The 144,179-nt window shown below is 36.0% G+C and overlaps 1 long non-coding RNA gene across 1 annotated transcript; it reads left to right on the top strand.

Moving 5' to 3' along the window:
- Positions 1–73,902: 73,902 nt before the first annotated feature.
- On the top strand, positions 73,903–74,627 carry LOC149247899 (uncharacterized). The gene is made up of 2 exons (XR_016265669.1): positions 73,903–74,208; positions 74,296–74,627. It is a non-coding gene; the product is annotated as an uncharacterized LOC149247899 (long non-coding RNA).
- The last annotated feature ends 69,552 nt before the right edge of the window (positions 74,628–144,179 follow it).

The following is a 144,179-nucleotide window of genomic DNA, read 5'->3' as shown; positions in this document are numbered from 1 at the left end:
CCTCATTATAATGCAGTTCATAGGAATGTAGCCTCCACAACACTTCTCAAAGATAAGCTACCATCACCTGAGCTAGCTTATTTCCACTTCTATTTCTAACCATATTTCAATATTTTATATTAATGAAATGAATTATTATTTGTGTTTCATTTCTGTATTTATGCTTATGTCTCTAATTTGTTGCATTCTTATTATATATATATATGGATATAATATATATATATATATATATATATATATATATATATATAGTCGACGAAGTCAAGTTTATAGCTAGATCCAGATCCCTCATTACGAATCAATACATGTGTTGTCAATATTGCAAATTGCAACCTCTTTCAGACTCCATGATAGAATAGTGCCCATTCTCTTAAGGGATAAATTCATGTGGTTGAATTGAAAAATTTGCACCCGTTGAGGAACTGACATGAGGAGAATCTTGTATTTGTACGTTTTTTTATTTTGTTATTGTAAGTTATATTTGGTCCACAACCAATCATTTTACAGTATAACATCATTCAAATCGATGGTTCTTGGCTCTTAGAAAGCCCTGAACATATCATCGATTAGGTTTTATTTACATATTGTTATGGTTTGTTGTTCTTGGCACTCAGAAACTCCTCAACAATGGTTATAGGTTATAATATGAGATCCATGTCTGTGAAACATGTCAAATTTTTTGATCAATTTTTGAACACATTCAATATTCACACCATCTACCTAGCAACTGATGGATAGCCGAAAGTGAAACATGTGACAGATGGTGATTGGTCCATAGGATGGCTCATTACTTTAAATATATTACCACAAAAGCTGTGACAAGGTGAGTTGTCAATATCGTTGATCTTGCAAAGTCCATTACTGATGGTTCAAGGAAAGCATGTGTTAAATGGAGTTCAAGTGATAGCTTGAAGCAGTGGATGAAGAAAGAGAGATCTTCACAACGTTTCCAGAGTGGAAGTGAGAGTTGATGAAGACTAGTGAGATAGAGACCATTTATATTATGGTAATATGTATTCTCTATATTCTAATTTGTGTTATTTTTGACATGTAATCATTAAGGGAGGAACTTGGAGATAATGGTTACATGGTAAATTTAGAGTTGGTTTGGGATTTGGTTGAGAGAATATCTCAACTCCCATATTCATATTTGGAATTAGATGGATCTCAATCCAACTATATATTTATATAATATTTGTGAATGAATAGAGGGTGAAAAATAGTTTTTGGTGTGCAATTTTATTTTCTAGTATCACTCCACCTTAATGCTAGAAAAGATATTTACTATTATTATTCCTCCACCTTAAAGCCTCTAAAAGTTTCAAATTATATTCCTCATATCATCGCCTTAAGTTAGAATCATATAAATTGTTCAAATTTGAAGCAAAACAATAAATCTTTGCAATGTACACTATGGAAATAAAACAAATATAACATATACCTAGAGATTTACATGATAGGAAGAAAGTGGAAAATTTTGGGAGAGGGATGGAAGGGCATTAAAGCAGAGCCTATCACCATTGTCAGAATCCGCTACCTTGAAATATGTTGATTATGTTTCTCCTATCATTATCATGATAACGATTAAGAGAGTTTCATAAGCATAGTGTTGGAGTCACGATTGTTGTTATACAAAAACCCGCAGGTGTTAGTAAACAAACACATCGCTAGATTTAAGCACATGCCATGAAACACACTAGGAGGGTTGACCTTATACACCGCCATTAATGGGGAGCCAACAATCTCCCCCCAAAAGCGAGCCCAGTGTGTTTCGAACTTGATACCTCTAGCTCCGATACCACTTGTTGGAGACACCATTATCATTACACCAAAACCCGCAGTAAACAAACAAATCATTAGATTTAAGCACATGCCACGAATCACACGGGGAGGGTTGACCTTCTACACCACCATTAACAGGGAGCCAACACATAGTTGAGTGTTCCCATGCTTATTTCTCTCACACGAAAAACCCACCCTTACTAGGAGATACCATAAAGTTCAAACGCTAAACACAAACCTCGACAAACAAATGTGAATTATCAAAAAGAGAAGAACAACTCGAATATCTTCCAACTATATTTCAAAATGCCATTCTCGCACTTCAATCTAAAACATGGACTCATAGGAGCATCATGCATATAGTGTACCATCATTTATAATCGAACCATGATGAAAAAAGACAAGCAACGAAGGTCAGTGAAATTGGGGAGATGGACATTGTCGGGGGAGATGGATTTGGCACATTAGAGCAACCGAAGAATGATTTCCTATGAGGGAGGGATCAATAAAAAAATTTGAAATCATGGACTCACTATACAACCCCATAAAATTCTAGAAAATGACCTTCTTAGAACAAAAAATGATTGCTACATAGGCATCTTCCTTATCGTCCTCCGCCAATGTAGTTCAACTTTTATATTCTCATTCTTGTATTTATTCCGCAATATAATCATTATATTTCCTTCTATCTGTTATGAAACCAGCTGAAGAAAAACATAGAAAAGATAGATCAATGCCTTATAATTCAGCCTCTTCGAGGGGGCAACCTCCTTTACATTACATAAATGAGCAATTCTTGGATGATTCAAATGACAAAACCTCCTTTCTATATATAGGAGTCGAAGGAGTCACAATATAACCCAACCGACCTAACAATAATAATATAAAGCCACAAAAATAACAATAGAGGGATCCTATGGGGCACATTAATAAAAATATGGGGACAATAGGGGCACAACAATATTAATAAGGGATACAACTACAATAGTAATGGGGTAATCACTAGTATTATAGGGTCCTATCATGCCCCTCTCCTTCAAAAAAAATTTTGGACCCTCAATGCTTGAGTAGTTCTGGATGCTTCTGTATAAAATTTTCATCCTCCCTTGTGGAATCTTCAGTGGATAAGTTCTTCCACTTGATGAGATACTCCGATATTGATCGATTTCGTAGCTGTCGAGTTCTTGTTTCTGTGACTGCTTCCGGTTCCAATATAATTTTTCCTTCCTCGTCAAGTTCTGGCAACATTGTTTGAACTGGGAGCTTGTCACCTATAACCTTATTTAAACATGAAACATGGAAAACTGGGTGCACTCGAGACGTTGCAGGAAGCACCAATTTATATGTCATAGTACCAATCTTTTGCAACACCTTGTACGGACCATAATACTTTGGTGATAATTTATTATCCTTCTTAGCTTGCTTGAGGGACATTTGTTTATATGGTTGTAGCTGTAGGAATACCCAATTGCCTACATCAAAACTTCTTTCACTGTGATGTTGATCTGCCTGTTGTTTCATTCTATTCTGTGCCAACACGAGGTTATTCTTTAAGAGTTGGAGGACTTGTTGTTGATGTTCAATGTGATGTTCCACTGCTTGAACCTTAGAATTTTCTCTTAAATATGATGTTGTGGATGGTGGTTGATATCCATAAAGTGCCATAAATGGGGTCATTTTTGTTGCTATATCAAAGGAAGTGTCATACCACCATTTAGCCAAAGGCAACCATTTGACCCATTGTGTCTGTTTATCAGATACAAAGCAATGAAGATATCCTTCCAAACATTTGTTTACTATCTCAGTTTGCCCATCAGATTGAGGATGATAAGACGAGCTATGAGCTAACTAAGTACCAAGACAAGAAAATAATTCTGTCCAAAATTTTCCAGTGAAAATGGGATCTCTATCACTTACAATAATCTTTGGGTTTCCATGTAGCTTTTGAATTGTTTCCATAAATGCAGTAGAAACTGTACTAGCTTTCAATGGATGTGATAATGCACAAAAGTGTGCATACTTGGTAAGTCTGTCAACTACCACCATGATGACACTCTTTCTCTCATACTTGGGTAAACCTGTGATAAAATCCATTGAAACCTCCTCCCAACGTTGGCTTGGAATGGATTAAGGTTGTAATAGACCCGGGGTCTTAATTGTTTCAACTTTATTTTGTTGGAAAACCAAACATTCCACCACAAACTTTTGAATATCTGATTTAAGGCCATCCAAAAAAAAATCCTTCTTAACCCTATGGTAAGTTTTTAAAAATCTTGAGTGCCCTCCTAAGGGATAAGTGTGCAATTCCATTAGAATCTTTTGTTTGAGTTGCGAATTCTTACAGAGGTATAAGCGATATTTGTACCATAACGAATCATTTTGCCAGCTAAATGTATCAGATGTACTGGAATCTTGTTGTAACTTTCGAATAAGTGCCCACACTTCTTCATCATTCTTCCATTCCTCCCTTGCTTCATTTATCCAATCTGGTTGGATAATAGAAATGGCACACAACAACGCTTCCACATCCTCATCCTTTCTTGAGAGTGCATCTTGCACCACATTTTTCTTCCCTTTTTTGTAGATGATTTCAAAGTCACAACCCAACATCTTTGTGACCCACTTTTGTTTCTCTTCAAAGGATAATCTTTGTTCTAAAAATTATTTAAGGCTATCATGATCCCTTTTTACCTTGAAGTGTCTTCCCATTAGGTAGGGTCGTCATTTATTAAGTACATGTAGTATTGCCAACATTTACTTCTCATAAATAGCTTTCTGTAAAAACTTTCCCTTGATTGGACGGCTTTCAAAAGCAATGGGTCTTTCATCTTTCATTAAAACAGCACTAATTCCATTTCCTGAAGCATCACATTCCACAATAAAGGTTTTTGTGAAGTCTAGTGTAGCTAAGACCGGTGCTTGCCACATTGCCTCTTTAAGATGTTCGAAGGCCTTTGTTGCTTCTCGAGTCCACAAAAATGAATCTTTCTTCAATAATTCTGTTAGAGGTGGTGTTATTCTCCCATAATTCTTAACAAACTTGCAATAATACCCTGTCAACCTGAGAAATCATTGCAGATGCTTTATAGATGTTGGGATTTTCCATTCCTTAATGGCTTTAATTTTGCTAGGTTCTACCTTAACTCCTTCATGAGATACAATATGACCCAAATATTTGACCTCTTGTACTCCAAAGAAACATTTGGATCTTTTTGCATATAATTGTTTCTCCTCCAATAGTTGTAGCACCCTATCAACATGTTCAAGATGACCCTTCCAATACTTGTTGTAGATTAGTATATCATCAAAAAACACTAACACAAATTTTCTAAGGAAGGGTTTGAAAATGGAATTCATCAAACCTTGAAATGTAGAAGGTGCATTGGTAAGGCCAAAAGGAATGACCAAAAATTCATAATTACCCTCATGAGTTCTAAATGTTGTTTTTGGAATGTCTTCAGTCTTCATTCTGATTTGATGATATCCTGAACGAAGATCCAACTTGGTGAAGTAAATTGATCCATGCAATTCATCCAATAATTCATTAATGACAAGAATGGGAAACTTATGTTTGATAGTGAGCTTGTTGAGCTCCCTATAATCACGACACATGCACCATGATCCATCCTCTTGTTCACCAATACTACTGGAGCAGAGAAAGAACTTTGACTAGGTTGAATTATACCAGCCTCTAGCATTTCTACAACCATACATTCAATTTCACTCTTTTGGGCATAGGGATATCTGTATGGCCTGATGTTTGGAGGAACACTTCCTGGAATCAAATGAATAGCATGATCATGATAATGAATAGGTGGGAGACCTTTGGGAGTGTCAAATACCTTGGAATGATTTTCCAAGGCTTTTTGGAGATCTGGAGAAACAGATGATTCCGATGTGGAAACATCTAGCGAACATAATTGTGCAATTACACCTATTTTTTCCTTTTTTAGAAGCTTTGTCATACTGTTAGAGCTGAATATCTTTCCCGATTTCCCTGCAATACCCCTTAATTTAGCTTCCTTTCCTTCCACAGAAAATTTCGTAAAAAGTTCTTGAAAATTAAAAGCTATTGTACCCAAGGATTGAAGCCATTGGATGCCTAGTACAACATCAGCACCTCCCGTTGGAATGGAAAGCATTGGGCTAGTCAATACATATTCTCCCATGGATAGCTTGATATTATGGCACTTTCCAGAGCAATTTATCGTTCCTCCATTTGCAATCATCACTTGGAACTCTGGTGTTGGATATAGGAAGCAATTCAATTCCTTTGCTACCTTACAATGAATAAAATTATGGGTACTTCCTGAATCAATCAATGCTATTACCTTTTTCTTCTTGATTTGTCCTTCTATCTTGATGGTTTGAGGAGTGGTAATTCCAGCCAATGCATTACAAGATATGGTCGGATTCATTTCTTCTTTATCTAGGCTTTGTTCCTGGAGTATATCCTCTTCCTTTAACCTTTCTTGCTCCTTTTCTTCTTCCTCTTCACAATCTATGTAGAATAATTTCTTCTCAGCACACTTATTACCTTTAGTGTATTTGCTATCACAACTATAACAAAGCCCTTTTGCTCTTTTTTCTTCCAATTGTTGTGGTGTCAACCTTATAGGTTGTGGAAGGCTAGGTGTAACAACACTTCCATCTTTATAGTTGTGACCGGTACGCTTCCTGGTTGCCATAATTTTGCTTTTCATTTTTCTTGCTAACCTGAATGCCTTCTCTAATGAATCAGGTTCCCAAAGGAGAACATCATGTTGGATATTATCCCTTAAAGTCTCTATGAACACATCAATCCTATGCTCCTCTGGAATATTTTTTACCCTTATGTTCAATTTTTGGTACTCCTCAATGTGCTCCATTATTGAACCCTTTTGTTTGAGACTTATCAATTAGCTAAAAAAAGTGTTGCTTTTTGTATCCTCATAATGTGCTATCAATTCTTCCGTAAAAATTTCCCAAGTGATAAATTGTTTACGAGAGCAAATCCATTGATACCATACAAACTGATTTGGTTCCAAATATAAAGTTTCCATACGTACCTTTTGTGTGTTTTTCACATTATTGAGATCGAAGAATTGCTCCATCTGTAATATCCATCTTGCGGGATCCTTGCCATCAAACTTCCTCATATCGATTTTTGGAATATGGTGGGTCTTCGATCCAATATTAGAGTCTATGGAATCATGATTAAAATTTCTTTTTTTCTCATCATGAGTTTCCTTTACTACCTTTTCACCATTAGTGACCATTTCTTGTAGCAACTTATTCATATTTATCTTCAATTCTTCCATGTATGTCTTGAAATCTATCTTCAAATCATCCATCCTAGCTTTCACCTCATTCATCTTAGCTTCTACACCTTTCTTTAAACAATCCAACTTAGCTTCTACACCTTTCTTTAAACCATCCATATTAGCTTCTAAATCTTTTTTTAAACCATCCATCTTAGATTCTGTTCCTTTTTGTGCAAGTGACACTTGTTGCACTTGGTCTCGTAATTTTGATATATCATGTTGCATTTCTTCCTCTTCTTCATGAGTCATGCTAGAGCTTTCAGGTTGCCTACTAGGTGTTTTCATTTTCTTTCCTTCGGGCATCAATTACCAATAATAATGCTTTAATATGCCCTTTGAATTCTTCAAACTAATTTTTCAAACCAAGCTTATGCAAAAATTAAAAAAAAAACTACACACCTTTTTTCACTTTGTAGGAGCCTGATATTGAATATGATGTATCTCTATAATTTTGGATCATCCAATTGTGAAATTGTGATTTGTAGTAGCCCTCAGTGTCCTCTTTCCAATGCCACCAGTCTGATCCAAATTGGATTCTCCAAGAAAGAGTTATGCACAATATCCCATAGTGACCTGATTATAGACTAGTTCAGTAGAGCGAACTTGTACGACGTGCCACGAGTCACTGTTTTAGCTTTTGGCTCTAAAAATATATATACAAAAAAGTAAAGTCTATCCTCTTTTATACCTTCTTACGAAATTTCAATCCAATGCTCAAAAACAAAGTTATGATGATTTTCCCCAGGTCACCTATTTGGAATGTAATTTAGGAGTCTGGAAAAAGACCAACTTCCTCAGATCATATCTCTGCAAATATAGCGTGAAAAGCTCTGAAATTCAGACTCGAGGTTCAGCTCGATTTCTTCTCAAATGGATTTTTTTAGCATTTTAAACTTCACAAAAAAGAAGTTATAGCGAAAATGCCGCGATGACCTGTTTGGAGCAGCGAAACCCTAGAATCCAAAGCTCTGATACCAAATGTTATGAAACTAGCTCAAGAAGAAGATAGAAAAGATAGATCAACGCCTTATAATTCAGCCTCTTCGAGGGTGCAACCTCCTTTACATTACATAGATGAGCAATTCTTGGATGATTCAAATGCCAAAACCTCCTTTCTATATATAGGAGTCTAAGGAGTCACAATATAACCCAGCTGACCTAACAATAATAATATAAAGCCACAAAAATAACAATAGAGGGATTCTATGGGGCACAATAATAAAAATATGGGGACAATAGGGACACAACAATATTAATAAGGGATGCAACTACAATAGTAATGGGGTAATCACTAGTATTAGAGGGTCCTATCATCCTCCACCAATGTAGTTCAAATTTTATATTCTCATTCTTGTATTTATTCCTCAATATAATCATTATATTTCCTTCTATATTTGATGGAATGTTAAACCTATCACCATTGAAGACAACATAGAATATCATCTTTGAGAACCTGCACTAGGATTTCATTTAATTTCATATAAACTTTAGATTCTGAAGTAAAAACACGTCATGAAACCCATGGTGTTCCCTTCATTATTTTTCCCTGTAATGGTTTTGAAACATAGCCGCAAGGCCTAAATGGATGCAACTATTTTGAAATGTAGACCTAGGTGTTGAACGGAAAAACCTATGGTGCTTTAAGGCCCTAAAAGCCTCGCATGCTACAGAAGAAGAGAAAACTCTATTAACAACATATAACATAGATATTGCTAACAAATATTTCTTTAGAGATCAAACCGGAAAAGAGTTTAAGCTTTTGGAGTTCTTTATAGCAATGTTTTGGAAGTTTTGTTTTTAATTTTATAAATTTTATTTTACTTTTGTATAATTTGGCTAAGTCAAATAATTTACATTATAGTACAAGGCATTACAACATCTCTTTCATACTAGGCTTAAGAGTGCCTCTCAACACAGATATTATTTTATGTAAGTTTAATTATATATATATATATATATATATATATATATAATATATATATAATTTCTTATTTAAACTATAATTAATATTTATTTAAAATATAATTATTATGAATTTTTGTTATATTTTTTTTTTTAACTTTAATTTTATTATTATAATCTTCGTTAATATACAATAATGTCTTTATTGGATTAAATTAAACTTATATGGCATTAACTTATTATTTGGAAACATATTCCAAGTCATAATGTAGAAGCTCCTTTCAATGCTCATCTACATTCATTTTAATTATAAAATAAAATTGTATTGGCATCTCACTTGTACATAGAAACCTGTTATGGAATTATTGATCCATGTTCGTACTAAGGGTTTGTAATTTTATAACTTTGTTTTTTGTGTATCCTTTTCTATACCTTGACATATCCAATTATCCAGGAATATCATCACGATTCTTTTTATTGCAATCTCTTGGAGATAAATTTTACTTTAAAACATCTCTTACATAAGTTTACCTCACATTGTCATCATCATCAAATAATACATCTATACATTTTTCATCATATGTGACATCCATAGTTATTATCTATGTCACCCTAATTTAATATTGTTGAGGTGGCATGCAATTCTTTAGGTGATTCTCTATGATTCAATGTTTTGTTCGAAAATAATTTTTTGTTATAGTAAACCTTGCATCAAGGATATCTTCTTCTTTCTACTTTAGGGACATATTTTCTCCAGTATACATGAATAACTAATTAGGTGTTTGTGGTTGGGCTCATTGTAAAGCATCAATTTATTTTTGTTTGAGGGATTTCAGTACATTTAGTTTATTTTCTTGGTGAGTTTAACATTATTATTCAGAGTGAATTTCAATAAATTGACCTTTTCACCATTAGTGACCATTTCTTGTAGCAACTTATTCATATTTATCTTCAATTCTTCCATGTATGTCTTGAAATCTATCTTCAAATCATCCATCCTAGCTTTCACGTCATTCATCTTAGCTTCTACACCTTTCTTTAAACAATCCATCTTAGCTTCTATGCCTTTCTTTAAACCATCCATATTAGCATCTACATCTTTTTTTAAACCATCCATCTTAGATTCTGTTCCTTTTTGTGCAAGTGACACTTGTTGCACTTGGTCTCGTAATTTTGATATATCATGTTGCATTTCTTCCTCTTCTTCATGAGTCATGCTAAAGCTTTCAGGTTGCCTACTAGGTGTTTTCATTTTCTTTCCTTGGGGCATCAATTACCAATAATAATGCTTTAATATGCCCTTTGAATTCCTTCAAACTAATTTTTCAAACCAAGCTTATGCAAAAATTTAAAAAAAAACTACACACCTTTTTTCACTTTGTAGGAGCCTGATATTGAATATGATGTATCTCTATAATTTTGGATCATCCAATTCTGAAATTGTGATTTGTAGTATCCCTCTGTGTCCTCTTTCCAATGCCACCAGTTTGATCCAAATTGGATTCTCCAAGAAAGAGTTATGCACAATATCCCATAGTGACCTAATTATAGACTAGTTCAGTAGAGCGAACTTGTACGACGTGCCGCGAGTCACTGTTTTAGCTTTTGGTTCTAAAAATATATATACAAAAAAGTAATGTCTATCCTCTTTTATACCTTCTTACGGAATTTCAATCCAATGCTCAGAAACAAAGTTATGATGATTTTCCCCAGGTCACCTATTTGGAATGTAATTTAGGAGTCTGGAAAAAGACCAACTTCCTCAGATCATATCTATGCAAATATAGCGTGAAAAGCTTTGAAATTCAGACTCGAGGTTCAGCTCGATTTCTTCTCAAATGGATTTTTTTAGCTTCTTAAACGTCACAAAAAAGAAGTTATAGCGAAAATGCCGCGATGACCTGTTTGGAGCAGCGAAACCCTAGAATCCAAAGCTCTGATACCAAATGTTATGAAACCAGCTCAAGAAGAAGATAGAAAAGATAGATCAACGCCTTATAATTCAGCCTCTTCGAGGGTGCAACCTCCTTTACATTACATAAATGAGCAATTCTTGGATGATTCAAATGCCAAAACCTCTTTTCTATATATAGGAGTCTAAGGAGTCACAATATAACCCAGCTGACCTAAAAATAATAATATAAAGCCACAAAAATAGCAATAGAGGGATTCTATGGGGCACAATAATAAAAATATGGGGACAATAGGGACACAACAATATTAATAAGGGATACAACTACAATAGTAATGGGGTAATCACTAGTATTAGAGGCTCCTATCATCCTCCACCAATGTAGTTCAAATTTTATATTCTCATTCTTGTATTTATTGCTCAATATAATCATTATATTTCCTTCTATATTTGATGGAATGTTAAACCTAACACCATTGAAGACAACATAGAATATCATCTTTGAGAACCTGCACTAGGATTTCATTTAATTTCATATAAACTTTAGATTCTGAAGTAAAAACACGTCATGAAACCCATGGTGTTCCCTTCATTATTTTTCCCTGTAATGGTTTTGAAACATAGCCGCAAGGCCTAAATGGATGCAACTATTTTGAAATGTAGACCTAGGTGTTGAACGGAAAAACCTATGGTGCTTTAAGGCCCTAAAAGCCTCGCATGCCACAGAAGAAGAGAAAACTCTATTAACCACATTTAACATAGATATTGCTAACAAATATTTCTTTAGAGATCAAACCGGAAAAGAGTTTAAGCTTTTGGAGTTCTTTATAGCAATGTTTTGGAAGCTTTATTCTTTTATTTTATAAATTTTATTTTATTTTTGTATAATTTGGCTGAGTCAAATAATTTACATTATAGTACAAGGCATTACAACATCTCTTTCATACTAGGCTTAAGAGTGCCTCTCAACACAGTTATTATTTTATGTAAGTTTAATTTTATATATATATATATATATATATATATATATATATATATATATTTTCTTATTTAAACTATAATTAATATTTATTTAAAATATAATTATTATGAATTTTTGTTATATTTTTTTTTTATAACTTTAATTTTATTATTATAATCTTCGTTAATATATAATAATGCCTTTATTGGATTAAATTAAACTTATATGGCATTAACTTATTATTTGGAAACATATTGCAAGTCATAGTGTAGAAGCTCCTTTCAATGCTCATCTACTTTCATTTTAATTATAAAATAAAATTGTATTGGCATCTCACTTGTACGTAGAAACCTGTTATGGAATTATTGATCCATGTTCGTACTAAGGGTTTGTAATTTTATAACTTTTTTTTTTGTGTATCCTTTTCTATACCTTGACATATCCAATTATCCAGGAATATCATCACAATTCTTTTTATTGCAATCTCTTGGAGATAACTACTTTAAAACATCTCTTACATAAGTTTACTTCACATTGTCATCACCATCAAATAATACATCTATACATTTTTCATCATATGTTACATCCATAGTTATTATCTATGTCACCCTAATTTAATATTGTTGAGGTGGCATGCAATTCTTTAGGTGATTCTCTATGATTCAATGTTTTGTTCTAAAATAATTTTTTGTTATAGTAAACCTTGCATCAAGGATATCTTCTTCTTTCTACTTTAGGGACATATTTTCTCCAGTATACATGAATAACTAATTAGGTGTTTGTGGTTGGGCTCATTGTGAAGCATCAATTTATTTTTGTTTGAGGGATTTCAGTACATTTAGTTTATTTGCTTGGTGAGTTTAACATTATTATTCAGAGTGCATTTCAATATTGGGTTAGTTGGTCATATTCATAGCTTTTCTCATTTGTTAGGATATTTCAACATTCACAGGCCTCCAGTTTTGGTTGTACATTATGGTTGTAATTTTTAGCCTTATGATTTTCCCATTCAATACATCTTTGTGGGATTTTTTTTTATTTTTTTTCTAGAGAATTTACACCATTGATGTTACTTTGTTATGGGAGCCTAATTTTGGTCGTACTAGCGGCGATTTCTTAGACATTTTACACTCAATGTTTTAGTAGGTCTCATTGTAAGCACATGGGGGGTAGGGCATGGTGTAGATTATGTAGGGAAATTCCTTAATTTTTTTGTTTACATATTAAAAATTTATAAGCTAGGTTTATTTCAATCTATTAATAGATGTCTCATAGTTTCTCTTGTATTCAAAGATAGAGAAATATATAGATCAAAATTTCTTTTACTTCTCTATATATGAAAACTAAATTGACATTTAATATAGGTTAAACCCAAATTATACACTCCTAAAGTAACCACTATTACCATCTAGCTATTTTATGGCTTTTTATATAAACCCCAAATTGAAAAAGGATCCAAAAGTGGTTGTTCATTTAATACCATCAAGATTTGCAATAAGCTTTAATGTTTTCTTATATTTTGAGTTTCAAAATGATATGCAAATGAAGGAATGATATCCCATTATCTTCAAAAACAAAACTACCTTTTGGAATCATTTTTCATTTTTTATTCTTAGCCTTCGATAGAGATATCACTCTTCATGATAGAAATTTTTTGTTCACATTAAAGATATGAGTATCACTAAGTTGCAAGACTAGGAATTTGTGATATGAATGGTTTGCTAATGGTTACACACAAAAGGAACTAATTAATGCCAATAAAATCCAAGATTCTACTCATTCATAACTTTGTATTATGTTCAACTATTTTTCACCTTGATATCCAACTATAATGCTAAATGTGGGTATTTAGACATTATCATATTGGCTTGATTAGTGAATTATAAACCTCTCTGAAATATCTAGTGATTTGGGGAAGACCACTCATAGACCACAAAAATAATGGTGTTAGGCATTGGAAATGTGTGTTATGGCTAAACACTAATTACCAACTATTTATAAACAAATTTTATTCCAATAATCCTCCTATTATAAAAGAAAATCACCATTTACATCAACATTTGATACAAACAAACAAGAATAAAATGTGTTACTCTAGTAAGGAGGAAGAATACGTTTTAACCCAAGTTTTTAATACAATCCAAGGTACCAAACATATACATTTTTTGAAATATATGGAATACCATCACCAACAATTAATATATCATTCACAAATCTTCACTTGTTTCATGTGATTATAATCAAAATTTAATTCCACATGAATGTCATGGATTAAATAGGATAGTCATTACTTAAAACCTTTCATTGAAGTGGAAATGAATTTAAGATTTCCAATACTAATGGTGTCCATTAACTTCTCATGTTCATGGTTAAGTAGGAAGTATCATGCCTTTAATGAGTTTTTTATTAGCATTGCTTGTGGTTGGACGTTTGTTCCAATGGCTAAGTTTGTATAGTAAAAATGTCCTAGTATATAATATTGAAACATAAACACTTTTTATCTTGACTATTCTTTTACTCTGTGTTACATATTCTCCTTTGACAACTATTGACTGAGTTATAAATCAATGTGCTCAATGTATGTTAATGTGACATTGACGGTGTGACTTCCCTCTAAATGTTTCCAATGAATAGTCATTTCCTCATTCGTTACATTTTGGGCAACCACAGTGGGAAGATTGTGATTGTATATGTTCACAGTAAAAAATGGAGTGCCATCGTATGAGTCCACTAAGTAAACAACACATACTATAATCATGTTAGTTAATCAAAATTAATAAAATACTCACTCAAATTGGTTGTATATGTCATGAGATGTGATCATAATATACTGAAATACTTGATTGGTCCTTCTTCAACTACAATAATTATATAATTATACATTGACAAATGGAGAGAGATACATAATTCTAGGTATCAACCCAATCTATGATTCATATCCTTGCATTCACTACTACCACATGTTGTGTAGAAGAAATAGAGTTTTGTTGTCCATATTTCAAGTGTAGCATTATTTGATGTGTGAATTAAATCAAAACCATTGTTACCTAGTTTTGTTTTGGCATTCATATAAATGTGACTGATCTACATCAACACCACCTTGCCCAAAAAAAAATTGCTTTATTGGTATTCTTGAGCTTTTACTCCCTCCTCCATAATTTAAGAACACTATCATTAATGAATTTTGCATCTTAGATTACAAAATTAGTAGATAAATTCATTTATTTTCTATTTAATGTGGTTTTAAAACATGTTATTACTCCCTAGTTCTCCCCCTTTTCATGCATAGTGTCAGAGTAATCCAAAGATGTGTTATTGGATGTTTGTGTTTTTTTTCAAACATAACCAACCAATGAAATACATGTTCATTTTTATAAATGAAAAACAAAACCATATGAGAAAATGTTGATCCATATATATATTATTCTCCTCATAAGTGATTGTGTAACAACTAAAAGCAGTGTTGTAGATAAGCTAAGTCACAGAATCTATAGTCACTTATATAAAGTGATACTCCTTCAATATAACCATGTTGCATTCCATACTATCTAGTATATTTTTATATTGATACAGAACATCATTCTAACCTTATCTAAATTATAATGTTGCCTTTGAATCTAATTTTGTAGTTGAACAGTGTAGTTCCTTGCAGAATCGATCAATGATATTATAGTGCTAATGAAAAATGTATCTCTACATAATTAAAAATGCTTGTCCTACCATAGAGCCACATGGGCATGTTGCACATATTGTTTGGTATTTTCATAGCATTCCTTGATTAGGGAACATGCTCGTAATTTGTAGAACTAAAATGAATACATATAAATTCATTTTTACTAGTGTAAATTACTACAATCTTAATTTCCTTGTATAAAATTACAAATTGAAAAAACAATACTATTTATTACTTTGTACTAGTCTTCGAAGTGAATTTTTTTTATCTTTTTTCATTCATTCGCTCCCTCAACCTTATACATATATTTTAATATTTTTAAGCTAACCTCTTTCATCCCCAAATAATACTCATTGCTAGATGCACTTTCTCAGTAATTCCATTTGACCATAGTTGAGGAATGTCTGATCTTGGCAATCGTTTTGATAAAATGTGCAACCATTTGGCTTTGTACAAATTATGCTATGAATAATGTCTCTAGATGATTTCGACATTAATATAACTAAGAATTCTGACATATTTAGTGTGATATGTACAATAGAAAAAATATATAGATATGTGGCATAAACATAAGATTATTCAAGGTGATATTACCAAGGTTAAGTGTAAATGTACATTCTTGAATCTCTCTTACAATTTTCTTATACGGTTTGTTATCTTCCATGATGAATTTCTCTTATGACTACAATGGTTCCCCATGTTTAAATGGAATGAAATCAAAAGGGGACAACAATTTTATTCCAATAAAGAATAAAGATATAAGATGTCTTTCCATTACAAAGATTGTCCTCTAATTACATAAGGAGACAAATAATGTCTTCTAATTTAAAAGAAAGGGACAATCATTATCTTCAAATTATTGAAATTGCATTTAAATTACATAAAATTTGTCTTCTAGTTTCATAGTAAGAAAACATTGATTCCCAATAGCACAAGTGAACATAAATTTTCTTTCCAATTAGATAAAATCTCATGCCATGTGTTTACATAGTCATTTTTCTTATATCCTTATTCACTATATTTTCATTTCCATGTCAAGTGAGTGACAAGCATGTGTGATAGTGGGAAGTTACTAGAATAAAATTGGATGCATTACTTCCAAGAAGAAAGAAAGAGTAATTTCCAAAACCATAAATGCCTTACATATCTTCCACACTCACCTTCTCATCTTTGCTACACCTTGTTAGGACTGCACACATGCTCAGGAACATATGCATGCTTTTGTGACCTTACTTGTCCCCCTTCTCTCCCATTAATCCTCCTTCTTCCATATGTCTCTATCCCCTCCCTCCAAAATCCATATATTTCCCTATCTTCCTCAATATCTCCTTCTCTCTCTCTCTTTCTGCAACTTTGTTGACAAATGTTTCTACATAAGATGAAATCAAATTCTGTCAATGACACATTTGACATATTCAAGATACCTTTAGATTGATATAAGATAATTTCTCTATAATGATCTATGGAGTAAAAAATATAATTCCTGAAACTCAAGGTATGCATGGCCATGGTTCTTTACAAATAGTGAAAATTTTAAGGGTGGAAAATTATGTTGGAGTTCAAAAACATTGGCGAATCTCACTAGTCTTTAATATACAAACCATAAAACGTTTATTGATGTATTTATAAAATTATTCAAATTTATATTGATTTTATATATAGTCTTTATATAATGTTGATGATTTTAGGGTAAAATAATTTATATTATAAAAGTTGGGCGAATCATTTTATAAAAAATGGAAATTGGCGAATTGTCCTTTTGGAAAAATGATGGAATATTAGCCCACCTACCAATATTAGCCCCTAAAATTTTCCATTTTTACAAACATGTGTGACTTGAATCATTGGTATCTCTCAAATCATGAAATGAAGTCAAATTTTTTCAAAAATCCATTTAATATAGCGGAAAATCCTTTAAAATGAGCTAATTTTACCCTTCTAAATGCTTTTATAGAGTTTCTGTCACATATATGAAGTTTGTTGAAGATTTCTACCCCAAAATCCATCCATTATTATGCTTCTATGGAAACCATACTATAGTAGGAAGGCTGGAAAATGGCTGAAATGAGGTCACCCAAGCTTCTAGATGTTGCACACATATTTTTTTATAAGGTATGACACGGTTGTGAAAATCTACAATAGCAATGAATGTGAGAACACCAAGTACAAATTCTCAGCTAGAAACAATGCAAATGGTTTGAAGAGAAACATAAATTTATATAAAGGGCATAGAACCTATGTGTTGAAAACCAATGGATATAGTGAATCCATGTAAATATGCTCCTATACTAGTGGATGAAGTTTTGGGGTTAGAAAACTCTGTAATGATTGTTGACCAATTTTCATATATATAGTGTATGGACCAACAAATGGATTCCAAAAATGACAGAAGGAGGCTAGACATTACTACAAAAATTTGAAACTAAAATATGCTTCAAACTCTATTTCCAATGCAGTGGTAACCAACTATGATTATACCAATGACCTAGATCCTTGGTGTTAAGATCTAGAAGGATTGAATGCCAAGAGACAAGGAGAGAAAACATATAGATCTACGATGAACTAATCATAAGAACATTGATAAAAGTTCAAGAATTGAATGCATCACAAAAATATGAACATGAAGAGAGAGAGAGAGAGAGAGAGAGAGAGAGAGAGAGAGAGAGAGAGAGAGAGAGAGAGAGAGAGAGAGAGAGTTGATGAAGAATGATTCCATTACAAGGAACCATTACAGGTGATGAGGCCAATTTTGAAACCTATTATTCTCAACCTTCACTCTCTTCCTATTGGCTTCACATAAGGTGTCTTGTTCAAGGATTCAGTTTTGTTTTTGTAATCTTGGTAGGAATACAGTTCATCATGTCTAGCTTCTCACCTCCAATGGGGGGTAGCACAATATTTGAACACAAGACTTCCGGTTCTGTGAGACTTCATTTCCATGTCCATTGCCAATTGAGCTACCACAAGTGGATGTTGATCAATTCCATTTTAATTAGGTTATTTTAATTCACTAGATACATATCTCTCAAGTTCCCTTTTACATAAAAATATGAATTCATGACGTATGCATCTGAACATAGATTATAATCCCCCTTAAGATTAAGATCATTGGTGATGAATATGTGACATGTGTAGAGTAAGGTGAATATATCAGGTCACCCTTACAAAATAACATCGAGTGTAAATCATATCTGAACCAAAAATACATCAAGAAATAGGTTTTCAATGGCCTCTATCATCCAAAAAAGTCATGCTACAAAGAAAACCTACATATCATCAAAATAATTACGTATATTGGGATCTTTGTCATTAATATCACCCTCTAAGGATTAACATAAGATAGAAAAAATGTAGCATGTCAAGTTAAGATTTTGTTTGAGTGATGTGTACATTATAAGTAGGGTCATGATCGATGAGTTCAACAACCAATGTCACTGAAATCAAGGTACATAAAGGGCTTGGTGCTCTTGATTAAACACTAGTTCCATACCCTAGTAAATAACAAAATCCAATGGAAAAATTTCAATCCCCTAATCATGAAATCCTGAAAAATTGATAAGTGTGTTGAATTTTGAGTGAGACCTAAAATTGTACTTTTTCAATTGAAATCTAATCAGGTTAGAACCACTCTCAAAGATCCAGATTCATTTCATTGTAATGTTAAAAATTTAAGTAAATGGAAGAAAATAAAAGAAAATGAGAATGCCACTTTTACTTGCATATCAATACTTTTAAGAATTTAACATTACCATGAATTTAATATCGATACTAGGGCCATAGGCTTGAATATCAGGTTACCATACTCAAAAGCTCTTGTTTCCTTGGATTTGTTTTTCGTTTGGAATAACTTTGTGACAAAAATGTGAAAAAAATGGGAAGCGATTTATTTTTTTGCAAGAGAGCGCTCCTGATTCACATAGGCTTGGATACTAGGCTTCTTTGGACCTGATATTACCATAGTGTTTTATTTCACCCTCTCACCCTCGATACTCCTACAATACTCTTGAACCTCTATTTCTCCATCCTACTTGCCTTTTGCCTCTACGTGGCCAATGTATTGTATAAAAAATACCTTATAATACACATATTTCTATACAACATATAAGACACTTTAAACCCTATTATATGCTCAATATATTATTTCATCATTTCCTCACTTTTTATGCCCCAATATGAATACATGTGGTATGGTATTTCTTTTTCAGTGAAGTCCCCATGTCTGTAATACGTGCCTAGTATCCCCAACACTAACTAAGGGTAGAAATAGGTAGTGACTATGATGACCCAATGTCCATGTTCCAGTCATATAAATTGGGTCTAATTTGTTTGCTTTGTTTTACTCTTGAGAAACTAAAAATGAAAGATAGCATCACATTCATCTTATTGATATGATTTCGATGATATAAATTTTACTCCAATATGAATCAAATCCAAAGATATGTCCATCAAAAGATTATCAATTTAATTAGTGACAACTCACCAACCTGCCATGTAGCATCTATATGAAAATCTTAGTCAACATCTCTTTGCCACATGCAAGTATTACCATAGCTGTTGACCCCATCATCATGTTCATGTAATACGCCACTGGACATTGGGTGTGACCGAATCTATGACACAAAGACACTACAGGGGAAGTATTATGGGTGCACACCTCCCCTTGAAGGCCACATCCCCGTGAGGATAATACACCGACAAATTTATACCACGCTACATTCAAAATGCCTAGGGATGAACCTTTGGCGAAGAGGCTCTCAGGTCATCCAATGACCATGGATGAACTTCATTGATGGCGAAAATTTCTCCTACCCAAGAATTTGGTCGATGTGTTTGGTCACATGTACTTTTGGGGCTATGAACTTCTAACTCCTACGTTTCCTAAACTTTAGCCCACAACATTGATACTTGGAATGGTTTGAGAACCAATCCTAACATACACGCTTAGTCACAATGGTTCTAAGAGAGTGGGTCTATTGAGATCTAACACTTGGACTTAAGGCATCAAGGCTCAAACATGCTTGAGCATTGTGAAAAATAGTTTGAAACTGGTGGTTTTCAAGGAAGCCTCCCTTTAGCACCACCTATATAAAAGCATACACACACACACAATGATATATATAACCATTGGTGTCCTTCCTGAGTTTGAAAAAACTGAGCCTAACCCCTCCTAATATATATATATATATATATATATATATATATATATATATATATTGTGTTTGTGTGTGTGTGCTCCATACACTCAAGACTGTGACTTAGAAACCAGGACCCACTCGTCGGATAATTTTTCTTACATTCAATTAATTAATCAGCATAGGTTGTCGATCTCTTCACAAGCAAGTCACATATATCTACTTGCACAATTAGGAAGATCGCATGAATAACCATTCCTGAAGGAAGACATTCAAGATAATTTCTAGATAAAATTCCATAGGAAAATGATGCATTCCATAACCCTTGTACATACAATAGTAGAATTCTAGTTCATACAGGAAATAACACCCCCATCATTAATATAACATTGCTTCAACACAATAAACATAGACATAATAGGAACAAACAAAAAAATGGGTATATACTTATCTTATAAGAGATATGGAAATTGAGAGTGGGACTCTAGCTCTCCACCCAACCATTGACACCATAGACAAACTACAAACGTAATTACTTGTAGTTGTCACCCCCCGAGCTAGATTCCAGTGCTTGAAGTGAAGTGCTTATGAGAGGAAAACTTCACTAGTATTAGAGTTGAAAGAGGATGCCACAAAGCCACTCTACCTTCATCCACCAACTACACAACTTTTCAATCAATCTTTTCCAATATAATTAACATCCATGCAAGGATACCAAAGTACAGAGAGTCTCAGCTCACTTTCAAGAGAAATTTCCACATCAAGTGAAGGTACATCAATGCATATGATGTTGACAGGAAAAGGGGTAACCTATCTAAGTTGTTCATGAGTGATTCAAGCACCAAATTCATCCCCAAGGCAACTCCCGATGGTTCAACAACCCTCACAAGCACCTGAGTAACTCTTCACAATCCAGTAGGTTCATCAATCCATAAGCCTCAAGTGAGTTCTTCAACCTTACATGCAAGCCCTACTATCTATAACGCTTTTATGTAGCAAGCCTCTGTGAGGGTTATTTAGCTAGTTTATATCTCTCCATAGTGTGCTTCCTACCAAATATGATAATTTCTCTCTTGCTTTTCTCACTTCCACCATTAGAGGAATTTTTCTTATAGTGTTCTCATTGCCTCCTCTCCTCTTCTACCTATGAATATTCATGAGAGGGTAATCTCAATGTGCTCTTTCCCTTCCAGTGTGTCTACGCATGAGAGAATCAGAGGTTATGTTCTCCATTATGTATGTGTATCATGTGGGGATGTGCGTGCTTCTAAACATACTAACTATATGTCTCCTCCGTAGTTCCACGCCCGTCAACCACGCCCGTACAATGCAACACATAGATGTCCTTAAATTTTTGTCCTATTTGTTTTGTTGGAGCTAGAGGACACATGGACTTGTTCTCTTCCTTTTCTTTAACCTTATTATTCAATTAATGCATTTAACAAAGCAAGACTGATATTTTAAAAAACACATTCATCGAACAATTTCCCTCCTCAAGCAATATGGAATTTGTATCTGTTTGTCTAAGCCATTAATTAATTACAATTTATTTACAATGCGAAATTAACCAACGAATGTCCAGAGAAAATTTTAAGGATGGAAATTTATCTTAAATTTAGAAACCTTGGCAAATCCCACTAGTCCATAATATGCAATCTGTAAAATGTTCAGAATTTTTTTTTTACAAATATTCAAATTTGTAATAATTTTATATAGTCTCTATACAATTTTTTAGCGATTTTTTGGGTAAAATAATTTCATACTATAAAATTTGGGTGAATCATTTTTAGAAAAAAAAATGGAAATTAGCGAATCTTTTTTTTGGAAAAAGTACATAAAATTAGCCCACCTACGAATATTAGCCCCTAAAATTTTCCCTGGGGATGTCACAAAATGTCATCCATACTTGCGAGCAATGCCTCTAGAAAAATACTTTGGTTCTTGTGCATTAACTTTACTTCCTCAACACTAAAATTTATTACTAAATTTTCCTAACCATAGTTGGAAATATAACCATTTTTTTTGTGAATGCAATGTCAAATAGTTCATGAAATATGTGAAATAAGAAATTGCGACTATCCGTTCTTACAATAAAGAAAGTAGATAGGACTATTGACAGGATTTTCCTATGGAATGGTGTACTCTTTAGCCAATAACAATTTATTCTACCAGCTAATATGAGACATTGTTGTTGCTTTCTACCCAAGCGACTAAGTATGTACTTCAAAAGGAAAATACATGTAAATACCAGACCGAAGGAGTTAAAAGAATTGTGGGAAACCACCAGAATCATGTTTAAATATCGTAGTTGGAAAAATATGAAAGGAAGGACTTTTCCTTAGAATAACTAGTTTATTATCCTAGTGACAAATGTCTATTAAGTCTGTTGATGCCTCTGCCCATCTCAGAGATGCCAAATTGTTGTGATTTGATGGAAATTTTTATCTAACCTATAAGTGTACAACATGTTTTGTAGATTTTCAGAGACAATGTTGCTAATTATGTGGTAGTTGGCAGAATGTACATGGAAAGGCACCCTACACTATTTTGGACACTTGTATCACTTCAAATCTCAAGGATAATACAAAATTTACTTTTACAATAGAGGTGATTGAATTAGCTAATAATATCACCAAATTTAAACATAAGCATGCCTTCGATCCTTAGACTCGTGGTTAAATTCCCAAGAAATAGATGGTGAATCCTACCATCAAACATTTTACAACCAATTTTATTTCTCTTCAATCCATCCTTCATTGTATGTTGTGGGTGGAAATGGTGTTTATTTTTTATGTGTGGTATGATAGTCTATTTAGCAAGACACAAGAAGGAAAAAGCTATAATTTAAGTACTTTACGAAGATTATTTCTAAGAAGAAACAAAAAAGGTTTGTAAAAATGTTGAATATTGGGTAAATGGTTTTCGCTTGGCTGATGGTTTTAAGTCCATAATTGCTTATCTTCATAAGGCCATGAATGGAGCCAAAGACGCTACTTGTTCTTATTATTGAGATAATGGTAACAGAGGATGCAATAGACACAAAGAATAATATTTGATTGACGAGCAATGGAACCATATGCCTTACCATCTTCTTCATGTTGAATGGATTTAACTCAACCTTTTTTTCTCTTATTACTGGTTTTTTTTGGAGTGGAAGATGGGTTAATGAGTTAACACCTTTTTTTATTACTCTGATGGTTTGAATTCCAATAGAAAGCTTATGGAAGTTATGCTCTGTATCCAAAGGTTGATGCCAATTTATATGACCTCTCTACCATAAAAAAAGAGATGGAAATGTATATGAAGGATACCAAATTATGTAGCATTGAAATGAAAATCTAGGGAAGGAAAACAACAATGCCAGGTAAGCACAACAAAGACAAAGTAAGCAATCAAATTCTAATTACAAGTTTCAATTTTCTTTTTTTTTAAATCTTCTGACTATTATTTACTAGTTATTCTTCTTTTTTGCATCATCCCATAATTGGGACTTGAGGATGCATTATCTTTTCATGACATCTTTTTGTGAAATTTATTTATTAATTTTTTTTAGTTGTACTCTTATTGAAACTAAATCCTTTGTTAGTTAAATTTTGTTTTAAGATTCCAAAGACACTTCCTTCTTTAAATATTCATTTCATCTAATTCATTTTCTATTGTCAATTATTTCCAAGAAAAATCCTATCTTCTTATGAAATTCATGATTTAATTCATTTGTCACTATAAATTAAATTAGGCTTAAGATTTCCAATACACTTCTCTAAATTATATCTTGATATGAAATTTAGGATTTAGTTGATCTCTAATGGATGGAACCCTAGTATCAAAAGAAAAAATATTTATGACTATTTTTGTCTCTTTTGGAATTCCAAATGGAGTGAACTTACTTTTGCTTAGAGATTTCATAGTTGATATATTAGTGAGAGTCATTGTTCACCTACAAATCATTAATTATGAGAGCATCAGTTTTCCCCTTAAATGTCTCTTTTAATAATTCAGCATGTATCCTAAAGTGTAATAAAAATAGAAGTGATCATTCCTCTTAATTCCTATATCAAGTAATGATGTAAAGATCCATGAGCATTGGAATTATTGATTTCATGTGTCCCTAGTTATTACCTAAGCCATAATTAGGGTGTATAGATAAACTGATAGGGTTTCCATTCTACCTTTTTATCACCTAGATTATCCTTAAATATTTAAGATAAAGTGTTATGGTTTCCATTGTCCTTAATGTATAATATAATACTATGTAAATGTTTAATGAGTTCATTTTTAAATTAAAAGCTGGATTTTACAAGTTTCTTCTCTTCGCTTTAAAAAAGTCTATTAACTTTCATTTTCATTGTTTATTCTGTCAGCCGAGTGACGAGACAAGCCTAGGCCTGCCTGACCGATTCTCAGAATCAGCCAGGAAGGCCCATGGTTGCCTGTCCACAGTGTTTTCTAGTCGTGGAGGCTACACGTAGCACCACAGTTGATCATCCCAACAGCCAAGTGGCCCTAGGGCTTAACAAGTCGATTCTGAGAATCATTTAGGCAATGCCTAGGGCCACCCAACTAGCTAGCTATAGGGTTGTGCACATCACTCTGAATCAACCTGGAAAGGCTGAGGGTCACCCATCTAATAGGGTGGTCGACCATGGGCTTTGCAGGACAATTTCAAGAATCGTCCTGCCAAGCCCTAGGCGGGCGGGCCTCCAATTTTATTCTTGTTAATTTCATTTTTTAATTACACATTTTTTAATGTTTTTTTATTATTATTTTTAATTACATTTTATTTTTTATTTTTTTAAATTGGTTTTTATATATTTTTAATTTAATTTTAATGTTTTTTATTTTTTAATTATTTGAAATTGTTTATAATTTTTTTTTTGGTTAATTTCACCTTGATGTGAAGTCACTGGTTCAATTCCCCATCTAGATTGGGGTGATATATTAGAGATGATGAAGATGTAGTTATGCCAATCTTACATAAAAAAAATGTTTTTTTCTTTTATTTTACAAAAAAAATCTAAAATTCCATTATAAAAAACAGTGCAAAGAAAAACAAAAAAACACATCGTTGGAAAACCCTTAAAAAACTAACACCCTAGGATGAAAAACAAGAAGCAAAATAAGACAACTTGAAAAATTATTAAATAGTCAAGATTTAAAAAAAAATTGTACATACTTAGGACATAAGAAATTTTAAAGTGTCAAAGGTGTCTTTAAAAAAAAAAATTGATGCTTTTCGAAATCTGCATGAAAATCACCAACATTTAAAAGCAAATATCCACACTTAATACATTACAAAATTTGTGTCAAAAATAAGCCCTCTAAAAAAAGGGGTTGATGTTTCATCAACATCTTTCAAAAGTAGTGAAAATTAGTAACATTTAAAAAAAAAATGTTTATACTTGATACATCAGAAAATTTAAAGTTTCAAAAATATGCTCCCAAAATAAAAGTGTATTCTGAATCAACACTTTTCAAAATAGGATGATTTTTTTTCTACCTCAAAAAAATGGGTAATCATATAAGTTCTCATTTCAAAGTTTAGATTCTTAAGGTCACAAGTGAGTGTTAGGGTTTCCATAGCTACAGGCTAGGGTAAACATAGGATTATGAGAGGTGGGAAGAATGGCGTGTTCATCGTGGCACAGGTCCTAACTATTGATGAGGAGATATTAAGAGATACTTTGTTAGGTCGCTATAATAATAGTGATTACCCCATTACTATTGTAGTTTTATCCCTTATTAATATTGTTATCCCCCTATTGTCCCCATATTGTTATTACTATGCCCCATAGAATCCCTCTATTGTTATTTTTGTGCCTTTATATTATTATTGTTAGGTTGGTTGGCTTATATCAAATGATCATTCATTTGTGTAATGTAAAGGAGGTTTCCCCCTCAAAGAGGCTGAATTCTAAGGCGTTGATTTATCTTTTCTATCTTTTTGTGAGCTGGTTTCATAACATTTGGTATCAGAGCTTTGGATTCTAGGGTTTCGCTACTCCAAATAGGTCATTGTGGCATTTTCGCTATAACTTCTTTTCTATGATGTTTCAGAATCTAAAAGAAAAACCCATTTGAGACGAGATCGCATTGAAGCTTGGATCCGAATTTCAAAATTTTTTGCACTATATCTGCAGAGATATGACCTAAGGAAGTTGGTATTTTTGCAGACTCCTGAATTACATTCCAAACGGGTGACCTAGGGAAAATCGTCATAACATTCTCTCTGAGCATAGGATTGAAATTTCATCAGAAGGTACAGAAATAGAACGGACTTTAGTTTCTTGTATACATTTTTCAGAGCCAAAGGTCCAAACAAGGACATGTGGCACATCGTACAAGTTCACTCTACTGAACTAGTCTATAATCAGGTCACTGTGGGAGATTTGGTATAACTCTTCCTTGGAGAATCCAATTGGGAGCAAACTGGGGGCATTGGAAACAGGACACAGAGTGCTACGAAAGGTTGCAATTTCATAACTAGATGATCTGAAATTACAAAGATACATTGAGGCAATATCGAGCTACTACAAAGTGAAAAAAGGTGTGTAGATTTTTATTTTTTATTTTTGCTTAAAAGCTTGGTTTCAAAAATCATTTTGAAGGAATTCAAAGGGCATAGTAGAGAATTATTACTGGTAACTGATGCCATGAGTAAAGAAAATGAAAACACCTAGTAAGCAACCTAAAAGCTCTAGCATGACTCATGAAGAAGAGGAAGAAATGCTACATGATATATCAAAATTACAAGACCAAGTGCAACAAATTTCACTGTCACAAAAGCTAACAAAAGCTAAGATAGATAGCATGGAATTAATGATAAATAGCGTGGAAGCTAAGATGGATGGTGTGGAAGCTAAGATTGACGATTTGAAGACAAATTTGACAAATTTTCTACAAGAAATACTTGATAATGGTGAATGGGTAGTAAAGGAAACTCATGATGTGAACAAAAGAAATGTTAATCATGATTTCATACACTTTAATGTTGGATTGAAGACCCACCATATTCCAAAAATTGATATGAGGAAGTTTGATGGCAAGGATCCCACATCATGGATATTACAGATGGATCAATTTTTCGATCTCGATAATGTGCAAAACACACAAAAGGTACGTATTACAACTTTATATTTGGAACCAAATCAGTTTGTATGGTATCAATGGCTTTGCTCTCGTAAAAAAATTATCACTTGGGTAATTTTTATAGAAGAATTGACAGCACATTATGAGGCTACAAAAAGCAACACTTTTTTTAGGCAATTGATAAGTCTCAAACAAAAGGGTTTAATAATGGAGCACATTGAGGAGTTCCAAAAATTGAACATAAGGGTAAAAAAATATTCCAGAGGAGCATAGGATTGACATGTTCATAGGGACTTTAAAGGATAATATCCAACATGATGTTCACCTTTGGGAACCTGATTCATTAGAAAAGGCATTCAGGTTAGCAAGAAGAATGGAAAGAAAAATTATGGCAACCAGGAAGCATACCACTCACAACTATAAAGATGGAAGTATTGTTGCCCCTAGTTTTCCACAACCTATAAGGTTGAAACCACAACAATTGGAAGAAGAAAGAGCAAAAGGGCTTTGTTATAGTTCTGATAGCAAATACACTAAAGGTCATAAGTGTGCCGAGAAGAAATTATTCTACATAGATTGTGAAGAGGAAGAAGAAAAGGAGCAAGAAAGGTCAAAAGAAGAGGAGATACTCCAGGAACAAAGCCTAGATAAAGAAGAAATGAATCAGACCATATCTTGTAATGCATTGGCTGGAATTATCACTCCTCAAACCATCAAGATAGAAGGACAAATCAAGAAAAAAAGGTAATAGTGTTGATTGATTCAGGAAGTACCCACAATTTTATTCATTGTAAGGTAGCAAAAGAATTGAATTGCTTCCTATATCTAGCAACAGAGTGTCAAGTGATGGTTGAAAATGGAGGAACAATAAATTTCTCTAGAAAATGCCATAATATCAAGCTATCCATGGGAGAATATGTATTGACTAGCCCAATGCTTTCCATTCCAATGGGAGGCATTGATGTTGTATTAGGAGTCCAATGGCTACAATCCTTGGGTACAATAGCTTTTAATTTTCAATAATTTTTCATGAAATTTTATGCATAAGGAAAGGAAGTTGAATTAAGTGGTATTGCAGGGAAACCAGGAAATATAATTAGCTCTAAAGTTATGACGAAGCTTCTAAAAAAGGAACAAAGAGGTGTAATTACATAATTATGTTCGCTAGATGTTTCCAGATCGAAATCATCTATTTCTCCAGATCTCCAAAAAGTCTTGGACAATAATTCCAAGGTATTTGAGACTCCTAAAGGTCTCCCACCTATTCGTGATCATGATCATGCTATTCATCTGATTCCAAGAATTGTTCCTCCAAACATAAGGTCGTACAAATATCCCTATGCCCAAAAGAGTGAAATTGAACATATGGTTGCAGAAATGCTAGAGGCTGGTATAATTCAACCTAGTAAAAGTTCTTTCTCTGCTCTAGCAGTATTGGTGCACAAGAAGGATGGATCATGGTGCATGTGTCTAGATTATAGGGAGCTCAACAAGCTCACTATTAAATATAAGTTTCCCATTCCTGTCACTGATGAATTACTGGATGAATTACATGGATCCATTCACTTCACCAAGTTGGATCTTCATTCAGGATATCATCAAATCAGAATGAAGACTGAAGACATTCCAAAATTAGCATTTAGAACTCATGAGGGTCATTATGAATTTTTGGTCATGCTTTTTTGCCTTACCAATGCACCCTCTACATTTCAAGGTTTGATGAATTCCATTTTCAAAACCTTCCTTAGAAAATTTGTGTCAATGTTTTTTGATGATATACTAATCTACAACAAGTGTTGGAAGGATCATGTTGAACATGTTGACAGGGTGCTACAACTATTGGAGGAGAAACAATTATATGCAAAAAGATCCAATTGTTTCTATGGAGTACAAGAGCTGGAATATCTGGGTCATATTGTATCTCATGAAGGAGTTAAGGTAGACCCTAGCAAAATTAAATTCATTAAGGAATGGAACATCCCCACATCCATAAAGCATCTGCGAGGATTTCTCGGGTTGACAGGGTATTATCACAAGTTTGTTAAGAATTATGGGAGAATAGTAGCACCTCTAACAACATTATTGAAGAAAGATGCATTTTCATGGACTCCAAAAGCAACAAAGGCCTTTGAACATCCTAAAGAGGAAATGTGCCAAGCACCGGTCTTAGCTACACTGGACTTCACAAAAACCATTACTGTGGAATGTGATGCTTCAGGATATGCAATTGGTGCTATTTTAATGCAAGATGAAAGACCCATTTCTTTTGAAAGTTGTCTAATCAAGGGAAAGTTTTTACACAAAGCTATTTATGAGAAGGAAATGTTGGCAATACTACATGCACTTAAGAAATGGCAACCCTACCTAATGGGAAGACACTTCAAGGTAAAAATGGATCATGATAGCCTTAAATACCTTTTAGAACAAAGATTATCCTCTGAAGAGCAACAAAAGTGGTTCACAAAGATGTTGGGTTATGACTTTGAAATCATCTACAAAAAGGGAAGAAAAATGTGGTGGCAGATGCACTCTCAAGAAAGGATGAGGATGTGGAAGCATTGTGTGCCGTTTCTATTATACAACCAGATTAGATAAATGAAGCAAGTGAGGAATGGAAAAATGATGAAGAAGTGTGGGAACTTATTCGAAAGTTACAACAAGATTCTAGTACATCTGATACATTTAGCTGGAAAAATTATTCATTATTGGTACAAAGATCGCTTATACGTCTGTAAGAATTCCCAACCCAAACAAAAGATTCTTATGGAATTGCACGCTTCTCCCTTAGGAGGGCACTCAAAAATTTTAAAAACTTACCATAGGGTTAAGAAGGAATTCTTTTTGGGATGGCCTTAAATCGGATATTCAAAAGTTTGTGGCAGAATGTTTGGTTTGCCAACAAAATAAAGTTGAAACAATAAAATCCCGAGTCTATTACAACCTTTATCCATTCCAAACCAACGTTGGGAGGAGGTTTCAATGGATTTTATCATAGGTTTACCCAAGTCTGAGGGAAAGAGTTTCATCATGGTGGTAGTTGATGGACTTACCAAGTATACACACTTTTGTGCATTATCACATCCATTTAAATCCAGTACAGTTTCTACTTCATTTATGGAAACAATTAAAAAGCTACATGGAAACCCAAAGATTATTGTAAGTGACAGGGATCCCATTTTCACTGGAAATTTTTGGACATAATTATTTTCTTGTCTCAGTACTAAGTTACCTCATAGCTCATCTTATCATCCTCAATCTAGTGGGCAAACGGAGATAGTAAACAAATGTTTCGAAGGATATTTTCGTTGTTTTGTATCTGACAAACAAACACAATGGGTCAAATGGCTACCTCTAGCTATATGGTGGTATAACACTTCCTTCCATATAGCAACAAAAATGACCCCATTTATGGTGCTTTATGGATATCAGCCACCATCGATCACATCATATTTAAGAGAAAACTCTAAGGTTCAAGCAGTGTAACATCACATCGAGCATCAACAACAAGTCCTCCAACTCTTAAAGGATAACCTCGTGTTGGCGTAGAATAGAATGAAACAAAAGGTAGATCAACATCACAACAAAAGAAGTTTTGGTGTAGGTGATTGGGTATTCCTACAACTACAACCATATAAACAGATGTCCCTCAAGCGAGCTAAGAAGGATAATAAATTATCACCAAAGTATTATGGTCCGTACATGGTTTTGCAAAATATTGGTACTATGGCATATAAATTAGAGCTTCCTACAGCCTCTCGAGTGCACCCAGTTTTCCATGTTTCATGTTTAAAGAATGTTATAGGCGATAAGCTCCCAATTTAAACAATATTGCCAGAACTCGACAAGGAAGGAAAAATTATATTTGAACTGGAAGTAGTCACAGAAACAAGAACTCAACAGCTACAAAATCAATCAATTTTGGAGTATCTCATCAAGTGGAAGAACTTATCCACTGAAGATTCCACATGGGAGGATATGAATTTTATGCAGAAGCATCCAGAACTACTCAAGCGTTGAGGACAACACCTTTTTGAAGGAGAGGGGCATATTAGGTCCCTATAATAATAGTGATTATTGCATTACTATTTTAGTTTTATCCCTTATTAATATTGTTGTGCCCCTATTGTCCCCATATTGTTATTACCGTGCCTCATAGAATCCCTCTATTGTTATTTTTGTGCCTTTATATTATTATTGTTAAGTCAGCTGGCTTATATTGTGACTCCTTAGACTCCTATATATATAAAGGAGGTTTTTTCATTTGAATCATCAAAGAATAATTCATTTGTGTAATGTAAACGAGGTTGCCCCTCGAAGAGGTTAAATTCTAAGGTGTTGATCTATCTCTTCTATCTTTTTGTGAGCTGGTTTCATAACATACTTAGATGAGCTGATGGAGTGCTCTTTGATCTATTCAAACCTATCCACCTAGACACCCAACACATTAATGGATTAAGGAAGAGGTTTTTATTGATAATTCAACTCCTAGAGGAAGAAATAATTATTTTAGTTGATGATTTGGCCTAAGCCTTATCCATTAATGGATCCAATGTGGAGATTTGGCAAGAGGAGAGGGCGAGGGATTGAGGTGTTGTTTTCCTTAAGGGTTTTAAATTCACAAGAAACATTTCACCTATAATATATGATGGAGGATATTGTGGAGATCCAAAAAATCATTACCTCAGGTTGACAAGGAAAAAACTTTATTTTCATAATGAAGGAGCCAATATTGGCATACCTACATTGGCTTCTTGCAAGGAGCTTGAATTATCATACTATTTCACATTCAAAAATTTCAATGTGAAATGAGAGATAGGATTTATTGGGAAACCCTTTGATCTTACACTCACGAGTAACTCCACTATGGTTGAAGTATAAATCCTAGGTAAACCTTCTATGGAAGGGGACAAGAAGCCTAAAAGGTAGAAATGCCTAAAGAAAATGTAGTACACCCTTTATAAGTGGAAGGATGTTTGGGAAAAAATTTTAATAGAGAAGGTTTTGATTATATGAATGAGGCTTAAAAGATAGAAGTGAAGCTCATATGAGATAACATAAAGAAACCCCTCCCTCTCTCCATCTCTTCCCCCTTCTAGTCTCTCACTCTATGCCTTCCTCCTTCCCTTCCTCCACCCTCTCTCCTTCATTTATCTCTCCCTATCCCTCTTAATGATCCAATTGAAAGAGCCATCCTTGTAATTGGAAACTGTACAAAAAGAAATATAATGATCTCAGTGGTTAAATATCTTTTTATTTGGCCCTCCACATTACGTCAAACACCCTACATCCTTGACCAACAAGTAAATCTAGAAATTCCCGTAGAAAAATTGTATGCTATCTAATTTACTATGCCTAATTAAGAAACTTAGCAATAAACATAAATAGAAATTAGTGCATTTTACAAAACACATACTAATTGAACAATATATCTTCTCTAAAACAATTTATATTGAAAGATAACTAAGCCCATTTCCAACTTTCAGAAAAATATGGGTGAAAATCCCAAAAGCATCATTTCCATTGTGATTTATTTATGAGATAGGAATTGAAACTAAAAGAAAAACATGAAGCCCATAAGTGAATTAGAATTTTTCCCACCTCGCATTTTGATCTTCCAAAGACAGGGTGAGAGAGTGATACAACCAAATTACAATACCCATATGTCAGGTTGTGCCTGGTCTAACGTGATGCCATACTTTGCTAGTCTTAATAGACCAAAATAATTTTGCACTTGTTAAGATATGAATCCACATCTAAGAATATTTGGGAATACTACGAGAAGGAGGGCCATTGAAATAAAATCCTTATTAGGACTAGGGGAAAGGCTTAGTCCTCCTAGGATGGATTTCTCAGGACCATTTCCTTCTCTAATTTGTGATTTTTTGTCCTATTTTTTTCTTTCTAATTGTAATATTTTGTAATGGAGAGGTAAGATTAGTAAAAGAAATTTATTGATAGTAGAGGTCCCTGAGAATGCAGGGATATCAATTATGTTAAGAGCATCCTTATAAGAGGGGGAAACAAGAGGAACTACAGGTCCAAGAGGAATAGAAGGGTCTTCAATCAAAGAGATGGAAGGAGGAGAAGGGTCATCAAAGGGATATGTTATGGGTGATGAATGAGACATTGACTTTGAGAAGTCAATAGGAAAGGTTGAAGAACCAAGGGTTTTGGAGAGAGGGGTCTAGAATGGTTTTGAAGAGCGCATTCATGGACTACTGTTTTGATCTCCAAACCAAGTTTTTGCAGGTACACTTAATTTGAGTAATCAATAAGAAGAGTCAAATAAGTGAGGGTTCTGAAGAGAAAGGGGTCCAAACTAGTGGTGAAGAGTGAATTCATGGACTTCCCTTTTAGTCTCAAAACAAGTTTTTTGCAGTTACTTAATGGTTTGTAAAAATTTATGTTAAGAGCCAATGAATTATAACGTTCATATTCAAAAAAAAAATTGAAAGTTTCATTTTATTCTTTTCAAGTGGTTCAATAACACTCAAATATTCTAAGGACATAAATTCGATAAGTGAGATGGAATCAGATAGAGGCTTACTTATTATATCCTCACTGCGAGAAATCGATGTAGTCGAAAGTTCTTTAACAAAGTTGGGTGGGCAGTTAGGCTCCAAGAATTTTTTCCCTCATCGGTAGATTTGTCAATGACCTTGTATGCATCAGCCTCAGATGGATTTTTGATGCATGTGCTTGAGAAGATGTTCAATTCCTGAGGGTGATATCCAATAATAGAATATTTTTGCTTAACCAAAGTAACAATGCTCAAGTTTAGAATTTTTGTAGCACCTTTATCCACCTCTTTCACTGCCTTGAATGAGAAGGGTACTAGATGCCAAGATCCAAAGTGTTTTACACCACTTTTACTGCTTCAAAGGAGATGACTAGCTGCCGAGCTCCAGAGAGAACTTGGGAGAGAGAGGAGGCTTTTTGGGTGCCCATGGAAGGAAATCCATGCCTAAAATATCTATGGGTCTTCAGTTCCATAGTTAAATCAAGGAGGAGCCAAACAAGAGCGAGCTAGATGTCTCGTTCCCCTATAGAAAACCTCGGCAGTCTTGTTGTCTATGTGAAACTGGAATGAAAAAATCATATTTGTGGGAAATCCATTTCAAGCCCCAGACACATTGGAAGATCCCATTTGGGCTTCACCAATTGGCCTAATTACAAAACCTGAAAGTTACTAGAAGAACCTCCATGTGATTTGATTAGGCTACGAATGACACGAATCCTCAAGAGCTAGTGTCAGTAGAAGGATAATAGAGTTCCATAATATATGAGGAGCCTTTAAATTTTATCATGTGACATGGTACATGGGCATTTGAGTAATTTAAGATGAGATTTCATAAAAAAATAAATTTCTGAGTGATATTTGAGACAAAATAGTTGAGACAAGATGGAAATTTTAAGATGAAATTATCATTTTGTCTTAAATGAATAACTTAAAAACCCTATTCATGTAGTAGTGTTTTACCGATAGCAATGATAATGGTATTAATTGTAAAATATGTGTCATTGAGAAACACAAAAATGGATGTGATGTTTCTACTTAATAATATAGTAATTAGTAAAGAATTAGAAACGAAAGGAAGACAAGAAATTCCTAAATATTAATAACCATGATTGAGATACTTCCTATATTTCATGGGAGACCACATTTTCCTTTATTCATCCAAAATAATTATATAATTATTCATCCAAATATTGAATGATTATTATAGGTTATCTTCAAACTTTACAAACTACAAAAGTGCTTATGACCAAGTCAGAAAGGGTTCAAGCCCCAAATTTCTACCCCTTACTGTATCATGTTAATCCCTTGCCTAACATATAATCAAATATAATCCCACCCTTAATTGCATTATATGAGAATAGTAGATTCTATATTGTCGAAAATTTGTTCTGATTTTGTACTTGATATGACACATCCAAATTCCAAGCTTCAAGAGTTCATTGAAACTAGTATAGTTTAACTACGCCAAGACTTGTGAGTCAATCTTTGCAAGTATTCTTTTGCCCAAGTAGTTTCCAAAAAACTAACCACTCACCATATTCACCATAGAACTTATCATATTTTTTGTACATAGAGTTTACTATATTTCTATATTTTCCAAGTCATTGTTAATTCACCAAGTCTTGTTGAGGCCTAGGAAAGTCAAGTCAAAATTTAAAACCATTCATTAAAACTCAAACATACATGATACCACACATACTTTTAATTAGTCCTGAAAGTGACTAGTTAATTGTTCATAGAAAATTATTACGTAAAACAAAGAAAACGTTCTTTTGACATTATATCTACAACAATGATGGTGTCAATATCATGATCAGAAAATGTCCATGAAATGTGTATGGTCCAACATGAAGCTTTTGCATAAAAGGAAATAAAAATAGCATACAAGTCAAACAAAGACCACATTTATTTTATAGAGGCTTGAGTAAATAGTCATTGAACACCGCAAAATATAAAGAAATGAGATGGAAAAACAATATATATAACTTTCAAGAAACAAAGAAAATAACATCAGAATAAAATAAATATCAAGCAACCATTATTAAAATTTCATCACAAACCCTAAGGTGCCAATTCTTTAGACATGTGTAATAGATTGATATGAATTTACATCATGCAATCTTCATACTCAAAAGGTACAACTGAAAGTTGGTTATCTAGATTCCATACAAACATAAAGCTCAACATACCCATTTAAAGTGGAATGTCAAAGATTAACTTTAAAATCCACAATTGTTGCTATAGGTATTATTCTTTCCCCACATTTCCCTGGAAATTGATAACAATATCCTTTTCCTTAGTTTCATGAAATAAGTCAACCAACAGTCCTATATCATCTTCCTCAGTCCATTCATGATATTGAGAAGTTGCTACTATGACTTCCTCTTCTGACTTAGCAAACTTCAAATACTCCCTTTCTTTCATGTAACTTATGTAGGGGTACAATAAGAAGCCGACTATGACAACAATGTTTATTCCAATTATGGTTTTAAAGGTATTCAAACACACAACAATAATGAGAAAAAATAACGATGGGATGTAGAGGACAGTGACCCAAAATGTATTTAAAGGGACTGTGTAAGGTAGTAGCAGATCTAGATGCTTTATTCTCAACCAAACAAAAGCTATAAACTCAAGAAGCATCCCAATGCACTAGAGAAAATTCAGAAACTCAAAAATCTCTTGAAATATTATTCAGGAGAAAATGATTGCTCCATTAGTAGAACATATAATGCTAAAAGTGGATGTTGATAAATACCTTACTCAAGTTCGTAGTTTCACTAAGTTCATCCATTGTATCCAATAATGTTTATGGACCCAAGAGCAAGAGATCCACATTCTCACTATCTAAATTTTCATTCGAAACACATATGTGGTATATCTGTTCTCCTAAAACTATAGTGTATTTGTATAGATGTTTGAGGGATGGTAGGTTTGTTGATAAAGGTACCCTGTAAGAAGCCTAGATGAAGCGACGTCAAAGGTCAAGATACTGCAAATGTAGGAAGGATAGAATGAAAGAATTACAGTTTCAACCTTCAACGAACAATAAGTGTCTTTTGTGCTATTAATTTTCTAATTATTTCCTACGAACTCGTACACACCAATCCTTCATTTATCAACCTTTTGTGTGTTTGGAAATTTTTTTGGATCAAATGGAACAATTTATCCTGGTACTTAAATATGGGAATCTTATTATTGTGTGCCCCCTTCTGCTTCCTACCTTGGTCTTAGAGGAAGGAAGCAACAAACTACATGAACTTATGATGCATCTACCCTTTCTTTAATGGATTAATTTGTCAATTCCTATTTATCTAATCCTTGATCCATCCATCATCAACCATCAAATTTCACCCTCAATGTCCACTATTACACCATATAAGCACGCCATCCGAATAACCTTCTATTGATTTTCCATGCATAGTTGAATAGGAAACCATTATAATGTAGGTCTCCCCATCCTTTCCCATGTCTACCTAGGTAGGACGTTCACATCAGACCCCAGATCCAAGATTACCTGGTCCATTTCGTATTCACCTATCTATGCAATCATCCTCATCTTGCGCCCTGTGCACTTCTTATGCTTACCAATTTTCCTCATAGTGCATTTTTCAGCAGGAGTCTTTCCCTTATGAGCACACTTTTTGATTAACTCTTGCAACCATTCTGCCACCTCCTAATTGTGCTTTAAGTTCATACAAGTCTTCAGAAAATTAGCAAGTACTAAAGGATCTACTTCTTGTGTTTCAATAGTTCCTGGAATTTTCTCCTGACTTCATGAGGTAAAAGCCTCAGTAAAGTTCTTCTTTGCTTCCATGAAGGTGTCTTTAGCACGATTAAGATCAAAGTCTACTTCCTTCTCAGCAGCCTTGCACACCCATCCTTCATCATCAAGTTACTTACCTATATTTGCACCATTAGAGATACCACTTCTTGTCACTATATTTATGTTTTGATCTTCTTTACAGATCTCAATCCTTATCATTTGAATGTTGTGTGTAGGCTAATGGGGTTGTGCCTTCTTTTCTTGCATCTTTGCCATAAGTTCCACATAATCCTCTATCACATGGTCAAACTGTGAACAATACTGACATGACGAATGCGTGGGTTTTGTACAATATCGCGTGAAGTGCCCTGCTTCGCTACAATTATAGCAGATTCCCTGTGCATTCCCTTGGCCAGGTTCACCGCCTCTTCCTCATCCTTAGCCTTGGAATCCTCCGCACGTTGCTCCTGTTCCATGATCTTGAGGGTGGTTCTCTACTTGCATTCAATAGGTACGGGTTTTATCCATCATCAGCTCATAACTCATTGAATATCATTCATCATGCCCCACAGATTTACAAAAATTACAAAAAAAATACTGAGGGGTTTGTACAAACTTCTGTAGTAAATGTAAATTATCAGTGGTGTGTTTTCTTGGAACCTGATAGATAGTGCACCATAGCACATCTCCCATGCTCGTCCCAACATTATTCAATGATTTCAGGGGAACATGCCCCCCCCCTATAATATAGTTCTTATACAATGAGTAATGGTCCTTATCATGTCCATGGCTCTCGCACTTAAAACAACAAACCTCAATGCGCACAGTAGGTTGAGCTTCCTTTCATTTCTTCAGGCTCTACAACTCCAACTCCAAGATTTGTAGCTGTGAGTGAATCTGCTGCATTCCTAGGTTTGTATCCTATATGGGCAAGGCATCTAGCCTCATTTCTATTTCCAAAGCTTTTGCTTGCATTGCTATATTTTGTTGTGATAGAGGCACTCTCAAATGTGGAAAGAGCGATGTTATATACCAGCCACAATGTTGGGAATCTATGATTATCATATTGGCTTGCCCGATCAGGCATTTCAACCTCTGATTGAAATCCCAAGGTGTCTCATCTACATTTTTTCGGGTTTTCTTAAACTCAATTATTGACTGTGTCATTGACTTAGGCTTACTGAACTCCCTATCCAAAGCTTGTTGGGTCTCTACTAACTTAGCATTGTGGTAATAAGTGAAATACTTGATGTACCATGTTAATGCACGATCCTATAATGATGTAACCAGCTCCGCTTCTTTTATGTTATCATCTATAATCTACTATGCTATCCATATAGCTCTCGCGACAAACTAATGTTCAGGATCCTCACTCCCTAATCCTTTAAAAATCAGCATCTGCATCGTGTTTTCCATGTTGGATGGTTGAAGTGGAGGTGGAGGAGGTGAAGGTGTAGGTGAATGAGGCAAAGGTGGAGGTGGAGTGGATGGATGAGGTGTCCTAGGGATACTAATCATAATTAACTAAAATGAACTTCACGGCCTAGTCAACACCATCCCTTCGTCGTCGCTTGAAGGGGGTTCAATGAGGAGACTATATTTTGGACTTGATCCTTCATTTCTTCTAAAGAATCTCCTGCTTCAGGTAGTCCCAAACATCAAGGTAACTACATATCCCTCTTTTCACATCAAAAAAAATTAATTATAGTTTTTAATGATTTCAAATACTTACATTTCGGTCCCTTAAAGAGTCTTCATTCCTCTTTCTTAAAGCTGATATTTATTTTGATCGTGAAATAAGTCACAAAACTTCCGAGTGTGAGATCAATCCAGTGATCCACAACCCACATGTTATTTCTTTTTGATGGCTCCAAACATCGCATGAGTTGAAGAGTCCATACTATAGGACTCTCAAGCCTCCACGTCCCTTGGCTATCAACTAGTTTAGGCAACCACTTGTGTAGTTCATCAGGGAAGAAACAAAAGAAAATGTTGGTCTCTTCTATGTACAAAAATCTCTGCAAACACTTCTCCTTGGATAATTTAGGGCTCCTGTTGTCGTGAACTACGAATGTGTACACATTTTGATCAATCCATTTGTCAATCTCTTTCTTCGTAGGAAACCATTTAAAACACATCTCTTAGAGAGATCCAGATCCCAGAAATAGAACCATTTGTTGGCTAAAGGGGGCCCGGCCAAGGTTTAGAGTTGATCGCGCCAACCAACAAAACCCTAACTATTGGCCCTTTCAGCAACAACCTCCAAAGCACAGGCTATAGTCTCACCTAAAGCAGTATTGGGGGATGCTAGAACTAGATTTTTTCATCTAGAGATAGTGTGATAAATGGCCTTAAGCCTTTGTCGCTTAGATCTACCTTCATGTAGATTGGTATTGTTCTATGACCTGCCACTGCAGCTCTAAGTAATTGGTTGCTAGACGTTCATGAATTTCTGCAATCAGTTTTTGGGGACTTAACAGAAGCAACCTATCCACTTTCGTGCATTAATTATAAACCCTAGATCTTCCTATGCATAGATTTATCCAATTAATCAAAAATCATCAAAAAATTAACCCTTATCTTCGTGAAACCAGATAATTACTTAGTTTATGCATAAATATTAAAGTTTCAGTAGGTCACACAACATTTACACATTATTCCATAGAAACATATCATTGAGTAATAAATCACAACATGAACAAAAATAAGAATACTATTCGAAGGCAAGGCAATTCTCCCAAAATCAGTCTTTATTAAGCTCAATGTTCAATTTACAGACTTCTCCTCCCTGCGCACCCAGTTGCGGGGGTCCGCGCACTCAACTCCAAACTTACCATGTTCTCTTGTGCACTCAGCTGCAGGAACCTTCCCCTTTCGCCTAAGTACAAGAAACAAAGATTTCCTCTCTTAGCACATGGCAAAAAAAATTCTATCTTGACTTCTCTCTTAGACTCATTATGACTCAGCCCTATATAGTTTTTCCCATACACTACCATGGTTCGCGGACCATGGATGAGTGTCAAAAACTGACCTATCACTTACCAAAAAAAGGGGATAAAGCCCCTTTGACTCGTACTTAACTACGAGCTCTTCTTCCACATTTCACGAAGACTTTACATTCTTTACAAAAAACAATTACAAAAATTGGTTAAACTAACCCCAAAAGTGACCCTGGGAACCCTATCCTAACATCCCTCATCATCTAAGACTTTGATAGTCTCTGATAGCATTGAATATAATATTGTGGAGGACATGAAAAATATCAAAGCCAAGATTTCCCTATAGGAGGTGAGTAAGTTAAAACAACAACATAAAATTTTACTCAAAGAATTAAATGCAGTCCTTGCATCTCCATTACCTTCTATTGTTTTTACTGCAAAATCCTCAAAAGGGAATGGAAAACCTCCAAATCGCCCTATAGATAAGATTGATTGTTCCAATTCTATTTTAATTATAAATAGATCAAATTCCCACACTCCTCCTTTTCTTTTGAATTTTGAAAATTTTAATAAGAATGTTCACAATTGTTTAGTAGATGTCGGTGCATCATCTAATATCATGCCTTATTCAATTTGTCTAAAATTGAATATTTCACCGTAGAAATATGTTGTTTAGATTGTTCAATTAGACCAGACAAAAGTCAATGTTTTATGAGAAATAAATTTTCTTTTAAATAGATTATCATCGAATTCAAAAGTTTGTCAAATAATCGATATCTTGGTCACATACATCACTCAATTCTATGGTCAGACTAGTCTGAGAAACTACATGGTTACTTTGCAACTGATCGGTCACATATTTCGCTCCCTTACAGTGGAAAACTTAATCGAATTCGTGTCGATAGGGTAAATCATATGAAGTATTCAGTCACTAATTTAGATGAGGAAAATGAACTAGTAGTATTTACAAACAAAATTCTTGGAAATTATTCTCTTGAATCTTTCTTTGGTAATTTTCCAGCCCAAAAATCCCCCTTTTTAGTTGATTTTGTTTCATCTCAGATTGAATTTTTTTCTCAAACAGATTCATCTAGATGTATCAATATTGTAGAAAATCCTGTAAATAAGTGTGACAACTTGTTTTGGACTCTTTACTTTGATGGATCAAAATCTATTTATGGTACAGGAGTTGGTATCATCCTAGTAAATCATGATGGAGAGAAAACTATGCTTGTTTTCAAATATTCAATTGTACCAACAAAATTGTTGAATATGAAGTGTTGGTACAAGGCTTGTAGAAGGCCATTAATCTTGACGTCAAGTATCTTAAAGTTTTTGGTGATCTAGATATTGTCATTGGGCAAGTCAAAAACAACATCCATTGTGCTTCTAATCACCTCAAACATTACCAACCATTGATCCAGGGTCTAACTTCCCATTTCATTGCATTCAATATAGATTTGATACCAAGATTACAGAATGCTAGTGTTGATCTACTAGCTAATGTTTCTTCCACGTGCATTCCACCTGAAGATTAGTCCTGGTAGATTTTCAATTGAATTAAATTTTGGTCCCTCCACTCCAGATAATGTAACCAACTCGCATGTATTTAATGATGATAATCACATCCTAAGTTTTTTAACTTTTGAAGGATCTTACTCTGATCAAATAATTGGTGAAGATGACCATAACAAGTAACAAAATAAGTCTTCTGAGGAAAATATTTTTCCTAAGATAGTATTGAAATTATAAGACTTGTATGATTTGGAAGATATATTCAAAAAAGTGACCAATTTCAAACTTCAAATTTCTACTTTAGGATTTGAATTGGTTAACCTGGGATCTTATCATAAACCCCAAAACATCAATTTAGCCCTTGGAATTACACTAGATGAAATATTTTCTTTCATACATCTATTTAATAGATACAACAATGCATTTCCTTGGAGTTATGATGATATTAAAACCTATGACACATATATCATCCAGCACACCATACCTATGTTGCTAGATGTAAACCCAATTCAACAAAAACTTAGGAATATTCATCCCAATCTATAATCTCAAATCAAGAACAAGATAAATAAGCTACTCAAAGCCAAAAACAATTTTCCAATCAGACATTCCATGTGGGTTTCGAATCTTGTACCAATCATAAAAAAGAAAGGAGACATTCAAATTTGCATGGATTTCAGGAACTTAAAAAAGCATGTGAAAAATATAGTGTTCCTTTGCCTTCGATGGAACACATTTTGCAATGTGTTGCATGTTCTGAACTCATATCTTTCCTAGATGGTTTTTCAAGTTATAATCAAATCGTTATTCATCCTGAAGATATACTGAAAACCACATTCAGAAACAAATGGGGTACACATGCTTATCAAATAATTATTTTGTATTGATTAATGCAAGAGCAGCATTCAAGTGAGAAATGGATATTTCCTTCACAGGTTTTATCAATAAATCATTTTTTATGTACTTCGATGACATGAACAATTTTTTCAAAAAAAATGAATAATCATCTGCATGACTTAAAACTGATTTTTGAAAGGTGCAGAAAATTTGGAATCTCCTTGAATCTTAAGAAGTCATTATTTTCTCTTAGTGAAGGTATGATTCTAGGATCTATTGTTTCCAAGGAAGTAATTTGATATATCCTAAGAGAATTAAGGTAATATCAGAAATCCCCTTACCTCACAACAAAAACTACATGCAATCCTTTCTTGGCCAGATAATTTTTTTCAAAATGATTTGTCCCAGATCTTTCACAAATTATCTTTCCCTTACAAACCATAATTAAAAATAAAGCAGTCTATAAATGGGGATAAACCAAAATAAAGGCTTTCAAATCAATAAAGAAAGCCATCATAGATGATCTCTCATTATCAATGCCTGATTTTTCTAAATAATTTGTTTTATACAGTTTTGCTTCTAAACATTTATTTGCAGCAGTGTTGACCCAACCCAATGAACAACAAGTTGAAGATCTCATTTCCTTCTTTAGTTCAAACCTACAAGGAGCTAAGATAAAATATTTAGAAGTTGAAAAAGAAGCTTTTTCGGTTTTAAAGTCAATAAAGCATTTTAGACCTTTCCTCCTAAAATTTCATATGAAACTAACTGTTCCTTCCCTTGTGGTTAGCCAATTTCTTATCCAGAAGGAATTAGGGGAAAATAGGGCTAATTGGCTTACTTCCCTATAGGAATATGAACTAGAGATAAAACCAACTAAAATAGTTTGAGGTCAAGGTTTTTCCAGGTTAATAACTAGAGCTTTTAACACTTCAACTAATGAAGATTCAGGTAATAATGTTCAAATTTCAGAGGTATGTCATGTTGACACTGAATCTCAGTATGCCGATTTATTTTTTTATTTGAAAAATGGTTATGCTACAGCATAACTCAATTACAATAGAATGAGAGATTTGAGGCTTAAATCTAATCACTATCAACTTGTAAATAATGTATTGTTTAGAAGAAATGATCATTATGTTTTACTAATATGTCTATAGGAACCTGAAGCATAATAAGTGTTACAGGAACTACACAATGGACCAACTGGTGGCCATTATAACGGGGACACTACTTCTCATAAGATCTTACATGTTGGTTATTATTGGCTTTTCATGCAGAAAGAGTCGATAGTGCGGACACAACCGACCTCCCTAGAAGCAAAAGCTTTCTAGTGACAAACAAGACAAATAAACACTACCTTTCTCTAAACATGCATTGAGAATACAAGTAATCAGGTGATTTTAACATACCTTAAGTCCAACGCTTTGTAGTAGTCCATCCTCGCCGATCCGGATGAGCTCTTCCTTCTCTTCGAAACCTGCATTCACTAACAAGCCAAAAGATTAAATAGCACCTGATAAACTCATAAAACAATACAAATCTATCATACAAACCAAGGAGTATATGAAACAAATCATGAATAACAATCTGTTGAGAAAAATGAGTTCATTTGCATTAAGAGGAAACAAAAGGAACCATTACAACCTGAGCCTTGGTGTTGTGCAAGTCCCTCCTAGGGTCCAGCAAGAGTTTTCCTTTACTTTTATTAGCTCACCCACTCTCAAATAAGGCTAGGAAAGGATGGGAATCTCTCCTCTCAAGCTTTACAAGGGAGTCCTAATTCCAGCAGCATCTACCCTTAGGAATATTCAGCTTTCAACCTCTCCTCCCTCTGGCCCAATGCCTGTATTTATAGTGCTCTAGAGGAAGTTATTCAGGTCCACCATCAATGGGATAAGCCCCTCTTTGGATGGGATAGCTCCCCTCTTGATGGGATAAGTTCCTCTTTGGTAGGGATATATGAACCATCTGGAGGCGCTTCATACACGTCAAACAAGCTTCTAGAATGCTCTAGAAATGACTACAAGTAACGTTTTTGGAGTGAAACTTGCACCTTTTGACCTTTACAGGAGTACGCACCCATTGCTTTACAGACAGAGCGTACAAGTACGCAGGTATTGTGAACTTGGGGTGCGTACACACAGGTAAGGCTAAGAGAAACTGCGTACCCAGAGATATATAGATTTTTAATGACTTTCTCTCTTTCTTGGAGTTTGACATGGAGAGCAGAGGTATGAGGCTTCCTAAGGAGGATAGTATGACAGTTGATGGAGCCATACTAACTACAAATAGTCATGGTGACAAATTTTAGTGTAACAGATTGCCCCCTAAAGTGCGAAGCCTGTAGTAGATTAGGGTTTCATATCATCTAGGAAGGGTGAAGTACTTTATCATTTCAAGGATTATCTTGTGGAGAGCCCAGTCAGAACCTGCAAGTATTCAACACAAAATACATATATATGATCATATCATCGCTGAGGTAGGCATTCCCATACTCAGATTGAAAACTTTAACTAATTGACTATCTACTGCTTGATACAGGAATGATTATGCAGTACATCATAATCATAGACTTTTGTAGACACAGTATGGATGCAGCCATCTGTTTATAGTTAGTCTACTGTATAATGAATACAAAACTCCTCGCAGCCTGGATGGTGGAAACTAGATCCAGGGTATTCATTTCTACTTCCCGAACATGTACGATCCTATCCATGCGAATAAATGAGTTGATGTCGAACATGGTAGAAACCACTTGATTACCAGTCAATGATGTAAACTGTTAACAAGCATGAGAGAAACCACTAGTGATGTCAATGGTTCTCAAAGTACCCAGTACAATCCATGAGATGTGAATGAATGAGTTGATGTCGAACGTTTCACGGAATCCTTCGATTGAAAGTCAATGATGTAAACTGTCGTCAAAGGCGAGAAACCTGCCATTGATGCATGCAGACTTCAAGGTACTGACGATTCCTAGGTCATCTTTCTAGATAATGTGCTGATGTCGATAGAAAGCGACCCGTTGCAGGCAAGCCCACAACACGAAATCATAGATCAAGTTGAAGAAATGTAGCTGTAAGGACTGACTCAGGGACGGTCAAAATGGATGACCAGTATTTTGCAGATGAATGTTTATTGCAGAGACCTCTTGAACACATAACGACACGACAGATGGCTTGGTGACATTTGACCCAAAGTTAATACCCGACTAAAGACTTTCAATGTGGTTTGATCAACTGTGAGGCAAAGGATTTCCCAACCCAGGTGAATGAAAAGTGTCGTGTTCAAGAGTGGTAATAAGGCTTCTTCTGAGACAAAGGATAACAAATGGGCTCATTTTTCTCTCTTTTCCCCCACCATTTCTGGCAAGTACCTCTTTATTTTTTACAAGCTTGAGGAGGATAACATATGCTTGATTATAAGCTCATCCTTCGGATGAGTCCAACTTAGTTTTGATTTGAACCCTAAGAAGGAGTGGTCCGTTCCTGTTTGTAATCGAACAGGTCCTTTACTGTTAAATTTTAACGAGTCCAGTATAGGAGAAACTCGGCGTTTTTCATTTTTAGAGAGTCTGAAAAAACTTAAGAAGGCTCCAGGTTGAACTTTTTCGTAAAGTTGTGTCTGCCAAGCCCGAAAAAGTATAAAATAATACTTGAGAGAACCGCTTAGTCTTGCGACCAAGGAGTACTTTCATGATTAGTGCCTCTGACCTGAAAAGTAAAAAGCGATCAAGGACACGTCGTTTTATTTCCAGTATCGAGTTTGAAACGACAAAAACCCGACAATCTTTTCCTGTTTTTACAGTCAGAAAAGAGTTATAAGGGGACCGTCTTTTAATTCCGTTTTAACGAGTGTAAAAGAAACGCTCGGCAATCTTTTCATATTTTAGGAGTCAGAAAAGGGCTTAAAAGATGACTCTGATGTTTTGGTTCGTGAAAAATGATAATTTTCCCTGAAAGTCCTTTTGTCCTGCACAAAAACGACACATTACTCATACCTGTTTAAGATAAGCAAAAATGCATTGAGAAATATCCTTCCATGGTGAAAAATAAACAAACTTAGCATTCATTTATCCAAAAAACCTATAAAAAGACCTTTTACCATGTCATTTTTACCATTTGACTGTTGAGGGAGAGAAAAGGGCTTTTGGCAAGAAACTTCCCGTGGACTTTGCGGAGAATCCGACCATCGGAATCGAGTGCCGTCTCTTTCAGGTATTTCACAACATCCTCCTCTTTGTTTTCATCTGTTTAGAATTTCATTTTAAGCCCTAGTTTGATTTTTTGGGGGCTTTGGGGTTTTAGGATCCGCTTTTCGGGGTACGCAGGTGCCCCATGGGCGACCTGCGTACCCCGACATTTTCGTTAATGGGAAAATGGCAGGAGTATGCAGCCTACCTTCCGAACAGCTGCGTACCCACGCTCTGTTTTCTGAAAGCGGGGTGCGTACTCCGTGCAAAGTAAATTTAAAACCCCAAATCTCAAAACTAAACCATTAATTTTTTATTTAATGAATTCTAATGAATGTTTTCTAGTGTGTAGATTTCCCACCATGCTTGATTGGCGCAAAAGAGAACACGAAGATGTCGATTTGGCCGCAATAGATCATCAACCCTCCATTGATGCTTTGAAGGCATGCGGTTTCTACAAATACTAGGCCATACCTGGCATGAGGGCCCAGGTGCGATTCTTAGAATGGCTGGTTGAAAGGTGGAATGTTCAGGATCAATGCTTTTACATTGGAGGGCACCAGCTCGACATAGAGCCCTCAGACATATATTTTCTCACTGGTTTTCCTAATAGGGGCGAGCAACTGACTCTGTCCGGGACTAGGCCGGGTGGCCAATCCCTTGCTAGCCTCCGGCTAGAGTGGTGCAATAATCAGCACCAGGAGAAGGGGATAGAAATCAAATACATATCCCTGCCTGAACTTATGGTAATTGCCTTTACAGTTACCAGACTCTGCGGTGCAGCCGCTTGGCATATTGCCACCGGGTCCCAAATGCGGATGGCGATAGATTGCTACCGAGGCACCATTTTCAACTGGTGTGACGCTGTGCTGGCCAATATGAAGGGCCACCTGACTAGGGCAAAGAACGGGCAATTAAAGACCTTTGGGTATGGGCCTCTAGTTGTGAGCTTTTCCCTAGAGAGGGTTCCGATGCTGATCCCACAACATCTCGCTGTTGCAGTTGGGCCTCCTCGGGAGCCAAAGTTGATGCGATGGGTTGCGGTGATGGCCCGACATCCTGATGAGGGAGCGAGAGTTGTCCGATTTCCTACGGGTTACTTTCACTAGTTGGAGGACCAGGTCTTTGCGATCTAGGATTTTCCTTATGCCAGAGTAGATTTTCGCAGTGATCCGGACATGGTTCTTCCACAGGGAGAACAATGGGACGACAGAGGTATTTCATTTTTCACAAGTTTTTAAATTATTTACTTTTTTGTTTCTTATATCGTCTCAAAACTGACAGTGACAATTTTCAAAATGCAGATGTAGGTCCACAGCATCCGACCAATCTCCAGCCATTTGAGAGAAGAGTACCAGTTGCACCAGCACCGGCCCCATAGGATGCGGCCGCAGAGACCTTAGCCGAGTTGGAACAGGACCTAGAGCATCTCACGGCGGACATACCATAGACGACTATAGACGATATTCCTATCCGACTTTAGCGCTATGTGGTCGCAGTCCCAGGACCTTTGAGGAGGTTCCTGTGTAGGGTAGCGCGGGCAGTGGTGTCGTATAGAGAGCACCACCAATGATTGGCTAGTCACTTTTTGTAGACACATGTGACATTTTTGGTTTTTTGTACTTATCATTTTTGCCGATCATAAGGTGTTTTTCAACCTATGATCGAAGACGATGTATATTTTTTTGACACACTCCTATCTATATATATATCATTATTACCGGCTTATCTTGTTAAACATGTATGATGAAATGTTTTTAAATTTACATTTATGATTATCGCAAATGTTTGTCTAACATTCGAGAAGCAATTGCATCTGCTAATGTATTTAATGACCTTGGAATATGCTGATATTCAATGTAATCAAATTCACGTTCCAAGAGGTGCACTCTCAAAAATAACCTTAATAACATTGGATTTCTAATGGAATATACTCTATTAAGCTGTAATACAACGAGTTCAGAATCTAACCTCACTATCAAACTCCGAATCCCAAATGAAATAGATTCAGATAATAACTCAATCACTGCACTGTATTCTACAATGTTGTTTGTTGTTTGACCGAGGCTCACCCCATGCATAGAAACTAACTCGTCAGAGGGCGAATAGATAACCCAAGCTGCGGAAGAGATATTCCATGTACTACGACAAACACCATCAGCAAATCCAATGTACGTTTGGAGAGGCGTCGACATCTGCAATATGAAGAGTAAAACCAAGATAAGCCAGAATAACGACAAAAAACACACTCTCTAAGCTAAGCACACTGTCTATACTAACAAACACACAAGCTAGAAAGAAAAACTAACCTAACTAAATCTCCATACCCATCATTTAAGCATAATACCTCTTTAGGTAAAGTCCATTTCTAGGCTTACCCAAAGAGACCGCATCAAAATCTACCAGCTCATAGGCCCCTTTTGCTAGCTTTCGCTTGACAATGTAGGGCCCATGCCAGACAGGAACGAATTTTCCAGCACCTAATTTATCATTATCTTGATCATATAATAGCACTAGGTCTCCTTCCGAAAAATTACAAGGGGTCACGTTGCGATCATACTGAGCTTTCATCCTTTTTTTGTGAGTCTCGATTGCCAATGTAGCATCACGTCGAGTCTCATCTAATTTAGCTAAGTATAATAGACGCTTCTCCTCTTCGAAAGTAGTTGGAAGTAATTCGACAGCCATTTGAAGTGATGGGATTTTGCATTCAATGGGCAACACTGCTTCCAAACCATAAACTAGTTGGAAAGGAGTGAACCTTGTTCATGTTTTTACTGAGGTTCGGTACGCCCAAAGCGCTGAAAATAACATGTTGTGCCAATTCGACCGATGAATACCAATGATTCATCGGATCATGATAACTAGAACTTTGTTGATGGACTCAACCAAACAGTTTGCTTGGGGATAATAAGGAGTAGAACTATCATGACGTAAACCAAGCTGGACTGTAAGTTCTGTCATCATAATGTTTCGAAAATGGCGCCCATGGTCAGTGATTATCGCTTGTGGGACACGAAACCTTGCAATAATATGATTGAATACGAAAATCGCAGCTGTCTTGTCGTCTGCCTCGAATGTAGGCATTGCCTCGGCCCACTTAGTAAAATAATCAACCGCAAGGATGATATACACATGCCCCCCGGCCGAGTGAGGGTTACATGTAATAAAATCGATACCCCATTTAGCAAAAGGACCAACGGCAATTATAGGGTGGAGAGGAGAAGGTGGTGCGCACATCTTGCGATCAAACACTTGACAGCTGTGGCACTTTCGGACTGCAATGATACAATCTTTAAACATGGACGGCCAGAAGTAGCCAGCACGCAACACCTTCTGGGTTGTGGCATACCCAGACATATGACCGCCACACGCTCCAGAATGACAGTCATTCATAACCCTTTTTGCCTCTTCATGAGTTAAGCAACGACGAAAAACCAAATTTGCCCCATGACGATAAAGAGTATCTCCAATAATTTTGTACTGTTGGGACTGGAATCGAATTTTTCGACGTTCCGACTTTGAAGCTTCAGGCCGAAAGGATTGGGTTTCTGTCTATGGGACTTCCTCAACAAATCGGCCACGGTAACAATCTCAGGAGACTTGCCCCGAAGTCTACGGGACTGTCTCGGTAATTCAGCCACAGTTAAAAGCTCCTAACTACTGCACACACAAACAAAGTAAAATCTCAAAGCAAACCACCTAAAGTCTCTAAATAACCAAACAAATTTGAATCACACGCCTAAAGAATCTAGCGCGTCAAACCATACACAAACAGTAGCCTTCCGGACCAAAAACACTAGTTGGAGATGAAACCCAACATCGTCGAATTCAGTACAGAAGTGGTGGGCGGAACAGTTACCCCGACAACCTGCTTAATGAATAGACTGGCACAAGTTCCTCCACTTTAACTGTCTCGAGTGAAGTGAACCCCCCGGAAAATCCAAGTGAGTCTAGCCGACGTCTGCTCCAGGTACAGTGGGATGTTCCCTCCACCGTCACCTTGGTAGAATCCTAAAGATAATGGTCAGTAAGGTTACCAACATCAACAAATGCACCTGGGGGAACAGTCTACGCTCCGACAGCACGCAAGGGCAGAGTATCAAGCTCAATCCCCTTGCCGGCTCCTTGACAATAATCCAAGGTTTACCGACAAGTGACCCCTGGCTTCTCGACAATGGTTAATCCGAGGTTTACCGTTTGTAATACGTGCATGTCTGGCATCGTTCCCAATGAGGGAGGATTGATCCCCTCACTGGTTCGGACACGAGCTCGTGCTTCTCCTTTAAGAGGAGCTTTCCCAGAGTACAAATGAAACAGTTGGATTTATCCTACCACAAGATGGGCTACTTGTTTGGTTTTGCTGTCTTGGAGAGTTAATTACCCTCCTACTCCAAGACACTAGCCTGATCTATATTGGTGTTTCAGAGCCCTAGTAAATAAAAAGTTACTAAATTGATTTTACTTTAAGCGTTAATTTTATGGCTTTTATTTAAGACAAAAGGTAGTGGAGATGAAACTGATGGTGTGTAGACTCGACCGAAATCCACTAAAAAGATGCACTTAGGATGATTTATACTAATTTTTCCTTTTTCAATGAATTCCCTAGCTAAGAGAGTTAGAGAATGCAAACTTGATATAAAGACAACTTTCTTAGCAATGAAAATCAAAGAAACAAACTCTTTATCTTTTCAAAACATACGACACATGACCACTAATCACTTCACGAAAATTCCTTTTTCTTTCAAAGACTCAAATGCTACCAAATCAAACTTTCCTTCAAAAGATATTTCTGTATTTTTTCCTAATTAATCAAGCATGTAAAACTTACTTTAACAAAAACCAAAGTTAAAAAAGCTATGGCAATCAAATCAACTCAATTTCACTCAAAAGCAAATCTAAGAGAAAAGCACCTAAAAGTAAATCTAACGAGTCAAAAGCTTACTAAAGATGATTCCTGGATGTTTTACTCAGTCAAAATGTAACTAAGGACTAGTTAATGCAGAACCAAAAACCAGGCAAAAACAAAAATCAAAACCTTTTGTTCTTTTTCTCAAGAATAAAATTCAAAGTTCAAACAACAAACTTTTTCGAGATTCGCAAAGAGAAGACGCAAAGGTAGGTCTCTCAAAAGGGTGAATTCTATGACAGGCCAAACTCCTAAGAGGATTGAACAAAACCAGGGAGATCCAAAGTTTGACAACCTCTAATGCCAAAGTCACTACAGGACCAGTTAAAAATCAAACCCTAAGGAAAAATCTCTATGAATTTCACTAAAACTTTCGACACTGACGAAACAAGCTTAGGTGAAGATTTATGGCAGAAAACCAGTGGATCTGGGCAGAAAAAACAAAATCTAAAAGGAAAAAAGAAGAAAATTGAAATTTTCTTAATTTTGACAGGGTACGCAGGCGACCTGTTTGCACAGGTGCGGGTATGCCCTGTGCACAAAGCGACAGTGCGTACAAGTACGCACTGTGCTCAACTCAGAGGCTGCATACTTCTAGCAAAACAAAGAAAACTAAAATCTAATTTAACCCTAAGCTAGCCCACCCAAATACACAGTGAGATAGCCAAAAAACCAGAAAGCAAACGACTTTTCTCAGATCAAAGTTTGATACAAAGGAAAAAACATTCACATCAATGGATTCCCCAGCGGAGTCGCCATTTTGTCATGCGGAAAGAGTCGATAGTGTGGACACAACCGACCTCCCTAGAAGCAAAAGCTTTCTAGTGACAAACATGACAAATAAACACTACCTTTCTCTAAACATGCATTGAGAATACAAGTAATCAAGTGATTTTAACATACCTTAAGTCCAACGCTTTGTAGTAGTCCAGCGTCGCCGATTCGGATGAGCTCCTCCTTCTCTTCGAAACCTGCATTCACTAACAAGCCAAAAGATTAAATAGCACCTGATAAACTCATAAAACAATACATATCTATCATACAGACCAAGGAGTATATGAAACAAATCATGAATAACAATCTGTTGAGAAAAATGAGTTCATTTGTATTAAGAGGAAACAAAAGGAACCATTACAACCTGAGCCTTGGTGTTGTTCAAGTCCCTCCTTTACTTTGATCAGCTCACCCACTCTCAAATAAGGCTAGGAAAGGATGGGAATCTCTCCTCTCAAGCTTTACAAGGGAGTCCTAATTCCAGCAGCATCTACCCTTAGGAATATTCAGCTTTCAACCTCTCCTCCCTCTGGCCCAATGCCTGTATTTATAGTGCTCTAGAGGAAGTTATTTAGGTCCACCATCAATGGGATAAGCCCCTCTTTGGATGGGATAGCTCCCCTCTTGATGGGATAAGTTCCTCTTTGGTAGGGATACATGAACCATCTGGAGGCGCTTCATACACGTCAAACAAGCTTCTAGAATGCTCTAGAAATGACTACAAGTAACTTTTTTGGAGTGAAACTTCCGCCTTTTGACCTTTACAGGAGTACGCACACATTGCTTTACAGACAGAGCGTACAAGTACGCAGGGATTGTGAACTTGGGGTGTGTACACGCAGGTAAGGCTAAGAGAAACTGCGTACCCAGAGATATATAGATTTTTAATGACTTTCTCTCTTTCTTGGAGTTTGACATGGAAAGCAGAGGTATGAGGCTTGCCAAGGAGGATAGTATGATAGTTGATGGATCCTTACTAACTGCAAATAGTCATGGTGACAAATTTTAGTGTAACATGGCTGACTCTATTCAAAGATGCTCATGCTTATGTTAGAAAATGTGAAGTCTACCAAACAAATTCATGGAGTGAAACGAAACCAACCCTTTCCTACACAACCAATTAACATTGAGCAACCCTTTGAGCAAAGGGGAGTGAATGTTATAGTTGAGATCATTCCTCACTCTTCTCGACATCATAAGTACATTTTGAATGCTACTAACTATTTCACCAAGTGGTTGGAAGAAATTCCTCTCAAGGTGGTAAATTCTGAAACTATAATCAACTTTGTTGATAAAATTATAATCACCAGGTTAGGCCTTCCTTTTGCCCTGATGTTTGACAATGCATCTCATTTTTTTGGAAATTTTATTACTTAATTTGCACTCAAGGGAGGTTTTAAACTCAAATAATCTGCAAACTACTATCTTGAGGGAAATGTCTTAGCAAAATCTACCAATAAAAACCTAAGAAGGATCATTAGACGAACTATTGACTAAAATCAAAAGAATTGGCACAAAGATCTGGTCTTTTCCCTCTGGGCTGATAAAATTACTCATAAAACCTCTCTAGGCACATCTCCCTATCACTTAGTGTATGGAAAAGAAGCTATCTTACCTCCTAATCTAGCTCTCCCTTCTCTAACCTTAGTGCAATCTGTAGAGGAACAACCTTACTCTTCTTTATGGTTTAGAATTCCCCAAATTATAAAGTTAGAGGAAGAAAGAGATAAAGCCAAACAATTTCATTCTTACCACCAAAAAATGGTGACAAATCTTCATTTGATAAAATTTCAGTAAGTGATACAAATTTTGAAATCGGTGACTTAGTTCTGAAATGGGATAATTCCCATGAAGAAAAGAGAAAACACACAAAACTTCAAAAGTTGTGGCTTAGCCCATTTCAAATCATTGAGAAAATATGCCCATCAACCTTTATCCTTCAATATTTATAGGGAAACAGGGATGCTCTTCCCGCTAATGGGCTAGTTTTGATAACATATTTTTCTTGAAAATACTTATCCTGTAGTAAATATGTAAATATTTATATGTACATATCGGTGTCTTTAGCCTAGTGGTGTTGGGTAATACTCTTTTGAATTCATATTGGGGTCTCTCATCATTAAGATGAAGTTTTATTAATTAAAGAAGAAGTTATTTGAAAAAAGTTATAACATTGAAGTTTAGTATTACATATATTACAATTTTTGAAATCATTATATCCATTATTTTGCAAATATTTCATAACTTGAAAACTTTAAAATATCTTGTTGCCCTTTGATTACTCATGACCAATTTTCTTTAAAAAAGAAAGACTATTTTGATGTTTTAGCATATTTTGACTTTAATTGGCATCCATAACTCTTAAGGAGTGAATTTACCTCCACATCAACTAATTTTAATTTTTTTACTGTAATTCAAAAATATTTAGAAATTTGAAAGATAAGAGGTCTCATTATGAGTTGACTTACAATGATCATGTGAACCTAATGATGTTGAGTTTCTTACGACTCGTCACCAAGCCAGGATAATGGTTTATGGCCTCATAAATATAAGATAAGAGGTCTCATCACAAGCCAATTTGTTTAATATCATTATAACTTGTGAATGGCATTGTCATTATCTACGCACCAAACTAGGACAATGGCTTTCAGGCTATTGAAAGGAAAATTTAAAAAAGAAAAATTAATACCTCTAAAATATTACTATAAGTGGATGGGATACTGGTACAATTGGTTAAATGGTAACCCTGTCAACGCTATGGACACCTGCTGGTAGCAGTGGCTCTACCAAGGACAAATAAGTCTATCTTAATGCCAAGCTTCTATACTTCTCTATTTTATGTTTACAACTAATAAAATGACTAATAAAGATAATAAAATTTTTCATCAATCACAAGTTTTAAAACTTTACAAAATAATGAGTTCCTTTTATTCAGAGTAATATTCATCAATCTAAATTTCAAATATTTACATGTGTCTAAAACTTTTTCCTTAGTTGATTAAATTTCATTTACTTTTACAAAGATAATTGTTTCACCTAGTATGTCACCAATTTTTGTACTATTCAACAACCCCCCTTTATTTTTATTTTAGTTATATAATAAATAATGGGGACCTTTCTTTCATGTTAATAAAACTATTTGGTTTTTAATGAAGATGGGACATTTTTTTACTATTGTTATAAAATCTCTTAGGCTGGATGTTACCCTAATCGGAAATCAAGTATCGAAAGCCCAACCCTTATAATATTATGATAAATCAAAATACCAATAGGCCCTCTTATTACAAAATTGATGCATTATCGAAAGATTTGTATTAGATTCCTACGATATCATAACTTTCTATTTAAGAAAATTACAATAAAGTCATTCTTCAATAAAACATTCCTGATTGTTAATTTACTTATTAAAAGGTGAATTTTCTAAAAATATAAGATAATTCACGCGCTCCCCTTTTAATTAAATGTTGTAAGAGTTTTCAATCCCATAGTTGCCACTTGGCATATCGTGTCTTCACAATATCATAACTTTTTAAGTGTTCCATATTCAATACTTATGATACATCAATACCTCTGATACCTCCTTCCTTCGATATCCACTATCCTTGATACTCAATACTTCTAATACTTCCCAACTCTCATATCCATTATCTCTGACACTTGTCCCCTCCAATACCATGAACCCTATGATATTCTTGTTTACACCTAATATCAGGACTTTCCTATCAAATTGTTTCTCTTTAAATCTCCAATATGCCATCATCGATATAGAAATCTTGATATCACTTTTCGACTCTGCTTATAGTTGTTACTTCTTCAAATATGATTTATCGAAAGTTACCAATATCATAACTTTCTAATGCATCTCCATTTAATTTTTCTGATATTTTTCTTCCCAGATGCTAATGTGTGAAAACCCACATGAATTCACATTCTGACATTTATTATTTGAAAGTAGTGAATTTATGGTTTTTGAGATTATAGTCATCCTCATTCATTGTAGTTGGATTCTATCATAACCCTCCCTTAAAGACAAAGATTGTCATGTGACATTCGGTATTTGCACTATCTTTTAGGAGAACAATTTATTGTTCAGACCTGTGTTTTTCATTACAGTCTAGTCCTTGCAAGCGTAATTACGAAGGAATGTCTAAAGCAACCAAAGAAAAGAAAAGACATGTTACTCAGCAGCAATCAACAACTCCTCTTACTGAAAAAGTAGATATGCCAAGATTATTTTTTTACACAATCTCTTCTCTAGATGCTTGAAGTGCCTCTTGGGAATCTATCTATAAACTATCTAAGGATAAATGACCCAGAGTCACACAAAGAACAATTATAGTCGAGGATTCTACACTAGCCACCAATATTAGTCACAATGAGGTCGCCAATTCATTTTTTCATAGAATTTTGGCCCCTCCAAAAATCCTTCTTTATACAGACATGGTTCTATGGGTTGTTGACAACTTAAGTAGTGAAAGAAAGGAAATTGATGACACAAAAGCATACAACCATCAGCTCATTCAGTAGTAATGATGTGAATGCAGTGTACCATTTGCGACCGCCTCAGTGCAAATATGACGAATAGTTTGTGGAGAAATTCATGAGCGAATATGATCATGTTTTAGATACTATTAGTGCATTGAGAATAGATCTGATAAAGCATAAGCGAGAGGAAAATGGTATGTATGCAATTGACTCTCTCACTAGTCCCTATTGTCAAATAATTGCCATGATATGTAGGCTCTTTGCTTATTCTAATACTCACAAATTTTCAATCAATGGAAAGCATTGATTGATGTTACCTCAGAAGGATATATATTAGATTTGGGAAATATAATGTCTCATAATTTAACTACTCATATCCTGAATTTTTGAAGTAAGCGTAAGGTTTCAAAAAATATAATTCCTCCCTACTACATGAGTGCCCATGTAAAGAATACCCTCTGTTTCACTATGGATTTCACCTCTATGGGATGGAAGTGGACCTTACAAGACCTGAATCCTATCCATATATATCACGATATCCTTTGGGACTCAAAGTATCATCCTCATTTTTATAAAATTTTCCATGGAGTAATGCTGCCTATTTATCAAATCATCTTTGACAAGAGAACTCTGAGGATTTCTCTACAATCCAAAACCAACTTGCTCTGGGTTGGAAACTGGTTTGGTGAGGAGTTACTTACCAATGTATGATTCTTTGGTATTCCTTCTAACCCCCATGTCTTGGCTTTGTATGTCCCTGAAATGTTTTTTGCTTGTGAAATAACATACCAAACTATAGGGAATGGTATTTCAAAAGTCTTAAAGGAGTCTAATAAGAAAGTGTGGCCTATTTTTCCTCTTCATTGCAGTATGTATACTTTGGATAATTTTAGGCATGCAACCATTGAGATTAATTCTATCTTGGAATTCAATTTCCCTACCATCCCTAACAGACAATATGATTCCCATCAGACTGTCAAAAAGGTTATCGCACAATCAAGAATTATGCAATTTTCTCATGAACCAGACAAGTTCAATGACCTATTTGGAAAGGATTTTACCTATTCAATGGTTACAAGACAGGAAACAGAGTAGTTGAATCCACAGGAAATGACTCAATTCACCCAATACAGGGTTGCAAGGCTATCCCATTTACCTATGGATTCATTAAAGCTTCCTCAAGAAAGCACGGTTCAGGATGATGTTATAGTTACTAGTTCCACACAGTCTATTGATATGCCCCAAACAAAATAGATAGGAGCTTCTGCCTCTTCTCAGATTGAAGGTTTTTTCCTAGTTCGAATCCTGACCAAATATGGGAACATTATAGCCAGGTTTTGAAGGAAAAAGAACTACAAGTTTTGAAGATTCCCTTACAAGAGAAGGTCCTTAGTACTTCTAAAAGTTTAGAATAGATTTTGATTACAGTAAAGGCCTCTGACAAGCATTTAGAAACTGAAGACATTGAAGATATATCAGCATTCCCAACCTCTGAGGTCGCATTAAGGGTTGAAGAAATTCCTCCACTTGATATATTTTATAGTTTTGAGGAAAAGGTTGTTGTTAAAGGATAAAGGAAGAAAAGAAAAATATAGCAGTCCCAAGCTTTAGTTCCTAGAAATGCTTCTTTCGAAGTAGTATGGAATGGTTCCTTGTCCACTCCTTCAGAGGACATGGAAGACTCATTCAATTCACAAGAGCCTATGTTTTTGCAACCATGGAAAAATCCACTGGGGTACAATAGTTATTGAAAGAAAAAGAAGACAAAATTGTACAATTAAAACAGAATTTTGAGACCGACAAAAAAAATATTTCCAATCAATGGCAAGAAAAAAATATTAAACTCCATCACAATTTTAATGCCCTTAAAGTTCAATATGACATTGATTTGCAGGCATGAGACACTGAGATACAAGAGTTACAGAATATGATAGAATAAATAAAGGTTAATCCTAAATTGGTAGAGTTCAAAAAGGAAGTAGGAGAGTTAAATACTCTCCTTTCTCAACAACAAATTGTGTTTTGTCAGAGGTTGGCCATTATTCATGATTTATGTCATACAACCAGTTCCCTGGTTGACCAATTATCAAACCCCAAAACTGATTTTAATGATATAAAAGAAGAAATTGTAGGTTTCCTTATGTGGCAGGATAGCGCTCAGGGGAGATTAACCAATCTTCCCAGAATTGAATATTCACACAAGTAAATAGTCCTCAGAGAATGGGAGATTTTCCTTAAATAGGAAGAGGCAATATTGTTCAGTATGAGAGATATCTCTAATAATCTCATAGAGACAACCAATGATAACTTGTTCCGAGCAAATATCATATCAAACTTCCCTGAGGGAGAACTACAAGATATCAAAATGCTCACTAAAACATGGCAGGAATCATCCAAAAGGTGGGCTAAAACAATTGATCAGCTATCTAAAATTGACTTGGAAATCCATTCTCAGTTTCTAGTCAAACCACACAGCCAGTGGTTGATGCTCAAGTTCCTATCCAATACCACAAATCACATGTTGCCAGCATTAAGGGACACTATATTTATCAGCCAAATGCAGATTCAACAGTAAACACCACCCAAATTGAAGAATATGGCAGATATCTATGAGCTACGACAACGAATGGGAGAGTAGTCCTCTTCGCATGGCTAAATGATTTGCTATAACCAATTATAAATATGTATGTTTGGTTTATTTTATGCATTGTTTGTTAAAACGACTTCAAGTTTTTTCTCTATTTGCTATATTTGTATTTCATTTTGAGGCTATAAATCCCCCCCACTATTGTGACCCAGGCTTCTCTTAATAGAAAGATAAACCACCACCATTTTCTCATGAGCATAATTACAATTTATCAGTTACTATTACCTGTCTATTACTGCTTTGTTTAGGATTTCAATGGTAATTTGATTATGTTTATCATATATGTGTTGTAACAGTCATACAGTTTTCCCTACTCATATGTGTGATTGGAATTATATATTATATGCATAAACAATGAAATCTCATATATGTGACAAATTTATCAACTAATCAACTATTTAATTATATTAGTTATAATTTTCCATTTTAACATCATGATGACCAGATAATCTATATTGTCATGTTTCTTAAGAGATCTTTTTAAATCATGTATACATATAGCTTTTTGGGGATAGATATTAAGTTTAAATACTTGTTATATTTAGTTTTATTCATATCAAAGCATTATACTTATACTCCATCAATTTATTATAATTTATTTTAAGCGAAACTAGCCCCATAGTCTCCAGTCGGAGCCATAATTACAAATGGAAAAGGATATGGTCTAAGGTCCTGACTAGTTGGTTTTCCCCCAATGTCTAGGCAGACATTTCGAGCCTACAACACAACTCTAAGACCTCTACTAAATAGTTGCAAGCTTGTTCTCTCTACAACTTCAAATGCAAGTGAGCTCAATTAACATCCAACGTGAAGCTCTTTTCTTAATATCACTTGGGCACTTAAAAGCTCATATCTAGGAAAATAATATATTATGATCAATAATTAGGACAAGGCCTCATTCAATTCTAGCACCAAAAGTTCATGTAATTGTATGAAATTCCTACCTAAATTCGTTTTTTGAACTAAAGGATGGTTGACCAACACCAAATAATGTAGTAAGTGTTAAAAACACATTTTGAAATATAGACACAAATAATAGGTTCAGAAAGATGGCTCGATGAGATAGAAATAAAGCATAATAGAATGATAACCTATGCTAAAGAATGTAAGCAATTTCATTTTTATTGATTAACATAGTATATGTGTGGCTTTTTGACATGTGGAGGAATTTTAGGAATTTTCTAGGTTGAATATTAGTGCTTAGGGAAGGATTATGAGGTAGATTTGAGAGAAAAAGGATAAATTGAATAGACTATGCACTTAGATTATAGAATAGGTGGGCAGAAGAAACTCCATAAATCATGGAGTAAGCTTTGATACTAAATGTCAAGCTATTTTTTTTATTCTCTCTAAGCTAATAACTAGTGTAGTAATAAAAAATGATGGATAACATCAATGTTTTTGTTGGCTTGCAACTACGGAAAGCACACTGGCCACAAAAAAATGATTATTAGTCCAATTATTCATTTCATGGTTTAGAAATGAAATAAAACAAACATCCTCCATGAAAAGAATAAGTTTTGTCCATATGTCTAACAGTAATAGGCACAATAGTATGAGTGTTTAAAAATATACACTGATAACAAAAAAAAGTTGCAATTCATTTGATAATCTACCCACGAGTTGACAGAGGCATAGGGACAACAAGGAGCCCTTCCAAATTGTCGGCAGGAGTAGTAATGTAAGATTTTGACATAGACATCAATGTCTTAATTTCATGTAGCTATAACATGCTTTTATTTATTTAAAGGAGCACTCCTTGTGTATCCTCATCACAAAGCTTTTCCAATAAGTCTTTATATCACAATATTATTCCATTTTATGATAATACTTATGTATCTAGATTTGGAGCTAGTTTCTAAGTTCCTCATCCACATACCAATTGTGTGGAAACCTCCTTTCTTGATGGAACTCGTGGACCTCTTCCCTAACAAACTTAGCTTGAATTCATAGGGGGTATGCTCTCATAATTATGAGACTTATCATGGGAACAAGAGCAAGCTATCCCACCCTAACTCCAATGACGAGGAAGCCCATACTCAAAACATGATAGAATAGGACCATTCAAAATATGCTTCCAACTAGTGTAGGATCACCATTGAAGTCCATTAGACATTGAATGTTAGACAAGAAGTAGGTGAAGGGAAATATGTAAGGGCCCACCAATATACCATCACGTGAAAATGGGAATATCGACTATGGTCATCACCATTACAAATTGTAATGAGTTCCAAGAATGTGGCTTGGATGGACAATAAATCAATACCACCATATTTTACATAGGGCGAATAGAGCTCTAGATTTTGTAGACCCTGCTTTGGGCTTAACATTCTACGGCACTTACCACCACGAGTGGGGTGTACTTTCCCTTCTTATTTCATTTACCCCTAAATTCATATTTGTATGCCAATAGTTGTGAGCTAGAACCAGGGATGGAATTTTTAGAGTTCTAACCTTTCTGACTCGACTGAATGTTTTGCCAATTTATTATGTGTTTAGCATGATGTTGAAAATAGCAACAAGAAATGCTAAAAATAGAAGTGCTAAAAATAACACTTCTATAAATAGAATTTCGGGATACATTCCAATTTTAGTTAGTCCATGAACTAAAATTGAGAATTAAAATTTGAATTTGAGCTTAGCAGCTATTTGTAAAATAATTAATTAATTCATCTTGAGTTTATTAGTTGTAGGAAATCAACCATGAAGTCTATGTGAAGACATGCAATAGTTTCTCCATTGATTGTGGAAGTTATCCCTTGATTAAGGAGATCATGATGAGTTGTACTTTGAGTTGTAATTAGTTAGCTCAGTTATCTGAGTTAAGTTCAGTTAGATTAGTTCCAACAGTTTGTGGAACTGATTGTGAGTTGAATTAGTTAATGCATGTATGCATGTAACAGTTGCACTTTAGATAACAGAATATTCTTAACTCATGCATGTCAGTTCAGTCCGAGACCTAGTTGAGATCAGGTGATGTGACAGTGTACTATCAGTTACAAGAATATTCCATGGAGGATATCTCTCACATGCAGGAGGAATTCATTCCTTGGAGATTGCGCAATTACTTTTGAGTTTGATGGTTTTCTGATGAGGCTAATTCACAAAGGTGGCAGCATTGGAACCCAAGAGAAACTGTGCAAGGAAATAGGAAGCTTGGAAGGCTGGAGGAAGGCATATGTTGTGTCTATTTAGTTTGTGAGTTGTATTGTTCGATTGTGCTAAGAGCTGGATGGTTGTGAGCTAAAGCTTTGTGTAATATGAACATATTTCCGCTTGTATGATAATATAGAGATCAGGGTTTTTAGCTGAGGCTTTCCCCAGAGTATTCTTCTATGTTCATGTGTGGTTTCTTTCTCATTCTCAATTATATGTGTTCTATTTGATCTTGCTCATATTCGATTAAGCTTCTGCAAGTTTGTTGTAGAAGTAGATCTGGTATTTTTCTTTAGTATATTGCATAATCTGTTGATCTACAGTGGGAAATTCCACAAGGAATCGAAGAAAAGGTGATCAAAGCAAAGAATAGTATACAAGAAGGGAGAATTTCGAAGGATGAAGTTCCTAAATATAGAAATCGAGTTCTTATCACATCTCAATTTCACCAATGGCATTCAACGGTTAAGACTCGAGTATGCCCTTGATGGAAACTCGAATTATATAGCCTCGAAGGATCACATGGAAGCAGTATTAGAGGATAATAGTCTAAAGGATTTCATTGATCAACAAGTCCCCAAGCCAGCAGCGGCTAATGCTACAAAATTGGTGAAATGGAAGAAATGTGTGGCTAGAGCAAGGAGAATACTTCTAGAGGGAGTTCGAGACCACATAGTCTCGAGTGTCCATGGAAAGGAGACATCGTTTTCAATGTGGAAAAAATTCAAAAATCTATATCAGAACAGCAGCGATCAGAGGAAGTTAGTGCTGAAAGACAAGCTTAGGAAAATCAAGTGTGAAAAGGGTGACATAATCTCTACATATCTGAACAAGCTCACCACCTGTAGGGATGAGCTTAGAAGTGTAGGGATGATGATAGCCGATGATGACATGGTGAGTCTTGCACTCCTAGGTCTTCCTAAAAGCTGGCATAGCTACCAAGACTCGGTAAATAGAAGAGAGAAACTATGAGATTGGGAACGACTTTGGTAGGATCTCATGGAGGAGATGGGAAGAAGCACCAGACATGGATCCTCATCAAAGAAAGATGATGAGGAAAATCTAGCCTTAGCGAACAAGGAGAGGAAAGGGAAAGGGAATGTTTCCCATTCCAATTCCAGTTCTTCCCACGGTGGGAAGAAGTTTAACAAATCGAAAGTGTGATGCTTTCATTTTCATGAGGTGGGCCATTATGCTATGAATTGTCCACAGAAGAAATCTAAGAAGGGATCCTCGAAGGGATAGTTATAGTTGGACTTATCTCTCATCGCATGTATGCTTTCATCAATGGTGGGATGTGTTTGGTACCTGGAGAGTGGAGCTTCATTCTACATGACTGGTGACAAGAATATTTTTCAGAACCTTGGAGGAGAAGGATCTCCGGATGCAGATCAAGATGGGAGATGATGTAAAGTACCATGTTTCAAATGAAGGTATTATTTTGTTTCAGAGGGATCATGGAGCTCCTCTCACACTCACTGATGTAAAGTATTTACCAAGTCTGAAGAAGAATCTTGTGTCCGTTGCTATGCTAGAAGATAAAGGCTATGATGTATTCTTTAGTAAAGTAAAGGTATTCCTAAGGCATATTGGCATTAGACAGACCAAGAGGATCGAGATTCGAGTAAAGAATCTCTACAAGCTGGAGGTAGACGACTATGCTACATTGAGTTTCAAAGCCATGGCATAGAATATTGGTCCACTTGCACCATGGAGCCTTGAAGATCATGCAACAGATTTCTATCGGACTTCCTAAGGCAAAACTGGAGCATATGGATACATGCAAAGGTTGTACCTTGGGTAAGTATGTGAAATCTTCCTTTTAGGATTGAGACAGTAGAGCTGGAGAAATCCTAGAGTGAGTTCACACAATGTTTGTGGACCATTCGCTACAGCCTCCACTGCTAAACAAAGGTACCATGTTATTTTTATTGATGATTTTTCCTGTAGACGTTGGATCTACTTTATGCAAAATAAGGATAAGACCTTCTTGAGGTTTTGTGAGTTTAAAGCCTTGGTAGAGAAAGAATCTGGAATGAAAATAAAGGTGTTGCGTAGTGACAATTGTGGAGAGTATGTATCCCAACAATTTAAGGACTTCTACACTACATAAGGAATTAAACGAGAGTTGACGACACCCCATAAACCATAGTAGAATGGGGTGGCTGAAAGGAAGAACAAATCGATTGTTGGAGCATCTCGAGAGATGTTGCATGACCAAAGCCTACCACTTCATTTGTGGGCTAAGGCATGCAATACAATAGTATCCTAGCATAATAGAATCTCGCACTGTATATTGGGAATGAAGACACCTATGGAGGCCTTTTCTGGGAAGCGACCAGAAGTGAGTCACTTCAAGATCTTTGGATCATTGGTTTATTGCCATGTGACCAGAGATGCCCGAAAGAAGCTAGATCCAATAGCTAAGTTGGGAATACTTGTGGGGTACACTGATAAACCCCACAACTATCAGGTGTTCCTACCTACCAGTCAGAGGATAGTGGTACGTAGAGATCTGAAGTTGGACAAGCAAAAAGCCATGCGAGTATCAATTGAGAGAGAGCTCAAGTTGCATGTAGAGGAGGAAATTTTAGTTCCTAAGGAGGAGGAGCCTCAAATTGATGGAGAGTAACCGCATGCAAAGGATATAGGAGTGGAGACATCCACTCATGTTGAGTCTTCCAGATATGGGTGGAAATTCTCAAGGGAAGTCGATAGGTTGATGATGAATGCACGGGAGAATGTGGGACAACTATCTTCTCAGTGCAGATAGAGGAGGTCGCTCAAGCGGTACACTAGTTACATGGCCCTGGTTAGTGAGTGTGTAGAGTCCGAACCTTCTTCATTTGAGGAGGGAATGCAGCAACCAGTCTGGGTTGATGCAATGGTGGAGGCGTACGACTCCATTGTTCGGAACTGTTTTTGGGATGTTGTCCCAAGACCTTAGGATAAGTTAGTGGTGAGTTCGAGAAGGATTTACAAGGTAAAGTAGGCAGCTGATAGTAGTGTTGAGAAACATAAGGCAAGGTTTGTTGCCCGTGGTTTCTCATGGGTCGAGGTGATCGACTGCAAGGAGACTTTTGCTCCTATAGCAAGGTACTCATCTCTGAGATCGACGTTGGCACTATTAGCTCATATGGGTTGGAAGATCCATCAGATGGAGATGAAGACAACGTTCCTGAATGGGAAGATTGAGGAGGAGGTGTACATTGAGCAGCCAGAAGGTTTCGAGACCTTCGATCGTGAGTCACATGTGTGCTAACTCAAGATGGCTTTGTATGGGCTGGAGCAAGCACCCCGTGCTTGGTACACCAGCATCGATAGTTATTTCACTGGGTTGGGATTCACCAAGAGTGAAGCAGATGCGAACCTTTACCACATCATGTTAGAAGGTAAGCCATTGATCATTTCTCTTTATGTCAATGATCTGATCTTGATAGGTGATGATCAGCTAATCAAGTCTTGCAAAGAGGACCTTAGAAGAGAGTTTGAAATGAAATACATGGGTCTTATGCATGCCTTTCTAGGCATGGAAGTGTGGCAGAAGGATGGAGAAGCTTTTGTGTCACAAGGTAAAAATTTCAATGAGATACTCAGGTGGTTCCACATGGAGAAGTGCAAGCCCATGCAGACTCCTCTAGCTGGTAACTGGAGGAAGGAGGATGCTACTTTAAGTGAGGTAGTAGCTGCTACTGTTTATCAGCAACTTGTGGGTTCACTAATGTATCTAGTGAACACATGACGAGACTTATGCTCTACGGTGAACCAGCTGAGTGAATCTATGGTTCAGCCTACCAAGTTGTTTTGGAAGGTAGCGAAGCATGTGCTAAGATAGCTCAGAGGCACATCTCAGTATGGATTGTGGTACAAATGGACAGAGGGAGTGAAGCTTTAGGGCTTCACAGATGCGGATTAGGCGGGGATTCCATCAGACTGGAAGAGAACTTCTGGAGGAATCTTCAACCTTAGTTCAGTTGTAGTTTCCTAGTACAGAAAGAACCAGAGTTTAGTTGCACTTAGCTCAGCAGAGGCTGAATACATGGCTGCCAGTCAAGAAACATATAAGGCCATTTGGATGCGAAAGATTTTATTGGGATAGTTTGGTAGGAGGATGGATCCAATTGTGATCTACTGCAACAATTAGAGTTGTATCAAACTCTCTGAGAATCCGTTTTTTTTATGATAGGTCCAAGCACATTGATATCCAGTACCATCCTCTTCGAGACTGTGCGGTGAAAAGGATCATGTTGTTGCTGCATGTTTCGATCGAGGAGCAGGATGCAGATATTTTGACTAAGGCATTGACAAAATGCAAGTTCGAGTTCCACAAAGACAGGATTGGGGTTATTGATAATCCCTTTCTTGCTGAGAGGGAGTGTTGAAAATAGAAACAAGAAATGCTAAAAATAGCACTGCTATAAATAGCATTTTGGGATAGATTCCAATTTTAGTTAGTCCCTGCACTAAAATTGAGAATTAAGATTCGAATTTGATCTTAGCAGTTGTTTGTAAAATAACTAATTAATTTAACTTGAGTAAATTAGTTGTAGGATATCAAACATGAAGTCTATGTGAAGACATGCAACAGTTTCTCCATTGATTGAGGAAGTTATCCCTTGATTAAGGAGATTAGGATGAATTGTACTTTGAGTTGTAATTAGTTATCTCAGTTATCTGAGTTAAGTCCAGTTAGATTAGTTCCAATGGTTTGTGGAATTGATTGTGAGTTTAGTTAGTTAATGCATGCATGCATGTAACCACTGCACTTCAGCTAACTGAATATTCTCTCAAAAATAACTCATGCATGTCAGTTCAGTTAGAGACCCAATTGAGATCATGTGATGGGAAAATGTACTATCAGTTGCAAGAATATTCCATGGAGGATATCTTGCATGCATAAGGAATTCTTTCCTTGGATATTGCATAGTTACTTTTTAGTTTGATGGTTCTGTGATGAGGCCAATTCACACAGGTGGCAACATTGGAGCCCAAGAGAAATTGTGCAAGGAAATAGGAGGCTTGGAGGGCTGGAGGAAGGCATATGTTTTGTCTATTCAGTATGTGAGTTGTATTGTTCGATTGTGTTGAGAGCTGGATGGCTTGTGAGCTAAAGCTTTGTGTAATCTGAAAATATTTCCACTTGTATAATAATATAGAGATCCGGGTTTTTAGCTGAGGCTTTCCCTAGAGTATTCTTTTGTGTTCTTGTGTGATTTATTTCTCATTCTCAGTTATATGTGTTCTATTTGATCTTACTCATATTCGATTAAGCTTCTGCAAGTTTGTTGTAGAAGTAGATCTGGTATTTTGCTTTAGTATATTGCATAATTTGTTGATCTATAGTGGGAAATTCTACACATCATAAATGTATTTCTTAATTAAAGAAACATGAAAAATGTTGTGTACACAAATATGACTGGGTAAAGCAAGCCAGTACACTACTAGCCCTATTCGAGCTAAAATTTGAAAAGGCCCGAAGAATCGGGGTGCTAATTTAGCACATCCAGTCCACTGGAAGGTGATTTTCTTGGCTCGTACCCATATGTAAACTTTCTCTCCCACTTGAAACTCTAGGAAGCTCCTTTTTCAATCAGCAAAGTTCTTTTGCCAGTATTGAGCAGCCTTTAAATTACTTCATACACTTGTCACCATCTTCTACATCTCATCTAGCATATCTGGTCCCAACATTAGTTTGTCTTCTGGGCCACTCCAACTCAAAGGTGTCCTGCCCTTATACCCATATAATACTTCAAAGGGACTCATCCGTAAAGATTTATGGTACCCATTATTGTAGGAAAATTCTACTAAGTGCAACTAATCCTCCAAATTTGATGGACGTTGCATTACATAGGCTCACAACATGTCTTCAACAACTTGATTTATTGTTTCTGTTTGATCCGTTTGAGGATGATATGTGATACTAAAGTGTAGTTAGATGCCTAGTCCCTCAAACAGGGCCTTGCAAAAGGCTGACTTAAATTTCACATCTCGGTAAAAAATGATCATCTTGGGTAGACCATGCAATTTAAAAATATTTTGCATAAAAATGTTAGCAATTTGTACCACTTTATAAGTTTATTGAATGGGTGTGAAATGAGCATATTTGCTCAACTTATCTACTAACAACATGATAGAGTCATTTAACTTTTTTGATTTAGGTAGTCTGATAATGGAATTAATAGATATGGTCTCCCACTTCCATTCAGGGATAGGTAGTGGGTGGACTAGCCCTACTAAGTGCTAGTGCTCTCCTTTTACCTGCTGGGATTCCAAAAAACGTCCTAAATATTCTGCTACTTCTTTCTTCATACCAAGCCAAGAAAAATCATTTCTAAGGGCAGAAATCATTTTCTGATATCCTGGGTGTCCTGCATAAAGGATTTTATGATATTCATCTAAGATTAAATCTTTAATAAATTTTTGGTTAGGTACATATAGCCTTTTTCTATTAATTAGTAATTCATTTGGAGTAACCTCATATCCCATTTGTTGTTTATGGTTGTTTATAACTTTTGCTTACTACCACAAATGTTTGTATGCTAAATCTTGCATGGTTGGTTCATGAATCTGCTCATAGAAGTTAGTTTATGACTCACTAAAACAGATTTCATATAAGCAGTTTACTTTCTGACTTAGAGCATCTGCAACCCGGTTTTCCTTTCCTTTGAAATGACTGATTTTAAAACCAAATCCTCTTAGGAATTCAGCCCAATGGGCTTTCCTAGTGTTTAATGTGGGCTATTTGAAATAGCTTGTCAGGCTGTGATGATCTGTTAATAACAAAAATTTCTTGCAAAATAAGTAGTGTCTCCACATTTTCAAGGTGTGAAACATTGTTGTTAACTCCAAGTCATACGCATAATACTTTTGTTCGTGTTATTTGAGATTTCTTGACTCATTGGCTATAACCCTACCCCTTGCATTACTACACCACCTACCCCCTCCTTGCTAGCATGAGTACACACTACATATTATTTGTTAGGATTAGAAATACTCAAAATTGGGGCAGTGGTGAGTAGATTCTTATGCTGCTCAAAGCTCCTTTAGCAATCAGGAGTCCATCTAGAGGCTCTTCCTTTCTTTTACAGAGAGGTAATAGGGTATGCCACCCTATAAAACCTTCCACAAATCAGCTATAATATCTAGCTAGGCCCATGAACGATCTTATGTTCGCCACATCTTTTGATACCAGCCACTCGATGATAGTTTTTATTTTCTCTGGGTCTACTATGATTCCCTCCTTGGTGATAGTATGTCCCAAGTATTGGATTTGTTCCTTGAAGAAGTCACACTTGTTGTATTTGGCATACAACTCGTGTTCTCTTAGGACTTGAGGAATGATGCGGAGATGCTCCTTATGTTCTTCCATGCTCTGTGAGTAGATCAGTATGTCATCAATGAAGATCAGCACAAACTTGTCTAAGTATTGATGAAATACGATGTTCATGAGACACATGATGGTTGATGGGGCATTAGTCAGTCCAAAAGGCAGCACCATGAACTCATAATGCCCATAATGAGTTCTGAAAGTTTTTTTTGCTATATCTTCCTCCTTTATCTGGATTTGATGATAGCTGATTAGAGCCAATCATGGAGAAAACAATTGCCCCCTTAACTTGATCAAATAATTCATCTATATGGGGTAAGGGGTATTTATTGTTAATGGTCAGTTTGTTCAAGTGATGGTAATCCATGCACATTCACAATGTTCCATATTTTTCTTAACGAATAATAATGGAGCTCCGTAAGGGGACACACTGGGTCGTATATAATTCTTATCTAGCAACTCCTGTAGCTGGATTTTGAATTCTGTCAGTTCAGGTATACTTCATACATTAAGGGGCTCACGATACTGGGGTAGCTCCAGGAATTAGCTCAATGGTAAAATATATGTCTCTTTTTGGGGGTAGACCCAGAATTTCTTTAGGGAAAACATCTCGAAAACTTTGTATCATCGGTATATTCTCTAAAGCAGCAGATTTTTGCTTAGAGTCACGAGCATAACCTACTTGTATGGAAAAAATTTGGTAGGCATTTATGATGAATTTTTCTAATTGGGAAGTTAATATAGGTCTTATTTGCAGAGGATTCTGAATGCCCTGCATTTCTTGCCTTTCTCCCTTATCATCGCAGAAATGAATGGTTTTGGTTTTGGAGCTAATAAGAGACCAATTGTTTTCTAGCTGGTCCATGCCTATAAGGATGTCGTATGATCCTAATGGTAGTACATTCAAATCTCCCATGATGGACTAGTTAGCTAGCTCTAGCGGGCAATTACTAACCTTGGTGAAAACTCCTATTTTGGCTCCTGTGGCTAGTTGTACTAACCATGAATTATTAAACTTTAGCGCTTGAAATTTACATTGTTCCACAATATTGGGGATAATGTAACTCAAAGTAGCCCCGGGGTGAATCAAAATAGATACAGTTTGGTAAAAAAATTTACCTTCAAATTTGACCATCGTTGGCTGAAGTTCTACCTGATGATCTTCCAGGGGAGCGTTAATTTTATGGAAACTCCTTGTTATCTCTCCCACTGTAGAAGCTTTTTGTAATTGAGAAATATGGTCATCTCCCTTGCATTGTGGGCAGTTCTTGACATAATGCAGGCCTCGACATCCACAACACTGTACATGGGGCCTTGTAGCTAACTCTGCTTTAGTTCTACCAGTTTGCTCATTAGTTGTAGCTTCGCTTGGTGCTTTAAATTTGGGCAGATTTTTATTGAAATTCCTATTGGTTTGTCCCTTGTACAATCCTTTGCTACCTAAGATTTTATTCCCTTTGTGATTAGGGAAAATTTTATTTCCCTTTTTATCATTCCATTTCTTGATCACGTCCCCTTTTAGTCTATTTTGCTGATAGCAAATCTGTGCCTGATGAATTACTTTATCCATGGTTTTTGGGTTTTCAAATTCCAACCGTTCCTTCATAAATAAGGGTAAGTAGTTGGTGAATCATTGCACCTTTGATTTTTCTTCACGTATGTAAGGCACATATCGAAGTAACGACATGAAATTTGTTATGAATTCATCCATGGACATTTGGCCTAACCAGAGATCATGAAATTCTTTAGATTTTTCATCATAAAATCTTTCTGTTAGGTATTTTTCTTTAAAATATCTCTAGAATTTTCCCAAGTTATACTTTGTTCATTCACTCCTTGATCTATCTTTACTTCCTCCCACCATAGTGTGGCCTTTCCTTATAGCTAGCAAATAGCCAAACGAGCCTTCAAATTATGGTCATATTCATACAGTTGGAAATATGTATTCATATTTATGAGCCATGCTTCTACCACTTCATCTTGCTCGCCGTCGAAGAGAGGAGGCTTTATCATTCGAAACCCACCCTAAAGTTCCACTTTCTACCTCTTCTATGCCCTGTGGTTGGACACATTATCTGATTCCTCTTCACGATTTTATTCACCACCACCGGTTTCCACATCTTCTATTTGGAACTCTTGTTCCCCTAATATAGTTCTATGTTTAGTGCTGGGAACTAGTGACTGATTATTTTGCCTATCACATGGACTCTTCATAATTTTTTCTTGTTCGTGCATTAATATTCCATTATCTGCCTGTAACCATGACATTTCATCCTTTAACTCTTGCACAGTCACCATAATATCTATGTCGTGTTCCGTGGCTCCCTACCCAGCGGTAACCATACTTCAAGATTGCCTTCGTGAAATGACGTGGGTCTTGTCCCATTGCAGAGCCGGGTGGTAGGTTCCATGTTCTCCTCACACTTACTGCTCGCTACTTCCTACGTGCATATTACAAAATTTGTTATTTCTTCGTTCTGAAGGTCTCAGCTTGGCAACCTAAGCGCTCTGATACCGTATGTCATGAACCCATGTAAAAAATTATTTTACCATATAATATAATCAGCATTTCATTATTAAAAGAATAATTAACGAGTTATTGCAATATAGAGTTAAATTAGAAACTCTCAGCTTGGCAACCTAAGCGCTCTGATACCGTATGTCATGAACCCATGTAAAAAATTATTTTACCATATAATATAATCAGCATTTCATTATTAAAAGAATAATTAACGAATTATTGCAATATAGAGTTAAATTAGAAACTCTCTACGCATGCGGATTTATATACATTGTACATATAAATATTTTGGGTACAAGGCATTTGTTTAAAGATTTTCACATTCATTACATAACTGATGGTGTCATTTGAACTTTACCCACAACCTTTCATAAGGCTCCCTATATTATAGTCAAATACATTTATCATTTATTAAACTTGTTTGATCTGTTGCGAGATTGTACCATTCCTTTAAGGTGGACATAAATGAAGGATGGCCACTTGCCAAGGAAATAGGAGCTGTTCCTCTAGAGATGTCTTTACGGTGGACAACTGGCTCCATGCTGCTTGGTTGACTATTCCCCATCAAGGGCTCTCATTGTTGCTACACATCGGACAGTGGTGGTTGCTGCTTGCAACTTTACGCCCTCGCCAGGCTTGGAAAGGGCTTTCCTGTTGCAGTTTTCCTGGTTGAATGGTTCGGCTCTAGCTCTCGAATGGAGGATTTCACTGTGAGTATGAACTGGCCCTTAACTTCTGTTAATTTGTATGCGGTATTGCTCTGGTGAGGCCTCCCAATATTGTGAACACCTTCACTTGTCAACAACTTACTACAATGGCTATATGCACTGTCAAAGGAATGCCTCAGGGACTCTTCGTCAGTCCGGGTAAGAAATATTTTGTAAAGATTTTATTTCCGATGTAATTGTTTTTCTCTTTCAAATGATAGTTATCGTAATCGATTGTGTTGATAGGGTTTACAGGTTTAGGACCTGGTGGCCTGGCTCCGGTTGTCGACTCTCCAAATTCTCCTTACACATTTCAGCGGGTATGAGAACTTAAATTTTAAATCTGAGAAAGATGAAAGTGTACTTTCAAAAATCTTTGGTCCCTATTTCTATTTAATTATGACTCATGGTCTATGACGCTTTCTGAGAGCTGAAACACTCTTCTAGGCTCAACTAAGGGGTTTCTAGATCTTGAATATCATACATTTTGTGTAACAAGACTTCGAGTCTCTAACTATCGTGAGACAATGTTTTTTATTATTAGAATTTTGACCTAAGGGTCTATGTTTTCTTCTGTATACAGTATCTTTCATTTTAAAAGACTTAAGGGTCTACCGCTTCTCTATATTACTTACATGATTGTGTTTTACTGACCCTAGGTATCGAGTATGTTAAAAATGTATATTTCATCCTTTTTTTTAAATGAATTCCAGTTTCTACCACTCTATCTACTAATTATTTAATAGAACCCTCACGGAGGTTCTGCAGTGTTTTTTCTCAAATGATTGCACTGTAAATTATATAATTTCCTCACGAAATTTGTGGTAAAGATTTTCTGTCTCATTATTTGTTTTCTTCTCTGATTAAGTTAGAACAAGATTCTAGTTTTCTTTTCCACTAGTAAAAGTAACTACGAAGTTGTATAGTCAAGGTTCCTACCCGAGTCGTGGTTGACACATCTGATATTACTTAGCTGAAATTTCCTTCTTTACTAGTTTAATTAGTTCAGATTTATTTACTTAGTTCTGAGTTTTATCTCATTTATAATAGAATTACACTTTAAGGTTTGTTATCAGATAAAATCATCATTTAGATATAACCATCATAAACATGCACATAATTACTGTAATCTATAGATAATATCTGTTTACTTATATAGATTAACAAATGGCCATACCCAATCTAACATTAATGAGGAAATAACCATCATAAACATGCACATAATTACTGTAATCTATAGATAATATCTGTTTACTTATATAGATTAACAAATGGCCATACCCAATCTAACATTAATGAGGAAATAATCTGATAAAAGCTAATCAAGGTTTTCCAGATTGTACTTATTTGGCTGGCTGAACTGTATATAAACTTTTAATCTTAACTTGACTCCCAACCTTGAGACTCGCTCCACAACGCCCTCTGTCTCCCCCGAGCTACCTATTCCTCGGTTTCTCTTCAAGAATCTAAGTCTTCAACTTCAACAACAGTAGATATTTGTTCATGACGAGACTTAACTACCACATTCCTCTCCATCCTTACAGCACAGTCCTTTCTTCCATGTCATTAGGTGTTCTTCTACTCCCTTCTCCTTGATCGTGGATGCCCTCATCCTCTTGATATTTTGGAATATATTTTGGAATAAAACTTTCATAGGAGTAGTTAGAGTTGGGTAGCTACCCAACCTAACTGTTTTTTGAGAATTTCATCCATCACCCTTTTGATAGATACCCTCTCATGAAATTAAATCAATTCATTTACTTTCTAAAATTCCAACACTCCATTTCTTTTAACAATTAAAACAAAATTTCTATTTATATAAACTTAAATAAGTTTCAATTCATTTAAAATACAGTAAATAATATTAATATTCACATTTACATGGGACATCACACTTAACCTCATAAATAAGTTTCAATTCATTTAAAATACAGTATATAATATTATTCACATTTACATGGGACAAAAAAACCAAACTATTAAATGCATACTATCATTGGCTTCTCTATGCATTTCCTATTTCTTCCACCTAACCTCCAAGAACCTCTATTTATGGTGTGTTCCTTGCTCCAACATTCAACTCTAACATCGGCACACAAGTTCCAAGGACATTTGTGTATTTGATTATGTGTATATCGTGTCATTTGCTTCAACGTTGAGAACAGATTTCACCTCTACCATTTTTATTATTAGAAACCTTACTTTAAGCGTGTTATGATTCGATTTTTTGTTATATATGTATTTTTAATTTGTTTTAGTTAAAATGAGGCGAAAGCCTCTTAAAATTAGATCAGAAATTAAAAAGAGGTGAAAGACTCTAAAATTATGTTAGAAATTCAAAAGAATAGTTAGTTATTGTTATTTTTTTATATTTTAAGATTTAAATAAAATAAGGATTTTAAACTATAGATCTTTTAATTCAAAAATAAAAATTTTATAATATCAAATTTATTAATTTCAATAATAAAAAATCGATAATTTTATTTAAAATTGTATAACTAAAATTTATTAAAATTCTCTTAACAATAGAAAAAAATATAAATTGTAAATATTTATTTCTATTATAATATTATAAATTTTATGAGTATATTTAAGTATCTTATTTTATTTGTAAGAATGAATTAAATAGATAAGTGTATTTATTTCAAAATATAATTTTAAAACAATAATTAGCCAGAGGGCCTAGCTTCAAATGTGTACAAGTGCAGCAGTACCATTGGAATGTTAGTTTTTACGACATGGAAAAGCAAATTCAAAGCCTATTGCAGAACTAAATGCCAGGGTCGAGTGCTAACGACTCGACTCCCACCTATTGCAGAACTAAATGCCAGAAGTGCTAACTACCCAACTCCCATTGAATCGTCAAATGACGAGAAGTTAGGAAGTTATGAAATTTTTGTCGTTGTTTTGTTACAATGATCTGGGCGCATAAAATTTACATTGACAACAAACACAGTAGCTTATTTAGCTTGGATGGACATCCTAAAAGTGTTTATGTTTTATGTTTTACCTAGCATATAATGTTGATCAATGGCCAATGAATTTCGACATAATTTTGTTACCTGTTTTATATATGATTAATAGAAAAGAAAAGTACACTCAAGTTCGTCTATATAGTACACGCAAGTTTTTTTATATATATATAAAACTTTTTATATACGATTAATAGAAAAAAATACTACAAAACTTATATATATTTTTTAAAACAATAATTTAATTAGAAATAATTATTAAGAAAAAGATAAAAATTAATTTCAATATAATATTCATCAAATAATTTTAATATTATTCAAATAAAATATTGTGATTTATTTCAAACTTAATTAAAACTTTTTAACTTTTCAATTTAGTTTTAAAAATTACATATTTATTATTTTAATAAAAACATATTACTTTATACATAATATAATTATTTTATAATTTATTTTATATAATTTAATTAACTGCAAAAACTATGGGATTCAAAATTCAAATCAGGGAAATCAAAAAAATATATGTTTTAATGTAAAATGTATCAAGATAAGTATCTTAGTATTTTGATACACAAATTCGGTTTATGATGCTTTTACATCCTGTAATTGATCTGCCGCTGTCTCAAGCACAGCAGATGCTCTATCATGATATTCTGGTCGACAAATACGTCATTCTATCTCCATCGTTTATGATGCTTCTAATGCATAGCAAATATTATACTTACAGGTCGATCAATCTGGCACTCATTCTGTTGAATAAAACCATATGCATTCGGATTAAAAATGTAACATGATCTATATATTTTACTCAATATATAACATGCCGATTTTTTCCTTCTGATATCTTAGTATTTATAAATTCATGCTTCTTCGCCATTATAGCTACAATGTTAAATCAATGTTTTTTGTTATAAGAAAAAGAAATAGAAAACAGCGAAAACGCACACGCGAATTAAATTGGTAGTGAATAAAAAATTATATATTTCAATGTAAGATGGATCATTGATGATTTTGAATTAATGTTTCTTAGACATTACAGCTACAATGTTAAATCAAAACCAATGTTATGTTGTTTGTGATAAGAGAAAGATATAGAAAACAGTAAAAAATGCAAACGCGAATTAAATTTCCGTTGAACAAGAGGCCTCATATATACAGCTACCAGATCTCCGATTGCTTGTATATTATCCTTACTGCTCTTCCTAAATCTTGTCAGTCAGTTGGTGTCGTATGATTGTCAATATCTTGGTTTATGCCCATGTCAGTCTAAATCCTGGGTCTCCAATCGCAGCGAATTTGCTCTAACGCACCCACAGTGAACTGCACAACAACCGTTGGTCGCCAATTGCGCCGCATTTGCTTTGACACGCCGACAGTGAACTCCACAACAACCGTTCTCCTCCTATTGCGGGGCGGCGCCACACCGATAATGAGCTCCGCAACAACCATGTAACTACATTATCGAACTATAAGTTTTCTTCCTTTACCTTTCTTTGTTTAATTGTGCCATAGTTATATTTGCCGTATTCCAACCATTATTTGTTTTGTCATGAAAGTTATGGAAATTGATGTTATATAGAAATTTTTTATATTTTTTTTTGAATAAATTTGTTAGGGTTTTTGTAAATCTAGGTAAAAATTGTTAAAATTCATAATTTTTTTATGATGCTGAATCTATTTTTACTATAAAAAATTTGATTTAAACACTGTTTCTACAAGATTGCTTGAATTTTTTTGCCCAGATTCCAACCACTTTTAGCCATCAAAATAATTCCTCCACTTTTCGCAGTCCCAACAATTCTTCAAATTACATTATATTTTGAATAATTAATTTTAACTATATTTGTTTATATTTTTCCTCACAATTTTTTAAATTATTAATTTATTAAAAATATTAATTTATATAAAAAAAATTAATTAATTTATATATTTAAAAATACATTTTAATTAAATAAAACTTAAAATTTTATAAAAAAATTAATTACTAAATTCATAAATATATATATAAACTAAAAAAAAAAAAAAAAAATAAATAAATAAAATCCTAAAAAAACTAAAATAAATAAAGAAAGATAAATAAATAAATAAAATCGTAATGATTTAATTTATTTCTCCCTCCATTTCTGTATGGAAAAAAGACAAAAGATCAAAACAACACTTATATTCTTCCTCCACTTTCAACATGAACAAGACACAATCTAATATCCCCTTCGAATAGAGGTTAAAGTTAACGGTATGTATTTTTCTTATCTAATTGTTAAATTTTGACAATTTTAAGATCTACATATTAGTTTTTTCAAAATGTTAATTTGATAGGTGATATAATATTTTTACATGAGTAAAATTTAAATAAAATTATAATAAAATGAGTAAAATTTTAAATAAAACTATAATAAAATAAAAAACATGGTGATTTGTGTATTGGTATTTTAAGAAAGTATCACAGTATGTGACACTTATAATATTAGTGTATTTTTGTATTTATTAAAAAAATGATAATTTATATCTTTACACACTATGTGATTTTAGATTGTATACACTTAACTCTTAAAGCATGAACATTGAAGCCTCAAACTTAACGGTTGAGACTCACAACACATGTCCACACTCATGGACCATTAATATTCTATATAAAATATTGACTAACTTTTCTTGTTTATGTGGTGAAACTTTCATTTGATTTGAGTCAAATTTTATAGAATGGATCCACTAATTAGTTTGATTAGAAAACAAATGTATCTTTTGGTTGGATATGGAAATCTCAAATGTCTAGTTACTAAGACTATGATGCATTTGATATTTTCACAAATGACTCCAAACACATTTAGTTTGTTCCAGCCTTTTAGGTGTTATCATGTCCTTAGGAGGATCTATTATTCTTCCTTGTCGGAAATTTATGAATTTCTTCAAAGTCTATCAGTGCATATTATTATTGCCTAGAATGTTAGGATCTTTCAAAATTCTTATTTAAAAGTGGGTTCAATTTTTATTTTTTATTTTTTTGTAAGGTAGCCTTTGAGTCCAACTCATCAAATTGAAAGCTAGGATGGATTGTTCTTGTTTAAAATTCATTATGGTTAATGGGTTTGACCATCTATTAAATTCATTATGGTTAATGGGTTTGACCATCTATGGTTAATGGGTTTGACCATCTATTGTTCTTCTTCAAAATACATTATAATTGATGTATTTGACCAAATTAATTGGAAACATTTCAAAAATGGTTTAGCATAATTTGTAAATTCTTTGAAATTAGGTAAATAGTGACAATACATATTGCAACAAATCAATCGCTAATTTGGCTTTCGGAACGAACAATGTTGGCTATATCTGATCTTTTGAAAGTAATATAAACATATAGTCTTTGATATTACTTAGTGAAAGCATATTTTATAATAAGTAGCTGAAAAAATTACCAAAACAAAACAAAAAATTTATATTAACAAATTATATTTCAATATTCACTAGAAGAAATTGACAAAACTACATAATACAGGATGTTTAAATAATGGATAAAAATAAAGATAAAAACATCACTGTAGTGACCATTGGTAACAACGTCATTGTAATGATGACTGGTAAAAACTAATCTAAATCCATCTCAACTAAGGTTTTACCAAATGTAAAAAAAAATCATGTCTCATAAAACAAAAACCTCTTTTAAAATAAATAAAAATTTGATCCTCTCACCACTTAATAAATTTAAAATAAAAATAAATAAAAATTAATTTAATTATTAATTATAATTATAATAATATAATTATTAAAATATTAAATAACTCATTGCATTGCCTTGCATTACATTACTTCATTACATCAAGCCGGTACCCGTTACTTCATTGCATCATCTATATTTTACTGGTTAGAGAGCACCTCAAAAAATGAGAAAGTCCGTAAAATCATCGATATGACTCCCGAGGTGAATTAATAATAGAACAATAATAGGGTGGTGCAGGAACACCTCATGAAGCACCTGCCTCTGCCACAAATTGCCCTCCGGGTTCAACCGGAATTACCATTCTGAGCCAGAAAAAGAGGGACCAATAGGCACGCCTTTCAAAAGAGAATTGCTTATAATGTTGAGTAGATTGGGATGGTCCTTTATATTCATAAACCCGGTGGCAACAGGTACACCATCATAATTGTCGTAATAATGATGGGCGCTCTAACCAAGTGACGAAGGACAAATGGCGAAAATAGTGAAGAAAAAACGAATCAACGTAATATTCAAGCTATTCAACCATGTTAGGAATGATAAATTATGTTCTGGAATTTATCTATTTTTGTGGAGGTTTTGTTTTCTAATATGTAACTTGTTTAAGAGTATTGAATATTATGTAAAATGATGATAGATACGTTATGGTTTTCTTTATTTAATTATTTATTTGTAAAGTTAGTAGTTAGACTTTTAAATGTAAAAAGCCACCATTGTATGTTATACAATGGAAACCATATCGCTAGTAAGAAAGTTATTTGATCCATATTGTTAACAAAAGTCATTAATCCAAAAATTATGGATAATAGGTTCAAAATTGAAAAGATTTAGATTACACATAAATAATTTTAATAGTCGTGATGAAGGAAGTTGTGTTTTTTTTTATAATAAAAAAATATAAATTTTTTTATCAAGGAAATACATATTAAAGCTAGGCTAGAAGGGAATTATCTTTAGAATCTACAATCTAGAGAATGCACTATTGAATATTGTGTCCATTTTCATGCCAGCTGGAACAGGAATTTTAGGCTTCTTTTTCTTTACTTGTAGTTAAAGACCTTCTAAAAGAATGAGAATGACATTCGATTTTTCTTAATAAAAAAATTTCCTATCACAATTTTAATCTAGCAATAAAAATTTGGTGTTTTCAAATAGAAAAGAATTTTCTAATGATTTTCTTGACGTGTAGCTAGAGATACTCTAAAAGAATGAGAAGGGCACTGTATTCTTTTCAATCAAATTTTTTCCCGTCACAATTTTATTCTAGCAACAAAGATTTGGTGTTTTCAAATATTTGGTGTTCCACATTCTCAAAGGGAGCCAACTATCCGCAAACCTCTACATCATGAAGAAATCTATTCTCTTTTGCTTAGCTATTTCAATGGATTCATACACTCTCGGAGGAGGGAATTGATTACATATTTCCTTCGAGGATACAGCTTCATGGTGGGCCCTAATGAGAGATCATTGGTGTTGACCCCCCTTCTCAAAATTTTCCTTCTCCTTTGTCAATGAGACTGGACTTAGAATACTCCTCCTATACTTAGCCGAACATAGTAAAACTAACCAAAACAATAAGAATGTAAAAATAATTGAAATTAACATACTAATTGTCCCTGTTATGAAATCTAGTCTCCATGAAAAGTTATGAAATCCATTAAAACTCAATATTGTTCACCATTGAATTCACATAATGTAACATCACCCGACAATCTTGAAGGAAAATGCATGGAGTTAGGATTTTTTTTTTTTTTTTAACATTTACCAATGTGTAACTTTGTAAATTACTTTCTATATTCCCTCCATGGCCATTAGAATAACCTTTATCATTCCATAGAGAAATATTTAGTAAAAACATGATGAGTTACACAACCATTTACTACCATTTTCGTAACATATTAACTTAAACTTTCGAATGTAACATTGCATCAATTCTATGACTACATTAACTCAGTTAGTTAATCAGATGCTTGATAATATAACCATCACATCATGTAAGGAAGAAACAACAAGAAATCACACCATTAGACACCGATATACCCTCGAAACCCCATAGGGTGGAAACCAACAAACATTTAGTTTTATTATTAAACATAGGTGAGGGTGTTCACCCATCACTCAATGGCTTGTAAGGTAGTCCATCCCTTAACCATTATTTTAAAATAGTACAAATAATTATCATTTGAATTTAAGTATAATTAGTTACAGGCTATTACAAACATCATGGTATCATTTAACTATCAAGGCATGAACATTTATTCTTTGCAACTTGGTTCTTCCCATTAGTGGATCATCTGATAGTTGGCATTCCTAAATCTACATGGACCAACAAATAGTTATCTTCCACAATGCTAAATGTGAACGATATTTTGCACAAGTCACCATCCTTTTTTGTTGTTCCTTTCATCAGTACACTTGATATCATGATCAGAGAAAACATAAAATATCAATTAACCAATAATCAATATATAATAGTGACACTTCAACTTCTATTCGTGTGCATGCATAAATCATAAACATATTGTAACGAAATATATTCTTTAACATCACTCGACATACATTAGTAACAAGAAAATCACTATCAAGCGTCATCCTTCCAACAAAACACTAAGATAATCTTGCATGCACTTTCATATTCTTTCCAAAGAAAAGCTAACATACTAGATATTGTTCTTGTGCATGCAAATGCATAACAAACCTTCAAAAGAACTAGCCCAACAAGAAATTTTCTTTGTGACTACTATTATGTTTTCTTTTCCAAAGGGATTAATGCAATAGATACTATATGTCTTCATGTGAATGCATGTTCTTTTCCATAAACATATTTTCCATAGGAGAGCTATTTACAATGGCTATTATGTATAAAATGAAAGTTCTATTTCAAACAATGTTAGGATAATAGTTATAATTTCATGCATGCAACTACTTGTCCTCTTTAACATAAAACAACATGATAGCTTATTCCTCTTGTTTGTCAAACATATATGTCTTTCCAGAGGAAAGTAACTAAATCTTGCGTGGAAATATAAACAGATTTATTTTGCAATAGATCAAACACACATAATTTATTCTTTCATGCATGCAAAGAAACACTTTCCTCCTATCAAAAGATCTAGCCCAATAAGAAAATTAATGTCATAGCTAATCCTTTTAGTTGTGAAAATGCATATTATTATTCCAAAAAGAAGGCTAATGAAATCAATATTATGCAATCCCACATTCTTTTTCTCGAGAAATGTAATACAAAAACTATATTTTTCCATGCATGCAAGTGTATATGTTTCTCTAAAGAATCTTCCAAAAGAATCTCAACTCAATAAAACATATTTTTACCCATTTTCCTCTCCAAGAATCTAATTCCATAATATATACAAGTATTTTTTTTCTCTTCTCTTATTTTTGAAGAGTTCTAACACAAAAAATACTTCGTTGTGTTATCCTCCATAATTTCCCAAGGCTGAGAAAGGAGATTGATGGAGGTAACCTCGAACCACTTAGGTTCAACAGCTAGCCCTACTAAAACAGAGAGGATTCTCTCTATGAACTCACAACCAATGATGATTGGAGTGGGAAACATTGTTAGACTAGATATGTTCAACTCCAGGGTTTTGAAGATTTTTGGGTTTTGCTGGATCAGGAGTGAAAATCAGGGAACTAGGTCAAAAGATCAAAGGTTTCAGTTGCAAGGGATGTAGAGGAAAAAGGTAGGTATGCCTTTGTGATACTTTGGGGTTTTTTCAATGTAGTGTAGTGTTGAAAGGAAAATATCAAAATGAGAATGGAAAGCATGAATTCATTTATCACAAGATAAGTGACATAAACATGAATTTCCTAACAAAATAAAGCTTAAAACTAAGAATTATGTTTGAAACTTCTTAGGAAAATCACTAAAAAACATAGACATTGAAAGAACATGGATTTATCATTCATATAAGATTGTAATAGAGAGAAAAAATTATCACAAACTCACAACACAAGAATTCTTGGATAATAGTTGCAACTGTCATTTAATTTTCAGCAAAAGTGATGAAATACAAGCTCCAAGAGTTCCGCTCGCTCATGTCCAACCTTTTCTCTAACTAAAAACTAGATATATATAGACCAAATAACCATTTCCCCTCTCTTAGGGTCAAATCGTTCAGCTTAGGAACTGATTACATGAAGTGCTCAACAAAACCCTAATGTCTAGGGAGGTTAAACAAATCGTCCTTTTAAACTTTGACTAAACTGCTCCTCATAAATGAGGGGAATATTTGCATGAAAATTACTCTAAAAAGCTTATTTACCTCTCATTACATCATAACTACATCAACGACTAGTAATTACATTATGAAAACTTGAAACTAGCTTATAGAACTGAGAAACAAGAGTTTCAAGCAAAACCATAACAACTCCAGGCAAAAGCGCAGCGTGCGAGGATGTAATATCTCCCATTTTCTTGAAATTGAAACATTACTAAATAAATGAAAAAAAACAAATGCTAGTATGTGATCACAATAATTATGTAAATGTTTATATTTTAATTAATACAAATTGTTAATGTTGTGATTATCAATTTTGGAAAACATGGGATGACCCTACAAGAGAGTATGAAACTTGCCAGTATCTGAGAGATATCAGATTTGCCATGATTTTCTTTCCTATATATATATATATATATATATATATATATATATATATATATATATATATATATATATATATATATATGTTAATCCAATGGGAGATAAAGACCAGTAATAAAAGTGCTGCAAGTGGAAAAGTATGTTTTTATCTTTAAGGAAAAAACATGGAAAATGCCTAGGCTGAGGGGAAATAGAACTCCTTAAGGCAGGACGGTGCGCATTAAAAAATTGTGAACATGATAATGATAAATATGCACTATCAAAGTAGAGTAGAGGTTACTAATGCAGGGGCATGTTGTCATAGCTTAGGGGGAATCAAAGGATTCACGGTTGGGAGGTCTCGTGTAGTCAGCCAGTGATTTTCCAAGAATAGGAATTATGGTGAGAAAATTCTTAATATGTTTTCAAAAATTTGATTAGATGAATGTTAGGATTGACTTGTCTTATTTACCAATTTCATGCTTTATCCATATAGAGTCTAGTGATTAATTACTATAGTGGAAAGTTTCTTGTACATCATATCCTATATGTGTTATTTACTTGCATCATATGATTTAGCGTTCTTATTAAATTTGTATGTTAAAGATCATTACATATGTTGAACTATTTCAATTACGAATTATAGAAAAAAATGGAAAATTAATGAACAATTTGATGCATCATGAGGGTTGCTAAGTCTTCTTGGTAGAAGGTATTAATGAGAGGCATGGTTATATTAAAAATGGATGTACATTAATTAATTGATAGTTATGAAGGCACACTAGTTATATGCTTGTCGTGTTTACCAAATTATAATGGATAATTTAAGTGCTCCTAAGACATCATGTTGAGTTTGTATGCATTTATATTATCATTGATTAATTATGATCTCATAAGTGAGAAATCTTATCAATTTAGTGTGAAATATTATGTTATATCATATGCAGATTATGTAAAACCAAGATAAGGGTTGTGTTATAATAGTTATTAAGGCGTGTGCAACCTATGGAGAAAAATCTAATAAGACAGGCACTATGAATTGGGTAGTATGACTGTGTGGGTCAGCAGAGTTATCTAGAGTGTTCTATATAGGAATGAGTTAAAATATAGGGATAGTTAATTAATATCATTATATAAAAGAATTAATGTATGGTGAAGTGAGGGGAGATAATGTCTTCGACTCTGTGAGGGAATTGCGCGTATAGTCCCCAGAAATTTGTATACCTAGATTTTCTAGAGGTAAAAAAAATCGAACCAAAGGCCATAATGTAAATAAATGTCTACTATATCAAAATTAGACACGGAGGATTTATTTATACCTACCTAAATAAATAAATAAAGAAATGAAAACCGCGATTTCTGGACTTCCCCGTAAACATATATATTGAGCAAGAACCAAAAAAGGAATATATGTATGTATACAACCCAATTTACTACTATTACTAGAGCCTCAGACCATGGGGTTAACCCAGTAATTCATTAATGAAATGATAGTATATAAAATGTTGTAGACATTATTAGTAGGAAGCATTACATTGAAGTTGTATTATCCCTAGGAAAGGATTATAAAAACTAGAGTGACAGACATAAAATAAAACAAAAGCATTGGAACAGAGTATATAGTATGAAAGTATTTATTAACATACACATGTACCATAACGATAAAACTTCCAGAGGGGCATTCACACATTCGAATCATAGTATAGACAAACCTGTAATAACTGGCATTTTAAATCAATATAGCTTCAAGCGTAGTTAAATCATATGAAGGTTCAAAAAATATATAGATGCTAAAACATAGCATAAGTATTTAGGTGCTTTTCTAATAGTATTATACATATGCTTTTCTAAACTCGCTAAATCCTTCAACCCAGAGGTCAATAGAATTAGAAAAGAAAAAGAAACTAAAGGTTCACACAAGTAGCAACTAAGAGCCAGATCAGCTTATTCGGGTCCTGGCCGCATTGAGTCTACCAAACGCAGAATGAAAAGAGTGGGTAAAATCCATAGGTAGGAAGACTTAGTTGAGTCGAAATTACCAACCTGCACATAGATAAACTGTGAGGGTTAGATGCCAGTGGCTCACACACAGGTATAATGTGGTTATTGGAAATGGGATTATCTGTGTTAGAAAGAAATGTATGATTAGCATAATATGTAAAATAATAGCTAAACCTTAATCAAATGATAGCTAACATTCAAGTAGGAAGATAAATTACCTATGGAGATCGCGTAAGCTGGAATCCATCGTATGAACCTGTATGCAGAGTTTAGTGAGAATTATAGCATGTCAGGGAAAGTACAAAAGGATAAAAGATTTGAGGAAATAAGTTAAAAGAGGAAGAATTAACCCTGTCCCAAACAGAAGAACTTACCTGAGACAGAGTAGGTCCTTATTTAATGGAAACATGAAGGAAAAAGGTCTGCATAACTCCCTATTCAAATGAGAAAGGGCGATGTTCAATAACCTAGACAAGAAGGCATATGAAAAGTAAATAGTTGTACATCTTCAAACATGAGACTCTACCATGGAGACGATTATGTATTGTTAGAGGAAACTTACTGGTGCAAAGGTTGAACCTCTCTTCCTCTCTTGTTGCTCAAATGCTGCCAACGTCCTAAAGCCTGAAATCCCTTAACACCCATTTTTCTCTGGAGGAGGGCTGAGATAAAGGGCCAACGATCTACTTCCTTAGAATGGCAGAGGTGAAGGCTAGTGGGTCGAAACCCTCTTACCACTATTACTGCCATGAAAAAAAAAATAAAAAAATGGTATGGGTAGGTTTTCAATTTGGAAAAAAGAGAAATTACAAAGGGTAGGGTTAGTGGAGATAACTAGAGCCGTAGATGTTAGGGTAAGAACATCTAGAGCATTGAATAGTGCTCGATTAACAAAGAAAATATAGGTGTATTCCCACATGATGGGCGTACAATGAATGTCCTGTGGAATTAAATGATTGTGTAGGGAAATCGAGTTGTGTGGAAAGCAAGGACCACAAAACATAAATAAGCACCCTTACGACAAGAAAGGAGCAATGAATAAAACGTAACCCATACAACACTCCTAATGCCGAGTATCTAGACTTGAAATAAATTTGAAATCTGCTTGAAATTCTAATACCTATTACCTCATTAAATGTTGAAACAAACCTATGTGTATTAGATCACAAAGAATTTCATAAGTCTATTTATTATATGCATATATGTTAAATGCCACTGATATGTTATTTAAAAAGGGTTAGCATAAGTTTAAGGAAGAGTGGAAATTCTTAAAAACAAAAAAAAGTCAATGAGGTGGAACTAGGTTCGTTACAAATGGTATTGGAGCATAGTTCTACTTTGAGCCTATATAGGGACAACTGTGTTAATATGATCTGTGCAAAATCAATAAAATATTAAGTAACAGTATGTTAAATCTCTTTTATCCATTTGAATGATGAATGTTGTTGTAGGTAGAAGAAGTTAACAACAATGGAAGGATCTTTTCCACCAAATGCTGGAAATGAGGAATTGTATGTGGATCTGGGTGAGGTTGGTAGTGCTACTGTCATGAACTCTCAGTTAGTAGAGATGGTAAAGACACTACACTCGGAGATGGTTCAACTCCGTGACAGTAACGAAAAATTGTTAAAGGCCAGTGAGGATCAGGAGAAGCTAATCCAAGAATGGACAGAGAAGTCTAACCATAAGAGTGTAAATCAAGAAGGTGCAGGGAAGATAGGATCTGACAAGTCGGGAAGTGAAGAAGAAACTGATCCTGAATCGTCAAAAACACATAAGAAACGAAGCAAGGTCGAATTACAAGGAGAATTTAGAAAGATGAAACCACAAGTGTTTGATGGCGAAAAAGAGGAGGATGCGGAGGCATGGATGCTAAATATGATAAAATAATTTCAGGTTTACGAATATGAAAGCAACCTAAAGGCATGATTGCCAACTTTCCAATTAGAGGGCAAAGCTACTCTGTGGTGGGATGAGGAGAAGAGTGTCCAAGCGCTGGAAGAAAAAACAGTGTCATGGGAACAAATTCAACGGAAATTCAAGGCCAGATACTTGAGAAAAAGATATTATGACGATAAGGCTAAGGAATTTAATGAGCTAAAACTGGGGCAACTAACTATGGATGAGTTTGTAAAAAATTTTACCAATTTGTTGCATTATGTGCCTTATCTAAAGGAAGAGAAAGAAGAAATTCAACGCTTTCTAAATTGTTTGTCAATCCCTTACAAGGAAAGAATCGAGTTTGATAACCCAAAAACTATGGACGAAGTAATCAGAAAAGCAAGGCTATGTCATCAAAAGTTGAAAATTAAAAGTGAAGGTGGGAAACTGTGGAAGAATAAGGATGGTGGAAGAACAGGTGGAGGAATGAAGAAGAAAAAACCACTTTATTTCAGAAGTTTTGGTATATATTATTGAAAGAGGAAGGGTAACAGAGAAGAGACATTGTTGCTAGCTAAGTCTCACACAGGTTCAAGATTGAAAAAATAGAACATCAAAAAGAATGACACCACCAAAGAATCATTAAGATGTTGGGGGTGTGGGGGACCTTATATGATGAGAGACTTCCCACATAACTCTCGATCAATGCATAACATACAGACAATATTGGAGGCCACTATAGTCAATGATATTACAAGAAGTATGCCAAGGATCAGTGCTACCCTGAAAAATCAGAAAGCGGATCATGAATCTACTATGTTAGAAATAGAAGGTAAAATCTCAAACCAAATTGTGTCCATTTTAATAGATCCTGGAGCTACTTTAAGCTATGTTAGTCCTAAAACTCTAGAGATATGCAAATTGAAAACATAAAAATTTAAGAATGCATGGCTAGTACAATTAGCCAGGGGCACTAATAGAAAAGTTACTTAGTATGTGAAACAGTGCCTCATTAATCTTAATGGTTATTTATTAGCAATAGAATTGAGCCTCCTTCCACTTGGGTCATGTGACATACTAGTGGGAATGGATTTGTTAGAATAGCAAGCTGTTGTTATAAACTGTCTGGAGAAAATAATGACCTATGTAGGAATTGATGGGGTCATAACGGTCATTAAGGGAAAAGCGAAACCAGTAATAGTTAGACAAATTTTTGCCTTATGATTGAAAAGAAGTGCTAGGAGAGGTTATCAACTGTATTTGGTGCTGGTAGAAGACAACCTTCAGATGTCTAAACAAGAGAGGTTGGAAATGATCCCAGTCATTAAGGAATTTTTGTATGTTTTCTAGAAGAAATTCCAGGACTGGCGTCATTTCGGGATATAGATTCACAATAAATTTACTACCTGGGGTTGTTCTAGTTTCTAGGACTCCTTATCACATGAGCACTCCAGAATTATTAGAGTTAAGAATGCAATTACAAGAGTTATTGCACAAGGGATATATCAGACCCAACATATCTCCTTGGGGGACGCCGGTTCTTTTTGTGAAAAAGAAAGATGGTACATACCGAATGTGTATAGATTACTGTCAGTTGAACAAATTAATAGTAAAAAACTGATATCCCTTACCAAGAATAGATGATCTATTTTATCAAGTTAGAGAGACCTCAATTATCTCAAAAAAATACCTGAGAACGGGGTATCATCAATTAAGGATTAAGGAGGAACATATACAAAAAATGGCTTTTAGAACACGTTATGGGCACTGTGATTTCATGGTGTTACCTTTTGGTCTCATTATTGCTCCAGCGACATTCATGTGTCTCATGAACAATGTGCTGCACCAATACTTGGATCACTTTGTATTGGTTTTTATAGATGACACCTTGGTATACTCCAAGAATGAGGAGGAACACAACTAACATTTAAGAATGGTATTGTAGAGCTTAAGGAAGAATAAATTGTACACGAAGAGCAGCAAGTGTGAATTTTTAAAAACCAAGATACAGTACCTAAGACATGTCATATCTGAAGAAGGATTATTAGTAGATCTAGAAAGATTACAATGATTTTGGAATGGCCAGTACCAAAGGATGCATCTGCGGTTGGTTCTATTATGGGGATTGCACGATACTATCATAGGTTTGTGAAGAACTTCTCTAGATTAGCATACCCCGTCACCACATTACAAAAAAAATTAACAAAGTTTGAATTGACTAAAAAGTGTCAACAAAGATTTAATGAACTAAAAGGAATGTTGACCATAGCTTTGATGTTACAGATAGCAAATCAGAAATAGGAATTTGCGGTATGCATAGATGCATGCCTTGAGGGTTTAGGAGGGGTATTGCTACAAAATGATGCTGTGATATCTTATGAGTCTTGTAGATTGTAAAAACATGAGCAAAACTATGTTGTGTCTGATCTAAAGTTGGCTGCAGTAATCCATGCATTAAGAATGTGGAGATATTATTTGTTGTGTAAAAAGTTTGTTTTAATGACCGACCACATCAACCTTAAATACTTTTTTAGTCAAGCCAACCTAAATGTGAGGAAGGTAAGATGGCTCACGTTTCTCAGTGAGTTTGAATTTAAAATTAAACATATCAAAGGGAAGGAGAATAGAATTGCTAATGCATTAAGTTGACATGCCCATGTTGAAGTTGCACACATAGGAGTAGAAGTAAAAATAGATTATGAGGAACAAGTGAGGTTGGCAGGACAACATGACCCCCAATACCAAGAATTGTACAAACATATACAACAAGGTAGGACAACAAGGTATGTGATCAACTCTAAAGGATTGATCACCTACCAAGGTAGATGGGTTATTCCAAATAGCACACCCCTCAGACGATTAATATTGGATGAACAACATAAAGAACCATATGCAGGTCATCCAGGATACTAGAAAATGATAACTACATTAAGGAAACAATTCTTTTGGGCTGGAATGAAAAAGGAGGTAGTTGATTATTTGGTGAAGTGTCTACAATGTCAACAAGTCAAAATAGAACACCAACATCTGGCAGGGTTGCTGAATTTACTACCTATTCCAGAGTGGAAATGGGAAATGATTTCCATGGATTTCATAACTGGACTACCAATAACTCGGTATCAACATGATTCCATTATGGTGGTAATAGATATGCTGACCAAGGTAGCCCACTTCATTCCTGTACAATCAACTTTTGGGACAACACAAATAGAAAATATCTTCATGAAAGATATATTTAGATTACATCGTATACCAAAAATGATTGTATCAGATCAGGACACCAAATTTACTTCAAAATTTTGGAAGTCCCTATTTGGGAATTTTGGTACCAAATTTAATTTCAGTACAGCATACCACCCACAGATGGATGGAAAAACTGAGAGAAAAAATCAAGTCTTAGAGGATCTTCTGCGAATGTATGTGATGGACAAACCCACAAAATGGGAAGACTATTTACATTTAGCCGAGTTTTCCTATAACAACAGCTACCAAGCTTCCATCAAGATGAGCCCCTTTAAGGCTCTACATGGCAGAAAATGCCATAACCCTCTCAGTTAGAGCCAACTAGAGGATAAGTTGATCCTTGAACATGAACTTTTGGGTTAAATGGATGAGATGGTGAAAATAATTCAACAAAATATCAGGACAGCTCAAGATAGACATAAAAGTTATGCAAATTAAAATCAAAGTTTTAAGGAATTTCAAGTTGAGGAACATGTCTATTTGAGGATTAGGCCTTGCAAGAGTACCTTGAGTACTGGCAGTCGTGCTAAATTAGCATCGCGGTACTGTGGACCATTCGAAGTGTTGGATCAAATAAGTCTAGTAGATTATCAGCTCTACTAGCTCATATTAAAGTGAATAATTTCTTTGATGTGTCATTGTTAAGAAAATATGTAGATGACGGCACTCACGTAATTGATCGGCATATTTTACTGATGGAGCACAAAGGATATTTCTTACCTAAACCACTCCGCATTCTAGAATGGAGGGAAACCATACTGTGGAATTGGGTCATATCTCAGGTTAAAGTGCAATGACGACACTTTACCCCTGAGGAGGTGACTTTGGAAAAAGAAGAGGTTATAAGGGCTACCTACCCTGAATTATTTTTAGCTGAATAATAACACCGAGGATGGTGTTAAGTTTAAGGGGGGGATGATGTAATATCTCCCATTTTCATGAACTTGAAACATTATGAAATAACTACAAAAAAACATATGATAGTAGGTGATAACAATAATTATGTAAATGTTTATATTTTAATTAATACAGATTGTTAATGTTGTTATTATGAATTTTGAAAAATTCATGGGCTGACCCCAGAGGATGAAACTTGCTAGAATATGAGAGGTATCAGATTTGCCATGATTGTCTTTCCTAAAGCAATATATATATATATATATATATATATATATATATATATATATATATATATATATATATATATATATATATATATATATATATATATATTAATCTGGTGGGAGATAAATATCAGTAATAAAAGCGCTACAAGTGGAAAAGCAGGATTTTAGCTTTAAGGAAAAAACATGGAAAAAGCCTAGGCTGAGGGGAAACAGAACCCCTAAAGGCAGGATGCTGCCCAGGAAAAATATGTGAACAAGATAATGATGAATATACATTAATGAAAGCAAAGTAGAGGTTACTCATGCAGGGGCAAGTTGTCATAGCTTGGGGGGAATCATAGGATTCATGGTTGGGAGGTCTGATGTAGTCATCTAGTGATTTTCTGAGAATAAGGATTCTGGTAAGAAAATTCTTACTATGTTTTCAGAAATTTGATTAGATGGATGTTAGGATTGGCTTGTCTTATTTACCAATTTCGTGCTTTATCCATATAGAGTCTGGTGATTAATTACTATAGTACAAATTTTGTTGTACGTCGTATCCTGTAGGTGTTATTTACTCGCAAAATATGATTTAGTGTTCTTATTAAATTTGTATGTTAAAGATCATTGCATATACTAAACTATTTCAATTACGAATTATGGAAAAAAATGGAAAATTAATGAACAATTCGATGCATGATGAGGGTTGCTAACTCTTCTTGGTAGAAGGTATTAATGAGAGGCATGGTTATATCAAAAATGGATGTATATTAATGAATTGATAGTTATGAAGGCACATTAGTTATATGCCTATTGTGTTTACCAAATTGTAATTGATAATTTTAGTACTGCTAAGACAACATGTTGAGTTTGTATGCATTTATATTATCATTGATTAATTATGATCTTATAAGTGATAAATCTTATTAGTTTAGTATGAAATATTATTTAAAATCATATGTAGCTTAAGTAAGACCAAGATAAGGGTTGTGTTATAATAGTGATTAAGGCATGTGCGACTTATGGAGAAAAAACTAATAATACATGGACAATGAATCAAATAGTATGACTTTGTGGGTTAGCAGAGTTATCTATGTAGTTGTATATAAGAACAAGTTAGAATACGTTGATAGTTAATTAGTTTCATTATATAAAATAATTAATGTATGGTAAAGTGAGGGGAGATAATGTCTTCAAGTCTGTGAGGACTTTGAGTTGAAATTTTGCCCTCAACTAGGAATCATGCGTACAATCCCCATAAATTTGTATGACCAGATTCTCTGGAGGTAAAGAGAATCAGACCAACGGCCATAGTGTAAAAATGTTGGCATTATGATAGAAGTGTTGTCCTTGATGGCAACTTACTAAGATGATAGATCACAGTTCAGGCTCACAGAATGAAGAAAAAGAGATATATGCAGGTTAACCTTGATAAAGCTGCGTATACACGCGGGTTAGCTGACCAAAAGGTGCGTATATGTATACACGCACTTCCATGTAAGGAAAGGTGCGTACATTGGGTTTTGAGTCCATGGTATTTAGTCCTTGGTATTTGGAGCTATGGTTTTGGACCATGGTATCTCGTCTGAAGTATTGAACCAAGTATTTGGTCCAAGGTATTGATTATTTATGGTTTTGGACCATGGTATTGAGTAAGCCCTAAGACTATAAAAGGAGGAGAAGATCATTAGGCAATGGTATTGAGAAAGTCTTGAATATCTGATGAAGTATGATATACAGTATGCAAATTATGGGTTCATGATGCTTTGCTTGACCTGAGTTAAGGAGGAATCTCATCGGCTAATGGAGAACAAGATCTAAGGATAGATCGAGATCAAATGGTTTGAAATGAATCATCTCTATATGGTTTGATTATGCTTATTCTAGATCTGTATACTGACACATGTAATGTTCTGATCTCGGTATAACTTAAGTTTGAAATAGTTTAAACTCATGAATGAATATTTATAGATGTATAGGCGCGTTGACTTTGATAAAATCACGCACATACGCAGGTTATATACATCTAAGTAGCGTATACCATATACACTATGATATTTGAAGTTACAAGTGGTTCTGGTAGTTGATGCAAAGTCTGAGTTCTGGTGACTGTTTACTGGTGTCAGTATTCTGCATATTCATATTGGTTGATTATGTTTAGCTTCAGTGTTGATGGATGAGATCTATAATGGATCAGGATCATAATGACTTCTATTTATGTGATTTGATGAACTATATCTAGTTGCTAACATGCGTACGATCCTTGGATATGTAATGATCTAGTTATGTTTGAAGTCAGGAAGTGCAGTGAAGACATAAGTAAGTAATTAATGACATATACGTTGGTTCGCTTTGGTGAAGTTGCATATACACGCTGGTTCAGCTCTTCCAAGTAGCGCATGCACTCTGATGCACGATTTTTGATGGTACAATTAGATCTGAACATTGTTGCAGAGTTCTGTGTTTTTCTTTGTGTCCTCGTGATTGCATTTTATTGACACGGTTTCAGTGTTTCAGTATTGGGTGATTCAAAGATCGATGATGCTAGTGTTGATTGATTGTGTGCTTCAATAATATTGATGGCTCCAGTATGAAAATTGGATGAAACATGGCCTTCAGATTATGGTGTTGTGCTTCAGGAGTATCCAGTCTGAAAATTTATGAAACGTGGTACCTGGAGGAAGAAAGATAAGGTTGTAGCCTTCTATAGGTCCGCACCTACGTACTAGTATATCAGCGAGTACAAGAGCTAAGGGGGTGGTAGCCCCCTTTTCAGTAGCAGCTGGAAAATGAGTGAAGGTTGGAGCATTCAGTAGGCTAGCACCTATGTACTAGTAAAAGGATCTACTAGTACAACAGCTAAGGGGGTTGTAGCTCCCTTTCAGGAGAAGCTGGAAAATGAGAGAAGGTTGTAGCCTTCTGCAGGTAGAAGCCTCTGTATTGGTATAATACTGCACCAGTACAGAAATATTGTAAAAAGAAGTTTCTTATTAAAGGAAGATAGAAACGACTTGCAGCTGGTGGTTTTCACCCACATTGGGTTTCCACCTTACATCATGGTGTTCATGTGTGCTTCTTGTGTGTGATGATCTATTCTGTTTTACTGGTCCTGTTTACTGTTCATATTGTTCTGATGCACTCATTAAGGATCAACTAATTGAATCATAAGTTTACTGGATATACGCTTGTTGCATTAAACACAGTTGCATATACATGTGGTTTTCCTTAACTGAAGTAGTGTATATGAATCTGAATATGGAAATGAAAAAGTTATATTGATTTGATAATACTAATTCACCTCGCCCCTCTTAGTATTATTTCCAACAATTTGTTTCAGAGTAGGTCCTTTGGTAGAAGCTTGATCTCTTAAAGGAGATACGTATAACAATGGGAAAGAAGCTTAAGAAGAAAGTGCCTAAGAAGAAGAAGACATATTAGAAGAACTATGACAGTGGGAGAATCGATTGGGGAATATGTGGAAGAAGCACTTCAGATTCAGAATCACTTCAGAATGAAATGAACAAGCAAAAGAACTATCAAGTATGAATTTGTTATCCTCTAGTGATACATTTATCCATCCATTTGAAGATGATGAAAGTGATAGTGAAACAACTGAATTTGCTCTTATGGGTGAGAAAGAAAGATATCAAATAGAGGCAGAATTTAAAAGACGTACATACAAAATTAGAGATCGACAAGATCTATTGCACAAAAGGGAATGTATCTCCAAAGAAGAAGTTACCAAACTAAAAGCTCAACTAGAGGAAGGAAACAAGGTAGGGAAGCTATTGAAGGAAAAATGTCAAAAGTTGTAGGTTGAAGTGACATCATTAAGAAATGAAGTAAATGAAAGGAGCACAACAATCAAGAAAATTAGAGAAAGATCGAGTTACTATGAAAGTCTTGAAGCTACGATCCTCTCGCTAAAAGACGATCTTGAAGAATCAAATAAGAAGAATAAAGAACTACTCCAAGCTCTTGAAAAACAAGAAAATGAAGTTGTTGAATTATGACATTAGTTGGAAGAAGGAGGAAAAGTTGAAGAAAACATGAAGAAGCAGTATCGTCAAAAGGAGGAGCAACATCAGGTTGAGGTAAATATTATAAAGGATAACTTAGAAGAAAAGGATAAGCCCTTATGATTTCAAGATAGTACTAAGATCTTGGATGATATTCTTAGTAGTCAAAGGTCTCCTGCTATCAAAAGTGGTCTTGGTTTTCATGAAACTGTTCAAGGTGAATCTAGTTCACAAAATAAGACAAGGCACTCTAATGCATAATCTGAAATACTCAACAAGGAGATGAGAGGTCAATCACATCAACAACCAAGGAAAGAAATTCTTCAAAGAAAATATTTTACTCCAATGAATAATGTTGAATTTTATGTATGTCATAATCTTGGAAATGTTGCAGCTAGATGCAGAAGTAGAATGGTTCAATACCATCACACAGAAAGATCATCACTTTCTAGGTACTTTAAGGGATATTGTTTTTCTTGCAATATGTTTGGTCACAAAGCTACTGATTGCTACAGAAGGAATATGAAAAATATAAGATTTTATGCATGTAACAAGCTGGGACATATAGCAAAGGAATGTAGGAACAAAGTATGGGAACCATACCAAAAGGAGAAAACATCATCACACTTGAAGATATGGAAGAAGAAGGAAGCACAATTTGAAAGATGTGGCACAGCACAATGTACAGACATAACAGACTCAGAGGAAGCTGAAAGTGTAAAACTTTAGTGTTCTCAATCTCATACGCAATTTTCATAAAGATAAGTCATGTATATACGCGAGTTAGACAGTTAACAGTCTCGTATGTGTCACTTTGGGCAAAGCAGTGGGACAGGCTCAGGAAAAGGGTCTGATATGATTTAGTTCATTATTTGCTCTGTTTGATAATGGTTACAATTTGCTGATGATGTGTGGCAATATCTTGATACTTGTAAGATGTTTAGAAGTGTTTTGATCCTAACTTGTTGATGAAGATGCCTTGATACTTCTTGCTACTATATGCATGATCAGATTTGACAGTAAACAAGATGGCATAGGTTCAGGGGGTGCATATACTTTTAATAATGCATTGTTGGCATTGTGGTTAGTAGTCCTTGGTGATGATGCTTATATGGCTAAATGATACATCTTGCTATGATATGGTTATGAGTTTTCCATGACAAAATCTCATATGATTCTTGGGGTTACATAGTTGGTGTTCAGGTCAGATTTGTGGTTGATTCTCTGATGATGCATATATGGTGCTTACATGGTGATCTTCATAAGGATAGGGAGAAGTACAAAGCTTGAATACACAATTTCATTACTTGATGATGAGTCACTCATATGCTGCTGTCGACATATAATACAATTATGATGCAGGATTCCTATAGTTCTTGGCACTCACATGGATGAGGATTATTGCTGTTGATGATATCTAGAAGTCTTGACAAAAGATCTTGAGCTCAAGATACATAGTGCTATATACAGTATGTTGGATACATGGATGATTACTCAAAGCTGCATTTTTGGAGACATGATGATCATGAGTTCTTACCCATATGATGACAGGTTGATACTTACATATGTTGATTGATACAGATGAGGGAAGTCCCCGAGTGATGATACATGGATATAAGATCATGCAGATCTTGATGCTGATGAGATGGCTATGGTGTCTTTCGCGTATGATATAATGTGAATGATTTTATAATGCTTAAGATCATGAGGATGAATTGATATCTATATGCAGACATATCTTGTCACAGGTTGATGCTATCTACACTAATGGACATATATAGGTTGCTAGTCTAGATGTTGTTGACAGATGCTTATGGAGCAGATCATACACTGTGTATGATAGTTGCTAATGACTATCATGGTCTTATTTAGATGTTTGGTATTTGTTATAAATGTCATGTATATCATTCAATGTAAAGGTCATATCAAGACTCTTGATGTAATAGTTTATCTCTTTCTATTGTAGTCATTTGATGACTCCCTTTTGGTCATATGATGTAATTTGTACCCCCACTATGCATGGGAAGGATGATGTAATATTTCAGTCATGTACAAACATTTGGTATCTAGCATATCCCCACTTGGTTGGGTGGATGAGCCAATATTGGTATATCCCCACTAGGTTGGGAGATGGATGTATGTATGAGTCTTTGGTGATAGGAAGGTCATTTATGATAGAGTCATGTTCTTCTTGTAGAACATATTTTTGTAGACCTTGCTCACAGTCAGGGGGAGCATGAACATCACACTTCAGTAGAGAAGATATTTCAGCATGTACTCATAGGGAGCATGGACAAGTTGGTACACCTTGGAATATACAAAGGGGGAGCTCAATCAGAGATTTCAGCAGGTACTCAAGGGGAGTATGAACAACAAAATGTATATCAAGGAAGAGAATATCTTGGTTCGCCCTTTGCCCTTGATGTCAAAGGGGGAGAGTGACTTGGTATGGTTGTTGCCATCAAGTCCAAAGGGGGAGATTTTTGGCATTATGATACAGGTGTTGTCCTTGATGACAACTTACTAAGATGACAGATCACAGTTCAGGCTCATAGAATGAAGAAAAATAGATATACGTAGGTTATGCTTTATAAAGTCGCATATACACGCGGGTTAGCTAACCAAAGGTGCATATACATATACACGCACTTTCATGCAAGGGAAGGCGCGTACATTGGGTTTTGGGTCCATGGTATTTGTCCTTCGTATTTGGACTTATGGTTTTGGACCATGGTATCTCATATGAAGTATTGAACCCAAGTATTTGGTCCAAGGTATTGATTATTTATGGTTTTGGACCATGGTATTGAGTAAACCCGAAGACTAGAAAAGGAGGAGAAGATCATTAAGCAACGGTAGTGAGAAAGTCTTGAATATCTGATGAAGTATGAGATCCATTATGCAAATTATGGGTTCATGATGCTTTTCTTGATCTGAGCTGAGGAATCTCACTAGTTGATGGAGAACAAGATCTAAGGATAGATCGGGATCAAATGGTTTGAAATGAATCATATCTATATGGTTTGATTATGCTTATTCTAGATCTATATACTGATGCATGTAATGTTTTGATCTGGGTATAACTTAAGTTTGAAATAGCTGAAACTCATGAATGAATATTTACAGATGTATATGCCCCTTGACTTTGATAAAAGCACATACATACGCAAGTTATATACATCTAAGTAGCATATACCATATACACTATGATATTTGAAGTTACAGATGGTTCTGGTAGTTGATGCAAAGTCTGAGTTCTGGTGACTGTTTACTGGTGTCAGTATTCTGCATATTCAAATTGGTTGATTATGTTTAGCTTCAGTGTTGACGGATGAGATCTATAATGGATCGGGATCATAATGACTTATCTTTATCTAATCTGATGGACTAGATTTGGTTGCTAACATGCGTATTATCCTTGGATATGTAATGATCTGGTTATGTCTAAAGTCAGGAAGTGCAGTGAAGACATAAGTAATTAATGACATATACGCTGGTTCGATTTGGTGAAGTTGCGTATACGCTGGTTTAGCTCTTCCAAGTAGCGTATGCACTCTGATGCATGATTTTTGATGATACAGTTAGATCTGAACATTGTTGCAGAGTTCTGTGTTCTACTTTGCGTCTTGGTGATTGTAGTTTGTTGACAGGGTTTTAGTGTTTCAGTATTGGGTTTTTTAGAGATTGATGATGCTAGTGTTGATTGATTGTGTTCTTCAATGATATTGATGGGTCCAGTATGAAAATTGGATGAAACGTGGCCTTTAGATTATGGTGATGTGCTTCAGGAGTATCCAATTTGAAAATTTACGAAACGTGGTACCTGGAGGAAGAAAGAGAGGGTTGTAGCCTTCTGTAGTTCTGCACCTACGTACTAGTACATCATCTAGTACAAGAGCTAAGGGGGTGGTAGCTCCCTTTTCAGTAGCAGCTGGAAAACGAGTGAAGGTTGGAGCATTCAGTATGTTGGCACCTACATACTAGTAAAAGGATCGGCTAGTGTTACAAGGAAAAGTGTCTATGCAGAACTTCTAATCCCACTAAGGTGTGGTAGCTACCTTAGAAACAAACAAAGTAAAACTACTTTCGTTTTCCTTTATGAAAGATAGATGAGAGAAGAATAAAGGAAACCAACCTCTGTCTTGCGCTTGGTTCCTTGCTTGATTCCTCTCTCTTCTGATAGTCCTTTGCTACTTGCTTCCTTGTATACCCAGCTTTACAGAATACCTGTAGAATCAAAGCAACATAACACTATACGAGAACATGGATCTATTATCATAAACAATCTAGGATCAGATGTAAATAGACCATACAAATGCACACAACATAGAATACACAAGAGTATGGAGGAAAACTTGAATAGCTTTATTGATAATCAAGAAAGAGCCAAGAGAGTTACAACCAGTTGTTCTAACCCAGCATCATCCTCTCAGCAAGTAAACCCTTCTTCACCTCATACAAAGCTTATATCACCCAACACTATGATGTTGCCTCAAGAAACCAACAACAATTCCTTACAAGATGCAAAATTCCAGCCTCTGGATATCTGGGATGAGGGATCCATATATAGATATCTGTATGGGAGATGAGTCAGCTTGTGATTTGATTAGTGTCTTCCCTCTGATAGTTCTTGCTTCCACTTGGAGATTGATGATCTCTTACTCATCCTTGGTCGAATTCAGAAAGGCAAGTGTCACAGGAGAAGTTTCAGGAATATTCCATACTTCTACACCTCGCGGATTGACACTGCCATTTGTCTCCTCTCGTCCATCGCACCCCATAGAAGGGCTTTTTGAAATGCAACACACCCATTGAGTGTAATTAGGTGAGATGCAATGCACTTTGCCTATGGTGCAGGTGAAATGATCCTGTTTTGATCAGTTCTGAGTATTTTTTCATGGAGAACTTCTGGGAGAAGCTGTAATCAATTGAATTTGTTCCTTTAGGGGTTGGAACAACACTTTTAGGGACTTAGGAGCCCTTGGTTTATGGATATTTTATGCTTGGGTTGCAGTGCCCAAAAATGTCTATAACAGTTGCCCCCTAAAGCATGAGGTCGTTAATCTTTTTTGATGTCGGGTGAAATGCTTTTTCATGAGGATCCGAATTTCTTTCAAGCTGGGAGGAGACCTGTAATAAGATACAATATAATACATTATCTTCATAATATTTTCATGATCTAGCTGAGGCGGGCATTCCCATGCTCAGCTTTATAAATTCATTTTCATGCACATAGGACAGACAATCGTCTGAGTGTAGACTGATGATTTTGGTAGAGCCATCATCCCTTTGATTGGATGATTATCTGTGCAGAAATGATGTACATTTGATGTCTTTATTTTCCTAAATATATATCATAGCCCGGATGGATGAAACTAGATCCGGGGTCTTCATTCTCGTTCGATCTTTACTCAAAGTACAAGACGATCCATGTGAGAGATGTTCTGGAGTTGAACATGGAAAGACATTGCTTGATTACCAGCCAATGATGTGAGATGTTAAAAGGCACGAGAGGAATCATTGATAATGATAATGACCCTCAAGGTACTGCAGTACAATTCACGTGGTGTGAATAAAGGACTTGGCATCGAACAACACGCAAAATCATTCGGTCAGAGGCCATTGATGTAAAGCTGTCGCCGGAAGTGAGAAACTTGCCATTGAGGAATGCAAGCTTCAAAGTACTAAAAGGGGTGTTCCTAGATCGACTTCTTGGATAATGAGCTGATGTCGACAAGAAGCGATCCGTCATAGGAGGGCCTTAATGAATCCCACATCAATGACACAGAACGGAGAAAATGATTTTAATGGAGGTGAAAACGGTCTGGTGATATAAGGTTCAGGGTGGCGGTCATGAAAGAATGGAGTGTAAATGTATTGCAGCGGGTGAGACACAGGTGAATTCTCTGAGTGACTTCTCTTGAACATACCGGCGACATTGACATGATGGATTGGTAGCATTAACTCCAAATGTGGATGGTGTGATGTGACCATGGTGATGTGACCGGTGAATGAAACAACCCAATCCGACTTGGATGCGGAGTGAAAGTGTCATGTTCAAGAGCGACTTGCTACCAACAAATTTTCTTCAAGTTTTCTTCCCAATTTTTCCCCAGTCATTGCTGACCAGTACCTCTTTATTTTTGTCAAGCTTGAGGAGGATAACATATGCTTGTTCTATAATTTTCCCTTCGGGCAAACCCATCACTATGTTTTAACGAGCCTGGTGATAGTGAAACTCGTTCATGTTTGCTATGAACAAGTTTGTCGCTATTAGGTTTTAACGAGCTTAACGACAAAGACAACTCGGTCCTTTTCAATTTTAGAGAGTCTGAAAAGGGACATAAAGGAAACTCCAAAAATCTGTTTTCGTCATCTAATCCCTTAAGTCCGAAAAAGTATAAAACAATACAGAAGGGATGAATTTTCGATACTTTTAACGAGCCGAATAAAACAAGCGCTCAATCTTTTTGTGTAATAATCCCTCAGGTCCAAAAATATAAAATTCTAAAGAAGGGATAACACTTCCGGTCCCTTTAACGAGCTGGAGAGGCGAATGGCTCGACAATCTTTTCATATTTTACGAGTCAGTTGAAAAGAGCTTAAAGGAGACTCATCTTTGAGGAACGAGTGATAAAATTGGGTATCAACTAATTCCATGTAAGGTTTGGAATTTTCCAATCACAGCAGTGTTACAAGGATGGCTAGCGGGATCACTCTTCGTAGCTATTCCTCAAAAGGGGTAAACAATCAAATAGAGGTGAGTGATCGGCCAATACATAGTGGAGGTGATGATGGGAACACGACAAAGGCTTTAAAGGCTGAAGTACTACATTCACGATGGTTGTTTACCAGGAATTGGTTCATTTTTTATTGAGCTTAAATGTTGGGGGAAACATTTGCTCATTGCTTATGTTTATTTTTTAACGAGCATGAAGTCCGCATTAAAACTGCTCGATATATCCAGTCGTATAATAAGGATGTCTCATATATAAAAATGGCAATTTTTCAAATCTTTGCCCCACATCCTTTCTTTATGCAAGTTAGGAAACGACCAATCCTACAAGTTTAAAGGGTTAGAGGACCTACAAATTTAAAAAATAAATGGTCGCTCTTCGCTTGCACGCCAAAAGGTTTGCATGCCTCCAGGTATAAAATAGAGTTTCAAGGTCACCTTCTATTCTATCGACAAGAAATTCGTTTTATCAGGAAAGGTCTACCTCTTTCAGGTTACCAAAGATTGTTTTATCTGGACCGCAAATAAAACACTTCTTCGGCGATGCCTACTGAAATAGACAAAGGCGAGTGGTGTAGACGCCTCCATTCACATAAGTTTTGACAAGGGAATATTATTCCAGTCCAACCCCCTTCTCCAATCACGGACGAGAGTATCAGAATAGTTATATATCTCTCGTGGAAACCTATCCTATATCTGAAGTTTTCCTGCCGAAGCAGACCAGGGTGCATGCCCCCTGGGTTTCAGTCATGTCCTCCGAATCACTCGCGCTCATCAGGAGGACGGACTGGGGATTGATGAGACATTCCTTGCGTGAAAAGGCCATTTAGGGATGGTATATGACTATTTGCTATGTGTGAACCGGGAAATGAAAGCTGGTCTACGAGCTTGACCACTCTTCCTTCGTGTGGAAAACACATTACTCTAAAGAGTGATGAGACAATGGCTCCCATGCAATAAATATAGTCTCGTCCGAGGAGTAGATTATAATCTAGGGGTCCTTGGAATACCATTACGTTCATTTGAACGGTTTTCCCTCTCAATGTTATGGGCACATTGGGAAGGATCCCTAATGGTCGACCGGTTCCTTTGTCAAAGCCTGTTAGATTTCTCATCTCAGGCAAAAGCGATGGCAAACCAAGTGCTTTCCAAGCAGTCGAGGAAAGGATACTCGTAGAAGCCCCTTCATGTATGATGGTACCGACCATAACCATTCTATATACTTGAGCAATGATTCGGAATGGTACACTAGCTGGTAAACAGGGTCTGCCTAGCTGATTCCACTCGAAGGAAACAACTAGGTTTCTTGGAGGTGGGACCGAATAGACGACTGGGTACGACTTTGACGAACTTCCTTCCTGCGGTAAAGGAATGGGTAAATTTCCCCCATGTTCATCAGAGTCTATGTTTACGAAAAGAATTTGGACGGTGTCATCCTTGTTCTCTTCAGTGATTGTATCATCTGAAGACAAGACCTCTGAAGGCAAGACCGGGTCAACTGCCGCCTCGACCTTTTGACTTTCATCTGGTATGGGTTCAGATGGTTTATCTTCAATGATAGATGCTTCGGCCGACCATCTGGGCGGGTCAGCCGGATTCTCAACTAGTGACGGACTCGGTAAGAGTTTCTTATATCCAGGAGGAAGTCGTAATGGTGAAACCGGCCGATCGTCCAAAACTCTTTTAGCCTCATCTAATAAGGGACAACGATGGACGACGTGATCGAATTCACACAGTTTACAAGGAAATTTGCACTTTCATTTTTGTCCAGGGGCTTCACTTTCACTAGTCGACGGTGTGTTTTCAACATGATCATCAGAGGTTGACGACACCGGGTTGTGCAAACGAGGAGACCAGTCCCTGAAGATCTGAGGGATGCAGGGACAATCTCTATGATAGTGGTCTCCTTTGCAAATGAAACATGGCGATTTAGGCCTGGTCGGTGCAGTGTGTGGATTTTCGCTAGGCGACGCTTGGTTGCCCCCTTTCGCCTTTGGCTCCTTCTTCTTCTTCTCTTTCTTCTTCTTTTCTTTCTTCTTCTCAGATACTTGATTTTTGCCTTTACCAGCCCCATCAAGCGAAGAGGAAGGAGGAGAGGAAGAATTGGACGAAGTAGAGGGTTGGGGGGTAACTCTGGAATTGTCTAGTTGCTGACTTGATTGTTCAGGAATCGCGGTGTTCTGAACGATGGAGGTTGAGAAAAGCCATACGGACAAGCCAATCGTCAATCCTGGAAGTGACCATGTGGCCATGTGGGGTGCACCAACATCTCTCCAAGAGGAGAAGTGACTAGGATTTCCTCCAAGGGGAAATCCTTGGTTGGTAGACTCCATTTTCTCAACCTAATACCAACGTAGGAAAGGTGACGATTATTCCACTTAAAATAAATTTTATACGCTTTGACACAACTTGTTTTTTCAATTTTAAAGAGTCGAGAAAAAACAAAAGATGACTCTAGTCGCCTTCGATTTTTAATGAGCCTGAAGTGACAAGTGCTCAGATGGACCTTTTCCATTAAGGAGTCTGAAAAGGAACGAAAGGGACTGCTCTAGGAATCTAGGCAGAGGGATTACCAAACCAATCACAAAATTGCAGAATACTTTTTACGGTACGACAGTCAATCTTCCCGAATGTTGTGTTCAGTGCATTGCGATCAATAGGGCGATAGACACGGCTTCCTAAGGATAAAGGATTAAGCCTATTGTGGTCTCCGAAAATATACTCGACGGTACATTGGAGCACAAGTCCGTACTGGCACTTATCGTCTCAAAGTGGAGGAATCACCCAACCAACAGTGAGAACAACAGTTACCAGGCTTTACGATGCCGGAATACGTCTCTAGCTTAGACTTCTAGATGTTGTGCGTTATGTTCCAAAGCGTTGTTAGATTCATTAAATTTATTTTATAGTTGATCTTGCCTAAGAAATTTGCCTTTCAAGTTCACCGCGTGATGTAGATGTACAATTCCTAAAATGAAATCTAAGATGATAAACAATCTTTTATCTTCTTTGTGCAATGAAAATCCTAGCTACTAAGGAAAGAAAGACATAATTCTTTCAACAAAGAGCAAAGACAACACACTATATCCACTGTCCTAAATCAAACCAATCAAACAGTCTAAATGCAAATGCACATGCATGTATTTGTTTTCAGCCTTCTTAATATGTGAATGATAAAAAGAAAGCTAATGCGCAAATCTAAATTACTTTTCAAAGCGACAATTACTAACAAGTTTCCTTTCAAAATCAAAATGAAGACAATGACAACACTTTGCGATTTAGAAATGAAGACTTGCTTTTGACATTAGAAAAACTACTAATTCAGATCAAATACAATAGTAACAGGGTAATCAACTATCAAGAGTAATCAGACTCTCTTCTATGACTGAAAACGACACTTGCGACACTTTCAAATCAAGAAACGACAGTACAATTACGTTACTTTTTTGCAAAAGAGAATTGATAATGAATCAACAAATAAACAAAAACATTTACAGTTCTTTGCACGATGGAGGCAGAATATCAGCAAGGAAAGGGGTTTCAAACAGAGGTGTACTGACTATAGGCAGCAAAATTCTTGAATAGATCTGAAAAGAGTGAACAGAAACCAAAATTCAGGAACAATGCCTAGTCTGATCAGCACACCTGTAACGCAGTGAATCTGAAATGCAGCGCACCTACTAAACTCGGGAAGTGCGCTGAATTTGAGATTCACAGAACAGAGAGTGCGTTGGGCCAGGGATGAGACTTTTCTTGGGTTTCGGGTCACAATTTGCAGTTCAGTTCAGGGATTTTGGCCGAGCAAGTGGTAATCAGTAAATCAACAACAGGGGTAGATCTAAGGAGGTTACTAGAGCCACCAGAAGGGCAATTAGAGAGTTTGTAAATCAGTTGTTTAATTCATAAAGAAAACCCGAAGATTGACTGAAGCGACATTTATCTACTTTTCATTTGCATAGCAAATGCAGTTCGAAAGCTACCTGGCTCAACTTCAGGCTCCGTCTGTAAGTTTATAAAGTAAACAAATGTAGATAAACAAACAACCTAGTCGCTCCCCAGTGGAGTCGCCATTTTGTTATAGGGAAAAGTGTCTATGCAGAACTGCTAATCCCACTAAGGTGTGGTAGCTACCTTAGAAACAAACAAAGTAAAACTACTTTCATTTTCCTTTATGAAAGACAGATGAGAGAAGAATAAAGGAGACCAAACTCTGTCTTGCGCTTGGTTCCTTGCTCGATTCCTCTCTCTTCTAATGGTCCTTTGCTACTTGCTTCCTTGTATACCCAGCTCTATAGAATACCTGTAGAATCAAAGAAGCATAACACTATACGAGAACATGGATCTATTATCATAAACAATCTAGGATCATATGTAAATTGACCATACAAATGCACAAAACATAGATTACACAAGAGTATGGAAGAAAACTTGAATAGCTTTATTGATAATCAAGAAAGAGCCAAGAGAGTTACAACCAGTTTTTCTGACCCAGCATCATCCTCTCAGCAAGTAAGCCCTTCTTCACCTCATGCGAAGCTTAGGTCACCCAACACTATGATGTTGCCTCAAGAAACCAATAGCAATTCCTTACAAGATGCAAAATCCCAGCCTCTGGATCTCTGGGATGAGGGATCCATATATAGATATCTGTAAGGGAGATGAGTCAGCTTGTGATTTGATTAGTGTCTTCCCTCTGATAGTTCTTGCTTCCACTTGGAGATTGATGATCTCTTACTCATCCTTGGTCGAATTCAGAAAGACAAGTGTCATAGGAGAAGTTTCTGGAAGATTCCATCCTTCTCCACCTCGCGGATTGACACTGCCATTTGTCTCCTCTCGCCCATCGCACCCGATAGAAGGGCTTTTTGAAATGCAACGCACCCACTGAGTGTACTTAGGTGAGATGCAACGCACTTTGCCTATGGAGCAGGTGAAATGATTCTGTTTTGACCAGTTCTGAGTAGTTTTTCATGGAGAACTTCTGGGAGAAGCTGTAATCAGTTGACCTTGTTCCTTTAGGGGTTGGAACAACACTTTTAGGGACTTAAGAGCCCTTGGTTTATGGACATTTTATGCTTGGGGTTGCAGTGCCCAAAAATGTCTATAACAGCTAGTACAGGAGCTAAGTTGGTTGCAGTCCCTTCTAGGAGAAGTTGAAAACGAGAGAAGGTTGTAGCTTTCTGCAGGTAGAAGCCTGTGTACTGTTATAATATTGCACCAGTACAGAAATATTATAAAAAGGAGTTTCTTATAAAGGAAGATAGAAATGACTTGTAGCAGGTGGTTTTCACCCACATTGGGTTTCCACCTTACATCATGGTGTTCATGTGTGCTTCTTGTGTGTGATGATCTATTCTATTTTACTTCTCCTATTGTTTTGATGCACTAATTAACGATCAACTAACTAAATCATAAGTTTACTAGATATACGCTTGTTTTATTAAACACAGTTGCGTATACACGTGGTTTTCCTTAACTGAAGTAGCGTATATGAATCTGAATATGGAAATGAAAAAGTTATATTGATTCGATAATACTGATTCACCCCCCCTCTTAGTATTATTTCCAAAAAAAAAAAAGTCCAATATATCAAAATTAGACACACAAGATTTATTTATACCTACCTAAATAAATAAATAAAGAAATCAGAACTGATATTTCTGGACTTCCCTGTCAACATATATATTGAGCGAGAAAAAAAAAAGAATATATGTATGTATACAACCCAATTTACTAATGTTACTAGAGCCTCAGAACATGGGGTTAACTAAGTAATTCATTGATGAAATGATAGTATATAAAATGATGTAGACATTACTACCAGGAAGAATTACATTAATGTTGTATTATCTATAGGAAAGAAGTATAAAAACTAGAGTGACAACCATAAAATAAAACGAGAGCAGTGGAACAGAGTATATAGTATGAAAGTAGTTATTAATATGAAGATGTAGCAGAAAGATAAAACTTCCAAAGGGGAATTCACACATGAAAATGATAGTATACACAAACCTATAATAACTGGTAGTTTAAATCAATATAACTTCAAGCGTAGTTAAATCATATGAAGGTTAAAAAACTATATAGATGCTAAAATAGAGCATAAGTATTTAGGTGCTTTTCTAACAGTGTTTTACATATTGTTTGCTAAGCTCGCTAAATCCTTTAGCCCGGAGGTCAGTATAATTAGAAAAGAAAATGAAACTGAAGGTTCACACAAGTAGCAACTAAGAGCCAAATCGGCTTGATCGGGTCATGGCCACATTGAGTCTGCCAATCGGAGAATGAAAATAATGGGTAAAATCTGCAGGCAGGAAGACTTAGATGAGTGGAAAGGACCAACCTGTACATAGATAAACTGTGAGCGTTAGATGCCAGCGGTTCGTGCACATGTATAATGTGGTTATTGGAAATGGGATTACTTGCATTAAAAAGAAACATATGATAAGCATAATATGTAAAATAATAACTAAACCTTAATCAAATGACAACTAACGATTAGGTAGGAAGATAAATTACCTATGGAGATCACGTAAGCTGGAAGCCGTCATACGAACCTGTATGAAGAGTTCAGTGAGAATGATAGCATGTCAAGGAAAGTAAAAAATGATAAAAGATGTGACGAAATAAGTTAGAAGAGAAAGCGTTAACCCTATCTGCAAACAAAAGAACTTACCTGAGGCAGAGTAGGTCCTTATTCAATGGTAGCATGAAGGAATAAGTTCTGCACAACTCCCTATTCAAATGAAAAAGGGCGATGTTCAATAACCTAGTGAAGAAGGAATATGAAAAGTAAAAATTGTGCATCTTCAGACATGAGACTCTACCATCGCAGTGGTTATGAACTGTTAGAGGAAACTTACCAGTGCAGAGGTCGAACCTCTCTTCCTCTCCTATTGTTTGAATGGTGCCAATGTCCTGAAGCCAGAAATCCCTTAACACCCATGTTTCTATGCAGAAGGGCCGAGCTAAAGGATCGAAGATATCCTTCCTCAGCATGACAGAGGTAAAGGCTCACCAGTCAAAGCCCTCTTACCACTATTGCTACCATGAAAAAACAAATAAGAAAAATGGTAGAGGTATGTTTTCAATTTCGAAAAGAGAGAAATTACAAAGGGTAGGGTTAATGGAGATAACTAGAGCCATAGATGTTAGGGTAAGAGCATCTGCAACATTGTATAGTGCTCGATTAACAAAAAAATTAGAGGTGCGTGCCCACATGATGGGTGTACAATGAACGTCCTATGGAATTAAATGAATGTGTAGGGAAATGGAGTTGTGTGGAAACCAAGGACCATGAAACATAAATAAACACCCTTATGACAAGAAAGGAGAAATGAGTAAAATGTAACCCATACAACAGTCCTAATGTCATGTATCTAGACTTGAAATAAATTTGAAATCCACTTGAAATTCTAATACCTATTACCTCATTAAATGTTGAAATAGACCAGTGAGTATTAAATCACAAATAATTTCATAAGTCTGTTTACGATATGCATATATGTTAAATTAAACTGATATGTTATTTAGAAAGTGTTGGCATAAGTTTACGGGAGAGTGGAAATTCTTTTAAAAAAGAAAAAGGGTCAACGGAGTGGAACTAGATTCGTTACAGAGGAGAAAACACAATGAAATTGGTACAACTAACTTTTGGAGGCCTTCCTAAGGTCCAAATCCTGATCTGAAAATTGATGGGGATAGATCTGGATTTCTGCTACATGATAGAATCCTCAAGCACTTAAACAGGGTCCCCTAGCTCTCAGAAACCTCATTCTCCCATAGGTACTCCAAAAATGCAACGAGGTCTTCAAAAAGAGGGTAGAGAGGTGATTTTTGAGTGGTTTTTGGCTTTTCCACCTACCAGAACTTGATATATTTTTTCTAGGAGGGGTCAGAAGTGATCTACAAGTGATAACAAATATAAATATGCAAGAAAACTTTCATTTGGAGCTCCCCATCAAAAGCGCAGCATGGAGCACTCTCTGTTTTTTATCTAGTGATTGTTTCAAAAATTGTCAAAAAATCACAAAAATTTAGAATTTCCCAAAATTTCTTCAATTTTTTTCAAAATTTGTCCAGGTTTGCTCCATGAATACCTGAGATGGTATGATATGCTATGAGGGAATATTTAGCAAGCAAATCCAAATTAACCCTCTCTTTTTTCCTGATTAGGGCTTCCTTGAGTTTTTCCTTCAACTGCTTGATCTTGAAATTGGAGACTTGATTCCTTTTATAGTAATGAGAAAACATGTGGCTTTGCAACTTATTGTCTCAGTCTTACCTGTTAATGAGATTTTCGAAATAGAAATTTACTTTTTGAAGGCAAAACTCTCTATTTTGGTTGATTTCAGCTACAATTAGGTCATCTGAACACATTTTCTCTTCTAGTGGAGATTGTTCTCTTTGTTGTTGAAGTGCCCTTTGGAGGGCTCTAGTCCTTGGCCGCTTCCTCGTCACCTGCTCTTGATGCTCATCTGAATCATCTATGTCAACTATTTTTTTTTCCTTTTATATCTTCTTTTCTAACATCAGCCTTATTCTTATTCAAGAGTAGTTGATTTACCTTCAATTGCTTATCCTCATGTTCTAGGAATGAAATCATGAAATTTGCCTTAGGCAAGTTGTCCTTAAACTCTTTGATCTCAACATATTTCTCTCTGATGACTTTCTCTACTATCATATTCTCTTCATTAACCTCCAAGTCTACTATATCAATGTCAACATGGAATGGTTCCTCATCTTGCAAAGGTGCCTCATGTTGTGATTGTTGAAAATAACAAGAAGAAATGCTAAATATAGAAGTGCTTAGTTTAGTATTGCTATATATAGAATTTCGGGATACCTTCCTATTTTAGTTAGTCCCTAAACTAAAATAGAGAAGCAAAATTCAAATTTGATCTTAGCAGCTATTTGTAAAATAATGAATTAATTCACCATGAGTTAATTAGTTGTAAAAAATGAAACATGAAGTCTATGTGAAGACATGTAACAGTTTCTCCATTGATTGAGGAATTTATCCATCGGTTAAAGAGCTAAGGATGAGTTGTAATATTGAGTTGTAATTAGTTGACTCAGTTAATACAGTCAAGTCCAGTTAGATTAGTTCAAATAGTTTGTTGAACTAATTGTGAGTTCAATTAGTTAATGCATGCATGCATGTAACTGATGCACTTCAGATAACTAAATATTCTCTCATAAATAAGTCATGTGTGTTAGTTTAGTCAGACACCAAGTTGAGATCAGGTGATAGGACAATGTACTATCAGTTGTGGGAATATTCCTTGGAGGATATCTCTTGCATGCAGAAGGAACTCATTCCTTAGAGATTGCACAATTACTTCTTCAGTTTAGTGAGTGTGAATGAGGCCAATTCACACAGGTGGCATCACTGGACCCTAGGAAAAACTGCGAAAGGAAATAGGAGGCTTGGTGAGCTGGAGGAAGACATGTGTTATGTCTATTTAGTCTATGATTTTTATTATTCTATTGCAGAGAGAGCAAGATAGCTTGAGAGCTGATTCTTTTTGTAATCTGAACACATTTTCCACCTTTATGATATTACAATGATTGGGGTTTTAGGCTGAGGCTTTCCCTAGGATTATCCTTCTGTGTTCATGTGTGATTTATTTCTCATTCTCACTTATATGTGTTCTTATTGATCTTGCTCATATTCGATAAAGCTTCGTCAAAGTTTGTTGTAGATGTAGAACTTGTATTTTGCTTTAGTATATTGCATAATCTATTGATCTACAATGGGAAATTCTACATGGTATCAAAGAAAAGGTGATCAAAGGAGAGAACTGTATACAACGAGGGAGATGTTCGAAGTTTGTGGTTCCTGAATATAGAAATAGAGTTCTTATCAAATCTCAATCTCACCAATGGCATTCAGCGGTTTAAGACCCGAATATGCTCTTGATGGTAGGTTGAATGATATAGCTTGGAAGGATCACATGGAAGTAGTATTAGAGGATAATGGTCTAAAGGACTTCATTGATCAAGAAGTCCCCAAGCCGTATAATGCTACTGAATTGGCGGAATGGAAGAAATGTGTTGCTAGAGCAAGGAGAATTCTCCTATAGGGAGTTCGAGACCACATTGTCTCGAGTCTCCATGGGAAGGAGACACCATTTTCAATGTGGAAAACATTGAAAGATATATATTAGAATAGTAGCGATGAGAGGAAACTAGCACCGAAAGACAAGCTTTGGAAAATCAAGTGAGAAAAGGGTGACACGATCTCTATGTATCTGACCAAGCTCACCACCTGAAGGGATGAGGTTGGAAGTGTAGGGATCATGCCAACCAATGATGACATGGTGAGTCTTGCACTCCTCAGTCTTCCTAAGAGTTGGCCTAGCTACCAAGAATCAGTTAATGGAAGAGAAAAGCGACCAAATTGGGAATGACTTTGGTCAGATCTGATGTAGTAGGAGATAAGAAGAAGCACCAGAGATGGATCCTCATCGAAGCAGGATGATGAGGAAAATATAGCCTTAGCGAATAAGGAAAGGAAAGGGAAAGGGAATGTGTCCCAATCCAAATCCAGTGCTTCCCATGGTGGGAAGAAGTTTGACAAATCAAAAGTGCGATGCTTTCATTGCCATGAAGTGGGCCATTATGCTACGAATTGTCCACATAAGAAATCCAAGAAGGGTTCCTCGAAGGGATCTAATGATGAGGCACTGGCCTGACAATTTAAGCTGGATTTCTCTCTTATCACGTCCATGGTTTAATCCATGGTGGGATGTGTTTGGTACCTGGACAGTGGAGCTTCCTTCCACATGTCAGGTGACACGAATATTTTCAGTACCTTGGAGAAGAAGGATATCCAAATGCGGATCGAGATGGGCGATGATCGAAAGTATTGTGTTTCAGGTGAAGGTACGATTATGTTACAGAGGGAGCATGGAGCTCCTCTCACCATGATTGATGTAAAGTATGTACCAGGTCTGAAGAAGAATCTTGTATCCATTGTTATGCTAGAAGATAAAGGCTATGATGTAGTCTTTAGCAAAGGAAAGGTGTTCCTGAGGCATATTGGCACTAAACAGACAAAGTGAATAGGGATTCGAGTTAAGAATCTCTACACGCTGGAGGTAGACAACTGTGGTGGTTTAAGTTCCAAAGTTGGGATGGTGTAGAGCCAAGATGGTTGTGGGCTATGGCATAGAAGCTTGGGCCATTTGCACCATGGAGCCCTGAAGATCATGCAGCAGATTTCTACCATATCACCCAAGGGAAAACTGTAGTAGATGGATACATGCAAAGGTTGTACCTTGGGTAAGCATGTGAAATCTTTCTTTCCGGATCGAGACAGTAGAGCTGGAGCAATCCTGGAGTAAGTTCACTCAGATGTGTGTGGACCATTATCTGCAGCCTCCACCGATAAACAAAGATACTATGTTATTTTTATTGATGATTTTTCTCGTAGATGTTGGATATACTTTATGGAAAACAAGGATCAAACCTTCCTGAGGTTTTGTGAGTTTAAAGCCTTGGTAGAGAAATAATCTGTAAAGAAAATAAAAGCCTTGCATAGCGACAATGGTGGAGAGTATATATCCGAGAAGTTTAAGGACATATCTGCTGTAGAAGGAATTAAATGGGAGTTGACGGCACCCCATAACCCACAACAGAATAAAGTTGCTGAAAGGAAGAAGAGATCAATTGTTGTAGCATCTTGAGTGATGTTGCATCACCAAATCCTACCACTGCATTTGTGGGCTAAGGCATGCAATACAATAGTATACTTGCAGAACAAAAGCTCGTATTGTATAATGGGAATGAAAACACCTATGGAGTCCCTTTTCTGGAAGTGACCAGATGTGAGTCACTTCTAAATATTTGGATCATCTGTTTACTGTCAGGTGACCAAAGATGCTCAGAAGAAGCTTGATCCCATACCTAAGTTGGGAATACTTGTGGGGTACATGGACACACCCCAAAACTATCGGGTGTACCTACTTACTAGTCAGAGGATAGTGGTACGCAGGGATCTAAAGTTTGACGAGTAGAAAGCCATGCGAGTATCACTTGAGAGGGAGCTCAAGTTGCATGCAGATCAGGAACTTTCGGTTCCTAAGGAGGAGGAGCCTCTGATTGATGTGGGGCAGTCATACGTAGAGGATCCAGGAGTAGAGACATCCACTCATGCTGACACTTCTAGAGATGGGTGGAAACACTCAAGGGAAGCTGACAAGTTGATGTTGGATGCACGAAAGAATGTTGGACAACCATATTCTCAGCGCAGACAGAGGAGGTCACCTGAGCGGCACACTAGTTACATGGCCCTGGTTGGGGAGTGTGTAAATTCTGAGCCTTCTTCATTCGAGGAGGTAGTGTAGCAACTAATCTGGGTTAATGCAATGTTGGAGGAGTATGACTCCATCATGCGAAACTGTGTTTGGGATGTTGTCCCAAGACCTCAAGACAAGTCAGTGGTGAGTTTCATATGGCTTTACAAGGTAAAGCATGCAGCTGATGGCAATGTTGAGAAACATAAGGCAAGGTTTGTTGCCCGAAGTTTCTCACAGGTCAAGGGGATTGACTATGATGAGACCTTTTCTCCCGTAGCAAGGTACTCATTGATTAGATCAATGTTGGCACTATCAGCTCATATGGGGTGAAAGATCCACTAGGTGGACGTGAATACATCATTCCTCAATGGGAAGATTGAGGAGGAGGTGTACATTGAGCAACCACGATGTTTTGAGACCTTCGATTGTGAGTCGCATGTGGGTAGACTCAAGAGGGCTCTCTATGGGCTGAGGCAAGCACCCCGTGCTTGGTACACTAGGATTGAAAACTATTTCACTGGGTCGAGCTTCACCAAGAGTGAAGCAAATGCGAACCTTTGACACATCATGGTAGAAGGTAAGCCATTGATCATTTTTCTTTATGTCGATGATCTAATTTTGACAGGTGATGATTAGCTGATACAGTCTTGCAAGGAGGACCTTGCAAGAGTGCTCGAAATGAAGGACATGGGTCTTATGCATTACTTTCTAGGCATGGAAGTGTGGTAGAGAGATGGAGAAGTTTTTATGTCTCAAGGCAAGTATGCCAATGAGATCCTCAGGCGGTTCCATATGGAGAAGTGCAAACCCATGCAAACTCCTCTAGCTGGGAACTAGAGGAAGGAGAATGCTACTTCAGGTGAGGTAGTAGCTACTACTATTTATCTGCAGTTGGTGGGTTCACTTATGTATCTGGTGAACGCACAACTGAATTTATGCTTTGCGGTGAACCAGCTGAGTCAAGCTATGGTTCAGCCTACCAAGTTGTTTTGGAAGGCAGTGAAGCATGTGCTGAGATACCTCAGAGGCACATCTCAATTTGGACTGTGGTATAGACAGACAGAGGGAGTGAAGCTTCAAGGGTTCACAGATGTGGATTGGGCAGGAATTCCATCAAACCAGAGGAGCACTTCTGGAGGAATCTTCAACCTTTGTTCAGTTGCAGTTTCCTGGTACAGCAGGAAACAGAGATCAGTTGCACTTAGCTCAGTAGAGGTGGAATACATGGCTGCTAGTAAGGCTGCATGTGAGGCCATTTGGATTCGAAAGATTCTAGTGGGATTGTTTGGTTAGAGGATGGATCCTACGGTGAGCTACTGCGATAATAGAGTTGTATCAAATTCTCTGAGAATCCACTTTTTCATGATAGGTCCAAGCACATTGATATCCGGTATCACCATCTTCGAGACTGTGTGGTCAAGAGGATCATGTTGTTGCTGTATGTTTCAACCGAGGAATATGATGTAGATATTTTGACGAAGGCATTGCCAAAATGTCAAGTTCGAGTTCCACAGAGAGAGGATTGGGGTTACTGATAATCCATTTCTTGTTGAAAGGGAGTGTTGAAAATAGCAACAAGAAATGCTAAATATAGAATTGCTAAATTTAGTACTGCTATAAATACCATTTCGGGATACCTTCCTATTTTAGTCAGTCCCTAAACTAAAATAGAGAACTAAAATTCGAATTTTATCTTAGTAGCTCTTTGTAAAATAATTAATTAATTCACGATGAGATAATTAGTTGTAGAAAATCAAACATGAAGTCTATGTGAAGACATGCAACAGTTTCTCCATTGATTGAGGAATTTATCCACTAGCTAAAGAGATAAGGATTAGTTGTAATATTGAGTTGTGATTAGTTGGCTCAGTTAACTGAGTCAAGTCTAGTTAGATTAGTTCAAATAGTTTGGTTAACTAATTGTGAGTTCAGTTAGTTAACGCATGCATGCATGTAACTGCTGCATTTCAGATAACTGAATATTCTCTCATAAATAACTCATGCATGTTAGTTCAGTCAGAGACCCAATTGAGATAAGGCGATGGGATAGCGTACTATCAGTTGTAGGAATATTCCTTGGAGGATATCTCTTGCATGCAGAAGGAATTCATTCCTCAAAGATTGCGCAATTACTTCTTCAAGTTAGTGAGTTTGAATGAGGCCAATTCACATGGGTGGCATCACTAGACCCCACAAAAAACTGCGCAAGGAAATCGAAGGCTTGGAGGGCTGGTGGAAGACATATGTTGTGTCTATTCAGTCTATGAGTTGTATTGTTCTATTGCAGAGAGAGAAGGATAGCTTGAGAGCTGATTCTTTTTTTAATCTGAACATATTTTCCAGTTTTCTGATATTATAGAGATTGGGGTTTTAGGCTGAGGCTTTCCGTAGGAATATTCTTCTGTGTTCATGTGTGATTGCTTTCTCATTCTCAGTTATATGTGTTCTTATTGATCTTTCTCATATTCAATTAAGCTTCCGCAAAGTTTGTTGTAGAAGTAGATCTTGTAGTTTTCTTTATTATATTGCATAATTTGTTAATCTACAGTGGGAAATTCTACAGTGTTGGTGATCCTTATCGTGCTTCATGTAGGCTTGGTCCCTTCCACAATGCTTGGAGTGAACAAAATCCTCCTTCCTCTCTTATATGTTTGAGTCACCTCAACCCTAGGTGTCCTCTTGACTGAAATTCTGCCAAATGAGTCAATCTCCATATGCTTGGATGGTGCTAACGGTGTACTTTGGCTAGCAGACTGACTAACAGAAGGCAAAAAGACATTTGTCTGAATGAATGTCTCCCAAGTGATGTTCATTTTTGCAAGATGATGCAATACAATGATTTTGATGAGGGCATGGTGAAAAAGGCTAGTTTAATGATCACTTTATCTATGCTACACCTTCTCTACTATTTTAGCCAAGTTGTTATAGAGGTAGTAGGATAGGTTAAGTGGTTTTACCCCTGTGAAATGCATGAGCAATATGACATGATACTTGTACAATCTCTAAAATCTACTGTCACATTTGAAATAGTTCACAATGACCCTCGACAATGTAGCCAACTTCTCAAAGAGTTGTCCAAAAGGAAAACTTTTTTAATGGTGTCCTTTTATTGACCTTTGATTAAGGGTTTGTAGTTTTTCATGTCCAAGTCTAGGCTCTTAAACCACTTTTCCCCACTGTTTGGTATCGATGTGGCTGCTTCTATGGTTTCAGTTGAAATTTTGATGACCCCTGCAACAGTGACATTATCTCTCCTAAGGTTAGTGGCAAACAAGATGGTGAATTTGGCGTGATACTTGACTTGTTTGACATGCTCACAAATCCCTAAACACCCTACATTATGAAAACATTTCTTAGAAAATGGTGAGGAGACCAACTCTTGAGTGTTAAGGGGTTCAAATCTTAACACCTATCCTCCCTTGTTGTAGGCTTTCTTTTCAATTTCCATTTCAAATGTTACACAACAAAGTAAGCTATGAAGAGTGAAAAAAAAGGGTTTTAATTAGGGAAATTGGGATTTAGGTTTTGTGATTTGAAGTGGGGGGAAAGAGGAGTTGGGGAGGGATTTAAGCAATGGGAAAAATTTTGGAGGTGGGTAAGGGTATTAGAGACGTTAGGGATGTGGGAAATGGGATAGGGAGTGATGGGAAGGGCAGCAAACAAATTTTACACAGTCCACTCTACCTTTCTACTCAAAACATACTGTAGGGTTTTGGTTTTTCCCTAGAAGCTATGGGGATGGATGGGAAGGTATATGAATGATAGAGGAGATGTATATGAGTGTAAGGAAGGGTATAATGTATAGGTAAACACGTTTATATGTGTGAAAATTGAACCATGTAGTTGAAAACTAAAAAGGTAGCAAGGAAATCCTAGGAGAGGTTTCCACACCCAAAAAATGAAAAATTGATTTACTAGAGGTGTTGATTGTTTTAAACTTACTTGTACTGAGCTGGAGAAAAATTCATTTGCTGTAGAAAATGTTGGTACCTTCTCCTTTGCTTTGCACTAAAGAAAACATAACGTTCAGCCAAAACATAGCATGGAAGGTAGAAAGTGTAGCGATAGGGCTTGAAAATGCAATGAAAATGGTAGAAATGAACTTGGAGAGTAAATTTTTATGCTAAATGAGTCTTGTGGGTTATGAACGATCATTTGGAGGCTTTTTACATGTGAAATGAGTGATACACATGTCTAAGTAGTCTTTTATAAACTCAAAATCACATTTTTGGCATATGTCATAGCATGACATCATACTTCATCTTAAGGCAATGTGATGTGATTGCAACAATATCTTTATGAATTGAAAGTTACCTTTATTACCTAACATGTTACCTCCCTTGGTGTGAAAACTTAAAACACATAACAATGATGGCTCTTTGTTTTGAATTTAAACATAGTAATGACACACCGATGGAAACCCTAGACCAAGACTTATATGCTCAGACTTCAACTAATCCAAGAACAACAATGACATGACCATGACAGCTAGTTTGAACCATGATTGCTAAAGGGAGTAGCACTAACATAGACTGAACAACCAATGATAAAAAATTCTATTTGAAAACCTACTGAAACCATAAAACATTGACCTAAGACCTTAGAAAAACTTTGAAAGAGAATATTTGATCATTGGTGGCTGATATGACTAGCAGGCACTAACACCTTGGATACAATTATATATGTTTCTTTTCCAAGGAATTTAACATACTAATCTTTCTTTTTCCAAAATTTAGCTAACTCACTAGCTATTATGCATGCAATACAAAACATTTTCCTATTATTTCACACATTAGACAAATTTATCATATTTCACCAAGAAATATCATGAATAACAAGTCATTCTCAAATGACACAACCAATGCCCTATGTGAACCTTTTCTCAAAAAATTTACTCACATATTCGTTTCAGGTAGATCAAATATACTAGATATTATTCCTATGCACATAAGTACATATTCTCTTTAAGAGTCCAATATTTCTCTTTAGAAATTTAATGCATATGCATCATGAGAACATCCTTGATAATATTTTAAATGAAATAACTTAATTTCTTTTCAGGAATTACTACCATAATTGTTCTATTTTGGTGCATGTGAATAACTTACTTTTTTTCAAGAAATATAAAAAAAAAAATTCTATTTTTGTGCATGTGAATAACTTACTTCTTTTCAAGAAATATCAACCTAATTGTTCTATTTTCGTGTATGTGAATAACTTATTTATTTTTAATAAATATCAGACTTAAAAGTGATTTTTTTGTGCATGCAATTAATTTATTTATTTTCAAGAACATTAACACAGTGTTTATCTCTATATGTACATAACACCTATTCTTGTTGCGCAGAGAAATCAAATGGAAGCACTCTATTTTTCCTATTTTAGTCATGAACTTCAGGCGTGGTTTCCAAATAGCTATAAACTAATTTTTGAAAAGTAGAAGCGGTTTTTGTTGGGCATGGCTTCATTAAAATATACCTCTTAGTTTTTACATAAGTATCATGGTTAGGAAGATTCAAATGAATATTTGCATCTCATTTTTCTAGATTTAAATATTACATAATTTTATGTTTTTTCCATAAAGTTGGACACAGATTTAGAGAAGTTGGAAACCAATTTTTTAAATCTGAAAAATGCTTATGGCCATAAAAAAATCATTTACTAAAATATCTTTCGGGTTTTACACATCTATCACAGTTTTTGATATACGAAGAAATATTTGGACCCCATTTTCCAATAAATCATTTAATTCAGACAATTATTTAGCCATGAAAATATTATAAGAACTCAATGCACATGAAATATTTTAAGAATTCAATGAAAAAACCATTTAATCCTCTATAGATGTAAGTCCATAGATGTTTTCCTAAGAAAATAATCTCAACTCTTTATCATATGAATTGTTTCAAGGAAATAAATTCGAACCTTATTTCATCATGAACCATATGCATGTACAATAATTTTGAAATATCATAGTTACTTATCTTTTAATGCATGCATGCAATCTCTCATTATTCTCTCTCAACTCCATTCAATGTGTATTTTTTCATTAGTTCTCATATTTTTCCATAAGCTTACAATACGTAGAACTGATAAAATGAAATATATTTTCTAAATCCTAAAAACATCCCATAATCATGCATAAATTGTAGAATTTCCCACTGTAGATCACCAGATAATGCAACATACTAAAGAAAAATACTTGATCTACTTCTACAAACAAAATTGCAGAAGCTTAATCGATTTTGAGCAAGATCAAATAGGACACATATAACAGAGAATGAAAAATCAATCACACATGAACATAGAAGAATAGTCTGGGGAAAGCCTCAGCTAAAAACCCTGATCTCTATATTATCATACAAAAGGAAATATCTCCAAATTACACAATGCTTTAGTTCACAAGTTATCCAGCTCTCAGTACAATCCCTCAATGTTGCTCATACACTAAATAGACACAACATATGCCTTCCCTTTGTCCTCCAAGCCTCCTATTTCCTTGCGCAATTTCTCCTGGGTCCTTTGGCTGCCACCTATGTGAATTCTCCTCTTGCACAACTCACCAAACTCAGAAGTAACTGCGCAATCTCCAAGTAATGAATTCCTTCTGCATGCAAGAGATATCCTCAATAGAATATTCCTGCAACTAATAGTACATTTTCCCATCATCTAATCTCAATTGGGTCTCTGACTACACTGACTTCCATGAATTATTTATGAGATATATTCAGTTATCTAAAGTATAGCAGTTACATGCATGCATGCATTACTAACCAAACTCACAATCAGTTCCATAAACTGTTGGAACTAATCTTACTGGACTTAACTCAGTTAACTAAGCTAACTAATTACAACTCAAAGTACAACTCTTCCTGCTCACTTTAATTAAGGGATAACTTCCTCAATGAAAGGGAAAACTGTTGCATGTCTTCATATAGATGTCATGTTTGATTTTATCCAACTATTTAACTTGGGATGAATTAATTAATTATATTTCAAACAGCTGCTAAGATCAAATTCGAATTTTAAATATCAATTTTAGTTCAGGGACTAACTAAAATTGGAATGTATCTCGAAATGCTATTTATAGCAATGCTATTTTTAGCACTTCTATATTTAGAATTTATTGTTGCTATTTTCAACACTCACTCTCAACAAGAAAGGGATTATCTGTCACCCCAATTTTGTCTCTATGGAACTCGAATTTGCATTTTGACAATGCCTTAGTCAAAATATCTACATCTTGCTCCTTGGTCGAAACATACAACAACATGATCCTCTTCACCAAACAATCTCGAAGATAAGGATACTGGATATCGATGTGCTTGGACCTGTCATGAAATACTAGATTCTCAGAGAGTTTGATATAACTCTCATTATCGCAATAGATCATAGTTGGATCCATCCTCTGAGCAAACAATCCAACTAGAATTTTCCGCATCCAAATGGCCTCACATGCTGCTTGACTGGAAGCCATATATTCAGCCTTTGCTGAGCTAAGTGCAACTGACCTTTGTTTTCTATTGTACCAAGAAAGTGCAGCTGAACCAAGGTTGAGTATTCCTCCTAAAGTGCTCCTCCGGTCTGATGAACTCCTTGGCCAATCTGCATCTGTGAATCCCTAGAGCTTCACTCCCTTTGTTCATTTATACCATAACCCATACTGAGATGTGCCTCTGAGGTATCTCAGCACATGCTTTGCTACCTTCCAAAACAGCTTGGTAGGCTGAACCATACCTTGACTTAGATGTTTCACCATAAAGCACAAATTTAGTTTTGTGTTCACTAAATACATCAATAAACCCACAAGTTGCATATAAATAGTAGCAGCTACTACCTCACCTAAAGTAGCATCGTCCTTCCTCTAGTTACCAGCTAGAGGAGTCTACATGGGCTTGCACTTCTCCATGTGGAATCTCCTGAGTATCTTGTTGGCATCCCTGCCTTGAGACACAAACACTTCCCCATCCTTCTGTGACACTTCCATGCCTAGAAAGTAGTACATAAGACCCATGTCTTTCATCTCGAACTCTCTTGCAAGGTCCTCCTTGCAAGACATGATCAACTAATCATCACCTGTCAATATCAGATCATCAACATAAAGAACAATGATCAATGGCTTACCTTCTACCGTGATGCAAAGGTTCACATCTGCTTCACTCTTTGTGAAGCCCAACCCAGTGAAACAACTGTCGATCCCGGTGTACCAAGCACGAGGTGCATGCTTCAGCCTATAAGAATCTCTATTGAGTTGGCACACATGTGACTCACGATCGAAGGTTTCATATCCTTTTGGCTGCTCAATGTACACCTCTTCCTCAATCTTGCCATTGAGGAACACAGTCTTCACATCCATATGATGGACCTTACAACCCATCTAAGCTGATAGTGCCAACATCGATCTGATAGATGAGTACTTTGCTATAGGAGAAAAAGTCTCATCGTAGTCGATCCCCTCAACCTATGAGAAACCATGGGCAACAAACCTTGCATTATGTTTCTCCACACTTCCATCAGTTGCTTGCTTAACCTTGTAAAGCCATTGGTAACTCACCACTAACTTGTCCTTCAGTCTTGCGAAAACATCCCAAACACTATTCTGAATGATGGAGTCGTACTCCTCCACCATAGCATCAACCCAGATTGGCTGCTGCACTGCTTCCTCAAAGGAAGAACGTTTGGTCTCTACACACACTCCAACTAGGGAAATGTAATGAGTGTACCACTCAGGTGATCTCCTCCATCTGCTCTGAGAGGATCGTTGTCCCACATTCTCTCTGGCATCCATCACCAATCTATCAGCTTCCCTTGAGTGTTTATGGCCATAGCTGGAAAACTCTACATGAGTGGATGTCTCCACTCCTAGATCCTCTACATGTGGATGCTCTGCATCAGTCTAAGGTTCCTCCTCCTTTGGAACCAAAAGCTCCTCCTCTGCATGCAACTTGAGCTCCCTCTCAAGGGATACTCATATGGCTTTCTGCTCATCGAACTTTAGATCTCTGTGTACCACTGTCCTCTGACTGGTAGGCAAGAACACCTGATAGTTGTGGGGTGTATCAATCTACCCCAAAATTATCCCCAACTGAACTGTTGGATCTAGCTTCTTATGGGCATCTTTGGTCGCATGGAAATAAATCAATGATCCAATGATCCTGAAGTGACTCACATCTGGTCTCTTCGCGGAAAAGGCCTCTATTGGTGTCTTCATCCTTAGTATACGATGTGGGCTTCTATTCTGCAAGTATACTTTTTTATTGCATGTCTCAACCCACAAATGAAGTTGTAGGTTGTGGTCATGCAGCATCGCCTACGCTAATCCCACAATCGATCTGTTCTTCCTTTCTGCCACCCCATTCAGCTTTGGTTTATGGGGTGTCGCCAACTCCCGTTTAATTCCTTCTGCTACACAAAAGTCCTTAAACTTTTGGGAGAGATACTCTCCACCATTATCGCTTCGCAAGGACCTTATTTTCTTTCCAGATTCCTTCTCAACCAAGGCTTTGAACTCACAAAACGTTGAGAAGGTTTGATCCTTCTTTTGCATAAAGTAAATCCAACATCTACGAGAAAAATCATCAATAAAAATAGCATAGTAACTTTGTTTAGTGGTGGAGGCTGTCGAGAATGGTCCACACACATCTGTATGAACTCACTCCAGGATTGCTCCAGCTCGACTGTCTCGATCCTAATAGGAAGATTTTGCATACTTACCCAAGGTACAACCTTTGCATGTATCCACTTGCTCCAGTTTTCCCTTCGGAAGTTCGGTAGAAATCTGATGCATGATCTTCAAGGCCCCATGGTGCAAGTGGCCCAATATTCTATGGCATAGCTCGCCAATATCTTGGCTTTGCACCAACTCTACCTTAGAACTCAATGCAACATAGTCATCTACCACCAGCTTGTAGAGATTCTTTACTCGAATCCCAATCCTCTTGGTCTATCCAGTCCCTATGTGCCTTAGGAATGCCTTTCCTTTACTAAACACTACATCATAGCCTTTGTCTTCCAACATAACGATGGACACAATATTCTTCTTCATACCAGGCACATACTTTACATCAGTCAAGGTGAGAGGAGCTCCATGCTCTCTCTGAAACACAACCATACCTTCTCTTGAAACACGATACTTTCCATCATCGCCCATCTCGATGCGCATCTAGAGGTCCTTCTCCTCCAAGGTACTGAAAAGGCTCTTGTCACCGGTCATGTCAAATGAGGCTCCACTATTTAGGTACCAAACATAACCCACCATCGATGAAACCCTGCACATGATGAGGGTGAAATCTAACTCAAATTTTGAGGCTAGTGCCTCACCATCTGATCCCTTCTAGGATCCCTTCTTGGATTTCTTCTGTGGATAGTTTGTAGCGTAATGGCCCACCTTATGACAATAAAAGCATCACACTTTCGATTTGTCAATATTCTTCCCACCATGGGAAGAACCCGACTTGGAATGGGACACCTTCCCCTTCCCTTTCCTCGCCTTACTCGTTAGGGCTAGATTTAATTCATCATCTTGCTTTGATGAAGATTCATCTATGGTACTTCTTCTTATCTCCTCCTCATCAGATCCGACCAAAGCTATTCCCAATCTGGCAGTTTCTCTCTTCCATTTATCGAGTCTTAGTAGCTATGCATGTTCTTAGGAAGATCGAGAAGAGCAAGTCTCAGCATGTCATCATCAGATGTTGTGATTCCTACACTTCCAAGCTCATCCCTGTAGGTGGTGAGCTTGTTCATATATGTAGATATCGTGTCTCCTTTTTCACATTTGATTTTCTAAAGATTTTCTTTCAGTTCCATCTTTCTCTGATCATTATTGTTTTGATATAAATACTTCAATGTTTTCCACATTGAAAATGATATCTCCTTCCCATGGAGACTCAATACAATGTGGTCTCGAACTCCCTCCAGAAGAATCCTCCTCACTCTAGCTAGAAATTTCTTCCATTCCACCAAATCTTGGGCATTAGCAGCTGCTGGCTTGGGGACTTCTTGATCAATGAAGTCCCTCAAACCATTGTCCTCTAATACCACTTCCATGTGATCCTTCTAGGCTATATAATTCGAGCTACAATCCAGGGCATACTCGAGTCTCAAACCATTGAACACCATTTGTGAAATTTGAGATGTGAGAAGAATTTGATTTATATAATTAGGAACTTCAAACTTCGAACTTCTCCCTTCTTTGTATATTTTTCTCTACTTTTATCACCTTTGCTATGATACCATGTAGAATTTTCCACTGTACATCACTAGATAATGAAATATACTAAAGCAAAATACTTGATCTACTTGTACAAACAAACTTACAGAAGCTTAATTGATTTTGAGCAAGATCAAATAGAACACATATAATAGAGAATGAGAAATCAATCACACATGAAAACAGAAGAATACTCTGGGGAAAGCCTCAACTAGAAACCCTGATATTTGTGTTATCATACAAGTGGAAATGTCTCCGGATTACCCAAAGCTTTAGCTCACAAGCTATCCAACTCTCACTACAATCCCCCAGTGCTGATCATAGACTGAAGAGACACAACATATGCTTTTGTTCAGTCCTCCAAGCCTTCTATTTCCTTGCACAGTTTCTCCTAGGTCCTCTGGCTACCACCTGTGTGAATTCTCCTCTCACACAAATCACCAAACTCAGAAGTATTGCACAATCTTCAAGGAAAGAATTCCTTCTGCATGCAAGATATATCATCAATGGAATATTCCTGCAACTGATAGTACACTATCGCATCATCTGATTTCAACTGGGTCTCTGACGGAACTAACATGCATGAGTTATTTATGAGAGAATATTCAATTATCTGAAGTATAGTAGTTACATGCATGCATGCATTAACTAACTGAATTCACAATCGGTTCCCCAAACTGTTAGAACTAATCTAACTAGACTTAACTCAGTTGACTGAGCTAACTAATTACAACACAAAGTACAACTCATCCTAATCACTTTAATTAAGGGATAACTTCCTCAATCAAAGGGAACGGTTGCATGTCTTCACATAGACTTCATGTTTGATTTTCTCCAACTAATTAACTCAAGATTAATTAATTAATTATTTTTCAAACAGCTGCTAAGATCAAATTCAAATTTTGATTCTGAATTTTAGTTCAGGGACTAACTAAAATTGCAATGTATCCCGAAATGCTATTTATAGAAATGCTATTTTTAGCAGTTCTATATTTATCATTTCTTGTTGCTATTTTCAACATAAATCACTTCATAAATTATATTTTTCCTAAATCCTAAAATTAATCCATAAATTTTCCATAAATCACTCAATAAATCTCTCATGATTTTCTTTTCAAGGTAGATTTGTTTTTTCCTTATGAACAAAGTATCACTTGTACATAGCTTTTCTAAAACTCTTACTCTTTATTTCTAAAACTCTTAAAATATACTGACTTGGGAATATAATTTATTTATATAGAAGAATATGAATTCTTCTAAATAAAAGAATTAAGAATTATTTTTTGAAATATTCTTATAGTTAAGAATTACAAGATATTATTCTTGTATTATCAATATAAGAATTAATAATATTTAATTATTCAACAAAATTCATTTTACAAGAGCTTTTATGGTAACTTAAGTGAGGGATATTACATAGTCCCCCCTTAAAGAGAACATCATCCTTGGTGTTCTTGTCCTGTTGGAAATTTAAATTTTACTGATAATATAACAATCTAAAAAAAAATGGAATCATTTCCCTTAAAAATGAAAGATTTTTATGTTGAATAAGTACAATCAACAATGATTATCAAATGAAATACTTTTTAGTATCAATTATTTATGCAATGTAAAATGATACTTTAATCATAATACTTGCACAAATACTCATAGAGCACCAGCCCTCTCATCCTCAAAATGATAAAATATTGTATCAAGTGCATGTTGTTTTTTATTTAGGTGTTCCATCAATCTTTCTTTCCCACTGGTGTTGTTTGCAAATTACTATGTTTCTCTCTCACAGTAATTTCAATCAAATTCAAGGTCATGGAAGTTATGTCCAATCATTTCTCTCTGGTCTATGATGAATTTAGAGTTTAATAGCTTATTGTTTTATCTAATATGAATTATTTTAGTCACATATATTTCAATTTATTTCCTCTATGAATGCATATAGATAATTATTTTCTAACATGTGGATTTCCTTACATAGGGCTACAGACACAACCTATTGTTGGCCACCAAATCTGGCTATCTTTCTATCCATTTTTATCATCCTTTTTAACCCTTTTTGTACTTATTTACCCATGTTGTCATGCTAAACTTATAAGGTAAATACCCCTGACTTGTCCAATTGCAATGCTTTAATTGATGAAGTAAATTGACGGAGTCTTATCTATTCGCAACACTGAATTGAATGTTTTATCGTAGCTTGGAGAACAAGAACCCTCGCTTTAGAATTTCGCAACAAATCTGGTAACGGCTAGCCTTCAAGAGGCCATGCAGCTGGAATCACGATTCCTTGGAACTATTCTTGGGCCTTTTTGCTATCTCTGTAATCTGGTGTTGGTGTTGTTCCAACTTATGTATATTTCTGCATATGCGGTTACCATGTTTCAGGGAGATACCTTATTCTCCCATGCTGTGTATAAAAGAAAGATTGTTCCTGTAAATGGGGGTTCCCCTCTTGCTACTGTAATCACCTGTTACAGATTAATAAAATATCACCTATTTTTTTGTTTTAATCTTTTCTGTGGCTAACACAGCCCTAATCAGAGAGTTGGGCCCACTCTTCTTATTAGGTGCTGCATCTTTGTGTGTATATTATTTACGAGTTTATGTTTGTTGTTATAGTTCTCTAATTTCTGTAATTGTTTCTAGAGTTTTGTAGTTAATTTAATGTTATAGGTCACATGCTTTGAATCTCAGTGGTGAACCCTTGGTCGGAATGGATTGTACCTTTGCCCCTACATATACCTTACGCGTTGCCTTGAAAGGATACAGACCCAGATTGATAAATTAATGTCAGAATAAGGTGAATAAATAGTTCATACCTAGACACCAACATTTTGGTTCCATTGCCGGGGAGGCTAACAAGGTGCAAATAATGATCTAGACCAACCAGAAGGTCAATATCTCGTCCTGGGGAGAGAACGAGTTTTCTCACTTTGCTTCATGTCCTAAGAATAAGTGTTCTTTTAGCTTCTTTATTTTTTTCCTTTCTGTTGATTTTGGGCCATTCTCTTGTCCAAGGTAGGCAAGATTTTTTGACGCCCTACTCCATGCCCTGAGTTAGATTTATTTCTTTTAACCTTTGTGTGTTTTCCTTTTGGGAAAAACCCTATATTTTAGCCTGGGGAGGGAGGAGTCTTTTGATGCCTGCTTCAGATCTGGAAGTGTTAGGTTTTCCTGTGGTTTGTGTTTGTTTCTGGTTCTTATCTCAAGGAGGGAGGAGTACTTTGATGCCATGCTCCGGGCCTGAAACCCTGGATTCTTGTTTTTTCTAGCTGCCTTTATTTTGTTTGTGAGTTCTTTCGTCTTGGGGAAGGAATGGCCCTTTGACACCTTACTCCAAGATTGAAGCATTATAGGCTCATAGCAAGACCTTCCACTATACCAACTTTTGTATGAACAAAGAACCAAATAAAAGGGGCAAAGGGAGAGCCCCAAATAGGGGTGGACTATATTTGCGAAGAAAGACCTATATCCAACAAATCATAGCAAGGGATAAATCAGAAGTATCCTCTCGTGTAGCTCTAGGACAAGGGGCAAGGAGAGTAAAGTTCGAGGTACAGTCAGTGGAGAAACTAGTGTTGTCTAGAACATTGTTTGGTGATTCAACACAACAGGTTCCTCTAGCAATGGAAGAAACATCTAGCAGTAGACCTGACTAGGAGAATCTTGCGTTGGTGATAGTAGAGGAAGAGATCGCAAGCAGAACATCAACAAGGTAAGACTGCTCCAATAAGGGAAAGGAGTTTGTAGCCGAGGGGTTGAGCCATCAACACATAGGAGAAGGAAACTAGGAGGCACTCACATCGCCAAGGGACCGAGGAAGTGCTGCTAAAGCAACTCAAATCCCAGTGATAAGGAAGCCACGACCACCTTCCACAGAGCCTGTTGAAATTCCTAGCAGTTATTGGAAGATATTTATGGCTCCCACAACCTCCACTATCGATTTTCCCATTGGGGATCTAGGAGTCGGTGTGCCCACGAAGCCTATTCAATTGGTAGCCTTACCAAACTTTCATGGGCTTGTCTCAGAAGACCCCGACACATTTCTATTTGAGTTCGACATAGTGTACCAGGGGTACGACTACACAACAAATTCCTAGAAGTTAAAGATTTTCCCTTCTACATTAAAAGAAACAGCTCTGCGATGGTTCATGGGCCTTAGAGGAAAACCCATTTCCACATGGGATGATATGCAAACACATTTTCTGGAGAAATACCAGGATTACTGTAAATCTCGGAACATCAAGGAGGAAATTTTCAAGTTCACACAAAAATAAGACGAGAGTCTGGAAGATTGTGTGGAAAGGTTCAAGTACACATTACAAAGGTCAGTTCATTCTAACCTGGATAAGGAAATTTTAAAGATTATACTCCTTTGATCCTTTCGAGAGGACTCGATGGAACTATTGAACATTGTGGGAAAGGGAGACATCTCCAAGGAGACATTCAAAGATATTCTCAATTTATGTATTTAGTGCTCGAGGGGGCTTGCAAGAAATAGGTTAGGGGTTCGCTCAGAAAAGGGGTCTGGTGGGGGTGTTAAAAAAGTAGAAATCAGAAACCTGCTAGACAACTTAAGGAAAAATATCCTCAATACCCTGTCGACATAGATGGGCACTCTGCAAGTAAAATAGAAGTAGTTGGAATTGGACAGGACCATGGAAATATTTTGCCTGAAGTACAGAAAGAAGCACCTGGAAAGGGAATGTCCACTAAATTTCATATTGGAATGTGCGATCTTTGAGCTCAACCATGCAACAAGCTCATGCCCCTCCTTCCTAGGCCTGAAATCAGTATTTCAAGGGACGTGGGAGGACACGGAGCAACTGTACCTCATGGTATCTAGGAAGCCATGGCAGCCTCGGCCATCGATGGGAAATCAAGGTATGTACCTAGATCCATTTCATTATTTCAATAATTGTAACATGAATCCTTAGACCATGCCTTATACCCCCATGTGGCCACAATACCAGTTCCCACCTTGGCAGTAGTGGGACCCTAAAGATAGTACGAGCTCTCCATGGGCTCCAACTTGGTGAGGATCCTCTCCTGCACAGTTTCCTCAATAGATGCCTCAGCAGCACCAACAACTGCCCTCTAATGTGCCCCTTGGTAACCTAACCCTAACCCTAACAGTAAGGGAGCTCATTAAGCTGACGTTCTTAACTTGCCTTCATATAGTATCTCCACTGCAGAGTTGTATGAAATGAATCTATGATCAGGACAGACAGTTAATGTCCAACCTCCAACTATCATTGAACAATTTGATGGTGAAGGTACGGAGGCATAACCAATTAGTAAGCAGCCAGAACAAACTGATAGAAACGAGGCACCTCCTGTGAAACAACATCAATCTGAACCACATTACTCAAAGAGACTAATTATGAGTAAACCAAGCCCTCAAGCTGAATTTGATTTATTAGGAGAATTGCAGAATTTATTTGTTAAAATTCACTTGTTACAAGCTATGAAGGATGTACCAATATACACAAGAACTTTTAGGGAATATTGTTCAAATAAACCTGCAAAGAAATCTAAAGACCCCCTCACGAAACAATTTATGGGAAAATTATTGGACCTCATGATGGGAAAGTCAATGCCAGTGATATGTGGAGATCCAAGGAACCCGATTTTGATAGTGCAGATTAATGGGGTAGAGATTCAAAATGTGCGGGTAGACCTAGCTGTTGCCATCAATGTCATCACCACTGAAACCATGCATGCATTAGGTCTTTGCGATTTGAAGCATACACCTACAGTATTGGAGTTGGTAGATCGATCTATAGTAAAACCTGTAGGGAAGTTGGAAGATGTAACAATTTCAGTGGACTCATGGCAGTACCCCATAGATTCCCTGGTATTAGATACGCAATCTTCAGTAGGTGGTCATCCTCTAATTTTAGGTAGACCATGGCCGGCTACTATAGATGCTTACATTGGGTGCCGTTCAGGGAACATGGTTATTTCTAATTGGCATAACACTAAGAATTCAATGTTATATCCACCTACAAAACCAAATCCATCCATCAAGCCAGTAGGTAGCAAGAAAACTTTAGCTAGGAAAGAACATGAAATGGAAAATGAGGAAGTAAGACCAGTCATCAATATTGGATAGGCCCTTCAATTGAAAATGGAATTAGAAGATGATGTAATCACTTCCTTCATGGATGATCTTTGCTCCATTTCAGAGCCGAACCAGCAGATCCTCGAATCTATCCCAAGCTGTGAGACTCAGGAAATTATTGAAAGAATGGAAGGATTAGAGGAACCACCTATTGATGTACCTCATGAAAGCGTTCAACTGGAGTTAGAACCAGGGAAAACCTTGAATATTAATCCGAATCTGTTAGAATCCTAGAAGAAGCAACTTGTAGACATTCTACGGAAACATAAAGAAGCCTTTGCCTGGGATTATGTAGATATGAAGGGGATCCCTGCCAACTTATGTACCCATCACATATACATAAAGGAAGATTGTCGTCCTGTAAGACAACCTTAGAGAAGAATGAACCCTGCATTGAAAAATGTTATGAAAGAAGAGCTTCATAAATTACTGGATGTAGGCTTTATCTACCCTATCTCAGATAGCCAATGGGTCTCACCGTTAGTAATGGTCTCTAAGAAGAATGGTTAATGGCAGATCTACGTGGATTATCGATAATTGAATAAGGTGATGCAGAAAGATCATTTTCCCTTGCCATTTAATGATCAAGTTTTAGACACATTGGCTCGCAAGAAGTTTTTCTCTTTCCTGGATGGGTTTAGTGGATATAACCAAATCTAGATTTCTCCTGACGACTAGGACAAGACTACTTTCACATGCCCCTGGGGAACATTCGCATACTAGGTCCTTCTTTTGGCCTATGTAACGGCCCTGCAACATTCCAGAGGGAAATTCTGGGTATATTCTCTGACTTGCTAGATGATAGTGTTGAAATTTATATGGATGACTTTACTCCATATGGGGACTCATTTTTACAAGGGCTAAAAAATTTAGAAAAAGTTCTTGAAAGGTGTATACAAGCACATGTATTTATGAGTACAGTAAAATGCCACGTGATAATGGAGGAAGGAATCGTTCTGGGACATTTGCTCTCAACTGAAGAAATCAAGATGGACCTAGTAAAGATAAAGGTAATTCTGCACTTCCCAACGCCTAAAACGCCCACATAGGTACGCAGCTTCATTAGTTGTGCTGGTTATTATAGGCATTTCGTAGAAAATTTTGTGAAAGTAGCACACCCACTATTTCAATTACTAACAAAAGATTCAGAATTTGTGTGGTAAGGTGACTATGATGCAACCTTTGCAAAGGTTAAGGAATTGGTCTGTAGCTCTCCGATCCTTAGAGGACCAGACTGAGCATTACCTTTCTACATTCATATGGATGCCTCTCAAACAGCAATTGGTGGAGTATTGGGACAACAAGAGCATAAAGTACTTTACGCAGTCTACTATGTTAGTAAGAATTTGGCTCCTGCTGAATTAAACTACAGGGTGACTTAGAAAGAGTTCCTTGGTGTCATTTGTGCCATCAACAAATTATGGCACTACATTACCGGGTATCCTACTTTTGTGCATACTGATCATGCAGCTATCAGGTATTTAATGAACAAACCTATTACCACTGGTCGCATTACAAGATTGTTGTTGCTACTATAGGAATTTGATATTACTATAGTAGATAAACTAGGGAAGGAAAACGTGGTTGCAGATTTCTTATCTAGGATAGAACATGATGGTAAGAACACACCAATTGAGGGTAATTTTCTAGATGAGCATCTTTTTTATGTTTCTACTAATACTCCATGGTATTCAAATATTGCTAATTATCTTGCTACAGGAAAGATGCCTCGTCATCTATCATATAAGGAGCAAAGGAAGATCATTCACTAGAGTACCCAATATTCATGGATGGCAGGATATCTCGTCCATATAGGGGTTGACCAACAGATTTGACATTGTGTGGTAGAGGATGATATTTATGAGATCTTAAAGGCTGCACATGATGGACCCTCTCGAGACATTTTGTAGATAAAAGAACGGGTCACAAAGTGCCGCAAATGGGATATTACTGGTCCTCTATCTTTCGTGACGCTCGGGATTAAGTTCGAAGGTGTTATAGTTGTCAGCGGATGGGACAACATGGGAAAGCATATGAAATGCCTCTTCAACCCCAGATATTCCTTGAACCATTTGAGAAATGGACCATCGATTTTGTTGGACTCTTTAACCCACCTTCTCATCAGAAAGCGTACATCCTGGTTTTCACCAATTATGTAACTAAATGAGTGTAAGCCAGATCGGTCATGAAAGCAACAGAGAAAGTAGTGGTAGACTTTCTTTTTGAATAAATATTTGCCTGGTACGGTACTCCAAGGGAAATTGTATCAGATGGAGGATCACAATTCACATCTCGTATGATAGGAAAGTTGATGCAGAAATATGGGGTCAAACAAAGAGTGACAACTCCCTATCACCCATAGGCGAATATGGGAAATTAGAGAGTACAAACAAGGTATTGGATCTCGACAAAGATAGTAGCAACTCATCACTGGGACTGGGCATAGAAACTTCCAGAAGCTTTATGGGCATATAGAACAACATGGCAGAACATAACTAGCTTTTCTCCATTCAAATTAGTCTATGGAAAATGCCCCTTGTTTCTGGTAGAATTTGAAATCAGTACACTTAGAACAGCTTTGGAAGTAGGCCTAGATTTATAAAAGGCACAAAAACACTAATTGGAATAGCTAAATTAGTTAAACAAGATTCGATCAGTGGTTGTCTAGAAGACTACTGTTGTTCAAAAGCAGAGAATGAAATGGCATGATAAATTTATCTAAACTAAGGTGTTTCATGTGGGATATTTTGCATTACTGTATGACTCCCGATTTAAGGATTTCAAAGGAAAGCTTCACACTCACTGGATGGGACCATACCAAGTAGACGTAGTGTTTGACAATGGAATGGTCAGACTAATTACAATAGATGAGAATGAGACCTCGTTTTTAGTAAATGGGCACCATCTAAAACTATACCATCGTCTAGCTTCTAAAGATGCCTTTGTCAAACACCTTTTTGATTCATCCAATCTAATGGTTATTGGGATAGAGGACACTCTCACTCTACTCTAAAAAAATATATCTAAAAATTATTAAAATAGATGATTTAAAAAAAATAAAAAATAATATATATATATATATATATATATATATATATATATATATATATATATATATATATATATATATATATATATATATATTTGTATTTTGCATGAATAATAAATAAATATTGCTAGGAGAGGCAACAATCGGTGTTGTTACTCCACTAAGTGTTGTTACTCCACTATGTGTTGTTACTCCATAACTATCGTTACTCCGTAATGGTTGTTACTCCGTAGCTGTTGTTACTATGCAACTACCATTACACCGCCAATGTTGTTATTCCACCCGTGCCATTACTCCGCAACTACTGTTACTCCACCAGTGTTATTACTTTGACGTTGTCGTTACATCGTAACTGCCATTACTCCACCATTGTCGTTACTCTTTTGGTGTCGTTACACTGTAACTGTCGTTACTCTGGAACTTCCCTTACTCGCTGATGCTATTACTCATTTTGTTGTTACTCACTGTTGTTGTTACTCATTGTGTTGTTACTCGCTGTTGCTACTACTCGCTGTGTTGTTACTCCATCAGATATTTTTGCTACTACTCCACCATAGGGTAGGTCCGTAGGTACGTCTCCATTTATTTTATGGATTTAATTAAATATTCCAAAAATGATATTAACACGTGTTGAGGACGTCCATCATTTAGTTGGGGGTGGGGGGGGGGGGAAGCCGTCATAATGAATGACGACGTACCTCAAAAAATTATTCATGACACATGATTCTCACGTAACCAAATCTAATGATTTCGGTACATTGTAATCATACCTTTATGTGTTGGAATGTGTATTCGTACACGGAAAGTCATATCAGTCACCCTTCCAACACGTTGTATTAAATTCCTGAAATATCTAACAATACCACCATAATCTGTCATCATCTTCGAGTGTACTAGTATTGTTTCATCCATTGTCCCCAAAAGTAGCTGTGACATTATTTTGCTTGCCAATGGTTTGGAGCCTTGTCACTCTCCCCTGCTAGCCAATTGTAGTCATCGTGATAATTCCACCTCTGTAGCAATGGGTGGTCGATCTATGCGACATGAACCTGAGGATACAACGAGAGCTCAGAGTAATAGGGAAGTGTGGAAAGTGTTTGAGAACACGGGTTGGGATGTTTATTTCAATAGGCTAAGAGGGTTGAATGAAGAAACCACTGCGGAATTTACACTAAACTTGGGAGAAGGAGGCTCTCGGGTCCATGGAATTGAAATCCCTGTGACAGAGGAAATCATCACGGAAGTCAATGGGCTCCCTCAAGTCGGAGAACAATGGTTTTTGAGAAGGACTTCCCTTCCAAAATTCCCCGAGGCCTTCCTACCAACAGGAGAAAGTATCACACAGAAGGGTCAGGGATATGACAAAACTTTGCTACCACATCCATGGGGAGGAGTCACAGAGGTCGTCATAAAATATATGACTTGCGAAGGAAGATACTCCACCATCTTCAAATACCATCTCCACATACTAGCTCACCTACGATTTCCACAGGCAGAGGAATTTTCAATGAATGTGCTTGATTTTGTATTAAGGAGCCTTCACTTAATTGCACATTCAGCTCAGTGGTCGCGACAGGTATTGGCAATCATCACTCACCATGGGTTGGTTCAGCTGTTAGTAATGATTTCCATCAGACAGATCCTGATTCAGTGGGAACTGTTTCAGGATTCCACAGAGGAAGAAATAGCAGCTGTTGTGGCTGCCAGGGCAGATGAACCTAAAGACATGGAGGAAGATGTAGAACATGATGAGTATGTTGACCAGGAGGAGCTGGAAGAGATTGAGATGGAAATTGAAGAAGTTGAGGAAGAAACGGCTCCCCAAGAGCAAGCCAAAACCGTGGAATCAATAGAAGATATGGAGGTTGCACAAAGATGCCCACTAGTACTACAGTCGAGGTTGTCCCACAAAAACCAGCCCCGCCTGTGGAACAAACAGATTAAGTTGATAGCTTGATGAACATGGAGGCATACCCACAATAGGCGAGAATGGACGAATTGGTCGATATTGCGACCAAGGGTACCCCACAGGGATCTCTTGCCACCATGGAGCTGATGGAGGAGGGTAATCCGATTGAAGAAGAGGCTATGACCACTCCAACCAGAGAACCCATGGAGGAAGAGGAACAAGGGAAAGAATAACCTGAAGCTGAGGACACCATGCGACCTGTGTATGAAGCACTGGGAGAACTAGGGTGTGAGGTCGATGGTGACCCACAAGAGCTAGCGTCAAGTTTGGGACCAAACATTGAGGATTCATTCTACTTCTCCTTCTTCTCCTCTATTCCAAGAGGATCGAGGGTAACTCATTCCCCTTGGCAGAAAGAAGAAGAAGATTTCAACATTCCTATCACTTCGAATTTAGCACAGAGGCCACAACCATGTGGGGTGGATGTTACTCAAGCAACAAGAACTTCAGAGCCTAAGAGGAGAGAAAGGACAGAGGTTCCTAAGGCTAGGGAACCAGAAGGGACTCCAACAGGCACATTAGTAGGAGAGAATCTCGCCAGGGCATCGCCGGTCACGGACAGTGCGCATGAAGAGGAAATAGTAGTTGGCGAAGAGGAGGGACCAAGTGAAGTGGTCCCGACAGTTGAGACAATGGAATAGCGAGGCGAGAAGGAAGTGAAGTGTGAAATAATTGAATAAAAGTAGGCAGTGGAGGAAAGCCCGACAGTCGGTACAACATAAGCTATCCCAGGGGATTTACCTCCATCTGTCGAAACGGAGGAAATACAGGTGAAGCAAGAATGGGTAGAGTTGTGTGAACAGTGAAGACTCCCAGTCAAACAAAGATATCAACTGCAATTTAAGGAGAAAATGCAGCTTAAAATGGAGGTCAAGAAATTGAGAAAGTAGATGCACAAAATGCAGAAACGGATAAAGAAATAGAACTGGAAAGGTAAGAAGTCCAAGGCTATAGGGATCGAAGCAGGAACTTAGGTGGACCAGATAGTCACAACTTTGGCTGCCACTCAAACATACCAGGTTGAAAGACTGTTTGAATACCAGGAGTATGCTATAACGGCTGAGGTACAGACTTCGAAATCTACTGTGGCCCAGTATAAAAATGAGATTAGGAGAACTCAGGAAAGAGCCTCCACAACCATCTTTGGATATGTGGAGCACATAGACATTATGAGATTAAGGCATGCGAAGTAGCAGCTAGAAAAGCAAGTCACGAAACTGAAGGCTAATAAGGAGAAGATGTTCAATCTAGTGTAAGAGGTGATGGCATGTCCTCCCCCTGCTTCTTGTTATTCTCTATTCCTTCACGAAAGTTTTCTTTTATTCTGCATGGAAAGCATCAGAAACGAGATTAGTTATGAGATAGAATATTGTGTACAATTCCTCTGAATAATGAGGAATCATGACATGCCAACTGAACACTTGATGTGTGAGTTTTACTTGCATGGGTATCTACTGCGTTTGGATAGAGATTTCAACTTAGTTCTGTATGTAGAGGACATTCATTTAACGGCCTTCACCTCTTATGCTTTCAATTAGATCCATTGTCAGAAGGCTTTTAACACTTTTGAATCCAATCAAGTTACAAAGCTATTTATAGTAAGAGGAGAGCATGAGAGGTCAATCACAATGTTCATTAAGCACGACACCTTTTTAGGAATCAATGGGAATAGAGATAGGATGGTGAGGACACAAAGATGGTGTCTTGATCTTTGTGTCAAATAGTTAACTACTTTTCAAAATGAGGCCCTTGATTGCTATCAGGAAAGGTGGATGATGTAACCTATAGCTGTCAAAAATAGGGAACCTTTGGGGGCACCAAGTTTTCCATGAGTACTCACCAGAGTACCCAGATATGTGGCATGTGTCCAAACATGTGGGGTTCAGTGGATGGGGTTTCAGTTTCAATTTCCTATTATTTGGTTGCCTGCAGAAATTTACGTGCCAACTTATGATGTTCCCAGAGATTGGTGGAAGGAAGTTCTTCTTTTAGATGGGTTTAAAGTTCCAAGAATACATATGGCCTTAGAATATGATCTCACCCAGTTTCATGAAACCCATAATCTATAGAATCCAGACCTACGGAGGCGGTGGACTGCATGAGGACATGCAGAAGGCTAGTTGGGGGGAGATGTTGGGCACTGAAGCTGGCTATCTTTCTGTCCATTTTTATCATCCTTTTTTACCCTTTTTGTAGTTATTTACCCACGTTGTCATGCTAAACTTATAAGGTAAATACCCATGACTTGTCCGATTGGAATATTTTAGTTAATGAAGTAAATTCACAGAGTCTTATCTATTCGTAGCACTGAATTGAATGTTTGACCATAGCTTGGAGAACAGGAACCCTCGGTTTAGCATTTCGCAACAAATTTGGTAACGACCAGCCTTCAGGAGGCCACGCAGCTGGAGTCACGATTCCCTAAAACTATTCTTGGGCTTTTTTGCTATCTCGGTTATCTGGTGTTGGTGTCATTCCAACTGATGTATATTTTTGCATATGCTATTAGGCCCCTGTACTACTAGTGTAACCATTTATTGTTATTAGTACAACCGCTTATTATATTTATGTACTGATGTAGTGCCCATATTGTTACTATTGTGCCCCATAGAAGCCCACTACTGTTATTATTATGCCCTTACATTATTATTGTTATGTAGGCTCTGATTATATTATGACCCCTTAGACTCGTATATATATAAAGGAGGTATTCTCATTTGTATCATCCAAGAATTGTTCATTTATGTAATGTAAAGGAGGTTTCCCCCTCGAAGAGGCTGAATTCTAAGGCGTTGATCTATCTTTTCTATCTTTTTGTGAGCTAGTTTCATAACATTTGGTATCAAAGCTTTGGATTCTAGAGTTTTACTGCTCCAAATAGGTCATCGTGGTATTTTCACTATAACTCTTTTTCTACCACATTTCAGAAGCAAAAAAAAAACCCATTTGAGACAAAATCAAATTGAATCTCCGATCCAAGTTTTAGATCTTTTCGCGCTATATTTTTGGAGATATGATCTGAAGAAGTTGGTCTTTTTGTAGACTCCTGAATTACATTCCAAACAGGTAACCTTCGGAAAATCATCATAACTTTTTTTTTGGGCATCAGATTGTAATTTTGTAAGAAGTCACAGAAAGAGGATGGGTTGTAGTTTCCTGTGTATATTTTTTAGACTCAATGGTCAAAATACTGACACGTGGAGCTCCATACAATTTCGCTCTTCTGAAAAGGTATATAATCAGGTTATCTTAGGAGATTATGCATAACTCTTTCTTGGAGAATCTAAATTCAATCAGATTAGTGGCATTGGAAAGAGGACATAGAGGGCTACTGTAGGTCGTAATTTCAGAACTAGAAGTACCGAAATTACAGAGTTATAGTCATTTCAAAATCGAGCTCCTAAAATCAAGAAAAGTAGATATGAGGAAGTTTGATGGCAAGGAACCGATAAATTGGATACTTCAGATGGAGCAATATTTTATTCTACATGGTGTACCACTATTACGAAAGGTATGTATTGCATCTTCATATTTAGAACTGGATCAATTTTTATGGTATAAAGGGCTTTTTTCTCATAAACAACTTGTTACATGGTCAATTCTCACAGAGGAAGTGATAGCACAATTTGAGGATACAAAGAGCAACACCTTCTTTAAAGCAACACCACACAATTGGAAAGAGTAAAAGGGATTTGTGACATAGTGGAAAGTAAAATTATGGCAACAAGGAATTCTTCCCCTCACAACTATAAATATGGAAGTGTTGTTTCTCCTAGCCTTCCACAACCTACAAGGGTTACACCACAACAATTGGAAGAAGAAATAGAAAAAGGGCTTCGTTACAATTGTGATAGCAAATGCACTAAAGGTCATAAGTGTGCTAACAAGAAACTATTTTGCATAGAGTATGAAGAGGAGGAAGAAAACGATCAAGAAACATCAAAAGAAGAGGATATACACTAGGACCCAACCCCAGAGAAAGAAGAAATGAAACAAACCATATCTTGTAAAGCATTGGCAAGAATTACCACTCCTCAAACTCTCAAGATAGAAGGACATATCAAGAAGAAAAAGGTGCAAGAAGTGAAAGATCACATCGAGAAAGAAGAAATGAATCCAACCATATCTTGTAATTCATTGGTTGGAATTACCACTCCTCAAACTATCAAGATAGAAGGACATATCAAGAAGAAAAATGTTCAAGAAGTGAAGGATCACATCGAGCAATAAGAAATGAATCTCAACATATCTTGTAAAGGATTGGAAGAAATTACCACCCCTCAAACTTTAAAGATAGAAGGACATATCAAGAAGAAAAAGGTTCAAGTAGTGAAAGATCACATCGAACATCAACAATAAGTTCTCTAACTTTTAAAGGATAATGCCACTTTGGTGCAAAATCGAATGAAACAACAGGTAGATCAACATCGTAGTGAAAAATGTTTTGATGTAGGTGATTGGGTATTTTTACTGCTACATCTTAAGCAAACTATTTATGAGAAGGAAATGTTGGAAATACTACATGCACTTAAAAAATGGCGACCTTATCAAATGGGAAGACACTTGAAGGTAAAAATGGATCATGATAGCCCTAAATGCTTTTTAGAACAACTATTATCTTTAGAAGAACAGAAAAAATGTGTCACAAATATGTTGGGTTATGACTTTGACATCATCTATAGAAAATGGAAGAAAAATTTTGTTGCAAATGCACTCTAAAGAAAGGATGAGGATGTTGAAGCATTGTTTTGTGCTATTTCTATTATCCAACCAGATTGCATAAACGAAGCAAGGGATGAATGAATGAAGGATGAAGAACAATGGCCACTTATTCAAAAGTTGCAAAAGATTCCAATTCAAACAATATTGCCAAAAATAGAAGAGGAAGGAAAAATTATATCGGAACCTAGAGCAGTCACAAAAATAAGAACCCGACAGCTATGAAATTGATCAATTTCAGAGTATCCCATCAAGTGGAAGAACTTACTTGCTGAAGATTCCACATGGGAGGACACGAATTTTATACAGAAGCATCCAAAACTACTCAAGCATTGAGGACAACACTTTTTGAAGGAGAGGGGCATGTTAGGCCCCTATACTACTAGTGTAACTCCTTATTGTTATTAGTAAAATTATATTGATGTACGGATGTAGTGCCCATATTGTTAGTATTGTGCCCCATAGAAGCCCATTATTGTTA

This window comes from Pinus tabuliformis, chromosome 7, assembly GCF_031772625.1.
Source record: "Pinus tabuliformis cultivar Carrire ecotype Pingquan chromosome 7, CPIR1, whole genome shotgun sequence".
NCBI lineage: Eukaryota > Viridiplantae > Streptophyta > Pinopsida > Pinales > Pinaceae > Pinus > Pinus tabuliformis.
The sequence above is the reverse complement of the archived record's forward strand: the minus strand, read 5'-3'. Positions and strand labels throughout refer to the sequence as shown.